The 144,179-nt window shown below is 45.3% G+C and overlaps 1 pseudogene; it reads right to left on the reverse strand.

Annotated features, from left to right (window-relative positions):
* Nucleotides 1–32,126: 32,126 nt before the first annotated feature.
* LOC144177977 (uncharacterized) lies at nt 32,127–91,281 on the reverse strand (annotated as a pseudogene).
* Between the last annotated feature and the right edge of the window lie 52,898 nt (nt 91,282–144,179).

A 144,179-nucleotide genomic window follows, 5' to 3' on the forward strand; every position in this document is an offset into this window, starting at 1 on the left:
CGGTTCTCCTCCCATAGTACAGTTACGTAAGGGTCCTGGGTGGGGCTATAACGTAAAGTGGCAAAGCCGAACTCACATTCCCTTAAAAAGAACCAAATCTAACCATTTACCCACATTATAAAACGCCCAGCCAAGAGGAGGCAGGAAAGAAAGGAGAAGAAACGGTAAGATTAATTCAGGCGCTGAGCAGGAGCCGTATATTGCACAGCTTACCATATCACAAAATTTTCCCGCACTGAAGAGAACAAAAACGCCATCATCAGGACAGCGTTTAAGGGTGTCCTCAACATCTGAATTTTGGCCCTGAGACCACAGTATAGTAAGAGAGTGTAATTATCTTCCAAGTATGGTTGTATCCACTGTTTATAATGACGATTTACACCGCGCTTTGTAGAATTGTTTTGCTATTTGGTCTCAAATTTGATGCTTAGTGTTATGTATCTCCCTGCTGTAAGGCGTGCAAAGGCGAAGCAGGTATCAAATAAATAAATAAATAAATATATAAATAAATAAATAAATAAATAAATAAATAAATACTGCACCGAACTTGACGGTGAGTTTGAGAATTTTGAAATGCCTTCTACGAACAATACCTTACGCAAGGAGCAGCCGGCGCTCCTATAAGGCGTCAAAGTCTCCTATTTGTTCACCATGTAAAAAAAAATATAAAAAAATAAACAAATACATAAATAAAATAATATTGTGGAGCCGCGAGTTCGCCTTCGACGGGTTGATAGCATTACGCATTTTAACTCGACCAATGAAATATTTATTGTTTTATTCATTGCAGTATGCAACGTTTGCTATCATTGCTATCGTATTTGTTTGAAACAAATCATGAAACTCTGGTCTTACGCCTTTCCTTGTGTCAACACACAAGGTTACAAGAGCAGCCACCAGAAGCAGGGCGTCATTTGCAACGCGTCTACATTTTTTTAACAATGTATGACATTAGAGGAAAGTAAGTAGTTTTGGACTATTAAGCGGTGTGCACGTAACTCATGACACCAACTTGTGAAATAGATTGAAAATGAAAGTGCTTGTTTGATCTCTCCTAGGATCAGCCCTGTGAAAGATCATCAGAAAAGTTGATCGAGTAGAAAATTTCTTTGCAAGAAAAATTATCAAAAACTGGACAAACATTTTGTGTGACGGAAATTATCTTGAATGCTCGTTAGTGTTAAGTGGAGTAAAAAAACGCTTCGTAAAGGCATTCGCGCCAGTTTTATACACAACTAAACTGGTCAAGCAAGTGTTGTAAAAATAGCTGATTTAGTGAGAGCATGGAAGTGTTCATGAAGATCGTCATAAAAGAAATTGGCTAAAAGCGGCACTTCCTCTTTCTGAAATTCAACCCACTAAAGTATGCACTTTCCGCACCCCTCCCCTCATCCCCGTTTATTACACCTAGCCCGCCCACAGAGGATATCAGGACCTTGACCATAGAACTTATACAGCTCTGCAAGGAACTGAAGATTTTCTGGATCCTAGAGTAAAAGAGGCGTAGCAATTAAAGTAACGACTGCTTCTGAGCACTTTTTAAGAAATGAATTTTGCTGTTACTGATGCTGGTAATCATGCAAGGCTGCGCTGAAGGCTGGGTGGCTGGTGGTGGCGCGCGGGCTTACTTTGATGTGGGTGCAGTGGACCTAAAATGGTGGATTTGTGCTGCTGCACAGCGCGACTGGGTCATCTGCTTGCGCTGCCTGCAGTGGTCGTCCACCGGCCTCTGTACAGTTCACGTGCTGTAGCTGAGCTCCAATGCCCGTAGCATGGCCGAACTTCTGGCAGCTTTAGTCCGACTGGAGTTCGGCGACCGCATTTCGGCTGTCCACCAGTGGCCGTACTTTCGCCGCACATCGGTGGCTTTAGAATGGCCGGAGCCCTACGGCTGGAATCTGGCCATATAAACATAAGCTGGTCGACTGGCCGGCGGACATTGGCTGTTCGAAAGCCATGGGAGTACGGCCGTATACTTCCAAAAGGCGCACATTTGGACGCGGGCCGAACACCTCTGCCAGAAAATGGCCGGACAGAATGTCACCGGCCAAAGTATACCGGCGTGAGTTAGGCCGAACAGTCTTGTGTTGCCTGGGCTGGCTCTTGAAAAGCGTCGGCCCGCCCCAGCCCCGGTGAGCCATGGATGTGGCCATTCCCCAGCCCAGTGTCCCCAGCCCATGACCCGTCGAGACCAACCATCCAGCCACGGCCTGACGTAGACCCGACATCCTTATCCCACCCAAATCTCCGCCTCTCCAAGGCGCTTCTCCAAGGGCTTTGGACGTTGCCTCGTTGCGTCGGCATCCGTCACTGCTGTTCCGAGGCCAGTGCTGATCACGACCATCACCATCATGAGTGGCGCCAAGGACTTCATTGTATATATTCTCATCGCATTGCTCATACGCATCGCCATTCTCCCCTTGCTTTCACGTCGACCGGGACAGCCGTCCCGGCTGACGGAGCACGGAGAATTTATGTGGACAATGCCCCATAGCGGTATCCGTCCCCAAAGACGAAGAAGAAGATGTGGCGGCCCCGAGGACTTTCACGGCCGCTTGTACAAAGATCATCTTTGTAGGTACATTGCTGTACCATCGTTCCACTATTCTTCTTATCTTGGCGTTTCCGCGATGTAACAATATGGTGTTGATGCTTATGACTATGAATACACCCTCAAATTGTGTCTTCCGAACGCTCTTGAAAAAAAGCAGAGCAATCATTTTATTAGCACCGAGACAGCGGCTGCGAAAACAAAATGGAGACCGTCTATTGTATAATGGAACACAGGTTACCCTTCTGAAAAGAAACGGCTGCGAGCCTCGAAAGACAGGTCGCAGATTCAGCGACTCTACATAAAATGTCTCGTCCACCAATAACGTGCACCGAAACCTACACGAGAACAGTCATATGACAGGATCAAGTTCGTTTGAGGAAAGTCTCAAACTCATGATACAACCGTGTACAGCGACTTCGGCACATACGAAAGTATGAGGCAGCAGTTGTCCTAGTTGACTACTTATGCAATCTTTGTGATTGCACGTACAGGAAAAAAACGGAAGTTGTAGACATCCTCTTGGCGGAAACATCGAATATAAACGTATACAATATTACAGGTTCTCAAAGGCCGTTAGGCTGTTTTATGCAGACAGAATACCTAAACGCTTCTGTAAGGTACTCGCTTTCGCACTTCAGAAAATGGATAAGGTCACCTGGACTCCCTAAGAAAAGGTTCTGTATACTCGGTTACAACTCAAGAACGGCACCACTTCATGTAGTGTATCACTCCGCCAAAGCGCCGGACCTGTGACGTACGTGCGCCCTCGTTATGAAAGGGGTTTGTTATGAATGCGTGATATCGTCTGCCTTGTCTCACGCAGTTTGTTTCTCGTCACTGGAGTCGTTTATAAGCATATTAAGTCCAAAAATCACGGGAACGGCTCACGCCATGTTTAAAATATTCCCAGTAACGCCCTACTTGCGCCGCGCGGAGAAACATCCGGCTACGGTGATAAGGAACAGCGGCAACTTCCGGTGCCGTTCTTAAGTTGCCACCGAGTATAACAGAAATATGAACCGACGAAGAGGCACAGGAACTCACATACTGTGCACCTTGCAACCACCACTTCCGCGCTTCCCCCCAAGAAAACTGCCAAGAATATCTCCTTATGCAGCGCCTTGGATCACATTTATTTCCCTCTCTACAAAGGGGTATTAATGACGAAGAATCAACAACTATGTGGAGGATAAACAAAAACAATCATCTACAAATTCATGTAGGCGAAGATGTTTGGTGGGAACATCACACATTAACTTAAATCTGCTAAAATCAGAGAAACAACCATCCTCTTCCGCGCAACTAAGCAATGTCGTAAGGTATACTCAGAGGAGACAGCAACGGAAACATGACACATTCCACTTCTCTTAAGACATGGGAGCAAGCATTGACAACCTCGTTAGCTCAAGATCGGCGCGAGCTGATGAGAGGACAAGAAAAGAAGCCGCAGCAACTGGCGCCCTAGACTTCCGGTTCACCCTTGAGCTCCCTACCATCTCTTTACCTTCTTTTCCTTTAGCTCAACTATTTCATCCATAACAATATTCTTCATACACACACTCTCTCGCTCATTCTCGCTCTGCGCACAAAGCAAAAAAGTTCTGTACGGCCTAAACATCAGATAATAAACGCTTTGAAACACAGACACACACACCAGCTCACTTAAACTGACCAATATCAATCCACAGCCGCAACCTTTTACGCTTACATAGAAAGTCACAGAAACGCAGTGGCACCTTGTTTCTCCTGGGCCACGGCTATTAAAAACACTTCATGCGTTTCTGTCTCTTTTTGCTTACCTACAGTGCTCGTGAAGCATATGTCGTTATTACAACAACTGCGTTCGAAAACGCTCCCTCACAGTCGAAGTTACGCAATCGCGTCTTTCATCTTAAGACCCATACGTATATGTCACCTGCAACTTTTTTGTTACGACGTAGTCTGGTTCACCGATATGTGCGTTGTGAGCTTGCTGGAAGGGTAAGTATTTTTGGTGTGTCTTTTACCGTAACAAATATTTCAATTACAAGTGACCAATACAGTTAAACCTGGGTGTAACGAAGCTGACAAATGTTCGCAGTTTTTCCTTAAAGGCAGGTTTTCATTATTCCACGTGTCGAGTGAACGCTCGCAGGAATGAAGCAGAAGCAAAGCCGATATGCTAGATGCTTGTGAAGGTGTAGCTAACCTAAACGGATTTTTTTTCATAATTGCGCCAGTTCCACCTTCGCCCTTCGCTCGAGCTTAGGCACTAAATGGCGCGCCCCAGAAGCAAGGTCACTTACCCGCCTATTAAGAAACATCCCTTGAGTCCCACTTTTGCCTTTTAAGTGTGAATACACTTTATAAGCGACCCCAAACCATCCACCGCCGGCGGCGGCGTTGGCGTCCGCAGTGCTCCTCTATATTTGAAAAAGAAACAGCATCCGGCGCCAGGTTTCGATCCGAGGACTTTGCGGCCGCAGCGCGACGCTCTACCGACCAAGCTACGGACGCGACGGTGATATCAGTGTTAGACGCGCCTTATATCTTTAACGCATTCAAACGCTTATATCTTAACGCATTCAAACGCTTATATATTAAAAGCGCCTTATATCTTTAACGCATTAACGCATTTAACGCATTCAAACTACGTCGTCAGCGGCGTGCGTTGGCGACTCAGCGGCGTTATAGCGGCTTGATAACTGCGTGGTGTACACGTGATACTACAAACCCGATTGAAGAGATGGAAGAGAAGGCGGACTACAAACCCGATGGAAGAGATGGAAGAGAAGGCGGCGAGGCGGTGGGCTGCGGGGGCCGAGCGCAAGCGCCGCAAGCGGGCCGACAACCGTGCATTCGCACTTTCACATTCTCCCCCTCGGGGAAATGCGGGGTAATTTTTTATACTTTTCAGGGCGTCAACGTGTTTCACGAACCAAGTGCGTGCTTAAAGGGCGTATTTTGGCGGGCTTGTTGTTTTTCACCCCCCTCCAAATTGTTGAGAGGGTGCTATGTGGGATACTGTACGGGGCGGCGATATTCGTCTTTCTCGCCGGCGGAGGCGGTATTTAAAATTGTGAACTTGCCTTGAAAATACTGAAATTTTCACAATCTGGCCGTAGACGTCATACCGACGAACCAGTAACACAGCAGCAGACACGAGCCTACACCCCGCACGGATGACCTAGCACCCCAAAATGTAAGATTCGAATCCGCACCGCACTCAGACGAGGAAACGCATATTAGTGTGTGGTGCGTGCCAGGCTTGAGAGAGAGAGAGAGAGAGAGAGAGAGAGAGAGAGAGGGAGGGAGGGAGGGAGGGAGGGAGGGAGGGAGGGAGGGAGGGAGGGAGGGGGGGTGAGAGAATTCTTTAGTCATGCCGTGGTGACTAAAACGTTGGTGCCACTTAGCGAAGGGCAGCCGCAACTGCGGTCAGCGTGCCAAGGCCTCGTGAATCACATGGAATGAGTTAACCAACTCCTCTCCTTATCCATTTATACTGGAGATTTGAATGTGGGTGGTAATTGCAACCACTTGAGAGTGGCAGAGTTGCACGTAATCCGCATTTAAGTCAGTAGGGAGATGTGAATCAGGAGGGTTGGATATGCCGATGAGCTCTGCACTGGATTGCGTCCACTTGCAAGAGCCGCCGGAAAAGGGTTTGGTGAAGCGTGGCCTAAGCGATCGGCTACCGGCGGCGCGCTGCTGCTCCTGCCGTTCCAATCGCCCGGAGAGAGCGTAATTCCGAAGAGGTTGTTTCGCCGTTTTCCACCGCACCGCGGCGCGCGTAGCCTAAGGTCGTTTTCCCTGGCGCGGGCGGGCGCAGAGGACAAAAACTCGGCCTTGGCAGCCTGTGTGCGACGTTTAAAAAAGTTACCGCACACCAATGCAGGTGAAAGGTAGAAGTAGTTACTGGTGCCATTAGGGTAGAGACTGGTGCTTCGAATTTTTGACGTAGACTATGCCCGGGGTGAAGCATGAGTGAATTTATTGCACAGCAGTATTCTTTTTTATAGTCACGCATGGTTCCAAAACACAACACGTTTTCCGGTTTTGTTTCTAAAAATCTCGTACATGTTCTTTGGAACGCACGTTCCAAGCAAGAACCAAATTAACCGACCGAAATCCAACCATTAGTAAACACGAAAATACCCCCTATGTCGTTCCTTTTTTCTCCTTTAAACGTGCGGTCTTTGAAAGATAAAGTAGATGACATGGCAACACTACTTGAAACATTTGGCGTAACTTTTACCGCGATACTATTAACAGAGACGTCGTATACTTCACGATCTGAAGTGTATACTGTCCAAATGGCTATCGGTATTTCTTCCGCAATAGGCAGGGTAAACGTGCTGGTGCCGTTTACTGGCATCGTGGGTGTTAAACAACGTAAGTTAAACAACTTTGTACTTGTGCGATCGAGTCAAAATACATAGACCATGTATTCAAGTTTTCTATTCCGAAGACGCGACAACGAAGGCTGATGTACAACTCAAAGCGCAGGCAGCGTCGACCAGACGAGCCTCTCTTCAAGATGATAATGATGATGATGATGATTAGTGGCTTTCCCATTAAATCGGGGTTTCGGTTGTCAGCAACCGACTTGCCTGTTTTATTACGTTTACTTGCCCTACTCCCAGCTAACCTATAAATTTGCTTCCTTCCTCCCATCTTTCCGTCTTTTCTGTTTTAAGCTCATCGCCCCCCCCCCTTTTCTCCCCTCGTTGTTCTAAATTCTCGTCCGCATGATTACTCCGCCTGCGTACCCATCCCTTCTCTACTTTTCCTCCACCACCACTCTAGTCGCCTCTTCGTCACCTCTATGGCCTTGAAGTTGAGGTTCCCCCTCGCCCCAAATCCCAAAGCCTCCGCCAGCGTCGTTTCCCCCTCACTCCGCGGTGGCCGTATCTCTGTGCAGCTCCTGACAATATGGGCTATAGTTTCCCGATCACTGCCGCAGCATGCACACCTTTCATCCTGCTGCATGTAGCTACCCGTGTATGCCCGGGTTCTCAGGCACCCTGCCCGTGCCTCGAAGAGCAAATCACTGCCTCTCGTATTGCCATAGAATCCCTCTTTAATTTCCCGTTTCTCTGCTGTATAAGTCTCCAGGGTTTTTTTCGCTGCAATTCCCTGTGTCCACTTCATCGTCTCTGCTGCCTTTACCTGCTTTTTAACTGTTGTGTAAACCCCGCAGTCCCCTGCTGACTTTCCGTACCGCTTGGTCAGCTGTCTGGTCCATCGTCTCCACCGCGTGTCCACGCTCCTCAAATACAGGTACTTAAACACCCTCGCGGCCCATTTTTCGTCCTCCATGTCACGAAGTCGCTCCTCAAACTTTATCTTGCTCTGCGCCTCCCTCGCCTCGAAAGACGACCAGCCCATATCCCCTTGTACCGCTTCATTTGTAGTTTTACTGTGGGCCCCTAGGGACAATGTGCCTACCGCCCTCTGATTTACTTCCAGGCCCGCTTGGGTCTCTGGCTTCATGCACAGAACCGAATTAGCGAAAGTTAATCCTGGTACCATGACCCCTTTCCAGACTCCCCTTACCACCTCGTATTTGCTGTATCCCGAGAGGACTCTATGCTTCATTATAGCCGCGTTCCGTCTTCCTTTCGTCTTAAGGTGAGCCTCATGCGCCTGCGTGTAATCTTCGCTGTTGTTCAGCCATACTCCTAAATATTTATACTCTTTCACTAATGGTATTTCTACTTGCTGCACTGATACTGTTTTGTGCTCCTCGCCGTCATTAAAGACCATGATCCCCGATTTTTCTCTGCTAAAGGATAGCCCCAGGTGTGTCACTTCTTCACCGCATAGATCCATCAAGCCCTGCATACTTATCCGGTTGTCCGTAATCAACAATATGTCGTCTGCATACATTAGTCCCGGAACCCGTTGTTCCACCACCCGGCCCGCTTTTCATGTAGGATAAGTCGAACCCCATCGTGCTGACTTTTAGCTTCCTTTATAACCCCGCCATGTAGATCATGAACAGCAGTGGAGAGAGAGGACATCCTTGTTTCAAACCTTTGTAGGTTTATACAGGCGTATTGTGTGTTACCCCCTCCCACACTATTTGCAGTTGGTTCTCCCGGTATAGCTCCCTGAGTAAGATAATGATTTTTTTTTAAAGGAACACTGTAAATTCTGCCCCAACTCCCTCGTCCTCCAGGATACTCGAAAGCCGCTCCCTGTCTACATTATCATACGCAGCTTTAATGTCCAGAAAAACTAACCACAAAGGTCGGTTTTGCATCTTCGCCACCTCTATGCATTGGCTTACCACGAATAAGTTGTTGTCTAGTCTTCTGTCCTTTCGAAACCCATTTTGAAGCTCCCCTAATATCCTATTTTCTTCCACCCACTGCTCTACTTCGAACTTCACTGCCTGCATTGCTAACCTGTACAGCACTGACGTGACGGTTACTGGCCTATACGAGCTTGGGTTTGTCCTGACTCCTCTGCCCTTGTACACTACGTTCATCCTGCTCATTTGCCACGCGGCCGGTATTGCCTTTTCTTCTATCCTTGTTCTGATGGCTTGCAGTAGCTTTCCCTTGCTCTTTGCTCCTAACTGGTTAATCAACTCCATCGGTGTCCCATCCGTGCCTGCCGCGGTATTCTTGGGGACCTTTTCCTCTCCTCTTTTCCATTTTAGCTTGTCCCCATCTATCTCCAGACATTTCCGCCTACCCGCCGCGACATCTCTGTGTCGCTGCGGGGCCTCTTCATCCACCTTACCGAACTTCTCCGTGATGATTTTGTGCAGGTATGCTAATGCTTCCTCTCCCTTGAGCATCTGCCCCTGCTCGTTTTCTATAGTACCGCCTTCTGTGGGACTCGTACGTTTCCCTAATGCCTGCACATGGTTTCAAAACCATTTCGGCACGTCTCTACTCCTTCCTCGTATTTGCGCTACCCATCGCTCACTGTCCCCCTTTATTTTCGCCTGCACTAATTGCTGCACTTCCTGTTTCATTTGCTTATACTGCACTCATTTTAGGTCCACCTCCTCCTGATTTCTACCCATTCTCAAGGCCTGCCTGTGCCCTCTAGACGCCTGTTTACGCCTTTCTATCGCCGCCTTTATTTCTTTGTTCCACCAGCTTTTGGGTGTTTTTTGTCCTTTCCATTGATTAGCCCCCTCTGCCTTGACTATTTTTTCCTGCATAGTCTTGATGAGCCTGTCATATTCCCAATCTTCTCCAGGATTTTTTTTTGTCAGCCTCTGTGCTTTTGGCTATATCCGCAATTTGTTTGCTGTTTAACTTTGTGCGCTGCCCCGGTCGACCCGTTTTTTCGCCCCCCAGTTTCCCAAAACTCAGGTTTATGCGCTTCTGGTCACTGCCCACACGGTGGCCCCCTTCCTCATCTATGGTCATTTCATCCAACCATTCCTAAAGTCCCTCTGAAATAAGGCAGTAGTCAATAGTCGACTGTCTCCTACCACACTCCCACGTTATTTGACCCTCGCATTTTTGTTCCCTATTTACTATGATCAGCTTCTGGTACTCACACATATCTAGCATTAGATTTCCGTTGAAGTCGGTGTTCCCGTCTAGGTCTTCAATGTGGGCGTTCATGTCCCCTACCAATAGTACCTCCCCGGGACGTTTCAAATCTTCGATGTCCTTTTTTAGACACGCCACCAGTTTTTCGTTTTGTTCTGTGCTATCCTTACCCGTCCAGAGGTAAGACACCCCTAAAGCCATCTCCCTACTTTCATCCACACATGTCCTTTACAGTCTTCTTCCACTCTCTTCCAATTAGTCCCCTGCCGTACCAGCATAACTACTCCTCCGCCTTTTCTCAATCCAGCCGTTCTGTTACAACCTTCCCATACACATACTCTCCGATTACCGGAGGTTCCTTCAAGTCCCGTAGGTGCGTCTCGGTCACAGCGTATACCTGGATATCTTCCTCTTCTAGCTGCTTAGTAATCTCCATCCACTTCTCTCTTTTTCTGCCACCCTGCATGTTTATGTACGTGATATTTAGTTTCCCCCCTCTCTTCTTTACACGCCGTCGTCGTCCCTTTCGTTTGCCTGCACCGATCTGCACCGACCCCGCTATCTCCTTTTGCTCCTTGCATTTGTCTACGCCATTTCGCAAAGGCCTCTGGGCCCCCTAAAAAAGCCACAGTTCGCGCCGCGTGTCGTCTTCCGATGGCTGCTTCCACCTGCCCGTTGAAATGCACTCCGTCACGCTGGAACGCCCTTTTCCGGCCCATCCATCGGACATCCCTGTTGATGTCTACGACAGCGAAACTCAGCTCCTTGCCCAGTTCCCGTATGCCTTGGTTTACCCCCACAACTTCCCTTTCCACATGCATCCCTCTCCCAATGATCTGGTACTGTGCTAACGATGACCTGCACATGTGGGCACAGCGTCCGAAGTTCCTTCACCCCCTTTTCCAGTTGCTTGCACACTCCCGCGCCCCTTCCCTGCAGAACGTCATTGGTTCCTCCTGCGATAATCACTTGGTTCTGCCCCTGCATATTTTCCCACATTTTATCCTTTGCCTTTTCTAACACTACCCTGACCGTCTGCCCCGGGAACACGCCAACCTGCACTCTCTCGTCCTCTCTCACCCCGCCTCTAATCTCCATTTCTGAGTACCGCATGTTGAAGTTCCCCGCCACGATCACCATGCGCCTTTTCTTCCTTTTCCTGGCTGCCCCCCGGCGCGGCCACCTGCTTCCGCGCCGGCTGAGTCAGCGCAAGTCCGGGATCGTCTTCCGGCGTGGCGTCTTTGTCCTCGTCCTTTCCCTTCTCGGGTTAAAGCACTGCCGACACATCTGCCTCGTGACCTGCTTCATCCTTTGTTGGGATGTCACCTTTCGGCGCCATTTTGACCTCCATTTGCACCAATCTCGCTTCTAGTGCCTTCCTCTACTCTTTTTCATCCTACAACTCCTCCTGTAGCTCGCCTACCTGAACTCTGAGCTGCTCCTTTTCTTCCACAAGCCGGTCGAGGCGCTACGCTAGCACACACACTCTGCACATGAAGTCTTGCCTTTCCGCGTCCTCGACCGACTCGAATCTCGTCTCCTCGAGCGGGTATTTGTGCTCGCACCCCGTGCACATCACACCCGGCTTCTTCCTCTGAGGCATGGTACTGCCCGTCCAAGGCGTGCCCAACTCTGGCTTACTTCACTGCCGCGTTCTCGCGCGCTCCCCTCTAATCTAAAAGTAAGCCGCAACGTGCGATTCTTTCCTACAGCATCAATTCTTCTTCCACGAATTACCAACGCTTACACACCGCCACGTGCAACAACCGCGCGACACCTCTAATTCGGTCACTTCCCTACGCTAAGCACTACCGCCCCTTTCAACTAACCTACATCTCTTTCTAAAACATGGTCACTCTAAAAAAGCAATAATAAATTTGAAACACTTATCCGTTTTCGTCCTCGATGCCTCCGCCGCGCTCTGTACGCCCGCACCTGTACGTCCGCACCCGCACCCTGCGCCCTGCTAACGGCGCCGCCTCGCGGCGTGTGTCGGAGTTAGCAAAATTACACCGCTCCCCTTGCTTCCGCGCCGAAAGGGACGGCCGGAGCAACGGCGCGCCACCGGCAGCAAATCGCGGAGGCCACGGGTGAAGAGTGAGGAAACAATGGCGGCCGGGCGTACGAGGAGAAAATAACTAATGCTCTACGACATCATTGTACGGAACTAGCCTATCTATGGAGGAACATGCGACTTTGGAGGACGATGCTGACGCCAGACAGGAGGGTGGGATGGCGGGAAATATGCATGGACCAGTTTGATTTCCGGCATTCCAGTGTGAGCCGGCACCCAAATTAATACCACAATCTTTTAAGGTTGGTTACTTTGAAAATTGAGGAGGACTTCGTAAAAGGTGGTACGAAGCCCTCCTTCGTAAAAGAGCAAAGGGGATCAGGGTAGCTCGGAATATGTTACGATCCTTCGAATCATTGGTCCCTGTGTGCGTGCCCTCGCAATGCCCACTTCCTTGGCCGTCATGGAGGAGGTAGAGAAGATAGCGAGCCTTCTCAGTGGTGGTATGGCAGCAGAGATGCGTGTCAGCGCCATAGGGCACGCGTTGTAATGGCCGTAGTTACCATCATTGCAGTACACCGCTTCTGGCATTCCGGCAATGCCGGTACAAGGCGCGTGTACGGGCTTTGTGGTGGAATAATTTGTTGATCAAGTGCATTTGTCGGGCATTGTACTTGTAAAGATGTTTGCTCGAATCGTAAGAGGGATAGGTGTGGCAATTTTAATTCGAGGGCTGCGGAATACCTTGACATTCAAGAACAGACTTGCGCAATTCGTTTAGGTTTAGGCGATATGTATGAGTTGTTAATGTTGTCTAAATAATCTGGTCATTTCTTTTTACCTCAAGCTGGAGTACCGGTTACGTGAATGGGTTACGGGGGAGCAGGAGGACGGGACGGTAGAATTTAGTAAGGAAGTCATACCTATTCTTCAGTAGAACCTTTTACGCTTGAATAATGGGAGGGTTATGTTTAGGCGGCTGAGTAACAAAGGTTCCCCTAGATGGGCAGATCCTGTTCATATATTCCATCGTGTTGGTTGGTTACCTGTCGGAGGAGTGCGATGATACGGTGGACATCAGATCCCGCTTGTTGGAAGAGGAAGGCGTTGGATCACTAGTACGGATTCTTGGGCAAGTTGGTGTGGCGATCTTGATGAATTCATAGCGCAAAAAGGACGAGGACAGAGAGAGAACACACAACACAGCGCTATTTCTTTCTTTCTGTGGTGTGTTCTCTCTCTGTCCTCGTCCTTTTTGCGCTATGAATTCATCAAGGCGTTGGATCGACTGTGCTAGTGAGTTAGGACAATATCTCCGAGGCCGAGGACAAAGTAAATCGCTCTGCCTGGTACCAGACCTTGAATTTCAGGATCTGTACGGGACCGTGTACGGGAAGGGAGACTTAGCAGCTCGGCATTGACGGGCGAGCAACTGGCCCCAGTCAAGGCTCGTTCTTTACTTCGGCATCAGCGTTTACATTCGTAGCTTTCCTGAAACGAATAGCTTCAGTGGCACTGACTTCTTATGGTACGTATTCGGGTTTCCCTAAGGGTTCAGAAAAAGCTCGCTCCAAAGTTAGTATTCTTGAAACTAGTATAAAAATTTCGATATGGAAAATTACGTGCAGGGAAATAAAATACATGTACCGTGGAGGCCGCTAAGCTCAAAGTCGAAATTGTCATTTCTTTCTATTTTACCGATTTAAAAGCAGTTGCGTCGTACAATCCAGGCCCTCGGACGAACGCTGAAATTTAAATTGCTCTCAAAGCAGCAATTCACTCCTTTCTGAATTACAAGACCACCATGCCGGCATAGATTATATCGCGCAACCAAGGAAAGCACCACTGCTTCAGAACAGATTTGCGAGAAAATGACATATGTTCTGGCTCCGTGAACTGAGCCACAACCTGTACAGCATCACCCCTAATACCTTTACCAGATCGTTTATTCTATGTGAACCAAAGCACCGCGTGATATTTTGATTTCCTTCCAGATTATGTCCGTAATAAAACAAACAGAACCCCGCACGGGGCCCCTTGAGTATTTATGGTGACGGTACTGGCGATACCGCAGACCCCGAGCCCACATACACTTGCTGTAATCTAGCGTGGCTGCGAGTTTTAAGGTGAAGGGCAGAGACCACAAACGGTGCCCGTCAGAGCCCAGGTCAAGCTCCGGCGGATGGGCTCCCTGTCGGTTTACCAGGCAGGGAGCTCCGGGACCTCTGTCGGTATCAGGGTAACCCAAGCGAAGGAAGTACCCCCGTCCCCTGCTTCTATCCCTCTCCCCCCCCCCCGCAAAACGAGATTGGTCCCTGAAAAGGGGCCTCACCGAAGTATCCTTTCCTCCTTTGTCTTCGCTCTCCATTCAAAAGCCCGATAATTTCTCGCGCTTTTTGGTAATGGAATCCCTGGATAAATCACGACCCATCACTTCCTAGTCTGTCTTTCTCATTTCTAAGTTTCATGAACGCCTTATAGGCAAATTGTACAAGGCTTAAAAGCTCACGACCCGAGAAGTCCTAATTGAAGTCGAAAACCAACAACATACCTGCAACCTCTTGAAGCAAACGCGCATGGTCGATATAGCTTCTAGGGTATAATATCTGATAGAGATGTAATAAATGACACTGAAGCAGATCTGCTCCACGGCCTTCGCGATCAGGGCGTGACAGTGATTCGCCGAAACGACCAAATAATAGCTACTAAACACAATCTTTACGTTTGACCGCTCAACACTTCCTGAGCCGGTCAACGCAGGCTTCATAAGATGTCCGGCCCGACCCTACGTGCCAAACCCACGCCGCTGCTTCAAGTGGCAGCGGTTTGGGCACGGCACAATCTTTTGCCGTGGTAAACTGATGTGCGCAAAATGTGCAGAACACAATCACCTAAGCGACAAATGCTAATCCGAGAGCTTCACCTGTGCGAACTGCCAGGGACCACACGCTGCCTATTCTAGGAGCTGCGAAAAATTCAAACAAGAAAAACGGATCATTGCCTTGAAAGTAAACGATAAAATCTCCTTCCCAGAGGCGCGAAAGAGGTTCGCCTCTTTCCCCCTAGGGAGGTACGCCAAGGCAGTTGGCCGGTGGGCGGAGCGGCGTCTTGTTTCGGCGGGGACCCAGTACCGAGAAACGGACTTGATCCCGTCTCCACCTCCCTTTCCCGGGTTGCCTCTTGCAGCCCAACCCGCCTCCGCACCGCTCGCTGAGCCAGCAGCGGCTGTGATGGCATCCACGTCCGGTGGAGATGCTGCTGCACCCACTGTTACCTCCTCTCCACCGGCCCGAAGCACACGCGAGGGTCCGGAGGAGATGGAGACGGAGCACACCGCAGCATTTCCCACCCTCGCCGCACTTCCTGTGCCACCCGGGGCGCTCCTAGCGCTCTCCGCGGTCGCGACTGCAACCAAGGGCACCGGGAAGGGTGCCAAGACCAAGGGGTCCGGTCCGCCGGGTACCCATTCCAAATCTGATGATGAGGTGGATGTGGGACCTTTCCTGTCTGCTTTGCAGCGGAAGGACCGGTCACCTCCATCGAAACCTACAGAGAACGCTAAAAAACCCCTTCAAAGAGTGCAAGCCCCGAGAGACCTTACATAAACAGTCACACTCCGGTAGCTCTAACACATCATAATGGGAAGAGAAAACATAGTTCAATGGAACTGCAGAAGCCTTCTGAATAACCTTGACGACGTGCATGAGATTCTGCATGCCAATCAGCCAAGTTTAATGTGTGTCCAGGAAACATCTGAATTCCAAGAACACAAATTTCTTGAATATTAACCTGGTATACAGAAAGGGCAGGGTTGGCTGCACACATTCTTCTGTCGGTGTGGCCATAGTCGCCCGCAAATCCTTAGCATGCCACTCTGTCACCTTGAGCACCGTCCTTAAGGCTGTAGCCGTCCGAACAATAATATTTAATAGGTTCATAACGGTATCGTCCATCTACATCTCTCCTCATCTTGCACTTCTGAGCTCTAACTTTGACTTTGAGGCGCTGGTCGACCAGCTGCCTGAACCATCATCCTAAACGGCGACTTCAATGCACACAATCTTTTTTGGGGCTCTTCTCGGACGAATGCCCGAAGTCGCCTGATAGAAAAGTTCTCAACATCCTCTGGAGCATGCCCTTTCAACAAAAAAACAGCCTACATACGATAACATAGGACACAGCACATACGCATATCTTGATTTGGCTTTTGGCTCTGCAGTTATCTTTTCATGTCTTGAGTGGTGTGTGGGCACTGACCCATATGGTAGTGACCCCGTCCCCACCTTACTAACATATATAGGTAAAGGCCCATGCAGCCTATCTTCCCAAAACAGGTTTAATGCAAGAGCTCACTGGAATACATATACATAGACAACCAAACTACACCACACATCCATAGGACACCTACAGGTTGAAGAAGCTACCCAACTCCTCACGGCACACATCCTCAACGCCGCCGAAAAGTCCATACCCAACGCCTCTTGTGCACCGCGCCACCACAGGAGGCCGTGGTGGAATGAGGACTGTAGAGGCCCAGAACAAAGCGTGGGGTATCCTTCGTCGGTACCCCACGTCGGGTAACCTTATTTTGTTCAAACGGGCCAAGGCATTTGGAAAACGTGTGCGCCGTGAGGCAAAACGACAGAGTTGGAACACCTTCTTGACATCCATTAATTAATACACGGACACACACAAAGTCTGGACCCGTATACGCAAGCTCAAAGGACAACAGACACACAGCCTGCCCCTGGTTAGCACAACAGGGGACGCACTGGAAGACCAGGCTAACACACATACACAACCCTTCGAACACGTGTCCAGTTCAGCACACTACACAAACACTTTAATGAAATACAAAATATCTGCAGAAAAAAGCCCTTACACGACAAAGATAAATAAAAAACTCCTTACAACTCTGAATTCACTCTCTATGAGTTGAGGGCTTCCCTGAGCACGTGCAAACCTTCAGCTCCAGGCGCAGATAAGATTACATACACCATGATACAGCACCTACACCCAGACACTCTTGAAGCACTCTTACACCTATACAATAAAATATGGCTTTCGTGGCACATTCCAAGCATTTGGGGCACATTTTATTCGTTTTGCCTCATCAAATAACTTTGTGTTTGGCGCTGTTTGTCCATGTCGACCTTGCGCCATTAAACTTAAACCACCGTCATCAAAACAAACCGAAACTGCTGTCCGCGAGCACTGCGTCAAATGCTTACTACTAACGAATAGCAACAGAGTGAATATTTTCGTACAACATGCAAACTAGACAAACTAAGCAGTCGGTACATATTACTACAGCTGGCCAGACTATCATGCTCTCTATGAGATTGTGTGTAAATACTTACTTTTGTCCTCATCTCAGCTGCGCGATTTTTATTTGTATAATTCGCAAGCAGTCTGCCCAGATTACTATATTGACCTGGTTTACTTCAGGTTGTCGCGTATTTCACGCGATATTGTAGCCGACTGCAAGCGCTCACTGTGCATTCCTAATGTTGTACTTACCACCATGTATCCCATACATGATTAGGCTGACCCTAGTATTTTTAAATGTGGTTGCCCACTAAGTGATTGATTCAGGTGGCCCTTGAAAATAATAAATTGTTCTTTAATTACGCGTGAATACCCTTCTGGCTAAAACTTTAATATCACTGCGTTCGTTGCTACAAAGTACAGGTGCCCTAAAATGTATAAATGTTGACTCGCGTGTGTGCCATCCGGTACAATTTCACGGGTGTCATAAAACTTCAACTAGGAACCACTCGTTTATGCCATCTTCATCTTCATTTACTTCCGAAAAAGATATAACCCTTTCTGTACACATCCAGCTTATATTGTACGTCCTAATAATGTATCAGTTTGTTTAAAACGAGACAAAGACATATAGTAAAGCTTCCTAAAAAAATATTAGTTCTGTTGTGTTACCTGTAACACACAAATATACAATTGTGTCCTAGTCCCGAAAGAACAAAGTTTTGTTTTGCTTTGCATTCCTTAATAGTTACATCCGTACCGAGAGGGAGGGAATTGTTTCAACAAGCTCCCTTCATCGTTTAGCACTCTACACGGTTGCTTTTCTGTGTACGTACAAACAAGAAAAATGGCGGCTTGTTAACAACCCATTTGTGTATACTTGTTGTGTGTCATGCATTCTTTACTTTCTCTGCTCGATTTTACCGTGAGCGGACAGACCCTAATATGACTCAGTACAGAGAGATAGCATTCGTTCAATAGAGGATAAGCCTTTGTGCACACGATACCTTCATTCTGTGCTTACAGAAAGTACTGCTCTTCTCTTCGAAGGCCACATATTCTGCGATTTTTTTCTCTTCTATCACATAGAGAACACCGAGGCAACACTACACCTTGTCTCGTATAGCAATGACAATTATACTTAGCCCTCTACTAGACGCCTTACTCCTCGCAACAAAAACAAACCGAGGAAGAATAGAGTAGACGAGACAGGCGCAATTTCATTTCGAGATAGCGCCTGTCTCGTCTACACGGTTCTTTGTCCGTGTGTTTATGTTCCGCTTCAAATTATGGCATATATTCACCAACTATCCCAGTAAGAAGTTCTCTGTCTTACTCCACGTTTTCTTCGACCTACATGGCAGGTAATAATGTTTGCGTGTCCACAGAAGGAACGCTATTCCCAATCGCTCTATACAAATACCATTACAGCTAAATAAGCTGACGGTCTTTGGTAAAAGGTGCGACCCAATATTTCGTTGGGGAGTAGATTATGAAGGCAACCTTTCAGCCAAATGACGAGAACAACCAGAGTTACCGTCAAGGCGCCTGCTCATTCCTCAGAATGAAACTCAGTAGAAGCAGCTGGTTTCGACACCTACTTCATTTGAATAGTAATGACACGGCCGCTCGATGGAAACTAGGTCTAGTTTTCATCGAGCGGCCGTGGTAATGAAGTACAGTGAGTGAAATACTGCGTACGGAACACACACCAAAAAAATTCTTTCGACTCTCATTTCCCCAGTCAGCGAAACAACAATGTGGATTATTATGCAGGGTTATCAAAGTTAAGTCTACAGGTTTTTCTAATAACAGGCTTTTACGTTTACGGGAAGACCACCTCAATAGTGATGTTATGCGCCCAGGCTTAATTAACTAAATTTGATTAATTAACTTTTTAGTGGCTAAAGTAACCAGGCATGTTTGTATTCGAAAGTTAGACGCAATCATGTTTCTATGCCTTTTCAATGGGCAGAATTTTTCTAGCGCATCTGCAGTTCGAGAAATCAAACGGCGAACTTTAATAACCGTTCTCATTATTAGCGATGCAAGACAGTCTGCACCGACGCCAAGCTCCTCCAATCGGCAACGTGCCTGCTGCGTACAATGTGTAGTTAGACAAAGGGATGGACGCATAGGCAAAATTGAGAACTGGGACCAATTCATTCTTGGCTGGCGTTATCGCAGTGTGCAGTACTCGGAACCGCTATCGAAACACAGAATAAAAAGGAGGAGCTATGCACCGGTCCCGACTTCTAGCCCACGTAATCATGCCAGCGGAAATTAAATTTCGCAGTTCGATATCTCGGAGTACGGATGCGGTAAAAGAATTCTGTCAAATGAAACTGCGTAGAAACACGATTGCGTCTAACTTTCCAATACAAACATGCCTGGTTACTGTCGCCACTAAGAGGTAATACTTAATTTAGTAAGTTAGGCCGCCTTTATCAATCATTACTGCTAATTATGTGTTCCCAAGGGCGCCTAACCTTACTGTAGAGGTGGTCTTGGCGTAAATCTAAGCGCCTAAAAAAAAAAACCATCGACCAAACTTTGATCACCCTGTATAGCTTGCCTTACCCGCAACGCCAGGGAAACCTCTGCAACGCCTTTAGATGGGTATAATAAAGCAGACTAAAATATTTGAATGCCCTGAGATTACACATATTGAACTCTAGCAGCGTCTCTACCTTAAAATAAATGGTTACAGCTCCACCCAAACTCCAATAGTGTGCTGGAATAGGAGATTTTGTGTATTATTCGTACAGTTTTGATAGAGCCGCGTTGAAGCATGGTGTTTTTCAGGAGTTACCCTTCCTCATTTGCAAGGTGTACTCTTCTTTATGTGAAACCCATACACAATACTATTATGCCCATTTATCCCCCTTTGTATACACAGTTTATCTTCGTAACTTCGGATACTGTTGGCTGACACTGTGCAGCTCTGACGAGCCATGTGAGCAAGCGGTGGTCGAAACTCAGACTGACACTAGGAGATATAGCTGTGTAAACAACATCTGTTTTCTTGCCCACAGAAATACCTTGTCTTCTATACCCAGGCAACCTACATTGAGCTGTTTTTTTATATTTTGACTAGGAAAAGGCATAAAGGGCAACATTAAAAGGTACATTTTCTTGTCTGATCATGATCACCCTCGATGTGTCTGCACCTCTGTCTTTCTCTATTTGACCATCCCAAAATTTAAACGCATAGGGGGAAATATTGTTTCTCTCTCCTAAAAGTAAACTTGGAGATTGCATGAAGGCTCCATAGAAATACCGTTACAAATAAATACCCTGCTCGTCTTCGGTACCACGTGCAACCTAACCCTTCCTAGGACAATCATTGAGAAAGGACGCCAGTTACACGTTGCGAAGAACATTTTCTGCCGGTTGCTCTCAGGCCATGTTTTTAGAATAAAGGCCCTGCTACGTCATGCCTAACAAAGCAATTCTTCACGGCGCAAGCACCTTGAGCCGTTCTAGCGGCGGTGTGACAGGTGTGACGCCACACAACGTTATGCTTTGCGGAGAAGCGTCGGAACTTCTCGGAGCTTTGCCGCTGCGGTACGAGTTAAAAAGGTGAGGGAGTGAGAGTTGCTCCGCCAGCGCTCGCTGCCTCAGTTTCACCATTGATGGAACGCCGGAAGGGTGGTCTCTACTGACGCTCCAGCACAAGCGACAGGCTGCACCAAATCATACAGTACTCTACCTTTCATGAAACCGTGTGAGCCTATTCTTGAAAGACACTCCAAACTCATCTTTTACTCGCGATCACTATAAATAAACATGTTCAATTTTACTCAATGTTGTCATGTTACCCACTTTAATCAAGCATTATTACAACTGACCATGTCGAACCCTAGACCACAATACTGTCGTAAAAAATATGTTGCCGACATAACACTAATCAGTTATCAGCTTTTAAAAATGTTTTGCAATCGTACTTGCGCGCTTCTTTTGCTGTAGACGGAACATCCGAACGAACCCAATGACTCACACTAAGAATAAAGTCGCGAAAAAAAATGTCTAGCAGGGTCGCTAAAGATGTTTAGAGGAGGAGATGGCTCGTGCAGGAATGTGGTGCTGTTTCTTGCTCAAAGCAGCTGGTTCTCAAAAAAACAAATATACCCAGTAATGAAATTTCTGCGAAATGACTTACTAGACAATAAATAGGAACCATAATTTTCATTGCTCAAATTTATTCATTCGTGCCAGTGACATAACAAGAGCGCTTTATTCATCACTGAAATGCCGTTCCTTCATTGCTCCGATATGCGTAAAGCGACAGTTGTGTTTTATGTGCCGAAATAACCCAAAATTATTTAGTGATGCCTAATACCTGAATATATTGTTAGAAGAGTTAAGCCATTCAATAAAAGCACTTCCTTCCGCGCTTTGCTACCGAAAGCGAAGCGCATGGATGAAACAACCAGTGACGACCGACATTCTTGTATTAGTCCCTTCAGAAAAGGCAGATGGTGCTTGACGAAGCGGCGACGAAGGACGTGGAGGCGTGTGGTGGAAAAGAGAAAAACGGCTGTAACACTGCACGCCAAGTTCCAAGAATGTTTCTCATAATGCCTTGATTTGTATAAAGTACTGTGGCAGTTTCGGCAATCTATTCATCACAAGACATGTAATAACCCGTTGCTTCTGCGGTAGTTCCGTGGATACTTTTACGTAAATTTAACAAAGGCACATTTCCCTCTAACTTGGCATAAACGTGGCCTTCGCGTGTGACGCGAAATTAATTTCACTTTGTCACCCGCGGCCTGCAACTGCAAGGCTGTTAAACATAGCAAAGTTGATTGCGTACCAAAAATCTTTACAAACAGAAAGGTTTGGCAAACGGGTACGAAAGGGATCTCGATAGGTAGGCTGCCTTCTTAAGAACAGAGAAGTAAACAAATGCACGAAACAAACGTGCTTTACACAAATGCTACTCGTGGACGCTTAAAAATTTGGTTGAACGTAATATTGCTAAAAAGGTGCCACCTTGGAGGATCATGACGCAGGTCACATCTAGGCTGATGGGGCTAAGTGGGGCGAACGTCCCATTCCTAAACCCCGCATTGTCACTGCTACAATTTCTCCACGTCGCGCAGGTTAACTTTTATGGATCTAATACTCAATTATCATTTACTTGGCTTCATTTTGGCCTTACGCGTTGTTTCATTAGGGGCTTCGCTTTCATTTTTTGTTGTGCATCGCCTTTGGCTTGTGTATAATCTAATAACGATTCATTGTTTGACATTGCTTCCCCCAACCCCTACGAAACAGAATCGCTTAGAACAACACGTACTATGACACGTGGAAACACTGCAGGACCTAGAGGTTCGTTTGCTTACTCAAAATTATTATTATGCCCTAAACCCTCTATGATGTCATCCTCGTGGAATTTTCCGTGCGGTAGCACAGCGTTGATTTGCTGAAGTGAGATCACATAATTTGCAGCTGTTGGTGACCGTTGCGCAATTCTTCACAGGGGGGGGGGGGTGATGTAAATGACAGAAACTAGCGCAGAAACTTCCAATGGCTTTTTTCGCAATCATTTTTTAAGTGGGTCCCCGGTCGTAATACTGAAACGTCTCACGGAGTGGTGATTCTCGGAAAATAGTTTATAGGAGGCATGTTGTACGCATATCTATCGCATATTTCGAGGTGCATCAAGATAAAGTAGATCGAATAACCAGTCACAGATGGCTCCAAACTTGGTGCTCTGCATTTCTCTATAGTATCGTAGAGAGCAAGTCTGCAACTTTGAAGTCGAATATACGGGCCGCGGTAAAAACATTTCAAGGGGCGCTCTTTTATGCAGGAAGGATATGCAGGATGTATACTTACAAAACAATTATACTGCTGCTGATGCTTCATAGGTTACTCTGTTTTAATTCCCCCAAATAACCTGTGGAACATTTGGGCAAAATGTACACACCCGGACGTGAGTACCCGGGGTGCATGTTTCATTTTTCATGGCTGTTAGAAAAGAATGTACGAAACATTTAGCGCCAGAAAGAGATCAAAGGAAGCAAAGACTAAACCAACCTGCTGCAGCTTGGGCGGAGGCAGGTGCGAAAGATATCCAACAGAAGGTGCCCGGGCAGCGCAAAATCTGGCAAAGTGACGCAATCGAACCTTTACATTTTGTCCATGATGGGCTGTGGGGGCATGGAACGAAAATTGGAGATTTGAGGGGGAGACAGATTAGTGTGTTACGTGGCTAGGCGGCAAAGAAAGGTTACGTTGGGCTGATATATACAGCAAGCAGGGTGATAGGGGGGAAATTTTCTGCGTGGTTTGACAGAGTTCATGTTTTTGTCTATTCTAGTACAACGTGGGCCACTGCGCTCTCAACTGGAATAAAACAGTCACACTGTGGTTATGGGACAGGGGTTCTACACGAAGATCACAATATTTATCATGAGAGATGCAAGAAATATTATTATCTGTCATTTTTAAACTTTTCGCCAGCCGTGAGAAAGCATCACCTGCTGAAGCTTGTGAGGATTACACCTACAACAACGAATACTAGCTGAGACAATTCAAGGTAGTCAATTTCTTGGATACATTTGCTCAGAAATAGGTAAATGTTCCAGTTGCATAACAGCCATTTTGGCTCACGTCAGCTGCTCAAAGCTCCAATCCAAGGTCATCGTTTGTTAGTTAAGCAAACGTTTATTCACAGTACTTTTCTCAATCCAATTGTTTTTGGTAAACCGATTTGATTCGGTCTGTGAATTTGCCAGCATTTGTTTACGCCGCCATTTGACCGGTATTCATGGCCGCGGACTTTGATTGTCAACCCTCTTTTACTTGGTTAAAATTGTTTTGAAACTATGCTATCGGATTTCCCCACGAAGTACCAAGGAACCTTTGCAGTGTGCGTTTTGGCACACATTTCTTTAAACTATTTGTTCTTACTTTCCATTTACGTTTTTTTTTTGTATTTTCACGCAAGTCATGAAGTAAAAACATACTTAGACGTCCTGGAAGTATCACCTTGAGGGGTCGGAGGAAACGTACGAGTTGACTTTACTATAGAGGCGGCATCCGCCCTCACACAAGACGGTTACCCGAAAGAGGGCTTTGCGCTGTTGCGCGCAATCCTGTCCTGAACTATCGGCAAACGGTGGCACCGCGAGGTCCAAAGACGAGCTACGATAACACGGTCGCAACTGCGCGAGTATATCTTTTTTCTCCACGTAACTCGCATTCTTCATCAGCATATGGGGCAACGCAGATGCTTCCGTCAATTTAACCACAACGGTCCCAGGTTAGTGAGTGCAGTAAACACTGAGAGATTACGCTCAAGTTTTTTTAGATGCGAAGCATCTAATGGTCAGGGCTATGGCCCTCCCTTGTTGTGGTTGTTTCGCTGTCCAGACAACCACTGCGCATGCTCGGTTTGCGGAACTCCCCCTGGTGTCTTCCAATTTAGGGGCTCCTGGAGCGACAGTGTTGCCGGTGCCTCCATGATACGAGCACGCTTAACACTCCTCCTCAGAGCCGTATAAGCCAGGTGTGCAAACGAGCTGGGCGCTACTCCACTGCGCATGCGCGTCTCTCCTCAATTGTCCTGGTGCATAGAGTTTCTTACAATATACACTAGAGAGGAATCTGGCGTCAGCCCGTACGCGGCTCACATCAAGGCCGTTTGTGTCGTCATGGGCTGTTATTATACATCGCGCTCACTTTAGTTTCATCACTGGCTTGAATTGAAACGTTTTAGTGACCGCAAATTTTAACAAAGTGCCACAAAAACGCGAAGAATAGTGGGCAAATGTGTAAGTGAAAAAAAAACCGACTATTTTAAAAGTCAGGAAAAAGGAAGAAAAGCGTATTTTTGCCCGAACGGCAGTGCCTGCTATTCCGTAGTCCAAGGTTGTAGTTACGAACAAGGTTAATATTCGGGGGGGAGGGGGGACACATTAGAGACTGTGATTTTAATAATTTTACCAGTATTGCAAATATTAGGTTGCTTGAACAGTTTGGAAAGTTTTTTGGAGCGTGTCCATTAAAACGTTGCCTTCGTGGTGAACCGGCGCACCGACCACCAACTAGTTTAACAAGAAAAAAGAAAACGTGGCGTTAAAGAGTGGTGCACGATGTCAAGATAGGACGCATACAAGCACCCGTATCTGTCGTATCCCTGTGGTCGTATATTGTGTTCGTCGAAGTACGTTTTGTTTGTTCTTTTCGTCAGCTACAAATTTCGCAGCGGCATACAACCCACTCAGTCATGCGTCCTTCGATTGCGGCATGAGCAACGTGAGGTGCGATCACGCACTGCCTGCCTGCCTTGTAGCTCATAAACGTGTTAATGCATAGTGAAGAAAGCAAATACCGAAAACCGCTTCAGAATCCAATTGTCAAGCCAAGCCCAAGCCAAAAAAGGGGGTCTTCCTATGAACCCCCCCCCCCCCCCGACAACATGGCTTACGAGGCGCAGTTTCCTTTCTAGTATACTTACTGAGAAACTCGATGTCCTGGTGTGCACGCGCGCTGCGCGCTACTCCACTGCGCATGCGCGCCTCTACTCCATTCTCCTCCTCACAGCCGTATAAACAGCCGTATAAACCAGGTGTGCACACGCGCTGCGCGCTACTCCACTGCGCATGCGCGCCTCTACTCCATTCTCCGCCTCACAGCCGTATAAACAGCCGTATAAACCAGGTGTGCACACGCGCTGCGCGCTACTCCACTGCGCATGCGCGTCTCTCCTCCATTCTCCTGGTGTGCACACACGCTGCGCGCTATTCCACTGCGCATGCGCGTCTCTCCTCCATTCTCCTGGTGTGCACACATGCTGCGCGCTACTCCACTGCGCATGCGCGTCTCTCTATTCCGTTCTCCTGGTGGGCACACACGGTGTGCGTTACTCCACTGCGCACGCGCGTCTCTCCTTCATTCTCGTGGTGTGCACATGCGCTGCGTGCTACACCACTGCGCATGCATGTCTCCTCCATTCTCCTGATGTGCATACGCGCTGCGCCCTACTCCACTGCGCATGCGCGTCTCTCCTCCATTCTCTTGCTGTGCACACGCGCTGCGCGCTACTCCAATGCGTACGCGCGTCTCTCCTCCATTCTCCTTGTGTGCACACACGCTGCGCGTAACTCTACTGCGCATGCGCGTCTCTCCTCCATTCTCCTGCTGTGCACACGCGCTGCGCGCTACTCCACCGGGCATGCGCCTCTCTGCTCCATTCTCCCCCTACCAGCCGTATAAACCAGGTGTGCACAAGCGCTGCGCGCCGTTAAGGCTGCTTCCCTCCCCCGTCTTCGCCGGTTCTGCTACGCGGCTGCCAAACCAAACAACCCCCACTGCTGCTTCGCATCCTGCTCAGGGTTCCCCCACGGGAACATGGCGTAATTTTCACTAACCATGCTATCAAAGACTTAACGAATCCTGGTATATATGCGGATATGTTTGGGCCTGACCGCATCTAAATCTGAAATCCGCAGCCATGAAGTTCAAAAGCTATGTCAACGGTAGGTTATCCCAATTAGGCCTTATGTTCCATAAATTGAGGTTACTACTGCGCTCTGCCGGAGCAACTGCAGTGAATGTTTTAAACAATGCCTGCAAAGATGGTTAACTCGTTCTGCACAAATGAATAGTGCATTTTATAAATTCGCCGACACATTTCATCACAGCTGCAAAACTGCAATATTCCCATTAATTCGACATTAGTATTAGCGGTAAAAGGACACTACGGCCCTTCTCTAAAAGGATGCCTGCGAAGATTTCAGTGAGACGTCAATGCCGACTATTAAGCAAGAATACACCAAGGTTTGTATGGAAATCAGTAGGTAAATATTTACTTACAAAACGCCTCTTGATATCGGTCATAAATCAGATCCAGAAATAACTCATGCCTGTATAAGGGGGTTCTGTCATTCTCGCTGTTTATTCTCATTCGTAGAGCTTGGTGCGAAAAGGGCTTGCAGGGAAAAGTTAGAGCCTATATACCAACGCCTTCAACAGCAGAAGCTCTTTCAAAGTCTTCAGCTTTGCAAGATTTTTTTTTTTCTCAAATAGCTGACAAAATTTTGTGCCGTCCTCCTTTTTGTAGTTACAAATACTTGTAGTGAAGCCAGTCAGAACACCCGTTCAATATAAAACCCGTTGATAAAATAGCGCACAAACAAAGGCGAGATAAAGCCTCAACGACAACCCCAATTTGGAAGCTACGCACAAAAGGTGGTTCGAAAAGCATAATTTTTCCCAGCGCTGTATATTAGTCCCGGATGCTGTTGTGTCAAGTGTCACTGCGACTCTTCAAACAGTTAACCCACAGTGTCTTCTCCATACCCTGAGAAGAAGCAGCCCCGAAGTAATTAGAAGTTTTCGTTGCTGTCAGTTACTTTTTACGCCGACATTATGTCGGTACTAAAATATGAACGTGGCCAACGCATACATTATGCACGGCACTTTACATGGAAACATCGGAGAAGCATAAAGCTGTTACAAAGACAGGTTTCGGGGAAGCCAAATTTCCTGGAAGCTGCCGCCATCTCCGGCCGCCATCTACTCTGTGAAAAATTACACAACTAAAACAGCGACATGGGAAGGAAGTTACTAAGGAGAAAGCCGTAAAAAAAACATTGTGCTTTGACGAACTTCCGCAAAGTGGGCTTTTACACCCGTCACCATTTTCAAGACAAGGAAGACAACCTAGATTACGTTGAACACGAAGACCCCTTCGCGCACCTATCGCTGAGAAAGAAAATTGAAATTTAGTTTTTTGTCGAAAATTGCCTGTTTGTAAGTTTGCGCAGCACCGAGTTTTTGCAGCGCAGATTGAAGTATACGTAATTAATCCAATCTTGCTGCTCTGGTACGCAACACACGCGGGGTAGGGGTGACATATCTGTGAAAGAAGGTGAAGATAAAATAATTGTGTTGCAGAAGACTTGTCTTTGTTAATCGAGCTGAATAAAGCTGCCTTCCACTCGCGGGGTATGAAGGCTGCTTACTTTGTAAATTGCCCCTAATCCCTAACACAAAAAGGAGAGCAACGTTTTCGTAATTGTCTTGTTTGGTAAATTCCAGTATCGAAGCCCCCGTTTCAATGATATATTTCTTCCCAACAGGCCATTGTGCATTGTTGCAGAGAGGATTAGGGGACGTATTTGTGAAACATTTTGGCTGATGCATTGGCAACATGAGTGTGTTTTGTGCGCAATCAACTTAGTCGGAAACTGGAGTTGTCGTTCGAGCAAAAATCTTTGCGCAGACGCTTGAGAAAAAACAGTTTTCTTGCACGTTTAAAAAGGGCAAGAATAAAATGCGACAAGAGGTTCTACAGAACAAGGAAAATTCAGACTTGGAAATTCTGAACTGGTAAAGAGCCGTTGCGCAATGTCTAGCTCGGCACTTGATTACAAAAACAACGAAAATTGCATTTGGCCGCCATCGCATTACGCATCGTTCCCTATAGACACAAATAGCTCTAACTCAGCTGGTAATCTTACTTTCTGTTGGGGTTAAGCACCGTCTCGACCGAACGGAAACTGGTTGACCCAGAACACAAATAGGCGGAAACTGCGGCAAATGGTTTTAGCCGAACTCAATACCAAGTCGTCGTCATCATCATCATCATCATCATCATCATCATCACCATCTTCATCGTCATCACCAGCTTATCTATGCCCACTGCAGGCCAAATGCCTCTCCCATAGATCTCCAATTACCCCGGACCTGTGCCAACTGTGATCAATTTATCCCCGCAAACTTCTTGATCTCATCTGCCCATATAACGTTCGGTCGCCCCCGCAACCCAATCGCAAGTGGCAGCATGCAATACTCCTTCCAGTGGGAGTATGGTTTTAATTCCGGTATTTCCCGTGTGTAGTTAGTGGTATTTCAGAGTAAATATTTATTGCATTAAAATGGGAGTTCTCAAGGATAGCATTGGAAGTATATTATTTTCTCCCGCTACGAGGATTTTGGGCGCCTTCGGAGTACGGAGCAGCATTCATAATATTTTCGCTGTTTTTAGGTGTTTGATACGAGAGCTGTAAGGGAATTTGTCACTGCATCTGGGAGCTGTTTTCAGGCTCATCGACCGTGTTTCGTTTTATTTTAGGAGCCCTGAGAAACCGCATTTCAGGTAATTTCTAGGTTTTTAATAGAAGATTTCAATAGCGAAACATGAGAGGTTCCTTTTATGCGCACAGACAATATATTGCATAGCACTTGCTTACAAAAAAAAATGCTTCTGAAAAGTAATTAACAACACTGTAAAAACGCTGAGTGAACAAAACACCTTCATTAAAAATACATGGTAAATTAGTACGAACTCAATTACTACAAGTCTCTCCAACGTAAAAAAGAAGCCTAAGAAACTCGCAAATAATGAAGACAGCCAGGCATTCATGGTTACGCTGTTCGCTTGCACTTGCTTCCCAAGCCGCCGCTTACTGGCATGCTGACCGCGAAGCCACGGAAAAACCGCCATTGCTAGTATAACTGAGCTCTTTAAATCTACAGCAACAAATACGCGTCAATGTTGTACTGCCGACCTTAAAAAAAAGAAGCAACATTGTAGTGACGCCGAACTTGTCAATCTCTCCGTAACTTGTTAAATATTCCTTTAAAGCTCTTCTATATTGCACTTTCATCCGCGATACCTACTCTCATTACCTGGTCAGGACCAAGGAGGTCAGGACGAAATGTTCAAGACCAAATGCGACTCCTGTTCAACCAACTCCTCAAAAAGCTTTTTCAGCTTCCTTGCCCTCTTGTCTAGTGTTCTGGTAGCAGGCGTAAGCAACGCCGAATTGAAAGGGTGAAGGCCGTAGCTGTTTTTTCCGTGACGTCACACAATAGGGTGGCTTGGTAAACCTTCAGTTCGCTGTTCAAGAGCGGGTGTGGCGCAAATGCACCACGCTGAAGCTTTTTTTTTATATTGGAAGAACCAGCATGCGTGTACATTGAAATAAAAATGACACAAAAAAATTTGGAGGCGCAAAACATTTATTTACGCATACCAATTTTCTTTCATATCGGCACTAGACCGGGTACAATACACCCATTTGTTCTGGAGAGTTCCAGATTTCCTTTTTTATTGCTTACCAGTGGCGTCAACAAGTTTGTCTTTCAGTTTGCCTGAGACGTTTTTCAGCAAAGCGTTTTAGCTGCACCGCACGATGTGTTTTAGTGCTGATTCGCTCATGTGAACATTCTCACAGGCGCGGAAGTCAGATCATTCTCCCTTTGCCAGCAGTTGCAGTGCCAACTTTACGACGACCTGGCGCTGTCCAAGCATTAGAAGGAATTGTGGCTCCGTAGCCAGCTGTTCTACGATGACGTAGCTGTGAGCAACAGCATTTAGTTCAAACATCGATGGGTACACTGGACTTCCTCTGTCCAAATGCTTCACAAAATTGTAGTGTTTATGAGCGGCAGATTGTGATCGTCTTATGAACAGTGAACGTGCCCCTACATTTTTCTCAGTTAAACTCCTTTAGGGTCCCAGAGACTGTGTATCCTGCAAAGTAGACCAGGACCTGCCAGACGTCTTGCACAATCGACGTAGACTCGGTGCTTACAAGTACGTTGCAGCTGGGGAGTACTGCCTCGGCCTGCTTCCGGAAACATTCCCAGTGCTGATGAGTGGAAACGTTTGGCAAAGTGCTTTGAAACGGAGCTTGTTCTAAACTTCATAAATCTGCCTGATGGAAACGTGGTACGGGGCACCTGCCAGTTGTCTGGCAGGTGCCCTTCTAAGCAGACGGTATTTATCGTGCTAGAAAGCACATAGGACATTCGAACCTCTTCGAAACTATACCTAGCGAGCCCTACAAGCCCGTATTTGATGTGATCGAGGGCAGAACGGGACTCCTTCGTTAAAGTGCCCTTGTCGAGGCATCTGCTTTTCCTGTTGACCAGCCATGTCAGCAGCATGCGCGAGAAGTCGGCTTTCGGATCGTTGTCAACGGAGAACACGGGTTGTTGGAAGTACCGTGCAGCTTCTTTCCCTGTCATGGAGTTTTTACATTTTCAGCTCACCACTTGAGGGCGATTTCAACCATAATATCCGTGTCGTCAAAAAAGAAGAGGTTGTGCTTAGGTCCAAGATCACTCAACGCAGCAAGCAAGAAGTAGGAGGGCAAGCTTTACGCTTTACCTCTCAATATTGGAACGGAAGACGGTTTTTCTTGACAAACCGCACCCGTGTTTCAACACTTGGTCACAGTCTTTTCTGTTAAGGTCTCTGGTTGTCGCAAAGGGAGCAGTTTGCTTGCGCACTGCTTAATTAAGCGCTCTCGGAATCTCAAGGAAGTAGAAGCAAACTTGGTCATTCTTCCGGTTGATCAAGTTATTTCGTATGCATTTGAGTATGCGTGCCGTGTCAGTAACAAAGAGCAGCGGCTTTGCGGGACTGACGGGTGTTGGTACGCAATTCTATTCGATGGAGACTATTCGAAAAGGCACATCGCTTTTCTGTTCCCAGAGTTGTAGTCACTCATGACGTATAGGACCCGGTACCTAATTTCATCCAGCCCGCAAATCACATCTTTGAGCGTCTTGTGGAGGAACTCAGCGTCTAACCTGTGCACTGGAACAATCTGCGCAACTTCTGTGAATTTGCACGTGAGACTGCGCCCCATGAAAACGAGCGCACAGTTTGCAGCTTCATTTTGGGTTAGCGAAACACCGGTAACATTACCGCCTTTTTAACCAAACTGGGGTTTTATGGGAATTTTGTCTACCATTACGGTCAGAAATCGCTGGTCGACTTTGAAGTCAGAAATTATCCTCGCATGTAACTAGAAATGTTTCACGGCGATGTTCTACGTTGAGGGCTCATGTTATACGACGAGCACACTGACCTGATTGTCATAGGATGTTGCAAGGTGATGCTTCCATGGCTGCGTATGTGAGCATACGTAAGAAGCGATATCGTTTAAAGAAGGCAGCAAAACACCATGAAATCAGCAGAGTAGCGTCTTCGCTCTTGTGTTCTTGCTAGGTATAAAGTGACCTGCTCTTTCAGAAAACGAATGCAGTCGTCGCTATCTTCTTCTTGGGACGTCGACAACTGATCGAGCCGTAAACACACTGCCTCGCAAATTTCAGCGACTGAGTTGGACGGGTTGGACGGTTTGTAGGCAATTCACCGAGCACCGTAAAATTGAACGCTTCTTCATAGAAGCCGTTTCATCGACTGCCGTTTGGCAGAACATTTCATCGAGAACATTTATTCGAATTGGGTCGTACACAATTCAGAAGAGCCTTAAGCGCGCACAGACAGAACCAAGTCACAATATTATTTTTGCAAGCTTAGATCTTCCTTCTGATTATTTCGATATGACCACATTATTGCGGGAAAAAATGCTGATTTGCTTTGTTGAAGCATGTGATCAAGCACATTGGTAAGTGGATACGCTCTGAAGATTTCGCTAGATGCTGTCATATACATAGGTGTTACAGCCTCTGCACGCGATGATAATTTTTTGACCTCCATCTGACAATTCCGCGCTTTGGCCTTCCTGCCACAACATAGAATTCGATGGAACGTAATTTGACTAGAGCTACTTCGCGCGTGGCTGGAATCTTGCTCGCTGGCAGGAGTTAGACGAGCTGAAGAAGGACTTTCTCTTCGCAGTCTAAGACCTGCGATGCCAGTTTGAAAACGTTACGTAATGAGAAAGCCATGCCAGTTGCCCAGTGGACCGGTGATCCGCGCTTCGTCAAGGTCGGCCCCCCTTCTTATCCGTTTAGCAGTTAGCGGGACAAAGGAATCTCACACCACGGCGTTATGCGGTTCCTCAGCCGCCTTCAACACGAGCAAAAAGCTACGGACAAACGGCTGAAAGCACTTTTGCGTAGGCAATAATCCTCTAAGTAGGGGAAGGCTGTGCTAGCCAAAAAGAGGCCCGAGAAATATGCCAGTAAATGTCTGTTTGATGCTAAGTGCCATCAGTAAAACAATTACAGCGATATCACACATGTTTTTGTTCTTGTACAATGTGGTTACACAAACATCTCATATTGTTTGCTACATTGATTGCTACATTTCTTTGATTGTTACAAGTTGATTGGTGCATTTTAGTGGGTTCAGAAAATGTGTCTTCTAACAATTTGGGCGATCAAATACTTTTTGTAATCAGAAAACCAAGACAAAGGAAGTAACAAAAAACTACAGTATTCGGAATCGTCTGCCCCCCCCCCCCCCCCTGGAGCAACTTCAACTCATTCAATCCTACGCATATTCGGCAAGAGACGTGTCAGCGACAAAGGCTTGTGCCTGAATAATGAGGGGTTCTTTCACGTGAATCAAACAATGAAGCCTTTCATGATTTATGAATCTTTTTATGACTAAAAAAACTTAAACCTTTCCAGCAGCAATAGCCGCCGTGACCACAGCTTCTGAAGAGCATTTGATAAAACGGCTGACGTCACATCGAGGAAACGGCTTTATTTTAAACAGTGTTCGATGAACTACCATATGCCCCTTCAGGCCCCGTCCAACTTTCCGATGCTTTGGAGGAGTTGCACGATGTCTCGCTTATTGTTGGCAGTTTTGGGAACGCACATATCTGCGTCTAGCTTTTTTACGGCCGTTTTCATTACATGTACCGTCACGCTAATCTCATTGACCCAAACAGAGTATTTGAGCCAGGGCGCTTTATCTTTGAGGATGCGAATAACCAGAAGACGATTATGTGCAGAACTTCATCTCCTGGCTCCTCATGCGGCGGGCTAGTTCGCTTAAGCAATTGGCTTTATATTCCTCGCGAGTTCTGTCAAACTGGTTCCGGCCACTTCATCAAACGCGTTTCGTCGAAGGCTGTTTAATGGAATAGTGTCTCATCAACCGCCGTTTTATCGAAGACGTTTCATCTAATGTCGTTTCATGGAATAGTGATTCTGTCCTATAAAAGTTAGCTACAATAGGAGTGGAAACGTTGCGCAAGCTAGGTCACAGCAAAGCAGTAACGCTTAATAGATAAGACTCTACAAGACTCATGTATGGTGCTCCCAAACATGCGCGTTGTCCGGATGTGCGTATGCTTGTCAGGAGAAATTGCATTTGTTGCGGCTAGGGGGCGCTGCGCTGGGATCATGTGATCTGCAACTTTGCACGTGTTTGGTGATGTTTTACCCCAAACCGTTAGCATACGCGCTATAGAGTTCACTACGACAATCCGTGGAAAACCGAATATCTGCTTGGATGGCAACGGGTACGTTTGCGACAAGAAAGTTATGCAGAACTCTTACTGGAAGTGCAAGCGTTACAGACCAAGCAGGGGACGCGTGGTAACTCTGTATGACGGGGATTGAGCACTGAGCAGCGCGTGATTTGAAAGTTTTGAAAGAATACAACAATGTTCCAGACAGCACTAGGATTGAAGTGCTCCAGGGCAATCTAGAAATTAGGCGGATGACTTCACCCCGGCTGCTTCGCAGCTACCTTCGTGGATTGAGAAGAATTACATCGTGGACAAAGCAGGTCACCTGCAGGGCGGCGTTGTGATTCGGATGCCGCCACAATCCTCAACAGTTGTGGTCTGCCCAGCCTTTGATAGCTGCAGTGCAGCAATGGGAAATAATGCCATGGAGATCTGGCACAGCCGCTTCCTGAAAGTTGTGGGCACCCCAATGTCACCTGTTTCCTCAACCGCCTTCAGCAAGAACATCAAACGACTCAAAACAACATAGAATACTTTCTACACAGCCAGTAGTGCACCACGGACAGGTGTGTGCGCTTCGATCAAACGGGCCTCGTCGATTCGATAAAACGGCGTTCGGCGTAATAGCTTCGATGAAAGGGGCATGCTATGCTGAAATGGTGTTTGATAACACGTCGTTCGATGAACTGTCCTGGATAATTGTCAAACGCACCCTTTGATTCAGCGATGGCTTTCTGCAGGGTAGCATCCTCCAAGTGCGCCTGAGTGTAGTCAGGGTCTACCTTCTTCGTAGCTCCCCTAGACATGTAGCCCAGATAGTTTTGGCACATCGAAGGTACAGCGTCCTGGCGAAGGTGCACATCAGTTAGCAGCACTGTGATAATGGTGCCAGTAGCCTGTTCTATATGTGTGGCTACGCGGATAATATCCTGAATAACGAACTGAAGTTCGCATACCAAGAAAAGAAATTAGCTCCAATAACCAAACTAATCGATGCTTGACATACAAAAGTGCGGTTTGTGAGCACTTACACGTGCACGTCTATCCTCTTGCACTGAAACAGCAATTCTATACCAAAACGAAACAAAGCTTACCCTGGAATTCTCCGTTACACAGAGGTTGTCTCGTGTCACCACGCGTATTCATGCATTCCTCGGTCTTTCCTCTCTCGTGAACTTGAACATCTGTACCTTCGTGTCCCCAGTATAGTTGCAGCGCCATCGCGGTATACAGCACTTGTATAGCATCTCAACGTACTTCGTTTGACATTGCCGAAATTCGCAGACATGAAAACACTCACAGGAGCAGACAGAAAAAGAAAGACTTGGCGGCAAAGAGATGGACGCCGAAAAAGATACGCCGGGGAATGCCGAATCTGTGGGGCAGTAGGGCCACCTTGCTGCTTAACGTATGATGCTGCGACGTCGCAGTGACAGGTGTGACAGGTGGGGTGATCGCTTCCGCATAGCTCGTCAGCCATCCTATCCATCCGCCCCATTAGCTGACGTAGCACAAGTGGAAAGGGCAAAAAACCTAAGGGTTTCTCCCTTCCCAACCGGTGTTGGCCTAAGACTTTACCACCCGCACTTTCCCCGCTCCCCCCACCCCTTAAAGTTGCGAATAGATAGTGCTCGCTGTTCTTAAGCGTCAGCTAAAGGAACAGAATTTCCAGCCCTCCCAAACGAAACAGACGTCCGTCGACCCTACAAGAGTGTTGCCGCGAATGGGAGCTGCTGGTTCAATTTGCCCCCGCCGTTCCTTTGTCACCGCCCCCTCTGCCGCCCCCCCCCCCCCCCGTCCGCGTCTCGGCCTTCATCTTCCCAAGTGAAGCATAGAAACCAGCAGGTGCGCGTGGCGGTCATCCATCATGTAGCTTTCGCGATGGGCACCGCTCCTACTTCTTTAGAAAATCACCTCTGAGGTGCTCGCTATGCCAAGTTCAGTTTCTCCTGCAAACGACGAACCACAAATTCAGTGCAACAAAAACACTTACTAGCCTTAGTATCCTATTTACTCGATCGATGTTCAGTGTATGGGGAGTCTTCACTTTGCTGAGGACTCGAACACGGAAAACTGAAGCGAAGGTTTTTTTTTTTATGACCGGATAGCTTTTGCATATTTCGGCCAGCCGAATGACATTTCGGGCTTGCCGCCTTTTCTCACGCACAACGCTCGCTGGACAGGAGGAAAATCGCCAGCACAGTGACGCAGAAAATGCACTTGGTTTATTTCGACACTACAAGTGCCACAGGACACCGAAAATGTTGGTTACAATAAAAAAACGTCCGATCCCTACCGTGAACCGGCTCGCAGAGGCGCAACCGCATTGTTTTGAACGAGCCACTGTCATTTTACGGTCATTGCATTTAGGCATCGCGCTGGTTCGCTTGCGTACTCCGTTCGCTCGAAGGTCGGTGACTCAGAGGAGACGTTTCAGTGCGTCGAATTTAGTCTAGGCTGGTTCCACAATGTTCACAGCGAGATTCGTAAGGCGGGAAGCACCACTTAGCCATTCGTGAGGCCACAAGTTCCCATCGGCAACAATAATTCGGTGGCGCTAGAGCTCACACGACAAAGGACACGATCTGATAGCCATTTTGTAAGGAGGCGTATGCTTGTGGAGGGAGGGGGTGTGAGAATAATGATACACGTGTTTTTCGTAGTCTTATTAGTATCAGCGTTCTATTCAAAGCCAGATACCCCGGTATGAGGGAGGTACAGCCGGGGTAAAGGCGCCTACTTAAGGCGGCTCTTGGCCACCTGAGTAGACTGGTAGATTTTCGGCCATAATACTACTGAACGTGGTAGTAAGCCTCCAGCCGTGAGGAATTTCAAAGACGTATTTCAGCCAAAAGTCTCCAACTCAAGCTAATTTGTGTTCTATGAGAAGGAGTAACAGAATACGGCGCGACACGCTCCATGATAGTAACCACATTTATTTGTGAGTATGACATATATACAAAGTGCAATGGGGCCCGTCCACAAAACGCTCTGCAGGAACGTAAACAGAAAACAACTCGTTCCATATGACGATGATGATTATAAGCGAGGCGTATCAAGCGCCTGAAAAAAAAGCGTTCCTCGTAGTCAAAATCAAACCTGGGTACCTCGCGTTACGAAGCCTACGTCTGCACCACTGCGCGATTTGAATGCGATTGCGTCTATGCGGTGACACTTCGAGCTGCCTGTTATGAAAGTGTGACACGGTCGAAACAGTTTGGATTTCGGCTAAGACAGTGGCTCTGTTTACGGGGGATATGCGTCGAGTATCAACCATCCCTTTCTTTTAAAGGTGGCTCTGACTTTTTAGGTACTGCAAACGGTAAAAACAAAACCAACGGTTAGTCAATTTATGCGAGCCTATAAAACATGCCGGTTACAGTAACCAACTTATACAGATCTTTGTGCTTGGCCCAGAAATTATCTGCATTTTGCTGAGACCTACGACAAACCTATTTCTGTTTCTTTTAAGGCCGGACCTGAATGTGCTATTGATTGACAATGTGGCCAGTTTAAACATTCCAGAAGCAAAATATTGTAGGAAAAAAACGAAACATTATTCGTTACCAAAGGCCATTTTTTGTCGTTTGTTTAGATTAAAACAGTGCATTCTCGCTGAGATCAGAGGTTTTTATCTTAAAGTAAGCCACCTGGTAAAGTCTTTTTGTGAAGCACAACAGCACCCAATCACACCCCAAATCCGTTCTTCGTAGCCCGCCCCTTTCTATCCGAAAACATAAATCCCGGTAGCTTATCGAAAAGAGACCGAATGGCCTTTGGCACCCATCGCATTAAGAAAACGCCATTACCAGCAGCACAACAACTTAAGTGTCCTATATCCCCATCCCCTGTATCCACATAATACGAAACATGCACCCGCCAATGCGTGCCGCAATCTGTAAAGAATTCTATCTACTTGCTTTCCTCACAGGGCATCACCACGTTCGCTGCATCGCAGTCGCCAAGATATCACAAGTGCCTCTATGGGTTGTACCTGATCTACAGGTGCGGTTGTCGATTCCTGGAATCGGCAAAAAATCCCACATGGCGTCATCGGTCCTAAGACAACTTTCACTATTTTACATCAGTGAAATGTACGGAAAGGCGTCGCACGTTTTTGTTTACGGCTCGGTCACGGCGTCTTCGTCGGCAGCGGCAGTGGTTATGCCTGGGAAGGACGTGACCAAACGTTTCAAGATTGCTTACAGGACGTCATCTACCGCAGCAGAACTGGTCGGTTTACGCGAAGCGCTCCGCACTATTTCTTGTGAAAGGCCACAGCAGTGGATTATCTTTTGCGACTGCAAACCAGCGCTGCAGGTACTAAGGTACTAAATGAAGCGAGGCGCGTACGATCAGCTGACCACTGATGTCGCCATCCTGTTTAAAGAGTTGAATGGAAAGGGCCACACGGTGGTGTTTAAATGGATATCAAGTCACTGTGGCATCGCTGGAAATGAGCTGGCGGATGCAGAAGCACACCAGGCACACCGCAATGGAACTCTCCTGTCTATACTGATCACAAGGCAGGATGCTAACGCGATGCTCTACGGAGCGCGTAAACATGCTGCAGCCTTGCATTCGGCGGACCCGCAGAATCGACATGAACGCCTTCACAAGCTCGATCCAGAGCGGAAGTTCTGGGTCAGTCATGCTCATCGTCTTCGCCGAAGTCAAGAGACATTGCTACACACGCTGCATCTTGCAGTAGCATTGACTCGGAAGTATCTTCACACAACCGGACGAGAGGACAGCCCAGACTGCCTTCTGCGCGGTTGTCCTGAGACTACCGAACATTTGCTTAGTGCTTGTCCAAAGTACTCTAGTGAGCGAATGAACCTTGAGACAGCTTTACTACGCTTGGACACTCGCTCTCTGTCCGAACAAAAGATTTTGGGCACGAGGCTGACAACAGGAAGCAAAGCCTAGCCGTTAAAGCCCTGCTTACATTTCTTGGTGACTCCTCTTTGGATTCTCGCCTCTAGGTTGCGACAAAATTGAACAGACTGCGAAGTAATGTCTGAGCAGTTATTTTTTAATGGATGATAGTCGAGTGCTTAAAAGTGAACTGTAGTCATCTGATTCAGTGCCCTGTTATACATAAGACGTTTACTGGTTGACTGCTTGTACATAGTTCATGTGTCGCTTCCATTGTCATTCCCCATACCTTCCATAATAATTCCTTTCTCTTTCTGTCCCCAGTACCCTCCCCCCAGACGGAAGTAGCAGGCCCAAGATCAATTTCTCAGGCCGACCACTTCTCCTTTTTCAATAAACATTCACTCTCTCTCTCTCTCTCTACCCTTCAGACCAAAACATAGAAACGAATTCATGCGAAGAAATTACTGCGGAGTTTCCAGGGTAGTATACTAATACATTATGGACTTAAAAACACGCACCTGACAAAAAACAATGCCAGGAGGTGTAGAAGCTCCAAATAGCGCAGCAGCACGAGAGACACGACGCAAAGGGCACAAATGCCTAGAAACATAAAAAACAGTCACGTTTGGTGCAGACTGAGGGACAGGCCATTGTGTGTAAGAGATTATAAAACGTGATGCAGAAGCCACACCAGAAATAATGTCTAGTTTCAGAGCCAAACTGGCAAGTGACCAGCCTCTTCCTCTGCTGCGGTGGGTCACCACTGTCTGTCTTTCACGTGTGTTCTATAGCCTAAGCTTGTTTCGCCCCTTTCTCTACTTTGTTATTATAGATGACCTGCAAGGAGGGGATCCACAGTCATTCGAATTGCGCGGATGCCATCGGTGGATAGGCAGAAAGCCAAGCAAGTGGGGCCTGCAGCAGCTGGGTGAAAGAGCAAACAATGCAGAACATCCTCCCGAAAGAGCGGGATGAGAAAGCCGAGAACGAAGTTGAGCATAGGACAAACAAAGCGGTGCGGGAGCAAGGTCAGGCGGATCTAATAAGAACTCAAGATAAATGGCCGTTGCACCTATGTGGGTGTAACTTATGCCAGGAATTTACGACCACGGCGAGGGGGAAGGAGTTATATGTTGCGCGTTAGGCAGCGCAGAAATGTATAGCGGGAACGGTGCTACAACAAAACACTGGTGGACGTAGTATGCGTTACTTTGAACGTCATGAATAGGAGAGAGAGAAAACCTCCGAAATACTGGATAACAAATTGGTAACTGGTATGATGAAAAAAAAAGAAATAACCTATCAGACATCGAGACAATACGGAAGCAGGGGCATCAATAACGATGGGTGCTATCGATGTTATAGAATCCCAATTTATCTTGTTCTAGCACTACATAAAAAATTGTTTGTTTTGCCGCTAAGGATTGTAATAAAATATTGTGTGAGCAGGCAACAATTTGTCGCCTAATGCTCCGTGGTGGTCCACCGTGTAGATAGTGTTGTGTTCTTCGTACAGTTGTTAAAATGATTACCGTGGCAGACTAAAATGAGGAAACCGGAATTAGATTGGTAAAACGTTTATCTGTAACTCACTCCGTCAAGAAGGACTGCCAAAGAAGCTGTCATGTAATATTTAAATTCCGCAACTATATGCAGGTCTTACTCAGCGGTCAAGGGTGCGCTGGAGGCAGGAAGACGCTTACGCGGATCCTGCAGCCGTTGATAGGCCTGGCCACTATCAGCAACCTTTGCCTCCTCGATAGCACTACAGGCAAAACAAAGACGCGGCGGCCCACTCCCAACGTGAACGAGCGTTATCTGCGCAATGAACACGCAGATAGCGGAATGAAGCCGAAGATTCTCAAGCGATAGTTCGTCCTCTCAGATAAGGTGCAGTAAAACTTTACATTTTTAAAGGCAAAAGGGCTAAGATTTTGCTGCTATCACTTTCTCCAAACCACTGCGCTTTCTGTTAATGGGGCGAGAGGTTAAACGCTTTCTGATTTCCTCCGTCGACGCGATGATGTCTAAATCACGGACGTGTACAACTTCAATGTAAAACGAAAGTGTAAGCAGAGCCGGGGCTTCACTCAAAAAATCAAAACCGCATTTTGTTGTTTCTCCTCGCCGGTGATGTGCGGAAAATAGTGAGCGTCTTTTAACAGTTTTTGAAGCATTGATACAAAAGGCCTGCTTTATGGCCGGTTCTCTCAGAAATTCTTTCCCTGATTTAATCTTAATCCTCTTCGTTCAACCTAAATAGCTTTAATAAAAAATCCCTATCCAAATGAGCATGTACGTAATACAAACCAATAACTGGTGGTGAGGACAATTCTCTCACTGCTTGTTCTGTGACGTTTTATTTTTAATAGAAAAGATCTAAGGTGTGCACTGCTATTCCGGGTTTAGCGAAAATGAGTAGGATCTGCGAACAGAACCCATGCTGATAATTCATCACCAAGAGGGTGGTGCTATATTGAGGTGTTATTGGCTGTGAAATTTCACTGAAGAGTTAAACATATTCTCTTGATTATACTCACGGCGAAAGTAACCACCGCATTGAGTCGGGCTAGTTGGTCGAACAACGTGTGAAAATTGCGTTTGGCACTAATCTGAATAGATCGATTGAAACAAGAATAAGTATAGTCGGCATACAGATTGCGCCAAAGAAATATAAATCACGTAGTTGACATAAATTGTGAACTATTTTTCGTCTGTCTATATGTTAAGCCCCAAGCGTAGTCTTCTCGCCAAATATATGTGGTCTAACTACTCCGCTTTTTGTTTACCTGAGAGCAATCCTTCCAGTATTGAAGATAGTATGTGAAGTGTCAAACACCTGGAGAAAAGTCGGCACCAAATGAAGACACAGGTTTCAGGTTAATCGGAGTAACAAATAACCTTGTAAGATTGCCGTGGATGGAGTTGGTAAGCCGTGGGAAGATGTTATCGTTCGCAATACAAGTAAGTATTAAGGGTAAGCACGCTTGTAGGGAAGGTAAATGTCAACTGGTCGGCATTACACGTTAGGAATCATTAAGCACGCCTTTTTGGGAAAGCCATTCACATGAACGCTTTTAAAAAGACATTTTTCAAAACTGTTGTTCCGCAATTCTGAGCATTTTTTTTTTCAGAAAGACGCCTCCCTAAATGCCATCCACGGGAATAGAAAGCGGTAGGTTAAGAATATTTCCTTCTACCAGAAAAGCGAATCACAATTTATTACAAAATTTTAACTAATTATTTACACAAAATTAACACATAGGTAAAGCGGTTGCTACCCTCCAGCAACTTTCTCACCAGGTATCTATGACTTCACTGAATATGGTATTCGCAACTGGCACCCGTAAAGAAAAACCGCCGGCAAAGACATGACTTTGTGATCGTACACTATGTGTTCCGCTTGATGGTATCCTTTAAAGGGTAACACGTCGTTAGCACGATCCCAAGATTTTCTTTATTACGTGTATAGTTGCGTTACATGCACCTCCCCCTGAAGCAACGCTAATGAAGCTGTCTCGAAAGAAAATAATAGATTATCAGTGTCGTGCGGTGTTGGTTTAGGTAACGGGGTTATGGGGATTAATAGGGCTGTCTGCGATAGAAAAGGCTAATCCCTTCAAACTGAACAAATTTCAGGTTTTCTAGATGGCCCCTTAAATTTTATGTAACCCCAGAGATAAGTTGCATGCCATTTTTTTTTTCAAAACTTCGTTCATAATTTCTTCGGGGATGATCCCTAATTATAAAAGTTTAGGATGCAGAATAATAGCTTCAATCATACAATTTTTTTTGAGGGGGGGTGGGCGGTGGAGTACGTTTGTAGCGAAAGGGAACGTTTAAAACTCTTTCTAGGTGTGGTTGCGGAGCCCAGTTTAGAGCCTACAGTGCCGCAGCAGGCATTGAAAAGGCTGCTGACACAACGCATGCGTGCTGTTTTCCGTTCTTTCCCAATATCACGCAGTTCGAGAGTATTTCGGTGTTTTTTAGACAAATGCGGAAAAAGGGAGGCCAATTTTTTGCTCCCACTGCTACACCTGAATATTTCGAGACTTGTGGGAACTGAGCAGGATTGGACTATTTGCAAATTTATGGTCAACAACATCGAGGGAAAAACACACCGTGGAAAGTTACGCTCACATTACTAACGTTCACTTTAAGCCATATTCGACCGTGGAGAAATGACCAGCCGACAAACCAACACAACCAACCAACGCAATTTATTACGACCACAAAAAGCTTTAAAATGAGCAGTGATTTCACCAAGTGCCGCATCACAATCTTCTGAACTTTTCAGGAGATTGCAAGGTTACGTGAAGCGCCTGTTTTAATAATAGGGTGTTTAAAGGATAATACAGTCGCAAGCGTGTTAATGCATGAGTGCCCAGTTTTGCTATTTGCATTGCTTCAATATTATCAATCGTCATCTGGTGTCAAGGTCACCTCATGGTGCGTACCTTTTCGCAGGTTCATTTACGTGCGGGAAGTGAATGTAAGGCCGGGATCAGAATGTTGTCGCAAATGTCGTAATATATATAAACGATAACACCATTTGTCGTGTCATCCAACCTAACTGCGTGAAACTCCGGTTTTTGACGTCCATAGCTCAAGATGGGGCAGTCACGGCGGTAGTGTGAACATAGTATAACCTACAAAGGGATGAAGTATTTCAAATTGAGGCAAATGTCTGGTTAAAGGTGTTTCATTGTGCTGTCTGTTTGTCTCTTTTGCTGTCGACGTTCGCTACGTAGAATTGTAATTGGTACCTTCAAACTAGCCGTGTCTCGTACAGCCCATGCGCCCACTGACGTGTTGTTGCACAGTCTAGAAAGGAAAGTGTTTAATAAGTTGGGATACAAATTTACTTTGTTCATAATGCACCATTTGTTTGGTGATCTGGACTCCCTTGATGTTCCCGTTCCCATGCGCGCACAATAGCTACTGAAGGTGTTCCGGAAGTGTTTGATCCGTTTATGTTGGCATAGGAGTAACCACAAAAAATTGCTTCATGCTGCTACACCTAAGGAATCTCTTTCCGGTAAACTTTATCTCAGACAGTTGTAATTACGCTTTAAAACGGTTCTTGCTCTTTTGCTGACACTGGAAACTTATTAGAAAAGCGACAGCGAAGATGTGCTTGCAAATACCCTGAGAAGTTCACGTCAATACACAATGTGAGATATTGTTCACACGCAAATAATATGAATGCAAAGCGCCGGAATTCCGGTATTCGTGGGGATGTCACTGGCGAGGCCAATCGTCAGAGAGCTGAATAAAGCTTTCGTTCGGAACAGCAGCAAGGAAAATACCAGAGAATACACAAAAATTAAAATTACTGTGCGACCACACGTACGAGAACCATAAAAAGTTTACCCACCATCGAAATAGCAGTTTTAGGTTATTTCTCTCCTATAAAAGCCCAACAAACTGTCCATTTCATGCAAGATGTCGTAAATACTGAGCTAAAACAACCGCATTTAGTACTCCGGGCTGCCGCGTGGCAGCGAAATAACTCAAATTTGCTGCTTTCGTCATCCGTAAATTTCTCCTCCTGGGTGTACATAAACCTGCTAAGAGTGTCACTAAGCACAATCCGCAATTTCGGGTTTACCCAAAGTAAGTAGTCAAGGAAAAATTGCCGTGTCGCAAAACCTACGCCGGCGTCAAAACAAGGATTCTGGAGTTGAGTTGCAATGTGCACAACAACGTTATCGGGAAGTCGGCAATACCGTGTTCTGCAGTCAATGTAGGCCCTACTTCGGCAATCTCATTTCTCCAGCGACATGGTGACCAGACGACGAAAACAATTGTTACACCACTCAATATGCGAAATTGGAAGTATTGCGGAAACGCGACTTTGATGGGATTCCCCCCATACAACTTGTTATACTTAAATGAACGCAAAACATGCAAGGGGCATTAGGAATCTGATGAAATAAAATGACGTGCTTTAGTCGCCATGTAGTGTATCCTGGTTCGCGATGATGTAACGACCAACTCGGTTAACGTCACTTACTAAATTACTCAAATGAAATATTGCCCTCCAACTTTAAATCGTCCTAGGTGCTGCATCGCCTTGAGCAAATGGGTTCGGTCGCCATAAGTGACAAATATTCTTAACCTTATCGTGCTGGACTATGGGTAAAATGAGAGATACCGATATAGCTTTTGCAGGGGCCCGCAGCACAAAGTAACGCCATTTTGAACACTGCTTTTAAATTGACGGTCAACGTCATTCACAAATCTAAGAGATCAACTAAATAAATTGTCATCTTCTCCGTTATGTTCAGTTCGTTCAGGAAAACGTACATTTTTTTTCGTTTGTGCTGTCTTCAATGGGCAGTTTTCCGGGTTTTCTCTTGTAAAGTTCTTTCGCGCAATTTTGCATAACTGTTGTTTTTTCCCTCTTTCAGGCTCTCCCAAATACCTTTTTTTTATGAACCGTTCCTACCCCACAAATAAACTCCTGGTTGCACTTCCCATTAAATACCTACTTTGGCATCCCCTGGCAACCAACCTAGGTCAACAAATGCGTGCTTTCTTTTCTTCTATAGTTTAATTCTCCTGAAGACGATACCGGGTACAAACAAAAAACAAAAAATGACCGCATCTCTTCAATAACGTCGCCCATAATGCGTAAGAGGGCAGATTTTCTTTCCCTCGTATGAGTTTGCATTTTACCCGTTTATTCATTCTATCTAGTGGTTATTTACACTGGCTATGGAAATATTTCTAAAACTTCACAAATGTAACCATGTATACGTCAAATGCAGCAAAGCAGACGTGCTTTTAGGCCTAACATCTGCGTCTGTAAAATGAAATAACAAAGCACGGCCGCAAGAAAGCTAGTGAGGGAGGAATTGTTACAAGGAAGCGCACGCTTACAGTCGTAGTTGAGACATTGCAGGTTGTGGTATCGAAATTTCTGGTGTCGTTTTCCCTACAGTCCAAACGAGAAGAAAACAGGTGCCGGTAGCGTGTCACGGAACGAAAGGAGAGCGGTCGGCTGTCTCCAAGCAAAAATGTCTCCTCTGGTACCTAATTACGCTGCATGGTGCCATTTTCTTTGCTTCTTTTGGACGTTTGGGTGATAACGCAAAGCGGCCTTTGCAAACTTTCATTGGAGGAGTACGTATGCTATTGGTGACGAAGGCCTTACCATGTTCCGCAGAATAGGCAAAGGCGTAGGTGTAATGCAGGTGAGCGTTCTCTTGTTCGTCATCATTCCCTCATAAGAATGTAGCTGGCTCGTACGAAAACGACGTGACAAGCTCACAAGATCGAGCGATTCTTCGCGAAGGCGGTTACACTAGGCTTGACATTAAAGATCACCCCGCGCGCATTGACCCCACATGCGGCGGATAATGATAAATCGTCGGACCCATTTGCGCGTTACCATATTATCGTCTTGACAATATATTTACGTATGGACGGCATGTCAATAAATTCGCTTATCTCAGATGTTATATACGCACGTAGGTATTAACATATCACAGTTTTTTTTCGAAAGTTTTGTTAAGGTAAAGTACACCTCTATCTTTTCGCAGAATAAGGTTTTTGTTTATAAACCCGAAGTCCCAAAAGACAAGAAATTGCTTATAAAATTCAAGACAGTGTCAATAAGTTGGAAAGCCAACCGGCGTGCGTCGCGTTGAGTGAAGAATGAGAGTCCGGGCCAGAATCCCGAAAGTTGGTTACATATTTGAGAAGAGGATCAATGCCTCACTGATGACAATGCTGTATTCCTCGACACTATTTGCGCTTTATCTTAGGGGTTTCGACTACTCGGAATGTTTTTTAATTCCTCACATTCTGCAGAAGATGGTGATATGAGCCGATATAGTGATGCCTCCACGGTGTTTTGAACCGGAAACAGCTAAATTCTATCTGAACAGGATGTACGTTATCAACATGGAAGAAATGCTCTCCGCGGTGCCTGTGAGGTAATGCGTAGCAGATAACTTGGCTGTACCGCAATGGAGATCATTTCCTCTAAGGTGAAATTCAGATATAACTTCATGTAGGTTTGGTATTACCAGCGGTATTGGGCAAGTTTCAGAAATAGGGATGGGGTTTAGGGTATAAAAAGGGGTGAATTGATGCAATGTTTGTTGTTCCAGTATTGAGAATTTATTGACAAAATCAACACAGTTTATTCGGCCAGTGCCAAAAATGCACAGTCCGCATTGGAGGCATAAAATGGGAATTGAAATGATCTGCACGGAGCACTCGGTAGAACCGCTACCACAATTTGTAAAGGTCATTATCAAGGAGCTCCTAAGTTATTACTTGCTCGCAGCGCATGAGTTTCGGGTTTCTAGCAGTTTACGCAGTTTCACGGCAGATAATTTTAAAGTACTACCACCAGGAACGCGTTGGCCAGATGATCCACGAAAATTTGGTGGAAAAACATGAACTCATCTGGCCCTCGATAGGCGTGGCTGGAACTCTTTGGGAGAGGATTTCCTGCAGTGGACACAAACATGCGCATGACGATGATGATGACGACTACCAGCAGTATGCTATTATTCGCATTTTTGTATTCCTGTGGAAATGGTGTTTACCACCGCATAGTCCATTCACTGGGGTATATTGCCGTAAGAATAGCTCGTGAGTGTGAAATTTCGATAAGGGTGCCGCTGTTGAACCGGCTTTTAGGTATTAAGAAAGCGTGCATTATATTTTACAGCACCAAAGCGCATAGAAACTGACAAGCTAAACTTGCCTTGGTCACAAATTATAGGTCTACGCTTCCAATACCTTTTTGGCACCATAGTTCTGAATTTATACGCACTGTTCATACAGCAAAATTGTCGTGACGCACCCACCCACCAAAAATTCACCAAGTTTCTACAACAAAAATGATACAAAAAACCAATTAACTAACTAACTAACTGACTGACTGACTGACTGACTGACTGACTGCAACGGCTTACTTGTACGAATTCTTTGCTCTGTGGACATCCAATGCACTCACCATTTTTACAAGTGCGGCACGCGCACACACAGCTGGCTGGCTCCGCATCTTTTAAAAGTGCTACGAGTTTTGCCGCGCCTCCACCAGATGGCGCCACGGGTCCCGCGACCGAGAGAAGACGCAGTGAAACATCCCTCTCGCGAGGGGCACGATTAAATGCGCAGCATTTCCGGGGGCGCACGACGTTCAGTGGTTTGCGTTACGTTAATGTTGTTGCACTGGTGGCAACTGCTGACGAGAGAGCGCTCATCTGCAGTAGTTTGAATGAGTCAACGATATAAGGCGCGTTCGTAGCGTGCCATTCTATGTCGGCTTTGTGGCGCAGTGGGTGGAGCACCATGCACATTGCGTTCCGCCCGCAGGGTCGAGGGATCGTAACCGGGCGCCGGATAGTATTTTTTTTTATAGTAGGGACAACGATGGTGTGGACTATGGACGTCAACGCGGGTGACATCGGGAGGTACTGAAATGTTCTGCATTTAAAACCGATTGCACAGCACACAGAGCTCAGAAATGTGTCAAGAGATGATGCGCTCGTAGTGTTTTGATAAGCTGCGCATATTACAACAAATGAATGTAGGGTAGTGTACTGGGAGTTTTCTAGAAATTTGCTCAATCTGATCCGCAGAGGAATACATGGTTCTTCGGCGAAGGCAGGTTTCTTGAAATTGATAAATGTGAGAAAGCCTGCTCCATAATAAATAAATCGTTCCTCCCAATTGTTTAACAGTATTTATTTCTGTCATTGTTAATCAAAAAGACTTGTTGCCCAAACGTTCGGCAGAATAAAATACAAATGCTCCAGTAGAGTTTATTTTGTTTGGCTTGAGTACTAAAAAATTGAAATATCTAAAAGAAGAAAGAATACAAATTTTTTAAAATTTATAACATATCTGTTAGGTTACCGCTGCTTTAACAAATTGCCTTATCCAGAAATATCACTTAAACGATTGCGATGCCTCCGAAGTAGTTCCTGGCCTAAGTGGCGGGTCGTTCCAGTCTATGGATGTTTGAATATAAAGAAGATGGGCAGGAGTGTGGACAGGCGGCAGGAAAGCTGCGTTAGTGTGATTGATACGGCCCGAGTGGCGGTGAGCATGCGTAATGACAGAGTTACCAAGAGATGAGTGATATAATTTGTGGTACAGACATATACGGGTAGTTTTGCGTCTTGTTGCAATATTTGGTAGGTTAGATTGAGATTTCAGGTCAGCCACGCTGGTGTGGTATGATCAGTCAAAAAAACCGGGCGGCACGATTTTGGACTGATTCAATGCATGATGAAAGGTTAGATTGTGAGGGTCCCAAACTGGGCATGCCTGCTCCCGTTTGGTTCGCACAGGCGTTGTATAATCTAGCATTTTAACAGCGACTGCAGCGAGTTTTGGGTACCCCGTAAGTAGCCGAGGACGTTTATTTTAGGTGTAATGGGAACAGGCCATGACAGGTTTTGATAAAAAATAATTTCGAAGTACTTTTATGAATGAACAGATATTACAGCTGACCTAACCAGGAAGTATTATGTAATGGGTATGTCTGGTGGCGATGGAAAGAAATGAGCGATGTTTTGTGCACATTTATGGTCAGTCGCCATTTCACGCACCATTTCGTAAAGAGAGTAAAATCTGACTGAAACTTATGGGCATCATGTTCCCTAATAAAACGAAGTCAATAAAACAATCACTGGAAAAAAGCCTTACGTTAAAGAGAATGTTAGATGGCAGGTTTAGTAATATCAATTAGGATAAGAAGACGGCCAAGAACAGTGCCCTGTGGCACTTCCGAAACCACGGGTGACATAGGCGAGGAAAAGGTGCCTAGAATGCATGAATTGATGGTCGTAAGATAAGACGGTTTTCAACCATTTAAGAAGAAGGGGCTAAGGTTTAGGCACGAAAGTTTTCTGAACAGACGCCTATGAGGAACTTTGTCGCAAGCTTTTTTGATATCAAGAGGACATCTACAAGTACTATAATATCAACACTAGAACAGATATCGTAACAAAGTTGTGCTAACTGTGTGTAGCATGATATTTCTTTTAAAAAGGCGAGTTGTTTCGAGTAAGAGAAATGATTGCTGGTCAAGAATTTAACCACGTGCGTGTAAATGATGTGCTCCATTAGTTTAGAACCAATGACAGATATAAGTTGATAGTTAGTAAGGAATGACGATGAACCCTTTTTTGCAACTGCAGCAATCTTACCAACTTTCCAATCTGATGGTGGCACTCAAGATGACAGTGCTTGCTGAAATATTCCTGACAAAATGACACTCACGCGGTTTTTTGTGGCTTTAGTGCAAAAACAGAAGATGAGGTTAGTTCGATAGACTCGATGATTTTCATAATACCACTAGGCTCAAACGTTAAGTGCGGCATAACGGTATGGTTAAGGTATGGGAAAAAGGGGAACACGGTTTGATTCATCAGCGAAATTTGAACAAAAGGTAGTATTCAGCGTCTGAGCAACGATATGGTCGGGTATAGGGAGGTTCTATTCGTCACATAGTGATGCGGGCCATCGGGGCTAAGGATTAATTGTTTTCCAAAATTGGCGGGGATTATTCCGAATCATTTAACGCGAGATTGTTGAGTAGAAATCGCGCTTTGTATTAGCAGCGACTGCTTCCAAATCTTTTTCTCCTGTAGGGTAATTGACCCACGCATGGTATCAATTATTCCCTTTTGCAATCAGATAAAGTATTTGCTTTTTGTTGTCGCGGTGTTGTAGTGTAACATTAAACCAGAGGGATGACAGTCGTTGAACTGTTGCGATTGTAGGAACATGCTTTTCAATTAGTGGCTCTATTCTAAAATTGAAAAGGGACCAGCTTTCTTTACCCGAACGAGTATGAGAACTCAAAAGGAATGCAGAGCAGAAATTGGTTAGTCAGTCATTGCTAGCATCGTATTTGCCTCTGTCATACAAACGTAACTTTATCTTTGTTTTTATCTGTCCTGTTTTTTGTGCCTGATACAAAGCGGCCAGGATCACCTGATCACTAATCCCTGCAGATTCATAAGGCTTAAAAGTTTATCCGTGTGGGTGGCAAACACAACATTCTAATATTTTACAAGAGAGGGTAGTTTGTCTTTGTGAATTTACGAGTTATGATAAACCAAATATTGCGCAAGTGTTAAAAAACTCCGATTCTACATTTTTTTAAACGTCGTTGAAGATAGGTCACCAGTAAAAGCTAGTTTAAAATGCTATGTATCATGTATAGCTATTAGTAATTTTTACGGTATTGAGCGAGAATTTAGCAAAATTAAAATGAGAAGAAAATAGTTTAAAGTTTTGTATCAGGGTTCATAAAAAATAATGGTATTTTAAATTCTCTGTTTTTACGCGACTTCTCCAATTTGTACATGAAACTCAGTAGCCGCGTTCACATAAATGCGACAGATTGCGACAAGAGCGCGTCACATTTCTTAGCGCATACTAAGTAATTCAATGCGCTAGCGTTTACATGTAGCGCATTACCCCTTGTGCGATGGTGGCACCATACAGTGTCGCACGTCGAAGGCAAAGCAGCGTTTCTGGCGCTTCTGGCGAGAATGGATCGCGTTTTTTTCTCGACTCATTTTGTTCGCTGTCTTACACCCGACTTAGACCTAAAATGCAAAGCTGCGTTGGCAGGCCTTACTTTTGTTGTCAACATAATTCCTTATGCGACGTGCCCCCGTTTACATGCGCTTAAAAAGTCGAATTACGCGTCGCAATCCACACTTGTCTGGCGCATTAATGCGACACGCTTTCCTAGCGCATCAGCCACGTTTACAAAGATGCGATGCGCTAGAAAGTTCATGCCATGTGATGCGATACTCTACTTGTCGCCTTCATGTAAACGCGGCTTATGGCTCTCTCACTGCTTCTTCTCACTCTTTTCTCACGCATCGTCGCCAAGGTCCTAACTCTCCCCAGACGCTGTTACGTTTGCTTCTGATCCAGACAACTTCAACGCCGATAGCATACAATATACGGTTTGCACTCAAAACGGGCGATTTCAATGAGTGCAGGCGGAAGACCCGCGCTGCGCTCGCTAACTACACCGCCAGTCTTCCCATTTCATCGCTGAACGTTTCTTAGTCGGTAAGACGGCGGTCTTTCTCTCAGTTTCTCTACGTGAGTCCTGCTTCGATTCCTGGCGGTGCACGTAATATCTTTTGTTTCGCCGGTGATTTTTATGCTGAGGGGGACACAAAAATTGTCTTGGCGGGTAGAGGTATGCGGCTTCGCAGTAAAACTTGGCGGCGGCCCTTGCACTGACCGCAAGCGAAAAATTCCTGTGAAGAAAATATCCTGTACGCCCACTTTGCGGCTCCAGATTTAGGGATAGTTGGCGCTGCCCAGCAGATGCGGTACTGGCAGAGCGATAAAATCGCGCCTCCTCCAGACTCCGCTACGGTCTACGGTAACGTCAGCCCAGGGATGTAATGTACCGTATCGTGCACTCTGCATGAATGCGCATCTGATGAATACTCTGCCCTATGAGTGTGCGGGATGTCAAGTGCTGCACAGCGTTCCCAATAGCCTTATCTTCGCCGAATTGAATAACGCAATGCCATCGTGGTCTTAGAGGTGGGACTTACGCGTACTCCAATATTTCAAATACGATTGAGAAGTGGTTTGTGCAATTTTACTTTTTCCGCGATATCAACTCTCACTTAATATGTGGGAAGCTAATGCCAACGAATTTACAGATCGTCTGCACAGTGACACGCGTACCTAATACACACCATTTCACTCACTCACTGTGAGGGTGGCCTCTCTCTATTTCTGTATTTCTATGTTTTGATCAATGGTAAAAAATGTGCCTTTAACATTGTCGTTAGATTTGGCAGGGTGTAGAAATAAGTATTTCAAAATTGGTGTCGGTTCTGCGTGGTATTTTTACATAATGAACTTTACTCTGTTTTATTTTTCTGTTTTGCTTCTACTTATGTGCTCTAGAGAGCTTCACCAAATAAAGTTCTTGCTTTGAAACATCTTCCTCCGGAGGACCCTTTGAGTCCCCTGGAAAAATAAAACAAGGTCAAGATCAGGTCGACTTGTGCGCTTGGTTATTTAAAAATTTCATTTGTATAAATGTCTTCGAATATAGCAGTAGTTGCCAGCAGTTAACCCTGCTTCCACAACAAGTGGGCTTTTAAATATGGGAGGATATTCTATCATGAACAATGTCGAGACCTATCATATAACAAAACAATTAAACCTTTTACCCAAACAAGTCATTCAAATACTTGTATGCATGCCTTTTCTGCGCTAGTATTTTTCTAAAAAATTAAATGTTATGCAGTAAGCTGACTTTTTATTCCAATGCGAAATCAGATGTACATGCCACATAGAAAAATCGTTAAAAAAAACAAAAAAAATATCACAGCCCTCCCACTGGGAAGAGAAAACTCCGGCGAAGCTGGAGGCCTGATTGGAAGTGCTGTGTAGGCGTTTTTTTAAAGACCTCTCCAACGATAAGCGAATAGCAATGCCCTAAGGCAACGTGAATTACAGTATTCGCTACTCCGGAAAGTGGAAAGTAGTGGAGAGAATTATATCCTCGTGAGACCCAGTGTACAATATATTGCACACTCGTTCTCAGCGCCGTAGCGGTTTTCCAACAGCCGTAGAAGCTGAGACCGCCTGTACAAAGAATTGCACATACATGTGCTGCCACCTAGCGCAGAGTGGGAGAAGTCGACTGCGCGGTTTTTTTTTTGCGCGCCGTTTTGAAGATGGCCTTAGTTCCCATGGAGTCGTTCTATTCGGCCCGGCCAAGTAAGATGCTCGTATTTTCTTACCGCTTTACGAAATGGTTTGAAATTTTTGTTGAATGGATTCTTGAATGTGTAGGGATCATCTAGAACTCAATTTTATTTCGAGCAAACGTGTATTTTGTTTGTTGTCGAGCTGAAATCTTTTGTGTACAATTTATTGCACACTGGGATCGAGGTACATTGTATTAGGTATTTTCTAGTGTGTGCGCTGTATGTACTGTTACGATGACCGGGCAGTAAATTGATACTTATCGCTACCAAATGAGCTTTTTTTTGGTTTATAATACAACGTTATCAATTTCGGTTTTTCTGGACTGTGCTAGGGCTGCGGCTGAAAACTGCCGTGCCGATTTTTGAAGGCATTGCTTCTCAGGACACATCGGATCTCGACATGTCAGAAGACGAAGAGGACACGACTGTTCTACTGAATATTTTTTGTTATTCTTCTCCCTCCTCCTCCTCCTGCTCGTCCTCATCCTCGTCCTCCTCCTTAACCTCCTCCTCTATCTTCTCCTCTTCCTCCTCCTCCTCATCCTCCTCCTCCTCCTCCTCCTCCTCCTCCTTCTTCTTCTTCTTTATTCATTTATTTATTTCATTCCTTTCGTTGTTTATTTTAATATTGACTAATTTCCAAACTCGACTCCTTAAACACAAGAAGAAAAAAGCTTCCAAATTTTTCTAATTTTCCTGGAATCATCCAATAACCAGTTATCCCTTTGGGTTTCACGACTGTTGTTTGGCCGATCCCCTGATCGGGTATGCGCCAATAATGTTAAGGAACAACAATAACAACAAACACCCCTCCCAGATGTTTCCTCTTTGACCACGATAGCACCATTGCCTCCTGTCTCTTTCAGGACAGCGGGCGCCAGACACATGCCTGAGCTTTCTGAACCAGTCACCATCACGGTGCCGTAACCCCGGATGATCACAACGCTCGAAGTTTCGGTGCACTCGCTGCGACGCATTTTTTTGTTTAACTTCCTCAAGGAACGGCTTGAAGCAGTTTCATACCTAGAATTTCCAGCTGGAGAACTCTTTTCTTTTATAAAGCGCAATATGTGATATTGTTTTTTTTTTCATGCACTGAATCCCGGTGTGCAATATATTGCACATACCATGGTAGGCCAACGTCACATTTTACATCAATACAACTTTTTTATTGTAATTTCCTGTGTCCAATGGCTTTAAGTACACGTTTTCTTCTACTACACGCGGCAGGTTGTTCGTCGGGTCTCACGAGGATATACTGCAGCTGTAACCAGCTATTTCGTAGGTGACCAGTCTTCACTGCGAAATACGCAATATGGGAAAGCCGGCGCACAAGACTAAGCTTGGATAAAAATGTACTCATTTACTCAATAACACCCTTCCCACTAAAGTACCGTCCACCTACTGACACTAATGCACTGACAAAAAAAAACACTTTCCTAGGCTTACAAGACATATTACTTTAAAATATGAACGCCAGAACGCATTTCTTAATTCTGTTATAATTGTTTTAAGGGAAAGCTGTCTACTGCTACCCGCCAATGGTTCCTTCGCGGCGTGCGGCACAAGAATCTCTTAACGCGGCTTAAGAAGGAGAGGGCGGTTTTCACTCAAGGACCACAGTGTAGATGACGCGGCGAACGCACTCTATTCCCCAGCGTTATCTGACCGATGAAGGGCGCGATGGCGGGACCCATTTCGTCGGATTTTTCGTCTTCTTTTGCGACGGTTGTGTTGGACCTGTTTTGGCGAGCTTCGCGTCCATTGCGCGCTTCCTTCGCATGGTTTGATTAACTTGTTTGAGAGCACCACCTGGGTAACCTAGACCCGACGGAATTAAATGGGCGTAGGGCAACGATACGCTGTCGATTGATTTGTAGGGGGAACCAAATGTTGAGTCCACGTACAAACATCTGTCCGCTGAAAAAACGCCACCAATTCGGTTGTGTTTTAAGAGGTATTGCAAAAGGCGAAAGGAACAAATGGTTCTGATAAATAGCGATTATAAGGGTTCCCTTAGCCTTCTCGCAATTCTCAGACTTCCTAACAAACTAGTTTAAATCGGCATAAAGGGTAATCGCTAAGCTCACATGCCGAATTAATTCAGTGTCTGCGCGTTAGTCGCGCGGTGGTGTAGTCACGAGCTCGCACGTCAGGATGGCTCAGTTGCGCTGTCTCATCCTTCAAACGACGGTCCTTCCCGGTTTCTTTCTGCCGATCCACGGCTTGCTACAGCGGCGGCGTCCGCCTCTCAATCCCGGCCGTGGCCGACGTTGCTGCGTTCGGGACGCCGCCCCGGCAAATTCCACGTAACGGCTTCCCGAATCTCTGGTATCGCTGTTTGTTGAGCCAAGTGTGCGAATTGTTAGTGATCAGTGCCCACGACAGAGGCGCCGAGAGCATGATTCTCACGAACCCCTTCTTGCTTGTTATTCAGGTGCTGCTTCATGTTCATGCCGTCTGGGCATCGGCGTTCCCTTGTTCGGAGACGCAACCATCAACATATGCTGCCTGGAACACGTATAAGCCCGTGTACGGAATCGACAGCAATTCTTCAAGCCTGCGCACTACTACTCCATCCCTGGCAGCGCATCGAGCACCACCCCCAGAAGACACGTCATCGACACCAACGGATATAAGAAGAAGCGCTCGGCCGGTACCGATCAGGGGGAACGATAGAGGCGCCGAGAGCATGATTCTCAGGAACCCCTTCTTGCTTGTAATTAAGTTGAAAGACTACCGTTCGGAGCTTGAATATCTGAGTGATGATGTATGCCTTGCGCTTCTGTCGTGCCCACGGTCTCTGCTGCTGGTTCTTTCTGCTGTGTATGACTGTCTTTTAGACCTGCTAGCTCATTGCGGGGACGTTGAGTCGACCCCGGCCCCACAGAAGGTATGTTTCAGAAGATATTAGATGAAATTCGTCTACTCAAAGAAAGTTCAGGTGCCGCCACACAACGCTTGAGTGAAACTTGTGACAAGCTCTCAGCCATTGAGAGAAAGCTAGATGAACTACCTTGCGCCGTAACAAGTTACACCACTAAAGTACACAAACTACAATTACAAGTAGGCATCCTCGTTTATAAAATCGATCACTTGGAAAACCGCAGAAGGAGGGGTAATTCGATAGTGTACGGTATAAAAGAGATGAAGGATAAAAAGGTGGAGTTGGTAGAGCAGGTAGTATCGAACGACATTCTTGGTGAAATACTGTGAGTGAAGAACGTCGGAATAGAACATATTCACAGGACAGGTAGGAAAACGGGAAACAAATGTAGACCAGTAATTTTCAAGCTGGTAGACGGTATAGACACGGCGAGGATACTAAAAAACTGTCGAAATTTGAAAGACACAGATTATGGCATAGCAGAAGAGTTTTCTTCTCGCGTCCGGCCTATCCAAAAAAAAAACTTTGGGATAGCACAGCTGAACTAAGAGAGAAGAGAATAAAAGTGACGCAGTCGTTCGACAAGATCAAAATCGATTGAAAGCTTTTTGTGTGGGCCGACACTCTTGGATCGAGAGTCCCTTTCGCTCCGCAGTGACGATTGCCATCAGACCATGACCGAGCTGATAGCAAAGGAAAGAGCCAGCCTGATGTACCTTCACATACGAACTCTAAACCATTTCTGTTGTCGACATAAATGGACGAAGTATTTCAAACAAGTCTGATGATCTGAAAAGCGTTCTCACCGTATACGATCCTGACGTCACGGCCGTAACAGAAACGTGGCTAAGTGAGAAAATTCCAGACTCGATAGCGCTACCCAGCTCCCATGAAATCTTTCGCGGCGAGTGGGCTTCGAAAGGTGGGATGTGGCACTAATAATAAAAAGGCCTGGAATATACCCACCTTCCCCACTACGAATACATTCAAATGGCTTGCATTGTTCTTCACCATCCCCAACACAACATCTTCATCGGTGTTTTTTACAGACCACCAAACTCCAACATTACAGAATTTGAAGCATTTGCAGTAGCATTTGCAGTATCAAGGATTTGGCCAAGTGCTACACGCATACGGTACACTGCGGTGATTTTAATTTGCGCCGAATTGACTGGGATTCTATGCGTGCCGTTCCTACCTGCGATCATTCCGAAATACTGCTTGATGTTATTTTTTCTTGTAAATTAGGCCAAATTGTACATGAACCTACTCGTGTCTCAACAAAAGCAAGGTCACTACTTGATCTTCTCTTTCTATCTGAATCCGTTCAACGGCTTGGTTTTGATGGTAATGTTCTGCCCGAGGTTTCAGGTCACGAAATTATACACTTTAACAGTCATATGTTGCCTTCAACTTCGGGTGCAATCACTAAGCCATATACACACAGATTTCAACTGTGCTGATAATGAAAGTATTTTAGACTTCCTCGAACTAGATTTGGACATCTTTAAGAGCAAATGCAATAACGGATACCTCGACGCAAACGGATTATGGTTGCACTTCAAGACGGCTGTGCGTACTTGCATTAATAAATATATCCAACAAAAACAAAGACAGAATAACCGCTAAAGCCCGTGGATTACGCGTGACATACTTCACTTAAAACGTCGTGTTAAGCGTCTTTCCCGAGCGCCCAAAACGCCTAACATGATGCCTTCCCTACGGTTCGACCTACGGAAAAAACATTAATTAATCAAAGTATCACTTCTTTATGTTAAAATGCAATGCTTTCTTGTACCCAACCCTAAGAAGTTCTGGATTCACATCACCCAAAAGAAAGACCCAGTAGGCCAAATTAAAATAAACGACAGGGAAGTGACCGATGCGTGCTCGATAGCAAGGGCTTTTAATGCCTTTTTTTCGTCTGCATCTATACGTGCGACACAGTGCTGCACTCATTTCAATACTCCTGGCTTTGACTTTCCCGTTATAACTATTACCGAGCCGGGAATATTTTAGGCTTTGCCTAACGTTGACCCTGAAAAGACCGCCGGTCCCGACAGAATACCAAATACATTCCTTTAACGGTATGCTTAGTGGTGCTAGAAATACCTTTACATTATATTTAACGAACGTTTACTAAGTGGTGTCGTTCCAGACGATTGGAAGACTGCAAAAGTTACTCCTGTGCATAAATCCAGCGATAAACTCTCTCTGAAAAACTACCGCCCCATATAACTTTTGTGTACAGCCGGTAAAGTTTTGGAGCACTTTATACTTAAACACCTGGTCACGTATCTTGAGAGCAACATGTTGTTTACGAGCAATCACCACGGGTTTCGGCGTGGATTTTCTACGGTTACGCAACTAATACACACGAATAATGACATCTCAACATTTTTAGATGAGGGGGGCATGGAAGGGCAAATTGACGCTATATTCTTGGATTTCGAAAAAGCTTTTGATCGAGTACCCCACAGAAACCTAACTTTTAAAATTTAAAATTTGGTCAAAAATGAGAAAATAACTCAGCGGTTGAACTCCTACTTATCCAGCCGGTATCAGTACGTTCAAGATGAGTCTACCTGTGACTTGTCATCAGTTGTTTCTGGAGTCACACAGGGCTCCGTTTTAGGTCCGTTGCTTTTCATTATCTATTTAAACGATTTACAGTTCGGCTGTCCGGTGCGTTTCAATTTCTTTGCCGATGACTGCGTTTGTATATCTCTCTATTGAATTGGCAAATCACCAGTAAGTTCTCCACAAATACTTAATAGCTGTTAGTAATTGGTGGGCCGATTGGAACATGAGCCTCAATACTACAAAGTACCGCCAAATGACAATAACGCGCAAACAGTGTCCGTTTCAATATGCTTATAAAATTGACAATTTTGAATTAGAGGTTGTTAAGGAGTTCAAATATTTGGGTGTAACCATGACATTTGGAATGAACACATACAAAACATTACATCATCAGCACTGCGCCGACTTTGGCTACTGAGACACCGACTTCCGAACTGTACGAGCAGAACGAAGACCGTTGCGTATACTACGCTGGTCGGCCCTTTGCTCGAATATGCAGACGTTGTTGGACCCACACACAAAGACGGATTCAGGGATTCTCGAACGGGTACAAACGAAAGAGTTGCGATTTATTCACAACGCATACAGCAGGAGAGTATCCGTGACAGAGCTGCACAGGTGTTCTGACTTACCAACACTAGAGTCCCGCCGCACATTGCATCGACTTAAATTATTACAGAGCATAGTAAATAGTTATCCAAAGCTTGAATTCTATACCTACCTGGATTTCGCCATGTCACCCCCCACCCGGAACAAGCACAACAAAATAATCCTAATGCCTTTCACGAGAACAAACGCCCACCGTCTTTCTATTTTCCCGAGAACTATAGCGGAATGGAACAGTTTGCCACGCGACGTTACTAACTTAACTAATAAAAAAGTTTTTTCAACGGCTGTTCAAAATTGTGTATGATTGAAGTGCTAGTCTTGTTCTCCTTCTGTTCTGTTGAACTAACCTATTTCCCGTGTTAGCTTGCAACCATGCCACTAACGCACTCTGCTCGTCATTTTTTTTAGCAGTGTTTTCCTCTCGTTACACAGCAACGTTAGATTTCGTTTCTGCGCACTTCCTGAACAATACGCGTGGTGTACTTTGTTGTGTTTCGCATTAGACTAGCATTGCCGGTTTGTATGTATATTCATGTAGCCATTTCATTTGTAACGCGAATTACTGCTGCTTGGGGGAATCGTGGGCCGTGTTACTGATTGCGTGCGCTTGTTTGTCGTAACAATCAGTAAGCGCACTGCATTATTGCTTCCCTGTGTACCAAAGGCCGTGTTACTGGACACGTGTTAGCTCTGTGTTCGTACTCTGCATTGTACCACTCCTGCTCTGGCTGCAAAAGGGCGGCTGGCAGTATTAAATAAAAAAATGAATAAAAATATTCAAGATACGCCGCATGGGGAATTGTTGTGGGTGTTGCTTGAAGCTTTGCATTCCAACCACCTTCACAGCGTGGATTGGAGGCAATGTTTTTATTATATACAGTGAGTCTACGCTGTATAGTTAACGTGCTTATGAGACAGAGGTGCTAACCAATGACAAGCAGCGTAACTCACTATCATGGTTAAAGCGCAATGTCCCGCGACATCAAACCCAACCCAGGTGTTTTCGTGCTCTACGGGCGCGAGTAGGTGGTGGATGCGACATATAGCACTTCGCTGTAAATTCATAGTGTCAGTCAGGTACGCGCACAGCATCTGAGGTGCTCTCTCGGACACCTTTGTGTCCGCAGACAATAATGTCCGTACCGCCGAATCAAAGAATTTAATGAAAATCAGCGAAATTGCTTTTGTAGATACGGTATTTACAATAAGTACCGCTAAGGAGATAAAACATTTGAGTGCCCATTAGGTATTACCGCTGTGGTGTTGTATTAAAAGGAACTTAGTGGAAATTCATGAGCCAGTGCGTTTATCGCTCCAACAAAATAAACTTTTAGTGTGATTTTTTTGCCATAAACGTTCACGGTATATATTTTCTGAACACAACTTTGTCCTCGTGTTTATTCTGTTCTATTGCACACATATTTTTCAAAGAAAATTGCGCGATAAAATAGCACCCGTACGCTTGTGTTCTCTGGGATCTACATACGGCCCTCAACAAGGACACAAGCTTATTCATTTGTTAGCTGCATTTATACATCCTGTACCGGCTCAAAGAGCAATACCAACCCGTTCTTTGTTTACAAAAGTACCATCTAAGCCTGAATAGTCCCAGTCGTGGCATCGGCAGTCTTTATTTTTTGCGTTTTGAGGCACTTAAAAACATGCGCCAAGTTTAGACAAAGAAATATTAACAAAGCCATAAAAGGAGAAAGCAACACTGATGTCTCACTCCGGCTCCTAATGTTCGTTTGGCACGGGCATGCTTTTACAAACTGATTTCCTTTTTCGATTCATTCAGCCCGTCAGTTGCATCTGCCCACTCGAATTATTTATAGTAGAATCTTAGTTGCTATTGGGTGAATCCTGCACAGATAAACCAGCCTGCTTTGTGACATGGTTGTTGGGCGCTGGACTTTGAATGAATTCGATGTCTGAATATGTTCCGTGTTCTTTGGGACGTTTTAAACTACGGGGTTCATTTCAAGTTCATTTTTTATTAGTGTTATTTTTTCTACCTCTCTTCGCTTCTTCTGGCTCATTTAGCTCTGCAGATATATCAGTGTACCTACATTTAGGACCCACGTGAAGCGGGAGTTTTCTGAGTTGTCTCGGAGTACTTTATACGCCTCTTGCTTTGCGATCGCTGCGCCGCTTGCAAGCGCTTCTCCGCGGCGTTGACGGGATTAGCGCTGCGCGACTGAAAGGAGCTTATGCAGTGTTTTGGTTCTCTTTCGCTTCTTTTTACCCTTCCGCTCCCTAAAAAACTTATGGTGACGTCTGTAAATGAAGAGTACGTTTAAGGCACTTCAAAAGCCACTGCATCCTGGTAGGGTGTTCAAACGCCAACAATAGCTATTCGAGAACTTGGTTCTGCGCCCTTCTTGGCCGCTCTTACAGGCGTCGGCGACGGCCGTCCTATACAACCGCTGTCACCTTCCAATAGGTCCGGCACAAGTGAATTTTTCTGTCGCAACGTTTAGACCTGATTCTTGCAGAGTGAAAGGTGTGTTTCGTTTTGCAGCGCAGAACACGAATGGGGCCTCGTTTCGAATATATACGTCGTAGAAAAATATATTTCTGGTATGTGATTATACCCAATACCTGAATATAACTTGACGATTTTACAAGAATATAAGCCACGCGAAAATTTTAAGTATATTCCAAGGCATGCATTGAAAGATGTGCACTCATGCCTAATAGCAAGAACCGAGAAAAGTTAATTAAACCACTGAAAAATAAATGGTCTGGAAGTCCGAAGAAGCAGAATAGCTCGTACGGAAATGAAAAAAAAAACTCATTGCAGCTTCTGAAATGCTAAAGACGTTCGTCTAAACTTAAGCCGGCTAGGACTCACGAGCCTGACTAATGTGCGAAATGCACTGCTATTCCGCGAGACATGGGGAGGGGGGCTTGCGGAGGGTTAACTGTCGTTGTGTACAAATTCGGAGCGAAATCAAGGAATGAACGTTTTAGTAATCACACACACAAGCTAAACGGTCACCTTATTCTCGTTTTTAGATTTCAACGAACAGCTGATCACATGGCGGAAGGATTTGTTTTAAGTATACAGTTCACAACTGATAAAAAGTGACGTTAGAAGACGGGGATATCCGATAACGCCTTCTGATTTTCGTTTGTGCTAGATTATGCATGTTTCCTGCGTCATATGAGAATGCATTGAAGAAACGTTTAGTCGCGGACACGCATTACTCTAGAAGCCCTTCTCCGCGCTGCTAGCGGGGGATATATGTAGCGTATATGAAGGTTTTTGGGTGCTCAGCTCACGACAATACGCTTTAGCATTAATTTTTTGTCGTGCGCTGATCCGAGGTGTAATTTTTGATTATCCATCATACTTATTTTGTAGAATGTTCTTGAAATTTAGGTACAGGGTTGTTATCAATATTCGTGTTATGATATTGACAAGCATAACTGGCATGGTGTCAGGTATGAGAGCTTCGTTAAAGTAAATAAAAGCACAAAACTGATTTACATCGTAGTGTATAGCCATAGGATGACCATATGAGTAAATTCTGCTTACGGAGCCAGTGTTAGTAAATTTCAGGGCAGTGGAATTGCAAATATCTCTACTTGCATATCCCGGTTTTGCGACGCCGACCTGTGACTCACACCTGGTGCTTGTGCAGACCGAATGTAGGAGACTAAGATCGTGTCAGACGATTTACAGTCTTGTAAGTGTGCCACATTTGCGAACAAAGTGCCTTCCCCACATAAATATGTATTTCTAGGCACTACAACGGTAAATCTCAGTCGTGAACGGGTTCCGAAAGCAGCGGTGACAGTGGGGAGCTGGCCGGAGACTCCCGCGGCTGCTTTCGAAACGGGCCGCTTGGGGGATTTCAGTGTCACCCCTAAAGGCCAAGCTCAAGGCATATACAGTAATGCGTGCCTATATCGACCACGGATATAATCAAATTATTGCTTATATCGAAACCCTGTATAACTCCGATAAAAATTGCATGCATATTAATTTTTTTCATATAGAACGCGATTTTGCTAACAATGGATATATCGAACTCTCCCGCGCCGGAATTTTCGCTTTCCTTGGGTATGCGGCGCGCTTCACCCAATAAATAGGCACGCAGCGGTGCTGCGGGTGTCGCTTGCGACTCCCGCGCGAGCTGGAGCGTGTCCAAACCGGCCGTAGAAGAGTGGACCAGCTCCACGCTTGCATGCCGTTTGCGCGGAAAGCGCCACATTGACCGCTGCGGGCTGAGGTGTCACCGATCTTCAAGACCGGCGCACTCGCTTCCCGCACTTGCTCGGCCGGCTGGGTTTGCCGTCATTCGCTTGTATCCGTACTTGTCTTCGCTCTGTCGAAGACGCCGAGGACTCCGTACCGCTTCCGAGCACGAGCGAATCCGTCGCTGCCGTTGCCCTGCTACAGCAATACTGCAGTGCCGTTGAGGGCAGCAGTCTAGTGCTTGTCGACTGTTTAGATACCGTGGAGCAAGCAGTCACCAGCAACGCGTGGCGCTCCAATAAGCAGGCTACACTCACGCATTTCTTACGCCCCAATAAATGATTGTTTTCTTTCCGAGAAAGTGTCGTGTCAATTGTGAACTGCAGGTTGGTAAGAGCGAAGCGTTAACTCGTGACTCCGTCGGCAAGATTGCTCTCATGTAACTTTTTTTGCTTCACTTTCCATACCAAATTTTTGCTATATCAAACTATTTTACAATGCCCTCCGCTGTTTGATGTAAGCGGGCTTTACTGCACTTCTAGCGATTGGCCGCGATATTCCAAGGTACTCCCCTTCTTTGTCCATTGATATATGCTTGCCTCCCATGCCAACCTCGCGGCCGGCAGTGGATATCTTAAGTGTGTGCTGGATCGCGATCTATATAAATTGTGCTTTAATGAAGTCATAAAAAAACGATAAAATATTTCAGCCCTACGACTAAAGAGCAATCATGTTTTGAATAGGCTGCTGCAATTGTTTTCATGAGCATGGCTTGACGTTCCCGCAGAAATTTATTGATAAAGGTTATCGGGTTTTCAGGGGTCTTTGATGGAGTTCAAGCCAAGAATAAAATTCTGACTTGTGGGCGAGGTAAATTAGGGGAGTCACTTGAACCGATATCTAGAGTGTTGTAGGAGTAGCAGTAGTGTAAACATTTAATGCCACAAATGGTAAAAGAGCGGAGGATGGTCTGCCGCGTTGGTCTTGAGTGAAAGAAATCATTATGGGCAACGTTAGGAGAAAAAACGCCTGGGGAATATTTCACAATACTTTTCGCCAGTTCTACCACTTCCACTTCTTGGATAGCTTTCTACGTAGAAGATTGCCTTTAAAAGTGGTATCTTAATAAAGCAGTTAATTTCATTTCATTTCATTTACTGTCACCTTAAAAGAACGAAGGCATTACACAAAGAAGACATTACAGTCTCAGTACAATTCTAAGAGGAATTTCTAGTGCTGGAAAATACCACGTGTGTCCCACATAAATATCGAAAGGTAACTCTACGAAATATCCTTACAACTCGTGATACACCGGTACAAAATGTCAACAAACATTTGCCCACTAACTCACACTTTCAGCTTAGCAAAACAAACCTCCAATTTGGAGGGAATGTTTTAGCTTCTTCTTCCTTTTAAATCGAGAAATGAAAAGAGAGCACCTGACTTCCAAACATTTTCCTGGGGTCTAGCACTATTTCGTTTTTTATCACAAAATACAAATCCAAGAGGATCGCAGAAATACTACCCAAGAAAGAGGTACTAAAATGACAAATACAAAGGGCATTGACTCATCGAAACTTTTTCTATCCTCACACAGCCTTGCAATGATCTTCCCCAAACCTGTCCCCGGACTCCACGGGTACCGGTCATCAGACCAAAGGTCGATAGGACGATGCGAATCTGCCTTTTCATACATTTCCTCCTAACTCCCGAATCCTGATTTTCCCATCCTGCATTTGATTCTTTTTAGTATTGCACCTGCCTCTCTCCATGACTTCGTTGCACAGTTTCGCGGCTTTTCGTGCAAGCCGGTGATCCCAGGCTGCCAGCGGGCGCTCGAGATAGACAAAATGAGATTACGGCACAGCACCGAGAGAGCAACAAAAGTGGAGATCCCAAGTAAAGAGCCACAAAAAGAGAACCGAAGGCGGGACCGAAGGCCGAACCAGCGAATAGAATCAGCGAACCCCTCCGTTTGCGTAAGTTGTGAGGATTTGGGGATATCTTGGCTGTACGCCGAGCTTATAGGGGAGCATAGCCGCCAAAAGAGAAGGAACTTGGAAATGTGTGCTTGTTCTTTATCGATAATTATATACCAGGGGGCGCTCGCAGGCAGGAAAAGAGGAGGAAAACACGGGAGGGTGCATGAATGCAGAAAGAGAAGCCCCATCCGGCAGCACTACTCTCGATGAATTGACGGGGACATCAGAGATGCTTTGGTTTGGTAGGGCGACGGTGAACACTGGGTGAGACGCGCTGTATAGCATGTGTGCGACGATCGTGTTCTTGGAAATGAGTGTGCGGATCCGGGTGTGACGAGAGGCAACTGAAGTTGCGATAACGAACCTGTGAGCAAAGCTGTAGAGCCTTTGAAACATTAAGAAACAACTCAATAAAATTGTAGCATTTATGCAGTCCTTAATATTTACAGAGGCTACCATTGCGCCAAAAGTGTACTTTTATGAGCAATATGTAAGGGAACTCACGAACGCGTAGAAAACACCCTCAGACCCAGCTATGAGTGATATGCAGCGGCCGCCAAGGAAAACAAATTGGAAAAGGGGACGCTGTTCTAAACTGTTCGCATTCACGCCATGCGTCTTTTCGGCTGTGGGACAATACCATACTATAGGTGAAATGGTGTAAGCTGCTGCTTTCTCTAAATGCCAGCATTGTGGGAGTGCCAACCATTAGTGGAAGAGCGCCTCCATTCCCCCTTTGTTTTTCACAGTGCCATCGGCGTATCGCTCCGGGTCTGTTTCGAGGCTGTTTTCTACGTGTTCCTGTGTTCCCTTTCATATTGCTCATGATAGTACATGCCAGCAATAGCTACCATTCGTAAAGTATACAGCCGCCGGTCACTAAAACGCAATTTTCTTATTGATACACGAAAATCGTAATTGTAACAACCTATCTTGCCTGTTTTTTACCAATATTGGTTATTGCGATAGTGGATGTCCTTGGGAACATATGTACGCAAGTAATTTCTTTTTGTACTGAGTATTTGTGTGTACATGACATACACGCGTTTTTGTTGCCCGTGTGCGTCAATAACTGTGTGGGAGAAATTCTGTGAACCACAAATGTATTTTTTTTGGCTGTGATACACCCACTTAGGGACTCTTGTATGTGCGCCCATATGTACAGACAGGCGAAAGCAGCTAATACTTTCCATTATGAGTGACTTGGACAAACTAAGCCTGCCTAAAATATCATACCGGTGTAAAGGGAACGGAACAGAGAGAGGGTCTTTTAAAGGAACCTCAGGCCCTCCTTCACTTCAATGAACTAACGTTCAATAACTAGCTGATATATTTTTGACGTAAAGAATTTAAACAAAAATGACAAAGAAATACTAGGTAATGAGAAAACCTTCTGACAAATCACATCACCAACTACACAGAAAGCATATGCCGAAATGCGGTGTGACAATGTGGACAGGCATACCCGCCATTTAATCGGGGCGAGTAAGGAGACCCACCTGCATCTCAGCCACCGCCAATCGGGTTTACGACGGCGACTCCTGTTTGATAAGCGCACAAGGCCGAAACTATGAAATGGCCTGTCCCAGGAAAGCTGCAAAAAGCTGCGCACAGAGCCACCGCTTTGATGCGTCTTGTTTCTTCATTTTTCTACTTTTAAAAGTGCTACATAATATCGCCATGATTGCCATATGCCTTGGCTACCTCTTCTCTGGGCAAAACATGAATTTGGTCATAGTGATCTTAAAAAAGGTGGAACCGTACGGAGAGAAGCAGGTTTCCTTCTTGGTGCTTATTGGTATGCCTGGTAACGTCTACTACGAAACTAACACCAAGGTGATTCACAGCCAGAATAGGAGCCATCGATAGCACAAGGAGTGGGCTAAGGAAGGCGTCTCAGCCAACGAGAGATTTATATATCGTTTTTTTCCACGCATGCGTAACCACCCTCATACCGCTGTTTTCACTAATAAGCCATCGTCAGTTTTCAAAGGACTAGGCAATACACATCCGCGGCTATGTGCCTACACGCGACTAGTGCCACCTTTAAGAATCAGCTAAAAGTAGATAGTCTTTTTTAGCTACTCAAACGCAAAAAAAATTGATGTATTGTGTATGCATTTATGTTTGTTTCTTGTTGTGTCTGTCTGTCTGTCAGTCGTTCTTCGATCGAGTACCCAAGGAAAAATGTATAACTATTGAAGATGTCGTTGAATAGGCAAAACATTTCCAAACCAATAAAATTTTTATCAATGTTCGTACTTGTCAACACTGTTGAACAAAACGAACAAAATATGCTGATTTAGGGAAAATCATCATTACATAAGCAATATTTTGTGTGATTTTATCCGCAATTCATCGCTGCCTGATTTTTTCGGTAGCAAGTAAAAAACGCGCCTTGAAGAAATCTTTTGACAAAGAAATAAAATAAGCGTCCGAGTACTACCATAGGCCTTCAGCAGCCTTTCCAAGCAGTCCTACGGTAACTATAGCTTCCAGAAGATGGAGCACCAGAAGTGGAACTAGCTAAGATTAGAATAACTCGTGCACATCTCCACCGTGTCCTCCGGGGAGGTATTGAATCCGGAGCCGAGAACCGTGAGATGTGGGCGGGAGGAGAAGAGAGGCATTTGCCTGGCACCAGCTGCACAAGAATTTCGAATTTTAACAAGAATTGTAGAAAATCAAGCATAAAACTGGACGATTTTATCTGCTACAGCAACCTCGCTCCGAACACAGTACTTTAGGCCGACAACCTTAGGTGTAAGTGCTCCATTCTGGCGAAAAAGATCTTTTTTTTGTTTGGTGACAGACAGAATGTCTAAGTGGACGCCAGTTTCATCCGATGTGGTTGATCCGATGAGTAGCAGACCGCTGCACCTAAATTTTGATATCTACGCACGGTCGCGGTGACAGAAATTCACTTGTCGGTTTTTGTGTTCGCAACTCGTTAGAATGCACACACTATGGGGTTTGGCCAGAATTCGCGATCTTTGGAGTGGTACGGGTGTGCTTGACAAAGAACAAAAATTCCAGATTGGAAACGAAATAGTTTTACAATACAGCGTGTCGTGCGGCACGTGAAAGTAATCACGAGTAAAAACAACAGGACCAAAAGAGAGGCGCAAAGCCATATTTCGGGGAAGCTGTGCCAAGCTACAGTAAGTTTTGTGATGTTATTGGAACCGAAAGACTTACAAGCGAAAGCGAAGAAAGAGCTGGCAACAGAGTATAGCAAAAAACAAAACCTGTCTACGTTGTCTGAAAAAAAAAAGACAAGAAAGCAAAAAAAGCGGCGCAGATTTCACTTTTCCGAGCAGAAGTTGTTCACAAAGATCCGCAGGTCAATGATATCAAAGCACGTGAACAGGCTTAAAGGAGCCATGAAGAGAAAATACAACTTCGTTTAATTTGAAAGAACTAGGATTCAGTATCTCACTCAGCTCCATTAGAGCCACAAAAGATGCTTTTTAACGAAAAAAAAGCAAGAAGTATTTAAAAACTTTCAAATTTTGCGCCACAGTGACGTGTTATGAGCAAGAATGACGTCACACGGGCCAACAATAAATCATAATTTTCAGTGCGTTAACTGCACGTTAGCATTCAAGTGATGCGGTGAAATGGAACTAGAGTCCCCTTTACAGACGTCCAGTTTTGTGTCGTCGCGACAGGTCAGTTAGGCGGCCGCCAATTGCACAAACAAGGTTCCGTGACGTCATAGAAAAGTTGCGGGAAATTGCCTAGGGGGTCGCGACTGCTTCACACGTTTTCTTTCATATCTCCGTTATTTGTTCGAAGATGGCTATGATATTGGTATCATTGTTATCGGGACTAAGCGGTCTTTCTAATAAACCCAACTTGTATTTTGTCTTCATGGCTCCTTTAAGAGCAGGCAGTATTTTTTGTTTGGAATATTATACCATTTATTGCTTTTGCAATGGCTTACATTGCTATGGCTTTTGCAATGGCTTACAATGGTACTTGGTGTGCTTGACAAAGAACAAAAAATTCCAGATTAGAAACGTAATAGTTTTACAATACAGCGTGCCGTGCGGCACGTGAACGTAATGTCGAGTGAAAACAACAGGCCCACAATAGCGGCGCAAAGCCAAATTCCAGGGAAGCTGTGCCAAGGTAAAGTATGTTTTGTGATGTTATTCGAACCGAAAGACTTACAAGCGAAAGCGAAGAAAGAGCTGTCAACTGAGTGTAGCAAAAAACAAAACCTGTCTACGTGCTTTGCACAAAAAAAGACAAGAAAGCAGAGAAACCGGCCCAGATTTCATGTTTCAGACCAGAATTTGTTGACAAAGATCGGCAGGTCATTGATTTAAAAGCACGTAAACAGGCTTAAGAGCAGCTGCTGTATTTTTTTGTTTGGAATAATAGACCATTTAATTAATGCTTTTGCAATGAAAGGAAGCTAAAAGTATGCGATTTCCGAATGTAGAGTGGAAAATGTAGCGCATGACACAAAAATACCACATTCCAATGCTCAATAAGCTAAGCGGCCGCCTAGGAAAATGAATACATTGGACATGTAATATTAAGTCCGAATGCACTTGTTAAGCGAGCCTGAAGCGTCCGCCGCCGTCCGCATTCCGCCGCCGTCCGCATAGCAACAGCTGCGGGTGCGCGCGCTCCTCGTCTTCCTTGGCAACGGGGGGAGATGGGCGCGCGCTGCCTGGCCGCTGACATGGCACATACCCACGTGGGGATTGGCCAGGAATCTCCTGGTCTTCCTTGGCAACGGGGGGAGATGGGCGCGCGCTGCCTGGCCGCTGACATGGCACATACCCACGTGGGGGATTGGCCAGGAATCGGGCGTGGGAAGGGCTAATGCACCCGCTTAAAGGAGTACTGACACGACATTTCAAAGCTGAGATCCGCTCTAGCAATCCAGTACAACGACAACACAAATAGGTGTCTGTGAATAAATGCATCTTTCTTTCTTTGTAGTTGTGTGTGTGTGTGTTTGATATCTCTTTCGCGAACATTACCGAACCGCGCAAATTCAACTCCTGCATTCGCACTTTCACATTCTTCCTCTCGGGGAAATGCGGGGAATTTTTCGTCTGGAACAAGGTACATTCATGTGCCGTTAATATAGATTCTGTCAATGTGGACATCCCGCAATATGGACGAAATTTTCGGCGACCACGCTATCGACATGCAGCTCCGCCTCGTTAATATATAAACACGCAGTAAGGACCACGGACGCCTATTTTTCGTTCGAAATGGTGAAATAAAGACATTGTTGTTCGCTATTAAGGATAGGGGTCCACAAATTAAAAAAATTACCCCATCTTCTCGAGGGGAACCCTGAGTAGGATGCGGAGCATCGCGCGGCTCACCTACGTTTCCCCCAAACCCAACTACTAACACAACATAACGCAACGGAACCCCCGATGGGAATGTAGACGTTGTTGACCTTTACAAACGGCTTCTCGTTCTCTAAGGTTTGGTTCCGCCGCTCGCTTCCTACGTTTGCGTTCCACTTCACGTTATCGAAGTTCCGGTACCGCCGCTCGACGTTCTCGAACCGACGCTTCTTGACGTTGCGAAGCCCTGGATCCGCTGCTCGACGTCGACCCTTCGAAGCTGCTTCGCGCTGACGAAGTTCAAGGCCGCCGCTCACTTAAAGCGTTTGCGTTCAGCGTCGCGTGCCCTTCGGTTCGCAGCTTTGTCTTGAGTGGACGTAACGTTGCTATTAGTGTTTGGGCTGATGCTGACGCGTGCTTGTGTCAGCCAACTCACTGACGGGACTGTGCTTCCAATACGCTTCATCGGGAGCATCAACGGAGTCAACCGAAGCAAGCGCTGCACTGAATGCGCGAAGCGCTCTACCCCCTGTATCATCATCATCATCATAATCACCAGCCTATCTACGCCCACTGCAGGGCAAAGGCCTCTCCCATTATTCTCCAATAATCTCGGTCCTTTGCCAACTGTGACCAATTTATCCCCGCAAACTTCTTGATCTCATCTGCCCATCTAACTTTCTGCCGCCCCCTGCAACGCTTGCCTTCTCTAGGGATCCACTCTGTTGCCCTTAATGACCAGCGGTTATCTTGGCTTCGCATTACACGCCCTGCCCACGTCCATTTCTTTTTCTTAATTTCTTCTAATATGTCTTTAACACCAGTTTGCTCCCTGACCCACTGCGCTCTCTTCTTGTCCCTTAATGTTACACCTATCATTTTCCGCTCCATTGCCCGCTGAGTCGTTCTCAATTTAAGTTGAACCCTCTTAGTGAGCCTCCAAGTTTCTGCCCCGTAGGTGAGTACCGGTAAGATGCAGCTGTCATACACTTTCTTCTTCAGCGACAATGGTAGGCTGCTATTCATTATCTGAGAATGTCTGCCATATGCACCCCATCCCATTCTGATCCTGCCTCATGGTTGGGATCTGGGGTCACAACTTGGCCTAAGTAGATATATTCGCTTACCACTTCCACTGCCCCGCCACTTATCTCGAACTGCTGTGCTGTCCCAAGTTTATTGATCATTACTTTAGTTTTCTGCATATTAATTTTCAGGCCCACGGTTCTACTCTGTTCGCCCAGTGCGGTAAGCATGCTTTGCAATTCGTCCCCCGAGTTACTTAGCAAGGCAACGTCATCAGCAAGTCTGAGGTTACTGAGGTAGTCTCCATTACCCCTTACTTCCACCTGTTCCCAATCCAACGTTCTGAATACTTATTGAAACCATGCCATGAATATCATTGGAGAGATTGTGTCTGCTTGTCTGACGACCTTCCTTATAGGTATTTTACTGCTCTCCTTATGGAGGATGATGGTAGCTGTGGACCCATTGTAGATATTCTCTAGTATTTTTACATAATGCTCATCTACCTTCTGGTTCCGTATTGCCTGAAGGACTGCTAGGTATTCGATCGAGTCAAATGCTTTCTCATAGACTATGAAGGTTATGTATAGGGGTTCAGTATCCTCCCCGCACTTCTCTATCACCTGATTGATCGTGTGAATATGGTCCATTGTTGAATAACCTTTACGGAACCCTGCTTATTCTTTAGGTTGACTGAAATCTAAGGTTGCAGAGATTCGGTTAGCGATTACCTTGGTAAATACCTTGTAGACGACTGACAGTAAGCTGATCGGCCTGTAATTTTTCAAGTCCTTCATGTCGCCTTCCTTATGGATTAGGATGATGTTCGCGTTCTTCCAAGATTCCGGTACCATTGCGGTCATTAGGCATTGCGTATACAGGTTTGCCAGTTTTTCAAGTACAATTTCTCCGCCATCCTTCATAAGGTCTGCTGTTATCTGATCCTCACCAGGTGCTTTGCCCCCTTTCATTTCTTTCAAAGCATTCCTTACTTCTTCGGTCGTTACTGGTGGGATGTCTATCTCCTCTGAACTACTGCCTCGTTCAGCATTATCCTGTATGTCCCGGCTACTGTACAGATCCCTAAACAACTCCTCGGCCACTGTGACTATTTTATCCCTATTTGTGATCCCGCTTTATATTCACACTTGAAGGAGAGGCGACTATAGGAGGAGAGTAGCGCATGCGCCGCGAAAGCAGAAGCGAGAACGCAGGAGAAGCGCAAGCAGGTGGTAGGAGAGAAGTGGAGAGAGTAACGCGCAGCTGTTGGAGAGCCGGAAGGGGGAGAGTTGCGCATGCGGATTGAGAGTGCGGACGCCGACGCCACAAGACATACCCCCGAGCAAGAGATGCTCCGCATCGAAAAAAAACAACCGACAATTCACTGCCAAAGGGCCAGGCGCGTACCAGGAGTTAACGCTTGGCCGAACACTACAAAGCCGGAGCATAATTTTGTCTCGGACCGCCCTTCCTTCCAGTACAATTCAATGTGATCGAGAACAGTCGTGATCGGCAAACAACACTCTAGGGGTTAACAACAGGGTGATAACCTAATTTCCCTAGCAAACAAGATTGCCCCGGGCGCCATATCCTGGAATGAGCAAGTCCTGAAACTCACGTCAAGATAACTTCACGATAACTGTTCATGCTTATTTTCGCTACGCTTTAAAGGCAAGGCTGTACGCTTCCCTGGGAACTTTAGCGCAGGCAATAGAAGGTGTTAAGCGGAAACGGACCGAGCTATCCGCTCAGCTGTAGAAGTAACTATGCCTATTCAAAAGATTGGCACCTTCATTATCTGTTGAATACGTGCAAGGCTGGGGCTGGCACAAAACCCCAGATGAAGAAGCACTGGCCTCCTAGGTAATAGAGGAAGAGATCAAAGTTCCGGAGACTGTTGGAGAGGACCAGATCTTTAGCTTGGCGGCGGATCCGCTCAACAGTCACATCAAATCTAAGAAGGCTGCCCCGTAAGAAGGAGCCGATTAAGGCAGACCAACTGTTCTCAACTCCAAGTTCGCCGTGGCTGGAACAACGCTATCGCATAACTTAAACGCGAGGGACACGCTGAACTCGCACTTTAAATGCCAAGCGCTGTGCGCTTCGTGCCCGCTACGGTAGGAACGAAGGTATAAGTGCAAACCGTTATTTCTTATCATTTTGCCTACCGTGGTTTCTTCCGGAACAAAATTTTCTTAATGCTCCAATTTATGGCCTGGATGCGTTATTATGGACGACTCACGTATGGACAAATTTTTGTGGGGAACGCAGGCCTTTATATCAAAGAAAGGCCCTTATTTAAAACTCTAGAGATACATTCTGCCTGCATGCACCTTCACGTGTTTTGCATTTAATCTTAAGATACGACGCAATGCCATTCGAATCCTTTTTGCATTACGCGTGATTCTGTAATCGGTTAACAGACGGAACCAATCCCTGATATATTCAGTCCGCTCGTTTTCAGTGCTGGGAAAAAAATTCCAGGCGCACCTACGTAGTGTATGGTGCATTGTAGACGCCAAAAAATTGTTTTAAACTTGAAGGTATCTGCCCGTATTGTGTGCGCCGCATGTTTTCTAACATCCCTTCACGTAGGCAGTTCCGGGTCTGAGGTCGCATGCACAGCGCGGATTAACATTGTAGAACAATTGTCGCAGGGGTGGTAGCGCGTACATTGTGGGCACGGTAACGACGTCACATCCGAGTTTCCCGTGTGGAGTTGTACGCTTTTCCTTCTATCGTCATCGCCACCACAATCATCGTCGTCGTCATAGTAATCGTCGTCATCATCCCCATCTATCCATTATTTCCCATCATTTTTGTAATTTTCCTTTGGGGCATTCTATTCATCTTTCAGTTGCTATGAATGAATGTCTGGTTATGACATTCATTAGCCCTAACACAACCTAACAGTAACAATGAGTTTTACTAATCACCTAAATTCCACTTGAGCAATTACCACGGTCAAATTTCTGCTGTTATACTGCTTAGGTGTCTGTAACACACGTTTCTGGGTCGAATGCCAACGCCCTTCCTATAGCTCCGCCTTTAGCCACAAGAGCTATGGAGCTGTGGTGGTTCATGTGTTTTGTGCTGATCTCGCATTCGGGAGTGCCCTGCTTAGATTCGTACACATCGAAAGACTTACGTATTGTTGCTTTGAACACAATTGGTTACTTCGTCTACAGTAGAATTTACAAGGCATATGTCGCCGTTCGGAAAATATATTTGCTTGTTTTTCGTCCTCTCATCCCAAGACGATTTCATGCGCCACCTGAAAGCCGTTTTCACCTGCCCTACGCAGGTGAAATGCCACCCCCGACCTTAATACGAATTCAACCGGGCAGATTTTCGATCAAAATAGTTACTTAATCTTCCCCTATATATGTGTCCATGGTCCACATCCAATTTACGGCAGAGTAGGGACAACCCACGATGTATAAAAAAACCGTTTTAAGTGCGAATGCACTTCTTAAGCGAGCCTGAATCGTCCGCCGCCGTCGTCCGCATAGCAACAGCTGCGGGTGCGCGCGCTCCTCGTCTTCCTCCGCGTCTCCCCTAGCAACGGGGGGAGATGGGCGCGCGCTACTCTCCTCCTCCTCTCTCCGCTCAGTGACTGCAGGTGTTGGGCACCTCCTCTCCACTTCGGGCGGGAGAGCTCTCGCTCGCGTAGCGGGCGCTCCGCATTCCGACGCGTGAGGGCGCTCGTGTAGCCCTCGCCGTAACGGCGGGCGCTACTCTCCTCTTCCTCTCTCCGCTCAGTGACTGCGGGTGTTGGGCGGCAATTCTCCACTCCAAGATTACGATATCCACCGTAATCGCGCTATCAACAACCGTGCATTCGCACTTACACACTCTCCCCCTCGGGGAAGTGCGAGGGAATTTTTTTTTGCAACAATGTATTTTGAAATGGAAAAACTCGATTGCATTCAACCCTTAAAACAGCAAAACTTGGACCCACTACGCCTTTTAAAAGTGGGTAACACTTTCATTGAAATCTTATAAATCATCAAGGCAAGAAAATAGCTCTGCGTAGCTTCATTCAGTTATTAGCAAAATGCAATAAAGCCCGCAAACTGTGTTCACATTGAAAACGCCTTCTCAAATAAGTTTGCAGCCCACCCGTAGACATACGGTGCGTTGCCAAGCCAAAAAGACTGAGAAAAAGTTGAAGGGTAGTCACCAAAACATTGCTTTGTAAACATCTCATACCTATTAGGTGTGTTAACAATCAGAAATTGCGATCACAGCACAAGTAAAAATAAGACCAATCACTTTGTGAAGGTGAGTATTTCCAAATCGTTCAGCTGCTTTCTTTTGCGGATCTATAAAATTTCCGCTTGAGTCATGGCGCACGGTGAAGATATTTGGTGGTGTTCTCATTCTGCACCTCCACAGCCAACCACATGCTGCCACGTGAAACTCACAATAACACAGCGCTACCTGCCTAACTCCTTCACGGATAACTTCGAGAACACCAGTTGTATTAGTAGAAATGCAGCCATATACGCAAGTGAGACCTTCACGCACGCACGGGACAGCTTCAGAACACGATGTCGCTTTTGCACTGTACAATCGCAGTACCATTTTCATCTTCGTGGTTAGGAAAATTTGATTGTATCGACAACATATTCCGAGAACAATTTATTTACACAGCCATTATTCCCCGCACCTTATGATCAACCAATCACGTGTTTTAAGATTTTTCTACGCTGCTGCCCCGCGCAGGTGAATTGCCACCTCCGACCTTAATACGGCTTCAGCCGGGCGACGCGCCCAACCTCAGCCGGCCTCGTCGCCCATGGGCAGCACGTAAATAATTCAGGGATAACTCCACAGTTCCCATCAACGATTCGGCGGAAAACTTTGTATGGGCCAAAGTAGCGTCGCTATAACTTCTCAGAGTGATCTAGACGGCGAACCGACACCCACACCAAAACATGTTCACCCGATGAGAACGTGACTTCTCGGCGTCAGAAATTATAGCGGTGTGGATGAAAGGCTTTATTGAATGCGGTGGCGCGCTGGTTGGCGAGTGACTTCTGCACGCTGATCAATTTCTTCCGCGTGCTTTGTAAGTTAAGTACACTCCTGACGATGTAGCATCGAATCACACATAACGATGACATTTTTACCGTGGACTAAAAAGGGGAGAAATGCGTACTTTCCAGCACCGCGGTGTTATATGCGAGTACTACATACGGAATGATATCATCCGTGTATTCGCGGTTCACGACAACATCCATCGAGAGTATATCGGCTATCGTGGAGTTTAATCATTCAAAGGATCAATTTGCCTGGGATGGTGAGCACTAGTTTTTCAGTGGCTGGAGCAAATTTTTTTCAGGACTTAGCTGATTAGATGTGCCGTGAACGTCGTTCCTCTATAGGTGATTGCTAACGTCGGCCCACCATGGCGAAGAACAATGTTCTCAATGAAGAACATCGCCACCTCTACTACAGTGCCCCGGGGAAGAGCCTTTAGGAGTTACACTTCCTTATTTGCAAGGTGTATTTCTTCTTTATGTGAAACTCATACACAGTACTTGTATGCCCATTTATACCTCTTTTTTTACACAGTTTATCTTCGAAACCTCGGATACTGTGTGTTGACATTACGACAGCTCTCACGAGCCCGGTGAGCATGCGGTGGTCGCAAATCGAAGACTGACACTCTGACACTCGGAGATATAGCTATGTAAACAACATCTAAGAATGCCTTTTCGAATGCCTTTATGCCTTTTCGACTAAGAAAAGGCATAAAGGGCAACATTAAAACGTATATTTTCTCGTCGGATCATGACCATCCTCAATGTGTCTGCACCTCAGTCTTCCTCGTTTTCACCATCCCATAATTTAGACGCATAGGAGGAAATATTGTTTCCCTCTCCGAACAATTAACTTGGAGATTGCGTGAAGGCTCTATAGAAATACCGTTACAAATAAATAACCTGCTCGTCTTCGGTACAACGCGCAACCTAACCCTTCCTAGGACAATCAATGAGAAAGGACGCCAGCTACATGGTGTGAAGAACATTTTCTGCCCGTTGCTCATAGGACATGCTTTTATAAAAAAGGCGCTGCTACGCTATGCCTTACAAAGCCAGTATTCACGGCGCAAGCCCCTTGAGCCGTTCTAGCGGAAGCCTGACAGGTGTGACGCCACACAACGTTATCCTCTGCGGAGAAGCGTCGCAGCTTCTCGGAGCTTTGCCGCTGCGGTACGAGTAAAAAGGTGAGGGAGTGAGAGTTCTTCGACAACGCTCGCTGCCTCAGTTTTGTAATTTGTGGAACACCGGTGGGGTCGTCTGTGCTGACGCTTCAACGCAAGCGACAGGCTGCATCAACTCATACAGTACTCCAACTTTCATGAAACAGTGCGAACTTATTCTTGAAAGACAGTCCAAACTGATCCTTTACTCGCCATCACTATAATTAAGCGTTTTCTACCTTACTCGATGTTGTCATGTTACCCACTTTACTCAAGTGTTATTATAACTGAGCATGTCGAACCCGGGACAACAAATCTGTCATGAAGAAGTATGTTTCAGACATTACACTAATCAGTTTTAAAAAATGCTTTGCTATCGCGCTTGCACGCTTCCTTTGCAGTAGACAGAACATCCGAACGAACCCAACAACTCACAATAAGTGGTAGAATAAAGTGGAGAAAGAAAATTTTGGCAGGGCAGCTACAGATGGTTAGAAGCGGAGATGGCACGTGCAGGTTTGTGGTGCTATTTCTTTCTCAAAGCGGCTGGTTTAAAAAAAATGCAGTACTAAACTTTCTGGGAAATTCGTCACTAGAAGTTAAATAAGATTACATAATTGTCATTGCTTTAATTTATTCATCCGTGCCAGTGACATAACAAGCAAGTCACATAAGCTTTATTCATCACTGAAGTAACTTTCCTCCATTGCTCCGATATGCGGAATGCGACATTATTTTTTATGTGCAGAAATAACCCAAGATTGTTTAGTGTTGCTTAATACCTGAATATATGGTCAGAAGATTTCAACCATTCAATAAAGGCACTCCTTCCGCGCTTCGCTACCCAAAGCGACGCGCATGGATGAGACAAGCAGTGGCGGCCGACATTCTTGTATTCGCCTCTGCAGATGAGGAAGACGGTGCTTGACGAAGCAGCCACGAAGGACGCGGAGGCGTGTGGAGGAAGAGAAAAATACGGCTGTAACGCTGCAAGCCAAGTTATAACAATTTTTCTGATAATGCCTTGATTTGTACAAGTTACTCTGGCAGTTTCGGCAATCTATAATTCACAAGACAAGTAATAACCCGTAGCTTCTGCGGTAGTTGGCTCGATATTTCTACGTATATTTGACAAAGAAACATTTCCTTCCAACTAGGGATAAACGCGGCTTTCGCGTGTGACGCGAAACTAATTCCACATTGTCTTCTGCGCCCTGCAACTACAGTGCTGTTAAACATAACAAAGTTGATTGCGTACCAAATCTTTACAAACAGAAAGGATTGGCAAACGCGTACTAAAGCGATCTTGATAGGTAGGATGCGTTCTAAAGAACAGAGATGTAAAAAATGCCCGAAACGAACTTGCTTTACACAAATGGTACTCGTGGACACTGACAAAATTCTGCTACAGGTAATAGTGGTTAAAAAGCTGCCACCTTGGAGGATCATGACGCAGATCACATCTACGCTGATGAGGCAAAACGGGGCACACGTCCTATTAGTAAACCCCGCATTGCGACTGCTACAATTTCTCGACGTCACGCAAGTTAACATTTATAGAATAAATACTCAATCATCCAATAGTTGGCTTCATTGTGGCTCTATGCGTTGTTTCATTAAGTGCTTCGCTCTCATTTTTTATTGTGCATCACCTTTGGTCTGTGTATAATGTAATAACGCTCTAAGTTTTGACATTGCTTCCCCCAGCGAAACAGAATCGCTTACAACGACACTTACTATGATACGTGGAAACTCTGCAGGACCTAGAGTTTCGTTATCTTACTCGAAATTATTATTATGCACTAAACCCTCTGTATATCTCCGGCTGTGGTTGGGCATCATGACGTCCTGGTGGAATTTTTCGAGCGCAAACCCAGCGTTGATTTGCCAAAGTGAGATCACATAATTTGCAGCTGTTGGTGACCATTGCGCAATATTTTGCGGGGTGCTGTAAATGACAGAAAAACTAGCGCACAAATTTTGAATGGCTTTCTTCGCAATCATTCTTTAAGCGGATCACCGCACGTAATACTAAAACGTCTCACGGAGTGGTTATTCTCTGAAAATAGTTATTAGGAGTTATGTTATACGCATTTCTTTCGCATTTTTCGGGGTGCATCAAGATAAAGAGTGGAGCCTTCGATCGAATAACCTGTCACAGATGGCTTTAAACTTGGTGCTCTGCATTTTCCTATAGTATCTCAGAGAGTAATTCTGCAACTTTGATGTCGATTACACGGGCCGCTGGAAAAACAGTTCCGGACGTATAATTAAAAAACAGTGCAGGACGTATAATTACAAAACAATTATACTGCTGCTGATGCTTCAAAGGGTACTCAGTTTTAAGCCCCCAAAAATCGTGTGGAATATTTGGGCAATATATACGCTCCCGGGCGTGAGTACCCGGGTTTCATGTTTCATTTTATTGCAGGTAGAAAAGAATGTACGTAAAAATTAAATAATGCCAAAAAGAGTTTAAAGGAGGGAAACACTAAACCAATGTGCTACAGCTTGAGTGGAAGCAGGAATGAAAAAAATTTCCCACTGAAGGCGGCTGAGCAGCGCAAAATCTGACAAAGTGACGCACTCGAGCATTTATATTTCGTCCATGATGGGCTGTGAGGGTGTGGAACAAAAATTGGAAATTTGAGGGGGAGACTGGTTAGTGGGTTATCGGGCTAGGCAGCAAAGAAATATTACATTTTGCCGGTGTATACGGTAAGCAGGGTGATACGGGAGAAATTGCTTGCATGGTTTGACCGAGTCCATGTTTTTCCTGATGCTAGTCCAACGCGTTCCGCTTCGCTTTTAACAGGAATAACGCAGTCACAGTGTGGTTATGGGGCCATTGCTCTAAACGAAATCACAATATTTGATCAGAGATGAAGAAGTAATATAATCTGTCATTTTTAAACTTTTCGCGGAAGTGAGAAAGCATCCCTTGCTCACGTTTGTGAAGATTGGACGTACAACGACATGTACTAGCTGAGAAAACTCAAGCTAGCCAAATGTTCTGATACATTTGCTCAGACATAGGTAAATGTTCCAGTTGCATAAACGCCATCTCAGCTGGCGTCAGCTGCTGAAAGCTTCAATCGAAGGTCATCGTTTGTTAGTTAAACAAACGTTTATTCACCGTACTTTTCTAAATCCAATTGTTTTTGGTAAATCGATTTGATTCGGTCTGTGAATTTGCCCGCAGTTGTTTTCGCCGACATTTGACCGGTATTCATGGCCGCGGACTTTCTTTGTCAACCCTATTTTACTTGGTTAAAATTATTTTGAAACCGTGCTATTGGCTTTCCCAATGAAATCCCGCAGAACCTTTGCAGTTTGCGTTTTGGAACAGATTGCTTTAAATTTTATGTTCCTGGCTTCCATTTACGTTTTTTTGTATCTTCAAGCAAAGTCATGAAATGAAAATATGCTTAGACATCTCATATAAATACCACCGTTAGGAGTTGGAAGCACCGGACGAGTAGGCTTGCCTATAGAGACGGCATCCGCCCTCACAAAAGACGTTGACCCAAAAGAGGGGTTTGCGCTGTTGCACGGCAACTCAGCTATCGCAATCCTGTCCTGATCTATCGGTAAACGGCGGCACCACGAGCTCCAAAGAAGAGCTACGACGGCACGGTCGCAACTGCGCAAGTAAATCTTTTTTCTCTGCGTAACTCGCATTCTTCATTAGCGTATGGGGTGACGCAGTAGACTGCGTCCAGCGACACACCGCGGTCACAGGTTAGTGAGTGCACTAAACGTCCAGAGATTATACCCAAGTTGGTTTTTCACTAACAACTCTATCAAAGAACTTTTCGCTACCACACTATCAAAGACAAAACAAAGCCCTGAATAAATGCGCACCGCGTAGGCCTGACCGCATTTAAACCTGAAATCAGCAGCCAGAAAAAGTTCAAAAGCTAGGTTAACGACAACTTATTCCAACTACGCCTGATGCTCCTTAAATTGAAGTTACTACTGCGCTCTGGTGGAGCAACTGCACTGAATGTTTCAAACACTGCCTTCAAAGAGGGTACAACTCATTCTACACGGTTGATTAGGGAATTTCATAAGTATGGCGACATATTTGATAGCAACTACAAAACTGAAATAGTCCCTATTATTCGACATTACTATGTGTGGTAAAACGACACTCCGACCTCTTCTCTAAAACGATGTCTGCGAAGATTTAGGTCAGACGTCAATGCCGACTATTGCGAAAGAAGAAACAAAGGTTTCTATGGAAATCAGTAGGTAAATATTGACTTACCAAACGCATCTTGAGCTCGGTCATGAATCAGATTCAGAAATAACTCATGCCTGTATAAGGGGGTTCTGTCATTCTCGTTGTTTCTTTGCATTCGTAGCGCTTGGTGAGAAAGCAGATTGTAGGGAGAAGTTAAACACAGCCAGATACAAAGGCCATCAATAGCAGAAGCTGTTTCGAATTTTTCAGCAATGCAAGGCATTTGTTTTTTTTTAAATAGCTAACAAAATTTGGTGCCGTCGGCATTTTGTAGTTAAAAATGCTTGTTGTGAAACCAGTCAGAATAACCGTTTAACATAAAACCTGCGGACAAAGTATCGTACAAAACAAAAGCGAGAGAAAGCCTCAAAAACAACCACAAATTGAAAGCTACGATCAAAAACTTGTTCGAAAAGTTTAATTTTTCCTGGCGCTGTATATTAGTCCGGGATGCTCTTTCCTCAGCCGTAAGGCCGACTGTTCCAACAGTTAACATACAATATCTTCTCCATACCCTGAGCAGCAGCTGCCACGGAGTAATTAGAAGTTTTCGCTGCTGTCACTTATTTTTTACGCCCACCTCTTGTCTGCACCTAAAAGTGAACGTGGCCAACGCATACATTATGCACGGCACTTTACGTGGAAACGTCAGAGAAGCCTAAAGCAGTTATAAAGGCAAGTTTCACAAAAGGCTTATTTCCTGCAAGCTGCCGCCACTTGAGGCCGCCATCTACTCTAGGAACAAAAACACAACTAGTAACAGCGACAGGCGGAGGAAGTTACTAGGCAGAGCGCAGTAAAAAAAAAGATATTATGCTTTGACGGACTTCCGCAAGATGTGGTTTTACACCCGCCACTCCTTTCAGGACAAGGAAGACAGCCAAGATTACGGTGCTCAGGACGACCCTTTCGCACGCCTACCGCAGAAAAAGAAAAATGAATATTAGGGTTTTGTCGCAAACTGCCAGCTTGTAAGTTTGCACAGCTTCGAAGTTTTGCAGCGCAGATTGAAGTATACGTAATTATTCCCAACTTGCTGCTCTTCTACGCAAGTCACTCAGAATAGGGGGACGTATCTGCGAAAGCTGAAGATAAACGAATTGTGTCAGAGCACACTTGTATTTGTTATGGTAGCTGAATAAAGCTCCCATCCACACAGGGAGTATGAAGGCGCCTTACTTTGTAACTTTTCCCTAATCCCTAACACACAAAAAAGAGCCATGTTTTCGTAATTCCCTTGTTTGCAAATCCCAGTATCGAAGCCCCCGTTTCGAGGGTACATTTCTCGCAAATAGGTTATTGTAGACGGTTGCAGCTCCTAAGTTTATCCAGGATTTTTTTGCGTATTTGTAAAAATTTGAGGCCGATGCACTATCAACATCAGTGTGTTTTGTGCGCAATCAACCTGAGTGTGAATTCGGAGTTCTTCTTCGAGCAAAAACCTTTGCTCGATGCTAGAAATGAAACAGTTCGCTGGCCCGTTTACAAAGGCAAGAATAAAATGCGGAAAAAGGTTGTACACAACCATAAAATTCTGACTTGGAATTTCTGAACTGTGAAAGACCTGTTGCGCATTGTCTAGCTCGCCACTTGTCGACAAAAACGACGAAAATTACATTTGGCCGCCCTCACCTTACACATCTTTCCCTACCTAAACAAATAGCTTTAACTCAGCTGCTAATCTTTCTTTCTTTTGCGGCGAAGAATCGTGTCGAACGAACGGCGACTACTACACCCACAACACAAAAAGGCCGAAACCGGGGCAAATGGTTTTAGCATAACTCACTCCCAAGTGGCAGTATACAATACTCCTTCCAGTGGGACTATCGTTTTACTTACAGTGTTTCCGGGGTTTATTTACTGGTATTTTTAGTAAAGATTTATCGCACTAAAATTATCAAGGTGAGCATTGGAAGTATGTTATTTTCTCGGTCTAGGAGATCTCTGGGGGCGCCTTCGGAGTACTGTTCAGCAGCATTCGTAATATTTTTTGCTATTTTGAGGTGTTTGATAGAAGTGCTGTAAGATAATTTGTGACTGCATTTGGGAGCTCTTATTAGGCTCTTAGCCCGTGTTTCATTTTATTTTAGGAGCGCCGAGAAACCGCATTTGGCGTAATTTGTGGGTTTTTATCGAAGGTTTCAATGGCTAAATGTGAAAGGTTCCTTTTATGTGCACAGGCAATTTATTGCATAGCACTTGCATACTAAAATGGTTCTGAACAAGTAATTAACAACACTATAAAAGCGCTGAATAAAAAAACACCTCCTTTAAAAATACATGATAAATTAGTAAGGACTCATTTACTGCTACTGTCTCCAACGTAAAAAAGAAACGTAAGTCACACGCAAACCATGAAGACAGCCAGGCATTGATAGTTACGCTGTTCGCTTGCACTTGCTTTTCAAGCCGCTGCCTCCTGGCATGCTCACCGCGAAGCCACGGAAGCAGCGGTTGCAAGAATAACTGAGCTCTTTTAATCTACAGCAACACTTACGAGTGCATGTTGTACACCCAACCTTTAAAAAGAAGCAAAATTTTAATGACGCGGAACTTTTCAATCTCTCCTTAACCTTTTCAACATTTAGGTAAAGCTATTTAATATTGCACCTTCAGTTGTCATTACCTTGTCAGGACAAAGGAGGTCAAAACGAAATGTTGTTCAATACTGAATGCGACTCCTTTTGCAACCAACCTCTCAAAAGGCTTTCCCAGCTCCCTCTTGCCCTCTTGTCTGGTGTTCTGGTAACGAGTTTAAGCAACACCGACTGGCAAGGCAGACGGCCGTAGCTCTCTTTTTGTGACCCCACACGATACGACGGTTTGGTAAAACTTCAGTGCTCTGTTCAAGACCGGGTGTGTCGCAAATGCACAGCGCTGAAACATTTTCTTGATCTTGGGAGAAGGAGCATGCATGTACTTTGAAATAAAGCAGACACGAAGAAATTTAAAGGAGCAAAACTTCTATTTACGCAAACCAATATCGTTTCAGCTGGCGGTAGCCCGTATCCAATATACCTATCTTTTCTGGGGAGTTTCGGATTTCCTTTTTTATTACTTATCAGCGGCATAGACAAGTTTGTCTTTAAGTTTTCCACAGATTTTCTTCAGCAACGCGTTCGAGCTGCACCGCACGATGTGTCTTAGCGCTGAGTCGCTCATGTGACCATTCTCACAGGCGAAGAAGTCAGATTGTTCTCCCTTTGCCAGCAGTTGCAGTGTCAGCTTCATGACGACCTGGCGCTTTCCGAGCATTAAAAGGAGTTGTGGCTGCGTAGCCAGCTGTTCTACAAAAACTGAGCTCTGAGCAACAGCATTTAGGGTAAATATCGATGGGTACAATAGACTTCCTCTCTCCAACTGCTTCACAAGATTGTACTGTTCGTGAGCGGTAGACACTCTGATTGTCTTATGAGCAGTCAATGCGCCCCATCATTTTTCGCAGTTCCAATCTTTTAGAGTCCCAGAGACTGCGTATCCTGCAAAATTGACCAGGGCCGGATAGACATCCTGCGCAATCGACGTAGTTTCGGTGCTGACAAGTACGTTGCAGCTCGGGAGTTGTGCCTCACCTGCTTCCAGACAAATCCCCAGTGCTGATGAGTGAAAACCGTTGGCAAAGTGCCCTGCAGGCGCAGCTTGTTTTCAAATTCATAAGTCTACCTAATGAAAACGTGTTACTGCGCACCTGGCAGTTGTCTATACCTTCCGAAGCGGTCGTCTAAGAAGGCGGTATTTATCTTACCGAAAAACACATAGGACATCCGAAGCGAGCTCTTCAAGAGCGTAGGTGGTGTGATCGAAGGCAGCCCGGGTGTCCCTTCTCAAAGTAACCTTGTCGAGGCCTGTCCTTTTCCAGTTGTCCAGCCATATCAGCAGCATGCACGAGAAGTCGATCTTTGGATCGTAGTCAACGAAAAACACGGGTTGTAGGAAGCGGCCTTGCAGATTCTTTCTCTTCCATGGAGTTTATACATTAAGAGTTTTATACCACTTGAGGACGATTTCATCCAAAGTAGCAGTGCCGGCAAAAAAGAAGAGGTTGTGCGTCTTTACAAGAACGCACAAAGCCTGAAGCAAGAAGCAGTTCAATATTTGGAAGGCAAACTTTACGTTCTGTCTTGCAATATTCGACGGGTAGACAGCTTTTCTTGACATCCCGGGCACGTGTTTCAACAGATGGTCACAGTTTTTTCTGTGAAAGTCTGTGATTGTCGGAAAGGGCGCTCTTTCCTTGCGCACTGGTCGGGCCTTGTGTGAATCCCAAGTCAGTAGAAGAAAACTGGGTCCTTCTTGTGGTTGATCGAGTTATTTCGTGTGCATTTGAGTATGCGTGCCGGGTCAATAACGAAGAATAGCGGCCTTGCAGTGACTGACGGGTGTTGGTACACAATTCTGTTCGATGGGTGCGATTCAAAAAGGGACATCGCTTTTCTCTTTTCGGCGTTTTAGTCACTCACGACGTATACGACTCGGTACCCAAAATAATCCAGCCGGCAAATCACATCTTTGAGGCGTCTCGTGCAGGAACTGAGCGTGTAAACGGTGCAATGGCACGATGTGCGCAACTTTTGTGAATTTGCACGTGATGCTGCGCACCATGAAAACGAGCGCACAGTTTGCAGCTTCATTTTGGTTTAGCGCAACGCCGGTAATATTACCGCCTTTTTAACCAAAGTAAGTTTTTATGTGGGTTTTGTCTACCATTGTGGTCAGAAAGCGGTGGTCGTTGTGGCCAGAAATTCTCCTCGCCATGTAACTAAAGAACATTTCACACGATGTTCTCGTTAAGCGCTCATATTATACGACGAGCACACTGACCTTATTGTCATAGGATGTGGGAAGGTGATGCTTCCATGGCTGCGTATGTGAGCATAGGTATGGGGCCATATCGCGTAGAGAAGGCAGCAAAACTGCATGAAATCAGCACAGTAGCGTATGAGCTGTTTTCGTGCTAGGTATAAAGTGACCTGCTCTTTCAGAAAACGAATGCAGTCCGCGCTATCTTTCTCCTACTTGGGACGTCAACAACTGACCGAGCCGTAAGCAAACAGCCTTGCGAATTTCTGTGACTGAGTTGGACTTCAGGCAGGTTGCCGGCAATTCACCGAGCGCCGTTACATTGAATTCCACTTGATAAAAGCCGTTTCATCGACCTCCGTTTCCTAGAAGGACGTTTGGTCGAGGACATTTCATCGAATCTGGCCGTACACAATTGCGAAGAGCCTTTAGCGCGCATAGACAGAACCAAGGCAGATTGTTATTTTTAAGTGCAATGCACTTCTTAAGCGACCCTGAACCTGCGTCCACCTGCGATGTCCGCGCACGTGGAGATGGGCGCGCGCAGCCTGGCCGCTGACATGGCACATACCCACGTGGGGGATTGGCCAGGAATCTCCTCGTCTTCCTTGGCAAAGGGGGGAGAAGGGCGCGCGCTGCCTGGCCGCTGACATGGCACATACCCAAGTGGGGGATTGGCCAAGAATCGGGCGTGAGAAGGGCTAATGCACCTGCTTAAAGGAGTACTGACACGAAATTTCAAAGCTGAGATCCGCTCTAGCAATCAAGTACAACGACAACACAAATAGGTGTCTGTGAATAAATGCATCTTTCTTTCTTTGTAGTTGTGTGTGTGTGTGTGATCTCTCTTTCGCGAATATTACCGAACCGCGCAAATTCAACTCGTGCATTCGCACTTTCACATTCTTCCCCTCGGGGAAATGCGGGGAATTTTTTTTTGAGAGCTGAGATCTTCCTTCTGATCGTTTCGATATGACCCCATCATTGCGGAAGAAAATGCTGATTTGTTTTGTTCAAGCACGTGATCAAGCAGACTGGCATGTGGATAGGCTTTGATTAACTCGCTAGATGCTGCCATCTCAATACGTGTCTCACCCTCTGCACGCGATGCCAATTTTTGGCTCCATCCTACAATTCCGCGCTTTGGCCTTATTACCACAATATAGAATTCGATGGAACGTCACTTGACTAGATGTACTACGCGCACGGCTAAAATCTTGCTCGGCGGCAGGAGTTCGACGAGCTGAAGAAGGAGTTTCTGCCCGCATTTTCAGAGCTGCCATGCGGGCTCGATAACGTTAGGTAGCGAGAAAGCCACGCCAGTTGCATAGTGTACCGTTGATCCGCGCTCCAACCAGGTCGGCCTCCCTTCTGGTCCATTGAGCACTTAGCGGGATAAAGGAATCTCACACCTCGGCGTTTGGCGGTTCCTCAGCCAACACGACAAAAGGCTATGGACAAACCGCTGAAAGCTCTTTTGCGTAGCCAATAGCCCTCTAAGTAAAAGAAGGCTGTCCATGCAAAAAAGAGGCTCTCAAGCTGATTAGGAAACACGGGAGAAATATGCCACTAAATGTCTTTTGAGGGCAAATGCTAGCAGTAAAACAGTTACAGCGTTATCATACATGTTTTAGTGTTTGTACAATGTAGTTATTTAAACATTTCATGTCGTCCTCAAAAAATAAATTTCTTTTATTGCTACCAGTCGATTGGTGGATTTTTGTGCGTTCTGAAAATGTGTCTTCTAACAATTTGGGCAGTCAAATAATTTGTGTAATCAGAAAACCCAGATAAAGGAAGTAACAAAAAACTACTGTATAGCCAAAAGTCAGCCGAACCCGGCGCAACTTGGACGCATTCCATCTTGCGCATAATCGGCACGCGAAGTGGCAGTGACAAAGGCTTGTGCCTGAAAAATGAGGGGTTTTCTCACGTGAATCAAACTGTGAAGCCCTTCATGCTTCATGAATCTCGTTATGACTAACAAAACTTAAAAATTTCCAGCAGCAATAGTCGTCCCGAACACAGCTTCTGAACAGCATTCGATAAAACGGCCGAAGTCACATAGAGGAAACGGCGTTCGTTGAAGCAGTGTCTGATGAATTGCCACGTGCCCCTCATTCCCCGTCCCACTTTTCGATGCTTTCGAGGAGTTTCACGATGTACCACTCACTGCTGGCAGTTTTTGCAGTGCACACACCTGCGCCTAGCTTTTTTAAGGTCGTTTACATTACATGTACCTTCAGGCTCGTCTCCTTGACCCAAACAGAGTACTTTAGCCGGGACGATTTATCTTTGAGGATGTGAATTACAAGAAGACGATTATGTCCCAGAACTTCATCTCCTGGCTCCTCAAGTGGCGGGCTTGTTCGCTTAAGGAATTGACTTTATTCCCCTCGCGAGTTCTGTGAAACTGGTTCCGGACACTTCATCGAACGCTGTTTCGTCGAAAGCTGTTTCATGGTCTCATTGAACGCCGTTTTATCGAAGACGTTTCATGAAGCGCCGCTTCATCGAATACTTTTTCTGCCCTATAAAGGTTAGCTATACCAGTAATGGAAGCATTGCGCCAGCTAGCTGCCAGCGAAGCGGTAACGCTTAATAAATAAGACTCGACGAGACTCATGTAGCCTGCTCCCAAACATGCCCGTTGTGTCGATGTGCGCATGCTTGTCACAAGAAAGTGCATTTGTTGCGAATAGAGGCACTATGCCGAGATCATGTGATAGGCAACTTTGCTTATGTTTGGTGGTATCTACAGCAGATGTTTTACATTGAACCGTTAGCGTACGCGCTATGGAGTTCACTACGACAATCCGTGGAAAACCAAATATCTGCTTGGATGGCAATGGCTACGTTTGCGACAAGAAAGTTATGCAGAACTTTTACTGGAAGTGCAAGCGTTACGGACCAAGCAGGGGACGCGTGGTAACTCTGTATGATGTGAATTGAGCACTGAGCAGCGCATGATTTGAAAGTCTTGAAACAATACAACCATGTTCCAGACAGCACTAGGATTGAAGTGCTCCAGACCAATCTAGAAATTAGGCGGATGACTTCCCCCCAGCGGCTTCACAGCTACATTCGTGGTTTGAGACGAATTACATCGTGTGCAAAGCAGGTCACCTGCAGGGCGGCGTTGTGATTTGGAACCTACCACAATCGTCAACAGTTGTGGTCTGCCCAGCCTTTGACAGCTGCAGGGCAGCCACAGCAAATATAGCCGTAGAGATCTGGCACAGCCGCTTCCTAAAATTTGTGGGCAGCCAGGTGTCAGATGTTTCCTCAAATGCCTTCAGCAAGAACATCAAGCGAGAACTTCTACAGAGCTAGTAGCCACCAAAGCATAGAAGAGTAGTCGCTCCACGAAAAGAACACTTCATGCGCCTGAATGGCGGGAAAGTTCCCATCAAACATTTTCTAAGAGCGATTGCTCATAACTTGTAATATTACTGTTTAAAATATTGACTGAAATATTTCTGGCATTTTTCACACATCCTCCGCCATTTATTACCCATGATTTCATTTTATTAAACCCAATTTATTTTGTGTTTAGGTGTGGTCTTGGTTTGTTGGCTGTGCAAGATCATGTTGGCAGGGCATATTGAGGACCCACTGGCAAAATTCTCCGAACTGGGGAAGGTAGGCGGGCGAGGGTCCCGAAGTAGCCGCAAATGGCCGACACAAATGCCAAACATTCTGATGCACCACGGACAGGTGTGTGTGGTTCGATCAAACGGGCCTCATGATTTCAATAAAAGGGCGTTCGACGTAATAGCTTCGATGAAATGGCGTTCGATAACACGGCGTTCGATGAACTGTCCATAACACATGTCAAACACCTCGTTGGATTCAGCGATGGCTTTCTTTATTGCAGCATGCTCCATGTGCGCCCGAGTGTAGTCAGGGTCTTCCCTCTTCGTAGCTTCCCTAGACATGTAGCCCAGGTAGTTCGTGCACATAGAAGGTGCAGCATCCTGGCGAAGGCGCACTTAAGTTATCTGCACTGTGATTGTGGTACCGGTAGCCTGATCTACATGCAGGGCTAAACGGATAATATCCTCATCAACGAACTGAAGTCCGCATACCAAGAAAAAAAATCATGTACAATAGGCAAACTCATCGGTGCTTGACAAAGAAATGTGCGGCTTGTTAGCACTTAAACGTACACGTCTATCCTCTTGCACTGGAAGAGCAATTCTATACCAAAACAATACAAAGCTTACCCTGGAACTCTCAGTGACACAGAGATCGTCTCGTGGAACGACTCGTATTTATGCATTCCTCGGTCTTTCCTCTCTCGGGAACTTGAACACCTGTACCTTCGTGTCCCCGGTGTAGTTGCAGCGCCATCTCGGTATAAAGCACTTGCATGGCGTCTCAGCGTACTTCATTCGACATTGCCAAAATTCGCTGAAACCAAAACACGCACAGGAACACGCAGAAAAAGAGCGACTTGGTGGGAAAGAGATGCATGCGGAAAAAGACGCGCCGGGGAATGCCGACCCTGCGGTGCAGTAGGGGCAGCTTGAAGCTGAACTTATGATGCTGCGACGTCGCAGTGACAGGTGGGGTGATGACCTCTGCGAGGCTCGTCTGCCATCCTATCTATCCGGCCCTTTATCTGACGTATCACAAGTGGAAAGGCAAAATATCTGGGGGGCTTTTCCCTTTCCAGTCGGTGTTGGCATAAGACTTTACCACCCACACTTTCCCCACTCCTCCGGCCCTCCGTAACGTTACGAAAAGTTACCCGTCGTTCTAACGAGTCAGCTGAAAGAACAGGATTTAGAGCCCTCCCAAACAAACAGGCAGCCGTCGACCCTACAAGAATGTTCTCGCAAATGGAAGCTTCTGGTTCAATTTGCCCTCGCCATCCCTTTTTCAACACCCCATCTTCCCCCGAGTCTCGGCCCACGTCCTCATACTTCTTAAGAAAACCAGCTCTCAGGTGCTCGCTCCGCCAAGTTCAGTTTCTCCAGGAAACGATGAACCACGAATACAGCGTAACAAAAGCACTTACTAGCCTTAGTAGCGTATTTACTCGATCATTATTCAGGGTATGGGAAGTGTTCACTCTGCTGGAGACTCGCACACGCAAAATTAAAGCTAATGTGTTTGATTTTTGCATTGCTTTTACATAGTTCGGCCATTCCAATGACGCTTCGGGCACGGCGCCTTCTCTCACGCACAACACTCGCTTGGACAGGAGGAAAGTCGCCAGCACAATGACGCAGAAAATGCACTGTGTTTAATTTGGCACTAAAAGGGCCCCAGGTCACCCAAAATATTGGTTACAATAAAAAAACGTGCGCTCGCAGATGCACAACCGCATTGTTTTCAACGAGACATTCTTCGTTTAAGGTCATTGCATTTAGGCATCTCGTTGGTTCGCTGGCGTACTCCGTCTACACGAAGGTCGGTGACTAGAGGAGACGTTTCAGTGTGTCCCAGGTAGTCCAGACTGGTTCCACGATGTTCACAGCAAGCTTCGGTAGGCGGGAAACACGTCGTATTCATTCGTGAGTTCACGAGTTCACATAGGCAAAAAGAATTTGCTGGCGCTAGAGCTCACACGAGACATGACACCAACTTGCAGCCATTTTGTAAGGAGGCGTATATTTGTGGAGGGAGGGGTGGGTAAGAATGAAGAGGCATAGGTGTTTTTGATACTCCCATTATCATCCGTGTGGTATTAAAAGCCAGATACGCCAGTTTGGGGAGAGGTACAGCCGGGGTAAAGGCGCCCACTTAAGGCGGCTCTTGTCCACCTGAGTAGACTGGTAGATTTTCTGGCATCATACTACTGAACGTGGTAGTAAGTCTCCAACCCTGAGGAATTTCAAAGACGTATTTCAGCCAAAAATCTCCCAATCACGCTAATTGGTGTTCTCCATATAGGAGTTACAGAATACGGCGCGACACGCTCCATGAAAGTAACAACACTAATTTGTGAGTATGACTTATACAAAGCGCGATGGGGCCCGTCAACATAACGCTCTGCAGGAAAGTGAATTGAAACCAGTTGATTCCATACTACGATGATGATTTTAAAGGAGGCACATCAAGTGCTCAAAAAATTGTTCTCGTAACAAAATCGAAACTCGGTACCTCGCGTTATGTAGCCTACGTCTGCACCATTGCGAGAATTGAATCCGATTGCGTCTACACCGCGACACTTCGGGTCGCCCCATATCAAAGTGCGGCACCGTCGAAACCGCTTAAATTTCGACTTCGACAATGGCTCGGTATACGGGGAAAGGCGTCGAGTTTCAACCATCCCCGTCTTTTGAAGGGGGCTTTCACTTTTTTTAGAAACTACGAACGGTAAAAACAAAACCAACTCTTTGTTATTTATGCCAGCCTATAACATATTCGGTAACAGTAACAAACTAATACAGTTCTGTGTGTTTTGCCCAGAAATTCTCCTTAGACGTGTGACAAACGCATTTATGTTCATTTTTAGGCTGGACCTCAGCGTGTTCTTGATTGAAACTGGGTCAGTTTGAACACTCCAGAAACAAAATATTCTGGGAAAAAAACTAAAATATTCATTACCAAGGGCCATTTTTTGTCGTTTGTTCAGCTTGAAACACTGCATACTCTTTGAGATCACAATTTTTTATCTTAAAGTAAGCACCTGATCAAGCCTTTTTCCTCTCCACAACAGCACACCTTCATACCCTATAGCCATTTATTTCGTGGCCTGCACCTTTGTGCTATTGGCGGTGAGCGCGAACACAGGCGGCGATGCGAAGCGCGCCTCCGTGACGTCAGCTTAGGGATTATCGCATTTGTCGTCTGCTTCACTCAGGATCGCTCTCCCTGCTGTTTCTTTGAGCTCGGTCAACGTCTGATGCTTGTCCGCACCAGAATTGGCGTGTGGGTAACTTTTTATCATAATAATAGGCTTAAAATCGCATACCCTAGTTTATGGTGTCAACTAAAGTATAGTTTTGGATACCGCTACGGGAGAAACTATGCCGGCGCCACCCCATTCCTTGCGAAGACGGTCCTGTGCGGAGCGCCAATAGTCGGAGCTAGGCGTCAGCTTCTCATGTAAGCATTCTAACAAAAGGAGCAGTCAGCTGCTAATAACCGACAACAGCGAAAATGGAAGACCAAAACAAATTCTAGGCCTTCAGGGCTGTCGGCTTTGGCAGAAGGCATCACGATTCCCGGTAATCATACGTAAGGTAAAACAGTTTTTGCAACCTCGCCGAACGCTCGAACGCGTTTTGTCACATCACTTTACGTTGTCAAGGCATGAAAGTTTGCCGACATGCACTATAGACTGCAAAAACTGTAGGTTGATTCCCAAATCACCCAGTGTGTATATACGCGCGTGCTGATTCTATACCAAGCATCTAACTAGTATGGAGGTTTATTGAGCAAAACGAGTCACGTCATCGTTAAATTTATAGTAACACATATATGTTTGTTAAGACTTTGAGGGATATTTCGGAACATTTTGCACAGCCATATCTTCCCGATATTCGGATACGCGTTATAAGAAAACTGCACTCAAGAGGGGGGGGGGGGGGAGTAAAGGGAAGAGGGGAAATCTTTGTTTAACAATTAAATCGATCTGGTTAGCGGGCCGGGTCCTCAGTCCAGGACAAGAGATTAAAAGTAATTTTCTTCAAATCATAGAACACCCTCCCGAGTAAAATAAGATTTGTTCTTCGCGCCTGGAAGGGTTGAAAAGCAATAAAGAGCTACTTAGAATTCATCTTCGGTTTCGAGTCTTGTAATATATGCAGCTATACTATTTATTACGTTAGTTAGCGAGTATATCATGCCTTCAACACCGTAATCATGTCATCATTGTTCGAGTTGAGAGTCAGTTCTTTATGATAACGATATATATACGATAGAAATTCGGAGCACAAAAGCCGCCTTCGAGTACAGTGGACCACGTTGTTTAGGGCGCGATCGCGGTGGCGTAGCACAAACCTTCTCATTGTATTTGTATGTGAATAAACAAAGCACGCTGCTGATATGCACCTTCTTGCACGCAGCCGCAATGAAAGCCAATTTCTGAAGAAGGGAATGTATGCCATACAAAATGAAGGAAATATCCACACGACCTTTGTGACGCTCCCAAACATCCCGAAACCTCCTAATAAGAAGTTGGTGACAGCGCAGAAAAATTAATGCGTTGGGCAGAAAAAAAAGAAAGAAACAATAATCGGTACAAGACAACAACGAAAGAAACAGAAGACAGCCGCTTTATTTCCTGCTGTGCGATGAGCGTGTAGAGGCAACTGCTTGGTACGTAGTATTAGACCGTTGAGTATTCATAGGAGCATCTCAAAAATACTGCAGGGAAGCCTAAGCATTTTGAATACTTATCGAGAAGCTCTGATCGCTGATCGCTCGCGAATAAGCAAGAAAGGACGAGTTACACATGATCTTGTGACCGATACTCTGAAGAAAGTTGTTCTCTATGTCTTCGTGTGTTGCAAACTTGTGGGGGATACCGCTTCAAATTATTCAGGTGCGTCAGAAGCTGGCAAAATAACTGAGCCAACAGAAATACGCTTTTTAACGCACTACAGAAACGAAGCCGGCGATTTCTAGCCCAGGCACTGTTGCCCCTCAAAAGCGGAGTGTAGCACACGACAGCGTCGCGAATCCCTAAGCCGACGTCAGAGCCAGGGGGCGCCACTCAAAGGTCTCACCGCCAATAGAACTTATAACCCAGTTGCTCTTAAAATATAGACCGAATAGTCTTCGGCACCAATTCCATTAAGAAGACGCCATTACTAGCAGTACAACACCTTAAGTGTCAGCTATCTCCATCCCCTCCACATAATACATAACAAGTACCCGCCAATACGTGCCGCAATCTGTAAAGAAGTCAATCTACTTAATTTGCTCACACGGAATCACCACGTTCGCTGGGCCGCAAAAGCCTCCAGAGCAATACATCGAAACTAATTCTTGAGAAGAATATACAGCGGGGCTTCCAGAGTAGTATACTAATACAGTATAGATTAAAAAAAACGAACCTAACAGAAAATAATGCCAGGAGCTGTTGAAGCTCCAAGTAGCGCAGCGGTACGAGAGACACCATTCGAAGGACACAGATTCCTAGAAACAAAAAACACAGCCACGGTTGATATAGACGGCGGTAGAGACCATCGTGCGTATGAGAATATAAAACGTAATGCAGAAGCCACACCAGAAATAATGTCTAGTTTCAGAGCTAAACGCCCAAACGACCAACTTCTCCCTCTGCTGCGGTGAGTCACCGCTGTCTGTCCTTCAAGTGTGTTCTATAGTCTCACCTTGTTTCGCCCCTTTCTTTACTCTCTTACATTATATCGCCAGTGAGGAGAGGATCCACAGTCATTCGCATTCCGAGGATGCCATCGGTGGATAGGCAGAAAGCAAAGGAAGTGGGGCCTGCAGCAGCTGGGTGAAAAAGCAACCAAAGCAGAACATTCTCCCGAAAGATCGGGATGAGAAAGCCGAAAACGAAGTTGAGCACAGGACAAACAAAGGGGTGCGTGAGGCGGGTGAGGCGGATCCAATAAGAACTCGAGATAAATGGCCGTTGCATCTACGCGCGTGTAAATTATGCCAGGAATTTATGACCACGGCGTGGGGGAAGAGGTTAGATGTTGCGCGTTAGGCAGCGGAGAAATGTATAGCGGGAACTGGGCTACAATAGAAAACCGCTAGACGTAGAATGCGTAACTTTGCACGTCATGACTATGAGAGAGAGAGAACCCCGCAATACTGGAGAAAAAGGTTCGATTCCCGGCCGCGGCGGCCGTTTTTCTGATGGAGGCGAAAAGCAAAAACGCGTACGAGATTTCGGCGCACGTTAAAGATACCCAGGTGGTCAAAATTAATTCGTAGCCCTCCACTTCGGCGCGCCTCATCGCCTACGTTGCTTTGGCACGTTAAACCCCACAATCAATCAATAAATCAATCTAGAGAAAAAGTGGTAACTGTCATAATGAAAAAAAGAAATAACCTATCTGGCATCAAGACAATACAGAAGCAGAGGCTTCAGTGATGATGGGTGTTATCGATGTTACAAAACCACAATCTTTCTTGCACTAGCACTATATAAACATAAATTTGTTGGTCTGTACCGCTGAGGATAGTGACTAAATATCGTGTGAGCAGACAACAATTGTCGATTGATGCCCCGTGGCGGTCCACCGCGTAGATAGTGTTGTGTTCTTCGAACAGTTAATGAAATAATTTCAGGGGCAGAGTAAAGTGGGGAAACAGGAATTGGATTACCTGTCCCTCCCCTCCGTCAAGAAGGACTGCCAGTGATGCTGTTATGTAGTATTTAAATTGCGCAAATACATACAGGTCTTACTCAGCGGTCAAGGGAGCGCTGAAGGCAGGAAGACGCTTAGGCGCATCCTGCAGCCGTTGATAGGCCCGGCCACTAGCAGCAACCTTCGCCTTCTCGATAGCACTACAGGCAAAAAAAAACGCGGCAGTCCGCTGCCAGCGTGAACGAGCGTTAACTGCGCAGTGAACACGCAGATAGCGGAATGAAGCAGAAGATTCTCAAACGATAGTTCATCTCCTCAGAGAAGGTGCAGTGAAACTTTACATTTTTAAAGGCAAGAGTCCTAAGATTTCGCTGCTCTTTCTTTCTCCAAACCAATTCGCTTCCTTTTAAAGGGGCGAGAGATCAGCCGCTTTCAGATTTCCTTCGTCGACGCTACGATGTCCAAGCACGTGCGTGTAAAACTTCAATGTAAAACGAAAGTGTAAGCAAAGTGGGGGTTCACACAAAAAATCGAAAGCGGATTTTGGTTCCTTTCCATGGTCGGTGATGTGCAGAATATTGTGAGCGTCTTTAACAGTTTTTTAACCATTGATGCAAAATGCCTGCTTTTTGGCGGTTCTCTCAAAAATATTTTCCCGTTTTAATCTTACTTCTGGTCTTTTAACTTATATGCTTCTAATAAAAATCTCTAGCCAAATTTCATGTACGTAATACCATCTATTTATTTGCGGCAGGGACAATTCTCTCGCTGCTTGTTTGTCACGTTTTTTTTTATAGGAAATATATAGGTGTGGATTTCTATACCGGGTTTAGTGAAAATAAGAGGGAACTGGGAACAGAACCCATGCTGATAATTCATCAGCAGGGGGTGGTGCTATATTGCGGTATTATTAGCCGGCAAATTTCCCTGTAGAGTTAAACAAATCATCTTGATTCCATCGCACGGAGAACGTAACCACCGCTTGGAGTCGGGATAGTTAGTCGAACATCGTCTGAAAATTGATCTGGCGCTAACCCGAAATAATTTATTGAAACAAGAAAAAGTACAGTCAGCATAAAGATTGCTCTAAAAAAATATAAAGTGCGTAGTTCACATAAATTGTCATGTAATTTTTGTCTGTCTATGTGTTAAGTCCCAAGCGTAGTCTTCTCACCAAATATATGTGGTCTAACAAGTCCACTTTTTGTTTACCTGAGTGTAATCCTTCCTGTACTGCAGAGACTATGTTACTTGTCAGATTGGCAGACACCTGGAGAAAAGTCGGCACACAATGAAGACACAGGTTTGACGTTATTAGGAGTAACAAATAACGTTGTTATATTGTCGTGGATTGAGGTGGTAACCCGGGGGAAGATATTGTCGTTCCCAATACAAGTAAGGATTAAGGGGGAGCACACTTGTAGAAAAGGTAATTGTCATCTGGTTTGCTTTACACGTTAGGGATCATTAAGCATGCCTGTTGGGGAAAGCCATTCTCAGGAACGCTTTTAAAAAGCATTTTTCAAAACCGTTGTTCTGCAATTCTGAGCATTTTTTTTTTCAGAAAGACGCCTCTGTAAATGTCATCCATGTAAATACAAGAGGGCATGCTAAGAATATTTCTTTCTACCAAGAAAAGCGAATCACAATTTATTACACAATTTTATCTAATTATCGATACAAAATAAACACATAGGTAAAGCGGTTGCTACGCTCCAGCAACTTTCTCACAAGGAATATATGACATCACTGAATATAGTTTTCGCAATTGGCACCCGTACAGAAAAACCGCCGACAAAGAAATGACTTTTTGATCGTACACTATGTGTTCCGCTTGACGGTATCCTTTAAAGGGTAACACATCGTTAGCACGCTCGCAAGTTTTTTTTTTTGTGTATGTGCATATTTGCGTCACATGCACCTCCCCCTGAACCATCGCTAATGAAGCTGTCTCGAAAGAAAATAATGGATTCTCATTATCGTGCAGTTTTTGCTTATTTAATGGGCTTACGGGGATTAATAGGGATGTGTGCGATAGAAAATGCTAATCCCTTCAAACTGAACAAATTTCAGATTTTCTAGATGACCCCTTAATTTTATGTAGCCCCACAGAGAAGTTGCATGCCAGGTTTTATACTAAAATTTTGTTCACACTGTCTTCGGGGATCATCCCTAATTATAGACATTTGAGATGGATAACCGTAGCTGCAATCATTCAATTTTTTTCTTGGGGGGTTGGGGGGGGGGCGGTAGGTTTGTAGCGAAAGGGAACAGTTAAAATTCTTTCTAGGTGTGGTTGTGGAGCCCTGTTTAGAGCCTACAGTGCCGCAGCAGGCATTGAAAAAGGCTGTTGACACAACATATGCCAACTATTGTCCGTTCTTCCGCAATATCACGGAGTTCGAGAGTATTTTGGTGTTTTTTAGCCAAATGAATAAAAAGGGAGGCTATGTTTTTGCTCCGACTGCTAGACCTGAACATTTCGAGATCATTGGAAACCGAGCAGGATTGGACTATTTGCAAATTTATGGTCAACAACACCGAGGGAAAAGCACACCGTGGAAAAGGACGCACACAGAATGAAGGTTCACTTTAAACCAAATTTGACCGTGGAAACATGACCAGCCGACATACCAACACAACCAACCAACCCGATTTATTACGACAACAAAAAGCTTAAAAATGAGCAGTCATTCGACTAAGGGCCGCATCACATAATTGGAAGTTTTTAGGTGATTGCAAGGTTACGTGACACGCCTGTTTGAATAATAGTGTGCTTTAAAGGATAATACAGTCGCAAGCGTGTTTATGCATGAGTGCCCACTTTTGCTATTTGCATTGCTTCAATATTATCAATCGTCACCTGGTCTGAAGGTCGCTTAACAGTGCATACCTTTTCGCAGGTTGATTTAACGTGCGGAAAGTGAATCTAAGGCCGGGTTCAGACTGTTGTCGCAAATGTCGTAATATATTTAAAGAATGACGTCATTTGATGTGTCATCCAACCTAACTGCATTAAACACCGGTTTTTTTACGTCCATAGACCACGATATGGCTGTCACGTCGGTAGTGTGTACATAGTATAAACAACCAAGAGATGAAGTATTTCAAATTGGGGCAACTGTCTGGTTAAAGGTGTTTTATTGTGCTGTCTGGTTGTCTTTCTTGCTGTCGACGTTCGCTACGTAGAATTGTAATTGGAACCTTCAAAATAGCCGCGTCTCGTACAGCTCATGCGCCCACTGACGTGTTGTTGCACAGTCTAGGAAGGAAAGTGTCTAATAAGTTGGGATACAAATTTACTTCGTACTATTGCACCATTTGTTTGGTGATCTAGACTCCCTTGACGTTACAGTTCACCAGCACGCACAATAGCTACTGAAGGTGTTTCGGAAGCGTTTCATCCGTTCATGTTGGCATAGGAGTTCCCACAAAAAAGAATTGCTCCATGCGGCTACACCTAAGGAATCTCTTTCCGGTAACCTTGATTGCTCACAGTTGGAATTAACGCTGTAAAATTGTTCTTGTTCTTTTCCTTGCACTGCAATCTTATTAGAAAAGCGATAGCGAAGATGTGCATGCAAAATACACTTTGAAGTTCACGTCAATATAAAATGTGAGATATTGTTCACACACAACTAATATGAATGGACAGCTCGGGAAATCCGGTTTTCGTGGGGATGTCACTGCCGGGGCCAATCCTGAGAGAGCTGAATCAAGATTTCGTTGGGAACAGCAGCGAGGACAATAGCAGAGAATACACAAAAATGAAAATTACTGTGCGACCACACGTACGGGAACCGTAAACGTTTACGGACCATCGAAATAGCAGTTTTAGGTTATTTCACTCCTTATAGCAGCCCGACAAACTGTCTATTTCATGCGAGATGTCGTAAATACTGAGCTAAAACAACCGCACATAGTACTCCGGGCTGCCGGGTGGCAGCTAAATAACTCGAAGTTGCTGCTTTCGTCATGCGTAAACTTCTCCTCGTGGGTGTACATTAAGCTGCTAAGAGTGTCACTAAGGAAAATCCGCAATTTCTGGTTTGCCCAACGTATGTAGTCAGGGAAAATTTACCGTGTCGCAAAACATTCGCAGGTGTCAAAACAAGGATTCTGGAGTTGAGTTGCAATGTACACAACAGCGTTATCGGGAAGTCGGGAATACAGGGTGCTGCCGTTAATGTACGCCATACTTCGGCAAGCCCCTTTTCTGCGATGACATGGCGACCAGACGACGAAAGCAACTGTTACACCCCTGAATCTGCAAAATTGAAAGTATTGCGGAAGCACGACTTCGATGGGATTCACCCCATACAACTTGTTATACTTAAATGGACGAAAACCATGCAAGGCGCTTTAGAAATCTGATGAAATAATGTGGCTTGCTTATGTCGCCGTGTAGTGTATCCTGGTTCACGATGATTTAACGACCAACTCAGGGAAATGTCACTTACTAAATTACTCAAATAACATATTGCCCTCCAACTTTGAGTCGTCGTTGGCGCTGCATCGCCTTGAACAAATGGGTGCGGTCGCCATAAGTGACAAATATCCCTAACCTTATCGTGCTGGACTATGGGTAAAATAAGAGATACCGATATAACTTTTGATGGGGCCCGTAGCACAAAGTAACGCAATTTCGAACACTGCTTCAAACTTGACGGTCAAAGTTATTCACAAACCTAACAAAGGAACAAAATAAATAATCAGCTTCGCCGTTATGTTGAGTTCGTTCAGGAAAACGTACATTTTATTTCGTCTGTGCTGTCTTCATTGGTCAGTTATCCTGGTTTTTCCTTATAAATTTATTTCGTGCAATTTTTTATAACGGTTCTTTTTCCTACTTTCAGGCTCCCCCAATTACCTTTTTTTTCGGAACCTTCCCTACCCCACAAATAAACTCCTGGTTGCACCTCCTGTCACATAGTAACTATTTTGGCATCAATTGGCAATCAACCTAGGTCAACAAATGCTTGCTTTGTTTTCGTCTATAGTCTAATTCCCCTGAAGACGATACCGGGTACAAAAAAAAAAAAACAAAAGCACGAACGCATCCCTCCAATGATGTCGCCCATTATGGGCAAGATGGCCGCTTTTCTTTCCGTCACATGCGTTTGTGGTTTACCCGTTTATTTATTCTATATAGTGGTGATTTGCATTGGCTATGAAAATATTTCTAACATTTCGCAAACGTGACCATGTATACGACAAATGCAGCAAAGCATATGTGATTTTATGCCTAACGTCTGCGTCTGTAAAACAAAATAACAATGCACGGCCGTACGAAAGTGAGTGAGGAAGAAATTGTTACACGGCAGCACGCGCTTACGTTCGTAGTTGAGACATTGCAGGCTGTTGTGTCGGTGTTTATTGTGTCGTTTTCTCTACAGTGCACACGATAATGAAACGGGTGCCGATCGCGTGTCACGGAACGAAACGGGAACGTTCGGCTGTCTCCAAGTAACAATGTGCCCTCTGGTACCTAATTGTGCTGCATGGTGCCATACTCTTTGGATCTTTTGGACGTTTGGGTGATAACGCAAAGCGGCCTTGCAAGCTTTGGTTGGAGGAGTACGTATTCTAATAGTTACGAACGCCAAACCATTTTTCGGAGAATAGGAAAAGGCGTAGGTGTAATGCAGGTGAGCGTCCTTTTGTTCGTCATTATTCCCTCATAAGAATGTAGCTGGGCCGTAAGAAAACGACGTGCCATGTTCAGGAGAGCGAGCGATGCTTTGCGGATGCGGTTACACTAGGCTTGACATTAGAGATCACCCCGCGCCCATTGATCCCGCACGCCGTGGATAATGTTAAATGGTCGGACCCATTGCGGATTAACATATCTCATAATTTTGACAATATATATTGACGTAGGGGAGACATGTCAATAAATTCTCTAATCTCAGATGTTATGTACGCACGCACGTATTGACATATCTCACAGTTTTTTTAGAACATTTTCTTAAGGTAAAGTACACATCTGTTTTTCTTGTAGAAAATCAGAAAATGGTTTTTGTTGATAAACCCGAAGTCCCAGAAAAGGCAGAACGTGTTTATTGAATTTAATACAATCCAAGCGGCGCGCATCGCTTTGAGTGAAGAATGAGAGACCAGGCCAGAATCCCGAAAGTTCGGTGCATATATGAGAAGAGGATGAATACCTCACTAATGATAATGCTATATTCCTCGACACTATTTGCGCTTTATGATCAAGGTTTCGACTACGGTGAATGTTTTTGAGTTTCGCACACTCTGCAGAAGATGGTGATATGAGCTCATATAGTGATGCTTCCACGCTGTTTTGAACCAGAAACAGCTAAAATTCTATCTGAACAGGATGCACGTTATCAACACGGGAGAAATGCTCTCCGCGGCGCTTGTAAGGTAATGCGTAGAAATAAACTTGGCTGTACCACCGTGGCGATCAATCCCTCTAAGGTGAAATTACGATATACTTTCATATATGTCAGGCTACCAGCGGTATTGGGCAAGTTTCAGAAAAACCTATTGCAGAACACATATATAGCTCATAAATGTGAAAAGCGATGGTGCGGTCGAAGTGTTTTGATAAGCTGCGCATGTTACAATAAATAAATGTAGTGTAGTGTGCTAGCAGGTTTCTAGAAAATTGCTGAATGTGATTGACAGAGGAATACATGGTTCTTCGGTGAAGGCAGGTTTCTCGAAATCGGTAAACGTGTGTTGTATGCTCCCGAAAACAAATTGCTCTGAATTTTCAATAAAGTTTAATGCACTTATTGTTGATTTAAATAAAACCTGAACGTACATAAATGGGTTGATTTAAATATAAAAGCACATTTTGTTGTGCTTGTTATTGTTTGGCTTATGGGGTGGACTTAAAAAATATTGTCTTAAAAAGATTATATTCTACTTGTATTTTTCCTTGAATGCCAAATATTTCTAACGTGTTAAGAATGTAATTACTTTCTTAACTATTTCGACCACCGATATCGAGGTGTCTACTCAAGGTGAAGACTCAATCGATATATGAGGTTTGGGTTGTGCTTCTGGGTGTCTTTTTACTAGTTTCTCTTTCATTATGTTGCTTCAAGTTGCAGCAGCGCTGGGCAAGCAAAACACTCCTCCTCCTCTCACTGTTTCTCCCACTATGCCTCTTCCCGGCGCGACTTCAAACGCGCATGCGCGACATCGGTCGCAGCAGCTGCCGGAGCAACAGCGGTGTCTGGCGGCGGTGCGCTAGAGAAGCCGCAGTGCTCGCGTGCGGGTCGTAGCGTAAGAAATGTTGTGTCAGCGTTCTGAAGACCACAGAAGAGCTGTACTATGCCCTATCCACAGGGAACAAGCACAGCAAGAAGTGATTTTTCTTCGTGTTAGCAAAAGGTGAGACACCCCTTCGTAAAGCGTGAAGTTATTCTGAACGATAGCGCTGATGTCGTGCAAAGAGCTGTACAGCTACATATACCGTGTTCAATGTCAACTTAAGCTATGCCGTGTTGTACATCAATGCTTATCATGGCACGTTGCGTTTGTGCTCAGTCGTATTTCCGTAGCATGAATAAAGTGTTGAAGTGCGATTTCGGCTGCCGTCTTACTGTCCGAGCAGCGTACGTCCGCCTGCATGGCTGCGCGCCGGTCTCGGCGAGGCCTAGCGGGCGGCGCAAAGGGCGCGGGGCCAGCAGCAGAGCGGCGGGAAATGGGGGGAGAAAATCATCATTCTCGCCGCCCCTCCATTCCGCGCCTCCACGCGGTGTTGCCATGACAATTAATACGCCTCCACGCTCAAGACGGCGGCGACCTTGCTATGGTAATTACAACTCCCCTTTGCCCGCCCAGGCTCGCCAGGGGAGGATGTGGCGCTACGACCACAATTAGTCGGAACGCTGGGTTGAAGGCAGAGATGCCGCCGACTGCCATCGGAGTGGTTCGTGGCTTAAGTGTGGAGATCGTTCCAGTATATTGCTGTTTGAATAAAGAAAGAATGAAGATGCGCACAAGTATGAACATGCGGCAGGCAGACTGCTTTAGTGTGATTGATACGGCACGAGTGGCGGGGAGCATGCGTAATGACAGAGTTACCAAGAGATGAGTGATAGAATTTGTAGTACAGACATATGCGGGCAGCTTTCCGTCTTGTTGCAATATTTGCTAGGTTAGATTGATATTTCGTGTTGGTCACGATGGTGTGGTATGAGCACTCATTAAAATAACTGGGCGGCACTATTTTGGACTGATTTAATGTATGATGAAAGGTTAGATTGTTATGGTCCCAAACTGCAGATGATAACTCACGTTTGGGTCCCACAAGAGTAGTATAATTTAGCATTTCAACAGCAACTGCGGCGAGTCTTAGGGTACCACGTTAGTAACCGAGGTCTCGGGCAACTTCGTTTGTTGTACGTATATTCGGAACAGACCACGAAAGGTTTTGAGAAAAGATAATTACGAAGTACTTTTATGAAGAAACAGATTATATAACTGACATATCCAGGAAGTAATTATTTAATGGGCATGTCTTTCGGTGATGGAAAGAAATAAGCGATGTTTTGTGAACATTTAGGGTCATTAGCCATTTCTCGCACCATTTCGTATTGAGAGTAAAATCTCACTAAAAGATATGGGCATTATGTTCGCTAATAATAGGACTTATCAGCAAACAGCATTACGTTAGAGAGAATGTTGGATGACATGTCTTTAATATAAATTAGGAAAAGAAGAGGGCCAAGAACAGTGCGCTGTGGCACTACCAAAACCACGGGTAACATAGGCGAGGAAAAATTGTTTAGTATGCACGAATTAATTACGGTTAGATAACAAGGATTTCAACTAGTTAAGAACAAGGGGCTAAAGGTTTAGCCAAGAATTTTTTTTTTGGAACGGGCGCCTATGAAGAACTTTGTCGAAAGCTTTTTCGATATCCAGAAAGAGGACATCTACAGGTTCATTAATTTCCACACTGGAACAGATATGGTTAAAAATTTGTGCTAGGTGTCGCATAATACTCCTTTGAAAAAGCCGAGTTGGTTCGAGTAAGAGAAATAATTGCAGGTCCAAAATTTAACAACGTGCAACTAAATGATGTGATCCCTATTTTGGAACAACTGACAGATATAAGTTCATAATTTGTAGGGAATGACGATGAACCCTTTTTTGCAACTGCAGCAATCTTACCAACTTTTCAATCTGATGGTGCCACTCCTGATGACAGTGATCGCTGAAATATGCATGACAAAATTACACTCGTGAGGTTTTCTTTTGTTTTTTAGTACGTTGGAGTTAATACCGCCAACACCAGAAGACGATCGATAGACTCGATGATTTTCATAATACCACTAGGTTCAAACGATAAGTTCGGCAAAACGGTAAGGGAAGAAAGGGGATCACCGTTGGGTTCATCAGCGAAATTGGAATAAAAGGTAGTATTCAGCGTTTGAGCAACGAGATGGTCGGGTATAGGGAGGTTCTCTTCGTCACAGAGTGATGACGGTTTTCGGAGCTTATGAATAATTGTTTTCCAAAATTGATGGGGATTAATACGATGCATTTATGCAAGATAGTTGCGTAGAAATCGCGCTTTGTTTTAACGGTGACTGTTTCCAAATCTTTTTTTCTGTACGGTAATTAAACCAGGCATGGTCACAATTATTCTCTTTTGCAATCATATAAATTATTTTCTTTTTGTTGTCGAGGCATTTTAGTGTAACATTGAACCACAGGGACGATAGCCGTTGAACTGTTGGAATGGTAAGAACAAGCTTTTCAATTAGTGGCTGCATTGTATTTTTGAAAAGTTACCAGTTTTCTTCAACGGAACGAGTATGAGCATTTGGTAGTAATGCAGAGCATAAATTGAGAGGTCCGTCTTCAATAGCATCGCCGTTGTCTCTATCATACAAAGTTAACTTTTTTTTGTTGTTATCGGTCCTGTTACTTGTGCCTGATACTAAGCGGCCAGGATAACCTGATCACTAATACCTGGCAAGTTCGTCAGGCTTAAACGTTTATCCGGGTGGGAGGCGAAAACAAGATTTAATATGTTAGAAGAGAGGGATGTTTGTCTTGTTGGGTAAAATAAGAGTAATGATAAATTGATTGATTGATTGTAGGGTTTAACGCGCCGACGCAACGCAGGCGATGAGGCGCGCCGTAGTGGAGGGCTGCGGATAAATTTTTACCACCTGGGGATCTTTAACGTGCGCCGAAATCTCGTACACACGGGCGTGTTTGCTTTTCGCCTCCATCAGAAAAGCGGCCGCCGCGGCCAGTAAAGATAAACCAAATATTAAACAAGTGCTAAGAACTTCGATTCTACATTTTCTTTAAACATCGTTGAAGATAGATCACCTGTAAGAGCCAATTTAATATACTATGTCTCATGTATAGCTATTTGTAATTTTTTACACTATTGAGCGAGAAGGTAGCAAAATTAAAATGAAAAAAAAAATAGCTTAAAGTTTTGTATCAGGTTTTATAAAAATAAGTGTGGTATTTTAAATTCTTTTTGTTTTTACACCACTTCTCCAATTTGTTCATGCAACTCAGTAGCCGCGTTTAGATAAATGCGACAGAATGCGGCAGTAGCGCGTCACGTTTCCTAGCGCATACCGAGTAATTAAACGCGCTAGCGTTTACATGTAGCGCATGACCGTTGGTGAGACGGTGGCACCATACAGCGTCACACATCGAAGGCAACGCACGTTTCTGGCGCTTTCGCCGCGGATGGTTCGCGTTTTTTTCTCGACTCGTATTGTTTGGGGTCTTACACCCGATTTAGACTCTAAAATGCAAAGCTGCGTTTGCCGGCCTTACTTTTGTTGTCAACATAATTCCTAATGCGATGCGCTGGCGTTTACTTGCGTTTAGAAAGTCGAATTACGCGTCGCAATTCACCCTTGTATGGCGCATTAATGCGACTCGCTCTCTCAGCGCATTAGTCCCGTTCACATGGGTGCGATGCGCTAGAAAGTTGATGCGATGCGATGCGTTGCTCTACTTGTCGTCTTAATGTGAACGCGGCTTATGGCTCTCTCACTTCCTCCCCTCACTCTTATCTCATGCATCGCCGCCAAGGTGCTACATCTCCACCGACGCTGTTACGTTCGCCTCTTGTCCCGACAACGTGAACGCCGTTATCATACAATATACGATTTGTAGTGAAAATGAGTGGGAACTGGGAACAGAACCCATGCTGATAATTCATCACCAGGGTGCGGTGCTATATTGCGGTATTATTGGCTGCGAAATTTCAATGAGGAGTTAAACATATCTTCTCTATTCCATCGCGCCGCGAAAGTAACCGCCGCTTGGAGTCAGGCTAGTTGTTTGAACATCGTCTGAAAATTGCGTTTGGCGCTAACCCTAAGGGATTGATTGAAAGAAGGAAAAGTACAGTCGGCATAAAGATTGCGCTTAAAAATAATAGGTGCGTAGTTGACATAAATTGTCATGTAATTTTCGTCTGTCTATGTGTTAAGCCCCAAGCGTTGTCTTCTCACCAAATATATGTGGTCTTACAAGTCCGCTTTTTGTTTACCTGAGAGCAATCCTTCCAGTACTGCAGAGACTATGTTGCTTGTCAGATTGTCAGAAACCTGGAGAAAAGTCGGCACACAATGAAGACACAGGTTTGACGTTATTACGAGTAACAAATAACGTTGTTATATTGTCGTGGATTGAGGTGGTAACCCGGGGCAAGATATTGTCGTTCCCAATACAAGTAAGGATTAAGGGTGAGCACACTTGTAGGGAAAGTAATTGTCAACTGGTCCGCATTACACGTTATGGATCATTAAGCACGCCTGTTAGGGAAAGCCATTCTCATGAACACTTTTAAAAAGACATTTTTCGAAACAGTTGTTGCCCGATTGTGAGCATTTTTTTTTCAGGAAGACGCCTCCGTAAATGCCATCACTGGAAATACAAGACGGTACGTTAAGAATATTTCCTTCTAGCAAGAAATACAAATCACAATTTATTAAAAATTTTAACTAGTTTTCGATGCAAATTTAACACATAGGTGAAGCGGTTGCTACCCTCTAGAAACTTTCTCACCAGGTATATAAGACATCACTGCATATGGTATTCGCAATTGTCACCCGTAAAAAAAAACCGTCGACAAAAACATGATTATGTAATCGTACAGTATGTGTTGCGCTTGACCGTATCCTTTAAAGGAGCCATGTAGAGAAAACAAAAGTTTGTTTTGTTCGAAAGATTAGGTGTTTTATAGTACCCCAGGCGCTTTCCCGGAAGCAAATGATGCTTTATTCACTGAGATATAAGGTAATTTAAGCCAAAATTTTAAATCTCCCGCTAAAATTGCACATTTCGTCACCTGAACAATGGCGTCATACGAGCCGGTCAATGAAACAGATACTTAGTATGTCGACTCCATATAGCACCCACACACGGGAGTCAGACAGCAACCGGAAATCGTGCCGAAACCGAGACGGCGGTCATTTTAAAAATACTAGTAAAACCTAGTGCACCCGCAGCCCTAGTCATGGAATCGCCTGATCCGGAGAACAAAACCCTCGTCGAGGAGCTTAGGCTTGCATTTAACAACCTCACACCACTTGAACGCTCAATGCTTCTAAGTGCACGAGCGTCAGGAGTTGTGGGATACGCGGTGGACGGGAAAGCGACCATTCCGCGATAGCCACAACAGACGAACGCCCCGCCGTCGGCACCGCTGCCTCGTCAGCCCCGTCGCGACGGACGAATACAGACTGGTACGTATGTGCCGTATTTTTATTACGGTTAATAATAGTTCAATTCCAGTAGCAGTATCGCTTATGCCAGTTGGCCGGTGTCGTGTATGGAAAGGCGTTCGCGCGAGCTCTCTGCTCCGACCAGAAAGATACGAGCGTCAAGGCACGGTGTGTACAGCATTTTTCCCCCAAGGTCAGAGCGCTTTGACGGCGATTTGACGAAGTCGGCGACGAGCGCCAGCATGTCCCAGGAGTGAGCTCACGTAAGGGTCCCTGCCGTAATCACTTCGTTGGAAATAAAGCGAGCACACTCGTACTTCCTTTAGCTCCCTTTCTCCTCCTTTTGAAAAGTTCACAAAACTTCACTTCACAAAGTTCACTTTGCTTCGCGCCACAGTGTCATGGCTTCTGTCAATGATAATCGTTTCTTTGAGGCGCGGCGTACAACCACAATCACGGCAATGCATGGGCAAATGTTTGACCCGCTGTGGCGCGTGAGCTTTCAGAATCGTACTTCATAAAAAAAAATCGTAAGGGGTGCATCAGTGAACCATCATTATCACTTTTTAGCAATGCCTTTCGTTTTTTTTAGACAGCAAGCGGTTGGCGGGCTCTGAGTATTGTGGTGTTGCCATCGATTTTACTATCTGCTTTTATGAGTTTTTTCTGTCTTGTAGAAGCCTATATAAGGCAACTTCTTTTCCTGCAAATAAATAGTTGTGAGTTGCGCATCGTCCGTCTTCCTTCGTCTGTTTATGCCAATTCAGCGCAAGTTTCGTGATACATACTGCACCAACTAGCCCAACAGCACATCGTACTGAAGTATCTTTGTTCGACAGTGGGCCCTTTTACGTGTTCCTCCCCTTTCAATCTTCAACCCTTGGTAATAGTGAGCCACATCGCCTGGGCGGAATGCTGTGCAATACGCCTATCGCTATGCTTGCGAAAAGCGCTGGTTCCAGTGGAACTATTGTCCCTGTTTGGTGCGGTGCAGCCGTCCTTCGGGCATGTCAAGCGGATGAGCCGGTTCCTACGTTCCGAGTTCCGCAGACAGGTGCGACTCTACCAGGACTGGCTACGCGTCGCTTGTTTCACCCAGTACCACAAGTGGCTGGGGTAGAGCAAGTTAAGGACCTTCCGGAAACTTGCTGCCCAGACCACCGAGGTGTGCTGGCAAGGGTTGCTTCGTCAACTTCCCAAGAAATCGAACAGGGGCGCACGTGCTGCAACACTGCATCTACTTGGTGGCGCTCAACTTCCACAAGAGGTGGCAGAAGTCATCCAAAAGGGCCCGAAGTACAGTCTAGAGTCCAAGATTCCAGTGCACGAAATGCTGCCCTGAACAGACGCATAGCTGGGAAAGCTGAGCAAGAGGATCATGAGCGATGCCTCTTGGAAGGAGTGGATGCCCTGCTGCAGACCGGTACCAGCAAACATTGACGCCGCCAGCCGTCCATGGGCATTGTGGTTAAGCACTTCCAGAACAACGAGCTGCAGCTTATGAATGCGGACAAAGAGGGTGGGTTTGTGGTTTTGCCGAAGGGGATGTTCTCGGAAAAGGCGATGGCAGCAGTGCACAAGAACGTCATCCCCGTGAAGCTTAAACCGCAGAAGGTAAAGAGTGCAGCAGTGTCAAAATGTAAAACTCTAGAACTCAATAAGCTTGCCAAACGTGTTAAGGGAAGTAAAGGGACCTGCTTGTCGATGTTTTTTTCTGCCAAAACCCATAAAGAAGGGATTCCATTTCGATGCATAGTTAGTGAAAAGTGATGTTGGCAACGGGAGTTAAGCAGGTATCTACAGAAACATTTGAATACGCTAAACACCAATGATCCGTTTGCCGTCAGAAATTCGCAGGAAGTGATAGACTTTGTGCGAGAAAATAGTGATGTTGGTGGATTGTTTTCCGTAGATGTAGAAGAGTTGTTCTTTTCAATTCCACATGGTGAATTATTGACAAGCGTACAGGAATGTATTGAGGAGAATGGCGCAACAAGCTTTCAAAATGCTGCGGGTATTTCAGTTAGTGGTTTCTTGTCCCTGCTCGAGTTCAACATTTCTGCAACGGTCGTGAAGCATGACTATAAGCTTTACATACAGAAGAAAGGGATCTGTATCGGTTCGTGCGTTGCCCCAGTTCTGTCAAGCATTTTTCTTTCGCGGTTAGACCGTAATTTACTACGTGATTTCGACAATGGGATGGTCCGAAACGTCTTTAGATATGTGGACGACTACTTGATCGTTTTGAAAAGGCGGGAAGGTCTGAGTTACCAAGAAAGCGCTGCAGAAGTTTTAGAGACGTTCAGAAAATTGAGCGGCAGCTTGAAGTTTACGCACGAAATGCAAAAAGAGCATAACCTGAGGTTTTTAGATATTGACTTCTGCGTAGCAGAAAAACATGTGTGTTGGATGTTTTGTCCCCGCGCGACAAAAGGGCTCCTGCCCTTTGAATCAGCTCACTCAAAAACTGTAAAACGTGCGATAGCCTTGATGTGCATGGAGTCCTTCATACAAAAGTCTTGTACTCATCGTATGCAAACCAGTTTTGACGCCCAGGTCTCTCGACTATTGGATGCCGGGTACCCTCGGTCGCTACTGGCGGCTGTTTATGAGGTGTTGCTTCAAAAACTAAACCGTAAGCGGGTCAAACCTAAGCTTGCAGCCGAAAAGAAAACGAGACCTGAGGTGGTGCCATATTCCCATAAAGTAGCTCACAACCTCAAGCGGGTTGCTACGAAGTATCGGGTTCGGATTGTGTTTTCTGCTCCATGCAAACTAGGTGGGTTGTGCAGCCGTATCGCCGGAAAAAAGAAGCCTAACCCATGTGGTAAGAAGCACGCCAAGAAGTACATGGAATGCAAAGTTGGCATAGTTTACCAGATACCGCTCACTTGTGACAAGGCAAAGCGGACGTTGCATAAATGATCGCCTTAGGGAGCACGATTTATCAATCAAGAAAGGCACTGGATCACATTTGCCCATGCATTGCCGTGATTGGGGTTGTACGCCGCGCCTCGAAGAAACCATTATCATTGACAGAAGCCATGGCGCTGTGGCACGTGAGCTTTCAGAATCTTACTTCATTCAAAAAAATCGTAAGGGGTGCATCAGTGAACCATCATTATCACTTTTTAGCAATGAGTTTCGTTTTTTTAGACAGCAAGCGGTTGGCGGGCTCTGAGTATTGTGGTGTTGCCATCGATTTTACTATCTGCTTTTATGTGTTTTTTCTGTCTTGTAGAAGCCTATATAAGGCAACTTCTTTTCCTGCAAATAAATAGTTGTGAGTTGCGCATCGTCCGTCTTCCTTCGTCTGTTTATGTCTATTCAGCGCAAGTTTCGTGATACATAATGCACCAACTAGCCGAACTGCACATCGTACATTCATTTTTTTTTTGGGGGGGGTGCGTTTGTAGCGAAAGGGAACGTTTAAAATTCTTTCTAGGTGTGGTTGCGGAGCCCTGCTTAGAGCCTACAGTGCCGCAGCAGGCATTGAAAAAGGCCGCTACCACAACGTATGCCAACTGTAGTCTGTTCTTCTGCAATATCACGGAGTTCGAGAGTATTTCGGCGCTTTTCAGCCATATGCGCGAAAAGGGAGGTCAATTCTTTGCTCCCACTGCAACACTTGAACATTTTTAAATCATTGGGAACCTAGCAGGATTGGACTATTTGCAAATTCATGGTCAACAACACAGAAGGAAAAACCAACCTTGGAAAAGTAGGCAAACAGAATGAAAGTTCACTTAAAACCAAATTTTACCGCGATGACATGATGAGCCGACGTACCAACACACTCAACCCACCCAATTTATTACGACAACAAAAGCTTAAACATAAGGAAAGTGGTTTCACTCAGGGCCGCATCACATACTTTTGAAGTTTTGAGGAGATTGCAAGGTTGCGTGACGCGCCTGTTTGAATAATAGGTTGCTCAGGGGATAATACAGTCGCAAGCGTGTTTATGCATGAGGGCCCAATTTTTCTATTTGCATTGATTCGATATTATCAGTCGTCATCCTGTCTCAAGGTCGCTTTACAATGCATACCTTTTTGTAGGTTGATTTAACGTGCGGAAGGTGAATCTAAGGCAGGGTTCAGACTGTTGTTAAGGTAAAATTTTATTAAGGTAAAGTACACATCTGTCTTTTTGTAGTATAAGGTTTTTGTTTATAAACCCGAAGTCCCAGAAGAGCAGAAATTGCATATAAAATTTAAACAATGTCACTTAGTTGGAAAGCCAACCGGCGCGCATCGCGTTGAGTGAAGAATGAAAGAGTCCAGGCCAGAATCGCGAAAGTTGGTTACATATTTGAGAAGAGGATCAATGCCTCACTGATGACAATGATGTATTCCTCGACACTATTTGCGCTTTAACTTAGGGGTTTTAACTACTCGGAATGTTTTTTTAATTCCGCACATTCTGCAGAAGTCGGTGATATGAGCAGATATAGTGATGCCTCCACGGTGTTTAACTGGAAACAGCTAAAATTCTATATGAACAGGATGCACGTTATCAGCACGGAAGAAATGCTCTTCGCAGCGCTTTTGAGGTAATGCGTAGGAATTAAACTTGGCTGTACCGCTGTGGCGATCATTTCCTCTAAGTTGAAATTCAGATATAATTTCATCGCGTCTTGTTAGATTACCAGCGGTATTGGGCAAGTTTCAGAAAAACCGATATAACTCAGAAATGTGAAAAGAGATGGTGCGCTCGTAATGTTTTTATAAGCTGTGCATATTACAACTAGTGAATGTAGTGTAGTGTACTGGCAGTTTTCTAGAAATTTGCTCAGTCTGTTCCGCAGAGGAATACATGGTTGAAATTAATAAATGTGAGAAAGACAGCTCCATAACAAATAAATCGTTGCTCTCAATTGTTTAACAGTATGTATTGCGGTCATTGTTAATAAAAAAAAAAACTTGCTGCCCAATCTTTCGGCAGAATAAAAGACGAAAGCGCCGGTGGCGTTTATTTTGTTTGGCTTATCGTATTGAAAAAATTAAAATATCTAAAAGAAGAGAGAATCAAAATTTTAGTTACCGCTGTATTCATTTACTGCCTTATCTGCAAATATTCAATTAATCGATACTGAAGGTATAACTGTGGTTCTTGGTATAAGTGGCGGGTCGTTCCAGCCTATGGCTGTTCGAGTAAAGAAAGAAGATGCGCAGGAGTATGGACAGGCGGCAGGAAAGCTGCGTTAGTGTGATTGATACGGCACGAGTGGCGGTGAGCATGCGTAATGACAGAGTTATATAATTTGTGTTACAGACATATGCGGGTAGTTTTGCGTCTTGTTGCAATATTTGGTAGGTTAGATTGAGATTTCAGGTCGGCCACGCTGGTGTGGTATGAGCAGTCATTAAAAAAACCGGGCGGCACGATTTTGGACTGATCCAATGCATGATGAAAGGTTAGATTGTGAGGGTCCCAAACTGGGCATGCGTGCTCCCGTTTGGGTCGCACAGGCGTAGTATAATCTAGCATTTTAACAGCAACTGCAGCGAGTTTTGGGTACCCCGTAAGCAGCCGAGGACCCGGTCAAGTTCATTTATTTTAGGTGTAATGTGAACAGACCATGACAGGTTTTGATAAAAGATAATTCCGAAGTACTTTTATGAATAAACAGATATTATAACTGACCTAACCAGGAAGTATTATGTAAGGGGTATGTCTTGTGGCGATGGAAAGAAATGAGCGATGTTTTGTTAACATTTATGGTCAGTAGCCATTTTTCGCACCTTTTCGTAATGAGAGTAAAATCTCACTGAAAGTTATGGGCATCATGTTCGCTAATAATAAGAAGCTTATAAAACAATCATCAGCAAAAAGCCTTACGTTAGAGAGAATGTTAGATGGCAGATTTATTAATATAAATTAGGAAAAGAAGAGGGCGAAGAACAGTGCCCTTTGGCACTCCCGAAACCACGGGTGACAGAGGCGAGGAAAAATAGCTTAGTATGCACGAATTTACAGCCGTTAGATAAGAAGGTTTTCAACCAGTTAAGACCAAGGGGGTAAGGTTTAGGCACGAACGTTTTCTGAACAGACGCCTATGAAGAACTTTGTCGAAAGCTTTTTTGATATCAAGAAAGAGGACATCTACAGGTACATTATTATCAACACTAGAACAGATATCGTTAAACATTTGTGCTAACTGTGTGTCGCATGACATTACTTTTAAAAAGCCGAGTTGGTTCGAGTAAGAGAAATGATTGCTGGTCAAGAATCTAACCACGTGCGATTAAATTATGTGCTCCATTAGTTTGGAACAAATGACAGAAATAAGTCGGTAGTTAGTAAGGAGTGACGATGAACCCTGTTTTTGGAACTGCAGCAATCTTACCAACTTTCCAATCTGATGGTGGCACTCCAGATGACAGTGCTTGCTTAAATATGCATGACAAAATGACACTCGCAGGGTTTTTTGTGTTTTTAGTGAATTGGAATTATTACCTTCAAAACCAGAAGATGAGGTCAGTTCGATAGACCCGATGATTTTCATAATACCACTAGGTTCAAACGTTACGTGCGGCATAACGGTATGGTTAAGGTCTAGGATGAAAGTTGAACATGGTTCGATTCCTGAGCGAAATTGGAACAAGAGGTAGTATTCAGCGTTTGAGCACCAAGATGGTCGGGTATAGGGAGGTTCTCTTCGTGACATATTGATGAAGGCCATCGGGGCTTAGAATTATTTGTTTTCCAAAATTGACGGGTATTATTAGGAAGTATTTAACGCGAGATCGTTGAGTAGAAATCGCGCTTTGTTTTAACAGTGACTGCTTCCAAATCTTTTCCTCTTGTACGGTAATTGAACCAGGTATGGTCACAATTATTGCCTTTTGCAATAAGATAAAGTATTTTCTTTTTGTTGTCGCGGCGTTTTTGTGTAACATTAAACCACAGGGATGACAGTCGTTGAACTATTGCGATTGTAGGAGCATGCTTTTCAATTAGTGGCTCAATTGTAATTTTGAAAAGGGACCAGTTTTCTTTAACCGGACGAGTATGGGAACTCGATAGCAATGCAGAGCAGAAATTGGTTTGTTAGTCATTGATAGCATCGTAGTTGCCTCTGTCATACAAAGGTAACTTTATCTTTGTTTTTATCTGTCCTGTTACTTGTGCCTGATACGAAGCGGCCTGGAGCGACTGATCACTAGTCCCTGCAAGTGCATCAGGCTTAAAACTTTATCGGGGTGGGGGGAAAACACAAGATTCTAATATTTTACAAGAGAGGGCTGTTTGTCTCCTTGGTGAATTTTCGAGTTATGATAAACCAAATATTAAGCAAGTGTTAAGAATCTCCGATTCTACATTTTTTTAATCATCGTTTAAGATAGATCACCTGTAAGAGCTAGTTTAAAATACTGTCTCATGTATAGCTACTGGTAATTTTTTACCGTATTGAGCGAGAACTCAGCAAAATTAAAATGAAAAGTAAATAATTTAAAATTTGTAGCAGGTTTTATAAAAAAATGTAGTATTTTAAACTCTCTGTTTTTACGCCACTTCTCCAATTTGTTCATGAAACACAGTAGCCGCGTTCACATAAATGCGACAGATTGCGACAGTAGCGCGTCACATTCCCCAGCGCATACCGAGTAATTCAATGCGCTAGCGTTTACATGTACTGCATTACCCCTGGTGTGATCGTGGCACCATACTGTGTCGCACGTCGAAGGCAAATCAGCGTTTCTGGCGCTTCCGGCGCGGATGGTTCGCGTTTTTTCCTCGACTCGTTTTGTTTGGTGTCTGATTTATACCTTCTAAAAGGCAAAGCTGCGTTGGCAGGCCTTACTTTTGTTGTCTACATAATTTCTAATGCGACGCGCTCCCGTTTATATGCGCTTCGAAAGTCGAATTACGCGTCGCAATTCACGCTTGTATGGCGCGTAATGCGACGCGCTCTCCTACCGCATTAGCGTCGTGTACATTGACGCGATGCGCTAGAAAGTTGATGCGATGTGATGCTCTACTTGTCCCTTTCATGTAAACGCGGCTTATGGCTCTCGCACTGCCTCCCCTCACTCTTGTCTCATGCGTCGCCGCCAAGGTAATAACTGTCCCCAGACGCTGTTACGTTCGCTTATGATCCAGACAAGGTAAACGCCGCTAGGATACAACCTACGGTTTGCACTTCACACGGGGTGTAGGTGTGTAGGAGTGTAGGTGGCAGACCCGCGCTGCGCTCACTAACTACACCGTCGTTCTCCCCATTTCATCGCAGGAACGTTTCTTAGTCGGTAAGACGGCGGTCATTCGCTCCGTTTCTCTACGTAAGTCCTGCTTCGATTCCTGGCGGTGCACCTAATATCTTTTATTTCGCCGGTGATTTTTATGCTGAGGGGGACACAAAATTTTCTTGGCTGGTAGTGGTATGTCGCTTCGCAGAAAAAGTTGGCGGCGTCCCTTTCACTGACCGTAAGCGAAAAATGTCTTTGAAGGAAATATCCTGTAGCTCCAGCTTTAAGGATAGTTGGCGCTGCCCAGCAGATGCGGTATTGGCAGAGTGATAATATCGCACCTCTTCCACGCTCCTCTACGGTCTACGGTAACGTCAGCGCAGGGATGTAATGTACCGTAGCGTGCAATGTGCATGAATACGCATGTGATGAATACTCTGCCCTGTAAGTGTGTGGGACATCAAGCGATGCACAGCCTTCCCCATAGCCTTATTTTCGCTGAAGTGAATAACGCTATAGCGTCGTGGCCTTAAAGGTGGGGCTTAAGCGTACTCCAATGTTTCAAATATGGTTAAAAAGTTGGTTCTGCAATTTCAGTTTTTCCGCGATATCAACTCTCACTTAATATGTGGGAAGCAAATGCCAAGGAATTTACAGATCGTCTGCACAATGACACGCCTACCTAATACACATCATTTCACTGACTCACTTGTGAAGGTGGCCTTTCTCCCCATTTTTATATTTTTAAGTTTTGAGCTTAAGTTTAATGGTAAAAGATGTGCCTTTAACATTGTCGTTAGTTTTGGCCTGGTGTAGCAATAAGTATTTCAAAAGTGCTGTCGGTTCTGCGTGGTATTTTTACTTAATGAACTTTACTCTGTTTTATATTTCTGTTTTTTTTACTTATGTGCTCTAGAGAGCTTCACCAAAACAAAGTTCTTGCTGTGAAACATCTTCCTCCGGAGGACCCTTTGAGTTCCCTGGAAAAATAACAAAAGGTCAATATCGGGTCGACTTGCGCCTTTGTTTATTTAAAAATTTCATTCGCATGAATGTGTTCGAATATAGCAGTAGTTGCCAGCAGTTAACCTTGCTTCCAGCACAACTGTACTTTTAAATATGGGAGGATATCCTATCATGAACAACGTCGAGACCTATCATATAACGAAACAATAGGCCTTGTACCCAAACAAGGCATTCAAATAGTTTCATCCTTGCCTTTTCTGCGCAAGTAAGTTTCTAAAAAGTTAAATGTTATGCAGTAAACTGACTTTTTATTCTAGTGGGAAGTCAGATGTACATGTCACTTAGCAAAATCGTTTAAAAAAAACAAGAAAAAAAATTCACAGCATATCCATGGGGTGAATGATGATGATTGGGCGAAGCTCCAGAGGGGAAATCATCGGTAAAACCGTGACTCTTCAGTGAAAGTTCGCCCACTACATCTGTGTACGAACGTAACGTCTAGAAAATCTCGCTTAAACCGAGCGTCGGCACCTTGGGGCTGAGCTCGCCTGATGCGTTTTGCAGACGCCTCACGAGCTCTCACTGCATCGGGGTCTGCCTGCCGATACGCGCGCTTTGTCGCCGCTTCCCGTTCTCTGACGTTTTGGAGATCCTCTTCGCGCCGCAGCCGTGCCGCTTCGCGTACGGCAGGGTCCTCGCGCCGTTGCCGTGATGCTTGGGCCTCTCGTTCGCGAACGCTGGGATCTTGGCGGCGTCGTCGCGCAGCCAGACGACACGCTTCGGCCTCCCGCTCTCGTATGGCAGGATCTTGGCGGCGGCGTCGCGCAGCTTCACGGAGCGCTTCTGCCTCGCGGGCTCGCACATCTGCAGCCTTATCCATCGGCCGACTCCGAGCGCGCGCCAACAGCGAACGGATTTTATTACAATGCTCCCCGCCATCTAGTAAACAATCCAAGAACTAAACTAGAGGTAGCCACGCCATCTAGTAAACAATCCAAGTACTAAACTAGAGGTAGCTACATACATACGTCGAGGATGGACAGACCCACGCCTTAAGGAGCTTCGCCCCTAAAATATCACAGCCCTCCCACTGGGAAGAGAAAACTACGGTGAAGCTGGAGGCCTGGTTGTAAGTGCTGTGTAGGCGTTTCTTTAGTTATAGGGGGTATTTGGTATATAAAGAGCTCTCCAGCGATAAGCGAAAAGCAATGCACTAAGGCAACGTAAATTACAGTATTCGCTACTCCGGGAAGTGGAAAGTAGTGGAGAGAATTATTTACTGCAGCTGTAACCAGCTCTTTGGTAGGTTGCCAGTCTTCACTGTGAAATACGCAATATGGGAAAGCCAGGAAGCAAGACCAAGCTTGCATAAAAAAATGGGCCCATCTCCACGTGAGGGGGACTCGAGTAAATGCGTCGCATAGGGGGTGGGTGTATTGCGTTAACGTTTAGTGTTTGGGGGGTTGGTGCTATGACGTGTACACCACGCAGCTATCACGCCGCTAGCACGCCGCTGAGTCGCCAACGCACCCCGCTGACGACGTAGTTTGAATGAGTCAAGGTTATAAGGCGCGTTCGTAGCCTTTTATTCTGTGTCGGTTTTCTGGCCCAGTGGTAAGAGCACCATGTGCCTCGCGTTCCGCCCACAGGTAGTGAATGCGTTGTATCAGCAGCTTCTTGACGTAGTTTGAAGGACTCAAGGATATAAGGCGAGTTCGTAGCCTTTCATTCTGTGTCGGTTTTGTGGCGCAGTGGGGAGAGCACCATGTACCTTGCGTTCCGCCCGCAGGGTCCTGGGATCGAAACCAGGCGCCGGTAACTGTTATTTCTTTTTATAGTGTAGGGGGAGGCTGGCTGCTGCGGACGCTGACGCACGGGTGACATCTCTGATTTATAGAAATGCTCTGCATTTAAAATGTACTAATTGGCTCAATAACACCCTTCCCACTAAAGTACCCTCCACCTACTGACAATAATGCACTGACAAGATTAAAACACTTTCTTGGGTTTAGAGGACAACTTACTTTAAATTATGAAGAACAGAACAAATTTCTTTTATTCTGTTATAATGGTTTTAAAGCAAAGCTGTCCAGTGCTACCAGCCAATAGTTCCTTCGTGGCGTGCGGGACAAGAAACTCTTAACGCGGCTTAAGAAGCGGAGGGCGGTGTTCACTCACGGAGCAGAGTGTAGATGACGCGGCGAACGCGCATTATTGCCCAGCGTTATCTGGCCGATGGAAGGCGCGATGGCGGGACCCATTTCGTCGGAGTTTTCGTCTTCTTTTGCGACGGTTGTGTTGGACCTGTTTTGGCGAGCTTCGCGTCCATTGCGCGCTTCCTGCGGACGGCTTGGTAAACTTTCTGGACAGCACCACCTGGGTAACCTAGACCCGACGGAATTAAGTGGGCGTAGGGCAACGGTACGCTGTCGATTGGTTTGTAGGGGAAACCAAATGTTGAGTCCACGTACAGACATCTGTCCGCTGGAAAAACGCCACCAATTCGGTTGTGTTTTAAGAGGTATTGCAAAAGGCGAAAGGAACAAATGGTTCTGATAAATAGCGATTATAAGGGTTCCCTTAGCCTTCTCGCAATTCTCAGACTTCCTAACAAACTAGTTTAAATCGGCATAAAGGGTAATCGCTAAGCTCGCATGCCGAATTAATTCAGTGTCTGCGCTTTAGTCGCGCGGTGGTGTAGTCCCGAGCTAGCACGTCAGGGTGGTTCAGTTGCGCTGTCTCATCCTTCAAACGACGGTCCTTCCCGGTTTCTTTGTGCCGATCCACGGCTTGCTACAGCGGCGGCGTCCGCCTCTCAATCCCGGCCGTGGCCCACGTTGCTGCGTTCGGGACGCCGCCCCGGCAAATTCCACGTAACGGCTTGCCGAATCTCTGGTATCGCTGTTTGTTGAGCCAAGTGTGCGAATTGTTAGTGATCAGTGCCCACGACAGAGGCGCCGAGAGCATGATTCTCACGAACCCCTTCTTGCTTGTTATTCAGGTGCTGCTTCATGTTCATGCCGTCTGGGCATCGGCGTTCCCTTGTTCCGAATCGCAACCAGCAAGATATGATGCCTGGAGCACGTATCAGCTTCTTCAGGCCTGCGCACTACTACTCCGTCCCTTGCGGCGCATCGAGCACCACCAACAGCCACGTCATCAACACCAAGGGATATAAAAAGACGCGCTCGGCCGGCACCGATCAGTGGGAAGGACGCAGGCGCCGAGAGCATGATTCTCAGGAACCCCGTCTTGCTTGTTATTAAGGTGAAAGACTACCGTGCGGAGCTTGAATATCGTAGTGATGATGTATGCCTTGCACTTCTGCCATGCCCACGGTATCTCCTGCTTGTTCTTTCTGCTGTGTATGACTGTTTTGTAGACCTGCTACCTCATTGTGGGGACGTTGAGTCAAACCTTTGCCCCACAGAAGCTGTTTCAGAAGATTTTAAATGAAATGCGTCTACTCAAAGAAAGTTCAGGTACCGCCACACAACGCTTGAGTGAAACTTAGGACAAGCTCTCAGCCATTGAGATAAAGTAGATGAACCGTAACAAGTTACACCACTAAAATAGACAAACTACAACAACAAGTGGACAGCCTCGGTTATGAAATCGATGACTTGGAAAACCGCAATAGGAGGGGTAATTCGATAGTGTACGGAATAAAAGAGATGAAGTATAAAAAGGTGAAGTTAATAGAGCAGGTACACTCGAACGACGTTCTTGGTGAAATAATGTAAGTGAAGAACGTCAGAATAAAACATGCTCACAGGATAGGTAGGAAAACAGAAAACAAATGTACACCAGTACTTTTCAAGCTGGTAGATGGTAGAGACAAGGCGAGGATACTAAAAAACTGTCAAAATTTCAAAGACAAAGATTATGGCATATCAGAAGACTTTTCGACTCGCGTCCGGGCTGTCCAAAAAAAACTTTGGGATAGCACAGCTTAACTAAGAGTGAAGGGGGCAAAGGTGACGCAGTCGTTCGACAAGATCAAAGTCGATGGAAATATTTTTATGTGGGACGACTCTCTTAGATTGAGAGTCCCTTTCGCTCCGCAGTGACGATTGCCATCAGACCAGACCGAGTTGATAGCAAAGAAAGCAGCGACCCTGATGTGCCTTCACACACAAACTCTAAACCCTTTTCTGTTTTGAATATAAATGGACGAAGTATTTTAAACAAGTCTAATGATCTGAAAAGCGTTCTCACCGTATACGATCCTCACGTCATAGCCGCAACAGAAACGTGCCTAAGTGACAAAATTTTAGACTCGATAGCGATACCGAGCTCCCACGAAATCTTTCGCTGCGAACAGGCTTCCAAAGGTGGGGCTGTGACATTAATAGTAAAAAAGACCTGGTCTATACCACCCTTCCCCAACACGAAAACATTAAAATGGCTTGCATTGTTCTTCACCATCAGCAACTCAACATCTTCATCGGTGGATTTTACAGACCACCAGACTCCAACATTACAGAACTTGGAGCATTTGCAGATTATGTAGGTGAGTATGTCTTGTGCTACACGCATATAGAACTCTGCGGTGATTTTCATTTGACCCGAATTGACTGGGATTCGATGCGTGCCGTTCCTACCGGTGATCATTCCGAACTACTGCTTGATGATGTTTTTTTCTTTTAAATTAGGCCAAATTGTACATGAACCTAATCGTGTATCAACAAACGCAAGGTCACTACTTGATCTTGTCTTTGTTTCTGAATTCGTTCAACGGCTTGGTTTTGATGTCAATGTTCTGCCCGGCGTTTCAGATCACGAATTAGTACACTTTAAAAGTCATATGTTGCCTTCGAATTCGCGGGCAATCACTAAGCCATATATAGATTTCAACAGTGCTGATAATGAAAGTATTTTCGACTTCCTCGAACTAGATTTGGACACCTTTTAGAGCAAATGCAATAACGGGTACCTCGACGTAAACGGATTATGGTTGCACTTCAAGACAGCCGTGCATGCTTGCATTATTAAATATGTACCACAAAAACAAAAAAGATTAACCGCTAAAGGCTGTGGATTACGCGTGACATATTCACTTAAAACGTCGTGTTGAGCGTCTTTCCCGAGCGCCCAAAACGCCTAAAGTGTTGGCTTCCCTACGGGTCGAACTACGGAAAAAAATAAATAATCAAATTATAAATTCCTAATGTTAAAATGCACGGCTTTCTTGTCACTAACCCTAACAAGTTCTGGACTGACATTACCCAAAAGAAAGACCCAGTAGGCAAAATTAAAATAAACGACAGGGAAGTGCCCGTTGCGTGCTCGATAGCAAGGGCTTTTGATGTCTTTTTTTCGTCTGCATCTGTACGTGCGACCCAGTGCAACACTCATTTCTATATTCCTGGCTTTGACATTCCCGATATAACTATTACCGAGACGGGAATATTTCCGGCTTTGCTTAACGTTGACCATTAGAAAATCACAGGTCCCGACAGAATACCAAATGCATTCCTTAACCGGGATGCTTAGTGGTGCTAGAAATACCTTTTCATTATATTTAACGAAAAGCTACTAAGCGGAGTGGTTCCAGATCACGAAATTGTACACTTTAAAAGTGATATGTTGCCTTCGAATTCGCGGGCAATCACTAAGCCATGCAAAGACTGCAAAAGTTACTCTTGTGCATAAATCCGGCCATAAACTCTCTGTGAGACTACCTACCACCCCCTATCACTTTTGTGTACAGCCGGTAAAGTTTTAGAGCACTTTATACTTAAATACCTGGTAACGTATCTCGAGAGCAACATGTTGTTTACGAGCAATCAGCACCGTTTTCGGCGCTGATTTTCTACGGTTACGCAACTAATACACACGAGTAACGACATCTCAACAGTTTTAGATAAGGGGGGGAAGGGGAAAATTGACGCTATATCCTTAGATTTCGAAAAAAGCTTTCGATCGAGTACCCCACATCAAACCTAATTTCGAAAATTTGAAACTTGGTCAAAAATGAGAAAATAACGCAGTGGTTGAACTCCTACTTATCAAGCCGGTATCAGTACGTTCAATTAGGTGAGTCTACCTCTCACTTGTCATCAGTTGTTTCTGGAGTCCCACAGGGTTCCGTCTTAGGTCCGTTGATTTTCATCATCTATTTAAACGATTTACAGTTCGACTGTCCGGTGCGTTTGCGTTTCTTCGCCGATGACTGCGTTGTATATCTCCCTATTGAATCGGCGAATGACCAGTAAGTTCTCAACAAATACTTAACAGCTGTTAGTAATTGGTATGCCGAATGGAACATGATCCTCAATACACCAAAGTGCCGCCAAATGACAATAACCCGCAAAAAGTGTCCGTTTCAATAGGCTTATAAACTTGATAATTTTGAATTAGAGGTTGCTAACGAGTTCAAATATTTGGGCGTAACCATGACATCAAACTTCACCTGGAACAAACACATACAAAACATTACATCCTCAATACTGCGCAGACTTTGGCTACTAAGAAACCGACTTCAGCACTGTACAAGCAGAACGAAGACCGTTGCGTATACTACGCAGGTCCGCCAGTTGCTCGAAAATCCAGGCGTTGTTTGGGACCCACACACAAAGATGGATTCAGCTATTCTCGAAAGGGTACAAAAGAAACAGTTGCGATTTATTCACAACGCATAGAGCAGACGAGTATCCGTGACAGAACTGCGCAGGCGTTCTGACTAGCCAACACTAGAGTGCCGCCGCAAATTACATCGACTTCAATTATTACAGAGCATAGTCAATGGTTATTCAAAGCTTGACTTCAATGCCTACTTGGAATTTGACATGTCACGGTCCACCCGGAACAAGCACAACAAAACAACCCTGATGCTTTTCACGAGAACAAATGCCCACCGTCTTTCTTTTTTTCCGAGAACTATAGCGGAATGGAACACTTTGCCACGCGACGTTACTAACTTAACTAATCAAAATGTTTTTTCAACGTCTGTTCAAAATTGTGTATGATTGAAGTGTTAGCCTTGTTCCCCTTCTGTTCTGTTGAACTAACCTATTTCCCGTGTTAGCTTGCAACTATGCCACTAACGCATACTGCTCGTTGTTTTTTTTTTGCGCAGTGTTTTCCTATCTTTACACAGCAACGTCAGATTTAGTTTTTTCGCACTTCCTGGACAATACGCGTGGTGTACTTTACTGTGTTTCGGGTTAGACTAGCATTGCCGGTTTTATTGTATGTTTATGTAGCCATTTCATTTGTAACGAGAATTACTGCTGCTGTGCGAATTGTGGGCCGTGTTACTGATTCCGTGAGCTTTTTCTCGTAACAATCTGTAAGCTTACTTCATTATTGCTTCCCTTTGTACCAAAGGCCGTGTTACTTGTCCCGTGTAAACTCTGTGTTCGTACTCTGTATTGTACCACTCCTGCTCTGGCTGGAAAAGGGCGGCTGGCAGTATTGAATAAAAAAAATTCAAGTCACGTCGCATGGGGAATTGTTATGGGTGTGGCTTAAAGCTTTGCATTCCAACCACCTTCACTGCGTGGGTTGGAGGCAATTTGTTTTTTTCAAATACACTGAGCCCACGCTGTATAGTTAACAACGAGCTCATGAGACATAGGTGCTACCCAATGACAAGCAGCGTAACTCACCATCAAGGTTAAAGCGCAATGCTCCACGACACCAAACCCAGCCCAGGAGTTTTCGTGCTATACGGGCGCGCGTAGCTGCTGGATGCGGCATATAGCGCTTCGCTGTAAATTCGTAGTGTCACTCAGGCACGCGCAGAGCATTGGAAGTGCTCTCTCGGACGCCTTTGTGTCCGCAGACCATAATGTCCGTACCGCCGAATTTAAGAATTTAATGTATATCAGCCCGATTGCTTTTGTAGATCCTTTATTCACAATAACTACCGATGAATGAAACATTTGAGTGCCCATTAGGAATTACCGCTGTGGTGTTGTATCAAATGGAACTTAGTGGGAATTCATTAGCCAGTGCGTTTACTGGCTCCAAGAAAATAAACTTTTATTGTTATTTTATTGTCGTAAACGTTCACGGTGTATTTTTTTCTGAACACCACTTTGTCTTCCTGTTCCTCCTGTTCCATTGGACACATATTTTGAACACGAAATTGCGCGATAAAATAGCACCCGCACGCTTTTGTTTTCTGCGATATAGTTACCGCCCTCAACATGGACACAACCTTGTTCATTTGTTAGCTGCCTATATACATCCTCTGCCGACTCAAATAGCAATACCTACCGGTTATTTGTTTACCAAAGTGCCATCTAAGCCTGAATAGTCCCAGTCATGGTATGGGCAGCCTTTATTTTTTGCGTTTTAAGGAACCTAAAAACATGCGCCAAGTTTAGAGAAAGAAAGAATAACAAAGCCATAAAAGGAGAAAGGAACACTGATGTCTCACCCCGGCTCCTATGTTCGTTTGGCATGAGCATTTTTTTACCAACTGGTTTTCTCTTTCGATTCATTCAGCCCGTCAGTTGCATCTGCCTACTCGTATTATTTATAGTAGAATCTTAGCTGATATTGGGTGAATCCTGCACAGATTCAGCACTGTGCTTTGTGACATCGTTGATGTTCGCTGTACTTTGAATGAATTCGATGTCAGAAGATGTTCCGTGTTCTTTGAGACGTTTCCACCTACGGGGTGACCATTTCAAGTTCATTTTTATTATTCGACTTTTTTCTACCTCTCTTAGCTTCTTCTGGCTCATCAAGCCCTGCAGAGACATCAGTGTACCTACATTAAAGACCCACGTGAAGCGGGAGTTTTCTGAGTTGTCTCGAAGTACTTTATACCGCTCTTGCAGCGCCGCCTGCCACCGCTTCTCCGTGGCGTTGACGGCATTAGCGCTGCTCGCCTGAGAGAGGCTCATGCAGTGTTTCTGTTCTCTTTCGCTTCTTTTAGCCCTTCCGCTCATTAAAAACTTGTTATGGTGACGTCTTTAAATAAAGAGTACTTTTAAGGCACTTCAAAAGCCACTGCGTCTTGGTAGGGTGCTCAAACGCCAACAATACCTATCCGTGAACGCGGTTCTGCGCCCTTCTTGGCCGCCCTTAATGGCGTTGGCGACGGCCGCCCTATACCACCGCTGTCACCTCCGAATACGTCCGGCACAAGTGAATTTTTTTTGTCGCATCGTTTATACGTGATACTTCCAAAGTGAGAGGTATGTTTCAGAACGAATGCGGCCTCATTAAGAATATATACGTCGTAGAAAAAAACTCCCAGCTCCCCTCGCGGGAACCCATGTGTAGATGCGACGCATAGGGGTTCACGTTGCAGCGTTGGACAGCGGAGGAACGGCTCTGGAACGATGGAGCGGAGCGGCGCAGGCACCGCGTTTTATAGTGCGCATAACGGTGAGGGGATGCACCGGCGCCAGTGCGTCTGCCGCGGCTATGACGCAACAGAATCCAACACAACCCACTTTAATCCAATCCAACCCAAATCCAATCCAATGCAATTCAAGCCAAGCCAATCCAATCCAATCCAAGCCAATCCAATCGAGTCCAATGCAATGCCCCTCGCGAGAGAGTGTTCGCTATCGGAGAGGAGAGGGGGTGACCGACGGGGAGCGCAGCTTGCGTGGCAAGGAGAATGGGGGAGAGGTGGCCGCCGACGACGACGCCGGACGCAGGGACAAGGTGAGTGAATGAGATGCCTTCGCATCTAATAATATCTTTCGGGGTTGTGAATATACCCAATACCTGATTATAACTTGTGGATTTTACAAGAATATAAGTCACGCGAAAATGTTAAGTATATTCCAAGGCATGCGTTGAAAGATGTGCACTCATGCCTTATGGCAAGAACCAAGTACAGATATTTAAACCACGGAAAAATAAATGGTCTGCAATTCCGAAGAAGCAGAACAGCTCGTTCAGAAATGAAAAAAAAACTCATTGTAGCTTCTGAAATGCTAAAAACGTTCGTGTAAGCTTAAGCCGGGTAGGACTCACAAGCCTGAGTAGTGTGCGAAATGCACTGCTATTTCGCGAGACATGGGGAGGGGGCTGGCGGAGGGTTAACTGTCGTTGTGTACAAATGCGGAGCGAAATCAATGAATGAACGTTTTAGTAATCCCACACACAAGCTACACGTTCACCTTACTCTAGTTTGTATACTTCAACGAACAGCTCATCACTCGGCTTACGCATTTTTTTGAAGTATACAGTTCACAACCGATAAAAAGTGCCGTTAGAAGACTGGGATATCTGATAAGGTCTGCTGATTTTCGTTTGTGGTAGATTATGCAGGCTTCCTGCGTAATATGACAATGCTTCGAAGAAACGTTTAGTCGTGGACACGCATTACTCTAGAAGCCCTTCTCCGCGATGCTCGCGGGGGATATATGAAGCATATATGACGGTTTCCGGGTGCTCAGCTCACGACAATACGGTCTAGCATTAATTTTTTGTCGTGCGCTGATCCCGGGTATAATGTTGGATTATCCATCGTACTTACTTCATAGAATATTCGTGAACTTTATCTCCAAGGTTGTGATCAATAATCGAGTTATGATATTGGCAAGCATAACTGGTGTGCATAACCGGCCGTAGAAGAGTGGACCAGCTCCACGCATGCATGCCGTTGGAGAAAAACATTGGGCGCTGTGGGCTGAGGTGTCACCGATCTTCACGACCGCGCCACTGGCTTTTCGCACTTGCTCGGTTCACTGGGTTTGCTGTTATTCGCTTGTATCCGTGCTTGTATTCGCTCTGTCGAAGACGCCGAGGACTCCGTACCGCTTCCGAGCACAAGCGAAGCCGTCGCTGCCGTTGCCCTGCTACGTTAATACTGCAGCGCCGTTGAGGGCAGTGGTCTTGTGCTTGTCGACTGTTTAGATACCGTGGAGCAAGCAGTCACCACAACGCGTTGCACTCCAAGAAGCTGGCTACACTGACGCATTTCTTACGCCCAAATAGATGACTGTTTTCTTTGCGAGAAAGTGTCGTATCAATGGGCAACTGCAGCGTGGTAAGAGCACAGCGTTAACTTGTGACTCCATCGGCAAGATTGATCTCATGTAACGTTTGCTTTGCTTCCCTTTCCATATAAAATTTTTGCTATAGGCGCCTGTGCAGTGAACAGAGGGCGACACTGAGCCGCGACTCCCAGCGCCGCCATTGGGGAATAAGAAAAATACTGGGTCAGCCGCCGCTCGCCAGCGTGCTCGTGTTTCGGTTGCGCTCCTGATTGGCGGTACCGGATGAAATATAGTATACGCAATTTTTAACTTTTAAATTACCTCAAACATACTGCAGTAATTCTACCGCACCAGGCTAGGAATATACTGAAGGACTGAACTGTTGACTACGTGTACGGAGGAGGGGGCAAGCGATATTGACTTCCCAGTGCACGCATAGCAAGAACGCAGGTGGAGCATTTCGTGCGCACGTTTTCAAGTTTCCACATAGTTTTTTGCAGTGAATGTGTGTTTCCGCGAGATAGCACAAATTAATTAGGTGTTCACAGCTTTGGAGAGAAGCATTTTTATTCGCATACTGGAAATCGGACCGCCGTGGCTTTGCGAGTACGCTGCTCCGTCTCACAGGGTCGATTGTTGGGGTGTTGTGCGGTCTGTGCGCTGCGCTACGTGCTAGTAGCATTGACTTCAAAGCAAGTATAATTGCCACAAATACGCGGGCTCCAATGTGTATCAGGCGGGTGAGAAGCATCGAGAACTGCGAACCAACGGGCGGCGAGTTTTGTTTGATTAATTGATTGTGCGGTTGAACCCACCGACGCCAGACATGCGATGAGGGGCGCCGTAGTGGAGGGATCAGGATTAATTTGGCTATCTGGGGATCTTTCACGTGGCCGGAATGTCGAACACACGGGAGTTTTCGGTTTTCGCCTCTATCAGAAAAGTGGCCGCTGTGGCTGGGAAACGAACCTGACGACGATTTTCAATTTCACGGCTTCAATTATCGCCACACGTTCACAGAATGCGTCCAGCTCCTTGCCCCTGACAGTTCGTTTCCGCTGGTGCCAGTTCGTCCCACCCCGAGATCACGGAGCGAGCACGTGTTCTTGCTCCGCGTACGAGGTCAAGCAGAATCGCCTCATGAGCCAAAGGAGGACTCAACCTCTGTGTCTTTCGTCTCCTTTTCCGTGAATACATTCACAACGTACACGGGTTTCACTGCAAGCCCGCCAGGAAATGCCCGTGAATGATTTAAGACTACCTCTTTCTTTTTACGGGGTACGCAGGGCCTCCAAATATTGGAATCATCTACTCCGTTAATTTTTATTGTTCTTTGAAGTTTCTGTTGTGAGCCCCGTGAAAACGACTTTGTTTTATTGAAGGCAGTGGCTATTTTGCCTGCAGCCGGCAGATTAGCCTGGGAGAAAAGTTGCCGGCAGTTCCTTCTCATTGGCTGGCCCAGACCACGTGATAATTCGGCCGGCACTTTTCCGCGGGGGCTATTTTACCGGCTGCCGGCACATTTCTGCGCGGGCTATTTTGCCGGCTGCCGGCAGATTAGCCCGGAAGAAAAATTGCCGGCAATCCCCCGGCAATGCTGCCTCTTGGCGCCAATGCTCCGGCAGCCGGAGATGTCAACTTTAACGTTGGTGAGAAGTTTTCGAGCTTTGCCGAGGTACTGAATTACGTCAAGCTATAGAAAGAACGAGTCGGCAAGATTGCAGCGGGCATGTCGAACTTTGACTCAGCCCACTACGAACTTGGACTGCATGATTGGATGCAGAAATATTGTTTTTACTGAAGTTCGTGTTTAAAATTTTATCATTGATATAAACAATGGCGAATTCTAGCCATGCAATCTTGGTTTTTTTTACTTATCATTTATTTATTGTGCGACTTTGCTTGAGATTCTACAAAGGAAACACCAAGGAACATTCACGGTCGGCAATCATGGTCCAAGTTCGCGTTCGGGCTGAGTCAAAGTTCGACATGCCCGCTGCAATCTTGCCGACTCATTCTTTCTATGGCTTGACGTAATTCAGTACCTCGGCAAAGCTCGAAAACGTGTCACCAACGTTAAAGTTGACATCTCCGGCTGCCGGAGCATTGGCGCCAAGACGCAGCATTGCCGGGGAATTGCCGGCAACTTTTCTCTCGGGCTAATCTGCCGGCAGCCGGCTAAATAGCCCGCGCGGAAATGTGCCGGCAGCCGGCAAAATAGCCCACCCGGAAATGTGCCCGCAGCCGGCAAAATAGCCCCCGCGGAAAAGTGCCGGCAGAATAATCACGTGGTATGGGCCAGCCAATGGGAAGAAACTGCCGGCAACTTTTCTCCCAGGCTAATCTGCCGGCAAAATAGCCACTGCCTTTATTGAACAGCATTTATTTTCAGCGCAAAACTCCCACATGCGTTGCTTTTATACCGTGTACCGACGTAGGTATTTCGACTTTTTGACAGCTTATTTTAAAACAAATGGCCCTACTTTGTTTAAAAACAATCATATTTTTTTTTTCAAAAAAGGGGTGAGATGTTGCAGCCATCAATTAGTTCTCTTACAATTAAAATACGGCTGAGTGTTACGTGCCGCATGAATTTTCATTATAAACGCCGCCGAAGACGCATGTACAAAGCAGAGAAACCAACCAATTAATTTTAAGCTCACGAGTATTCACAGCTGGCAAACCGATATACTTTACTTTGACAGCAGCATGTAATCTGCTTGGTAGTCATCGCCGTTGTATTTTCTGAAAATTTCACGGAGACGTGTGCCGCCTGTGAGGCTGTGACTAGCCTTGCGAACTGGGACGATTCAGGGCAGCGAAGGCGGTAGCATTCCATCTGCGCTGTTTCTTTTAACGCCTCTCAGTCGATAACACTCCATCCTGTCGCCGTTGCAGCGTATCCCGCCAACTTAAGCCACTTATAGCGTACCTAACCATTTGATAGACTCCTTTGCAAGGGCGCGTGCACAGTGCGTAAAGCCGGCGGCCATCCAGGAAACCGGCGGCCGGCCAGGACGGTGCGCCTCGGCCTACCCAGTGTTGCGCGGAGGCGCGGTAGATGGCGCTGCGCTCGCTCGGCAAACTTGACTGCACGGAGCCTATACAATTCTCGCGCTGTTTGATGTAAGCGCGCTTTACTATACTTCTAGCGACTGGCCGCGATATCCCAAGGTTCTCCCCTTCTGTGTCCATTTATATATACTTGGCTCCCATGCCAATCTGGCGGGCGGCAGTGGATATTATAAGTGTGTGTTGGATCGCGATCTATATAAAGTGTGCTTTAATGGAGTCATAAAAAAGGATGAAATATTTCGGCCCTACGACTTAACAGCAATCACGTTTTGAATAAGCTGCTGCAATTGGTTTGATGAGCATGGTTTGACTTTCCCGCGGGAATTTATTGATAGAGGTTATCTGGTTTTCAGGGGTCTTTGAAGGAGCTCACGCCAAGAATAAAATTCTGCTTTGTGGGGGACATAAATTAGGGGAGTCCATTGAACCAACATCTAAAATGTTGTAGGAGTAGCAGCAGTGTAAACATTTAATGCCACAAATGGTAAAAGAGCGGGGGATGATCTTTTGCGTTGATCTTGAGTGAAAGAAATAATTCTGGGCTCCGTTAGGCGAAGCAACGCCTGGAGAATATTTCACAATACCTTTCGCCACTTCTACCACTGCCAATTCGTGGATAGCGTTCTACGTAGAAGCTTGCCTTTAAAAGTGGTCTCTTAAGGAAGCATTTAAATTAATTTCATTTCATTTACTGTCACCTCAAAAGCCCGAAGGCATTACACAAAGAAGACATTACAGACCAAGTGCAATTCTAAGAGGAATTTCTGGTGCTGAAAAATACCAAGTGTGTCACCACATAAATATGGAAAGGTACCTCTACGAAATATCCTTACAACTCGTCATACACCGGTAACAAATTTTAACAAACATTTGCCCACTTAACTCGCACTTTCAGCTTACGAAAACAAACCACCAATTTGGAGTGAATGTTTTAGCTCATTCTTTCTTTTAAATTGAGAAATGAAAAGAGAGCACCTGACTTTCAAAGGTTTTTCTTAGGTCTAGCACTATTTTGCTATTTTATCACAAATTATAAATCAAAGAGGATCGCGCAAATACTACCCAAGAAAGAGATACTGAAAGGACAAATAATGCAACGGGCATTGACTCATCGAAACTTTTTCTGTCCTCACACATCCTTGCAATGATGTTCCCCAGACCTGTCCCGGACTCCACGGATACCGGCCATCAGACGAAATGTCAATACGACGATGCGAATCTGCCTTTTCATATATTTCCCCCTACCTCCCGAATCCTGATTTTCCCTTCTTGCATTTCATTCTTTTTAGTATTGCACCTGCCCGTCTCCATGCCTTCGTTGCTCAGTTTCGCGGCTTGTCGTGCAAGCCGGTGAGCCCAGGCTGCCAGCGGGCGCTCCGAGATAGACAAAATGAGATTACGGCACAGCACCGAGAGAGCAACAAAAGTGGAGATCCCAAGTAAAGAGCCACAAAAAGAGAACCGAAGGCGGTACCAAACGCTGAACCCGCGAAAAGAATCAGCCAAACCCTCCCTCTGCGTAAGTTATGCGGCTTTGGGGATATCTTGTCTAAACGCCGAGCTTATAGGGGAGCATAGCAGCAAAAACAGAAGAAACTGGGAAATGTGTGCGTGTTCCTTATCGATAATTATATCCCAGGGGGCGGTCGCAGGCACGAAAAGAGAAGGAAAACATGGGAGGGTGCATGAGTGAGGAAGAGAAGCCCCATCCGGAAGCACTACTCTCGATGAATTGACGGGGACGTCAGAGCTGCGCTTGGGTTGGGTAGGGCGACGGTGAACACTGGGTGAGACGCGCTATATAACATGTGTGCGACGAACATATTTGCTTGGAAAAGAGTTAGCGGATCCGGGTGTGACCAGGTTCACCTAGGCAACTGGAATTGCGACAACGAACGCGTGAGCACAGCTGTAGAGCCTTTGAAACATTAATGAACACCTCAATAAAACTATAGTATGTATGCATTCCTTAAAATTTACAGAGGCTGCAATTGCGCCAAAAGTGTATTATTATGAGCAATATCAAAGGGAACACAGGAACGCGTAGAAAACACCCTCAGACACCCTCAGAAAACACCCACTATGAGTGATACGCAGCGGCCGCAACGGAAAACAAATTGCAAAAGGGGACGCTGTTCTAACAACTGTTCGCATTCACGCCGAGCATCGTTTCGGCTGTAGGACGATACCATACTATCGGTGAAATGGTGTAACCTGCTGCTTTGTATAAATGCCAGCATGGTAGGAGTGCCAACAGTTTGTGGAACAGCGCCCTCTTTTCCCCCTTTGTTTTTCACAGCGCCAATGGCGTATCGCTCCGTCTCTTTCGAGGCTGTTTTCCACGCGTTTCTGTGTTCCTTTCATATTGCTCATAATACTAGATGCCCTAGATAGCTACCATTCCTAAAGTATATAACCGCCGGTCATTAACAACACAAATTTCTTATAGATACACGCAAATCCTAATTTTAACAACCTATCTTGCCTGTTCTTAGCAATATTGGTTGTTGTTACAGTGCATCTCCTTGGGAACGTACGTTCGCAGGTAATTTCTTTTTGTACTGAAGTATTTGTGTGTACATGACATCCACGCATTTATGTTGCCCGTGTGCATCAATAACTGTGTGGGCGAGATTCTGTGGACCACAAATGTATTTTTTTTGTCGGTGGTACACCCGCTTAGCGGCTCTTGTATGTACGCACAAATGTACAGATAGGCCAAAGCAGCGAATACTTTCCACTTAGGACTCACTAGGACAAACTAAGCCTGCCTAAACTATCATACCGGTGTAATGGGAACGCAACACAGAGAGGGTCTTTTAAAGGAACCTCAGGTCCTCTTTTACTTCAATGACCTAACGTTCAATATCTAGCTCATATATTTTTGCAGTAAAGAATTTAAACAAAAATGACAAAGAAATACTAGGTAATGAGAAGTACTTCTGACACATCACATCACCAACGACAGAGAAGCCATGTGCCAAAGTGCAGTGTGACAATGTGGACTGGCATATCCACAATTTAATCGGGCGAGTAAGCAGACCCACCTGCATTTCACCCACCGCCAATCGGGTTTACGACGGCGACTTCTGTTTGATGAGCGCACAAGGCCGAAACTATAAAATGCCCTGTCCCAGGAGAACTGCAAAAAGCTGCGCACAGAGCCACCGCTTTGATACGTCTTGTTTCTTTCTTTGTCTAATTTTGAAAGTGCTACATTATATCACCATCATTGCCATATGCCTTGGCTATCTCTTCTCAGGGCAAAACATAAATTTGGGTATAGTGATCATAAAAAAGGCGGCACCGTACGGAGAGAAGCATGTTTCCTCCTTTGTGCGTATTGGTAGGCCTTGCAACGTCTACTAGGAAACTAACACCAATATATTGTTACGTAGCGGCAGAGCCAATGAATCGAACCATGTTGAAGATGAAGCGATTTATTAAAAGGTAGAATGATTTTTGTACAGTATTTACATAGCTTCCATTAGAGAGACCGCGCCAGCACCTTCGTTGTCGTCGTCATAGTCGTACCTGATTGGGTCATGACCCTGTGGGGCATTGTCCGTCTATATGTGAGTACCGTGACAATAAATATATATATATATATATTTAGGGAGCAGTTGAACTTTTGAAGAGGGTAGAGAACACAAGAAAAGAAAACTTTGAACAAGGTAAAAGCACGATTGTTGCCAACGTTTCAACAAAGCGACCTGCTTTCGTCAGGGCAATATCTAGCCTGGCTGGGACGCTTTATATAGGGGTAGGTCCCCAGGTGAGAGGGGAGAAGGAAAGAAGGAAGTGGAATTGAAAAAGCGGATTGGTTTGTATTATGTCGGGAGAGATATTGAAGGGCAAAGAAGGTTGTATAATTTAAGCCGCGAAGTAGGTCAGAGGGAATTCAGCCGGTGGTTGATATTCGGGGAAATTTTGGAGAGAAAGGATGAGAGGGTGTTTGTTGACCCGCCACGGAGCATACAGAAAGGTTCTCAGAACCGCGGGAAGCAGACCAGGCGGTGAGAGTGGGGTCCTTATCAGAAACTATCGGCAAGCCTCAGGTCAAAAGAAAGGATAGAGAAGGGGGGAAATCACTAGGTCAAGGAAAAAAGAAACAAAAAAAAGGGAGGGAAACCACACAAACCCACACACAAAAGAAAAAGCAATGACTCGGCAACTGAAATGGCACGTGTCACCCACGGCAACATTCCTGGAACAGGCCTGCCCCGAAACTAAAAAACGAAAAGATAAAGTTAGATTGATGTACGGGGCACAAGGACACGCGGAGTAAAAAAAAAGTGCGAAATAAAATAAATAAAATGGAATTCCAAAAGCAAAGGTTGGAGGGATGCGGGCGAGTATTAACCTAGGCGCTAAGGAATGAACAAAAGGGAATTAGGTTACCAGGTAAGGAACAGAGGGAGCGGTAATATTCTTTGGATAAGGCATATACAAGGCATTGCCTATTTCTGTATTTCCGGAGAATATCGCAAGGATTCCAAGTTGCCTCTACACGCATTAATTCCAGAAGGTTCGATGTAGTTGAATTTGCGAATTAAATAGGATTCTCGCTATTTCCTGTCCCTAGGAGACCGGAAGTTTGACTGAAGTATATACAACTTAAAGGAGTACTGACACGAAATTTCAAAGCTGAGATAACTATGTAAAACGCTTCCTTTTTATCAGGAGATATGTCCCAGCAAGTTTCAACAGCAACCGTTCAACGAAACATATTTAAAATCCATTTTAACGTTCGCCCGCACGAGAAAGCCCAGAGCGGGCCGACGTGACATCATCTGCTACGTGCCCCAAACTGCCGACATCTGGGCTCCCGTGACGAAGCCGACGCGCTGGCTGTGGTTGGCGCGCGCTGCTCGGGCGTGTGTACACGTCATGGTTCTGGGACTGACGTCATGCTGCCCGGGTCTGTGGGGACGGCGAAGACCTCGGCCGGTCTGGGCGCGCGCGTGCGCTCGCTCGCGGGCGCTTCCGGAGAGGCAGCGCTACGGCAAGAATGGTGACGCCATGTCATACATGCTGTCATGGCGGCCGCTCGGCGTTTTTTTGTCGAAACCGAAACTGGCACGAATAAACGACGCCGTAAATGAATGTTTACGCTGCGCTCGACCGTCTAATCTGTCATTCTATGATTAGTGGGCTAGTAGGCACGCATAGCAGCGAAAAAAACGTAACATAAAAATTTAGTGTCAGTACTCCTTTAAGGTCATCAAAATTGTGGCCTGGTTGGTTGAAATGCTGCGCTACAGCTATGGAGGATTTGCTAAGAGTATCTGTCCGGTGACCATTAAGACGTAGGCTCATAGGTTCATAGGCTCGTAGGCTCATAGGTCTTAATGGTGACCGGGCAGGTACTCTTAGCAAATCCTGGTCACCTCATTTTTTCATTCCTTAGCGTCTAGCTTAATACTGGCCCGCATCCCTCCAACCTTTGCTTTCGGAATTCCATTTTATTTTTTTTTTTCTCTTTTTTTTACTCCGCGTGGTCTTGTGCCCCGTAGGTTACTCTAACTTTATCTTTTCGTTTTTGAGTTTCAGAACAGGCCTGTTCCAGGAAAGTTGCCTTGGGTGACACTTGCCATTTCAGTTGCGGGGTCATTGCTTTTTCTTTTGTGTGTGGGTTTCTGTGGTTTAGTTCCCTGTTTTTTTCTGTTTTTTTTTCTATTTTCTTTTTTCTTGACCTATATATTTCCCCCCTTCTCTGTACTTTCTTTTGACCTGAGGCTTGCAGATAGTTTCTGATAAGGACCCCACTCTCACCTCCTGGTCTGCTTCCCGAGGTTCTGAGAACCTTCCTGTATGCCCCGCGGCGGGTCAACAAACCCCCTCTCACCCTTTCTCTCAAATTCCCCGAATATCAACCACCGGCTGACTTACCTGTGACCTTCTTCGCGGCTTAAACTATATAACCTTCTTTGCCCCTCAATATCTCCCCCGACATACTCCTCAACCAGTCCGCTTTCTCAATTTCACTTCCTTCTTTTCTTCTCCTCTCTGACCTGGGGACCTAATCCCAAAATAAAGCGTGCCAGCCAGACGAGAGATCTGGCGAAATCAAGTCTCTTTGCTGAAACGTTGGCAACAATCGTGCTTTTACCTTGTTCAAAGTTTTCTTTTCTTCCATTTATATATTTATATATATATATATATATATATATATATATATATATATATATATATATATATAGTAAAAAGGGGCGCAATAAAAAACATAACAAGTTTACTTCGAAAACATAACTTTACATCGACGTTTCGGACGGGGACCGTCCTTTATTTATATATATATATATATATATATGTATATATATATATATATATATATATATATATATATATATATATATATATATATATATATATATATATATATATATGACTAACTCTACATTTCAAGTTGGCTACTGTTGAAATGTTGTGCAGCCGCAGCTTCCTCAATTCGCCCCTCATTTTGCTGCTTAGCACGAAAAAGCGGATTTGACTACCGGCCTCGGCGGCTGCTTTTCTTATCCAGGCGAAAAGCAAAGATGCCTGTGTGCACGAGCTTTCGTCGCACGTTAAAAAGTTCCAGGTGGTCAAAATTATTCCGGAGCCCTCCTCTACAGCGCGCCTCATCGCCTGGTTTGCGTCGCGCCTTAAAACCTGCAATGAGTCAATAAAACAAAACCCCCCCTCCGAGCCTTGATGCACATGTAAATGTACGTTTCGCGGGTGAGAACCTGGCAAGAATTACGTCCTTCCGCAAGTATCAGCGCCACACTCGTGTCTGCAACAAATTAAGAGTACAAAAGTAGGCGCAAAGATGTCGTGCATGGCACTAACGTGAATCAATTTGGTTGTTGTACAGAATTTGTTCGCATCAAGAACATCATATAATCGGTTAGGTGTATGCTACTTCGTTTCCACCGGCTTTGAGACTGGCTCGGCTAGATGAACCAAGGGAAACAAATATTCATGATTGTGATTAAAGTGGCGAGAGCCCGCAGCATGTCTATCCTCATTGACTATTACTGAGCGCCAAACTAGCGTGTTTGCGGCGAATGGCATTTAGGAGCAATTTTTTATATTGTCTTCTAAAAGAAAATGTTGCAAGAAAGAATTTCATTATTAGAACTGCATATATCATTGTTCGAAGCACATCGCCTCTGCCTTCTGCAAACATAGTCCAGAAGTTCAGCAGCCGTGAACGAGTGTGTTATTAAAATTGCCAGGACACTGATGTATTTTATATACCTAGAAAATGCGAAATTACGAGGACTTTGTTGCCAGTGCGCTCCGTCTAGTTTGGCCGTGTGAGTCATGGGTTTTTGCTTTGCAGCAATGTATATCCAGCGTACTGGTGCGGCTGACACGGATTGGTACTGTCATGGTGCAAAGCGCCTACAGGATAGGTGATTCACCATCGCTAGCGCAAGGAGCGGGGTAAGAAATACGTCGCAGCCAACGGGAGATTTATATATCGTTTTTTTCTGCGCATGCGTAACCACCCTGACACCAGTGTTCTCGCTCATAAGCCATCGACAGTTATCAAAGGACTAGGCAGTACATGTCTGCGGCTATGTGCCTACACGCGAAACCAGTGCCACGTTTAAGAATCAGCTAAAAGTAGATAGTCTTTTTTAGCTGCTCAAACGCAAAAAAAATTATGATGTATTGCGTATGCATTGATGTTTGTTTGTTGTTGTGTCTAACTGTCTGTCAGTCGTTCTTCGATCGAGGCTCCCAGGCAAAAGGTAGAACTGTTAAACGTGACGTTGAAATAGGCAAAACATTTCCAAACAACTAAAATTGGTGGCAATGCTCGTAAAAGTTTGTTAACACTGTTGAACAGAGGAACAAATTATACCTATTAAGGCAAATTATCATTACATAAGCAATATTTTGTGTTATACGCAATTCATCGCTGCCTGATTTTTTCGATAGCAAGTAAAAAATACGATTGAAGAAATCTTTTGACAAAGAAATAAAATAAGCGTCCGAGTACTACCTTAGGTCTTCAGCAGCCTTTCCAAGTAGTCCTGCGGTAACGATAGCTTCCAGAAGATGGAGAACCAGCAGCGGAACTAGCTAGGATTAGAATAACTCGTGCACATCTCCGCCGTGTCTCCAGGGGAGGTATTGAATCCGGAGCGGAGAATCGTGAGATGTGGGCGGAAGGAGAAGAAAGGGATTTGCCTTACACCAGCTGCACAATACTGACGAATTTTCACAGTGTAGAAATTCAAGCATAAAACTGGACGATTTTATCTGCTACAGCAGCCTCGTCCCAACACAGTACTTTAGGCCGAGAAACTTAGGCGTAAGTGCTCCATTCTGCGAAAAATAGCTTTTTTTGTTTGGTTAAAGACAGAATGTCCGAGTAGATGCACGTTTGATCCGATGGGGTTTGTAACAGAGCTCCAGCAGTAGTAGTCCGCTGCACTTAAATTTTGATATCTACGCACGGTCACGGTGACTGAAATCCACTTGTCGGTTTTTGTGTTCGCAACTCGTTAGAATGTACACACTATGGGGAGTGGCCAGAATTCGGGACCTTTGGAGTGGTACTGGGTGTGCTTGACAAGGAATAAAAATTTCAGATTGGAAACATAAAAGGTTTAAAATAAAGCGTTCCGTGCGGCACGTGAACGTAATGACGAGTGAAAGCAACAGAACCAAAATAGAGGCGCAAAGCCAAATTATAGGGAAGCTGTGCCAAGTTACAGTGTGTTTTGTGATGTTATTCGAACCGAAAGACTTACAAGCGAAAGCGAAGAAAGAGCTGGCAACAGAGTGTAGCAAAAAACAATACCTGTCTACGTGGTTTGCACAAAAAATTCCCCCCCACCTACCCGAGGGGGATTGTGAGGATGCAGAAATGCAATTTTTTCTTTTCCCACACCCGTCATTTCGGCTTCGTTATAGAGAAGCGTCTTCGAGACCGCGTTGAGCGCAACCGCCAACTGCAGAGGATCGTTCACGTCAAAGTCGTCGGGAATCGTTTCGAACTCACCGTCAGCATCATCGACATCGTCTTCCTGCGGTTCCTCTCTTTCGCCGCCGTCATCGAAGTGATCGAGCAGACTCCAATCGACCCGAACGTTGATGGCGCAATACAGTGGGGTGTGTTCCAGGTGCTTGAGCCAAGCCAGGATGTTGCCGCGCTTCACCAACCCGCTCTTGTACGTTGCCGGACTCATCAGCCTCCGCTTGATGTGAACGTCGAACGCAACATCCTCGCGTACCATGCGAGGAACGCACCGCACAACCTTCGATACGTCCATGGGCACGTTCACCGCCTGTCCCTTGATTCCAAACTGCCCGTTTCCTCTAGTCAGCCGCCTGATGCTCATGAAGGGGAGTAGAGGTGCGATGAGCCGTACTTCGACCGGGTTCAGATCGGGAAGATGCGCCGGCCGAGGAGGATAACGGTAGCCAAAACTCACGCAGCCCTCCTCTTCACAGCTTTGTCTTCTTCTCCTTCTTCTTCTTCAGCGGTTCCCCTACGGGAAGATGACGATGGTGGTTGAACGCGAAGCTATCTCGTGATGGATTTTTTGGTTGGCCAATCCCTAGGGGCATCATGCCACAATCATCATCAGATGCGCTGCGCACGCCGGCCAAGGAATGCACGACAACCCCCGACTATAATGCAGTTCTGCATAAAAAAGACAAGAAGGCAAAGAACGCGGCACAGATTTCACTTTTTAGAACAGACGTTGTTCACAAATATCGGCAGGTCATTGGATTAAAAGCACGTAAACAGGCTGAAGAGCAGGCAGTATTTTTTGTTTGGAATAATAGACCAATAAATGCTTTTGCAATGAAAGGAAGCTGAAAGTATGCGATTATCGAATGTACAGTGGTAAATGCAGGGCATGACACAAAAATACAACACTCTAATGCTCACTATGCTAAGCGGCTGCCGGGAAAAATGAATACCCAGGCTTGTAATGATTCGTCTGGAGCAAGGTACATTCATGTGTCGGTAGTATGGTCTCTGTCACTGTGGACATCCCGCAATATGGACGAAATTTTCGGCGACCACTCTATCGACATGCAGCTCCGCCACGTTAATATATAAACACGCAGTCTGGACCACGGACGGCTATTTTCCGGACGA

Source organism: Haemaphysalis longicornis, unplaced genomic scaffold (assembly GCF_048455015.1).
Source record: "Haemaphysalis longicornis isolate Haplotype H1 unplaced genomic scaffold, Haemaphysalis longicornis Haplotype H1 scaffold_36, whole genome shotgun sequence".
Taxonomy (NCBI): domain Eukaryota; kingdom Metazoa; phylum Arthropoda; class Arachnida; order Ixodida; family Ixodidae; genus Haemaphysalis; species Haemaphysalis longicornis.